Here is a 139576-nt window from a genome sequence, read left to right on the forward strand (position 1 = left end):
TGCACTGCCTATGATAATTATCTGTGAGACATAAGCAAATGAGTAATATTTTTCCTTTCTACTTTCCAAATTTTCTTAATGAACATATACTACACAAAAATAACAAAGCTAATTTTATTTTAAAAATTTCTACTGGTGGGCAAACTAAGTTCAAAAAAATAAAGGTTCGATAAATGTATTTGGTTTTATAAGGAGGATATTTACCCTGGAATTACATCTTTTGATGCATAATATTCCTCAGAAATAAAGTATAGACTACGTCAATATAGACACTTAAATCCCCAGACTCTAACCACTGACAGATTCTCTGTTGTTCTTGAACAGGGCTGGGTTTGGACTATTTAGAAAGAACTGTCCTTTATTTCCATACAGCAAGGTCTTCAGCAGAGTTTGTTCAGCCAGTGTGAGCCTCTAATGTGCCTGGGCTGCTAAATCTGAAGTGTGGCCCTCAGGACACAGCACAGACAATACTCAAAGGACAATTATTGGTCTTTGGTCACCCAGCATGCTTTCCTACTTCACATGGCATGGGCAACTTAGTAATCCAAACTTCCTTTGGCGAACCAGCCCTTTCCCTGTCTTAGTTCAGATGGTTTAGGTGGAACCCACCCCAGCCTACTCAAAAGAGGAATGACCTAGACTTACATCAATCTGTAGATTCAGTTTCTAGAGCCATAGTGATTCGTTAAATTAGGCCAATAAATGTCGAGTGCAGTACATTTGTTTGCAAAACACGGCAAGAGAAATGGACTCTCACTCTGAGCATTTGTAATTTTTTAAAATGGTGGGGGTCTTTTGGTTTTTGGTTTTTTTAATTTATTTTAATTGGAGGCTAATTACTTTACGATATTGTAGTGGTTTTGCCATACATTGACATGAATCAGCCATGGGTGTACATGTGTTAGAAAGGAAGTTAAGATGATGAGTGGATGACTATATGGATTTAGTAGGTGGCAGTCCAGCTCTGTGCATCCCTGGACCACAGCCCTTCCCATGCTGCACTCTGGTCATGGATGTTTCTTTCTCCTCCAGCAGATGGTCAGCTCTCTAAGGGAAGGAGAGGCATCTCCAGTGTGTTTGGTCATAACACAGAGAAGAGCTTAAACCCACATCTGCTCAAGAAATTATTGTGTGGACTTAGCAGCATGGAAATGAGGCCCTGATGGTTCTACCACTGGGGACTCCGGTTTCTGGGCTCTACTACCTCTACTGGTCGATACCACACCCTACAGTCCCCACCTTGTACTCTTGGGTTCCTGCTCTGGGCTGGAACAAGTGGTCTGCTCTGAGTCATCATTTGTGGGTACTGGTGTGGTCACTGTATGTTTCTCACACAACCACCCAGAGAACGTCATCAGGCAGATGGAGTGGGGGTGGGGCAAGCTTTCATAGAAAGCTTTTAGGATGAAGCGTCGCAAATCCAGAGGGGAACACGAGATCACTGAGTCCACTGACACTGCGTTTCTCTCCAAGAGACTGGGGGATCTGAAAGAGAGCCAGGAGGTAGCGCCAGCATCTCCATCCTGAGCAGTCTTTCTAGGAAGATGAAGCCTCTCCTGCTCCTGGTGGCCTTTCTCCTGACACCCAGGGCAAAGGCAGGTGAGTGACCATCCCCATCCTAGGGGCCCAACCCCATCCCCCAGGTGGCACAGAGGTCCTGCCCATTCTGCATGTCCCTGATCTAGCTATCCACCAGGCAGGAACATTCAGAACACCAGCTGCCATCCCACCTCATACCAGGGAGTACGATGCTGGATAAACCACCAGCAGGAACAACAGAGCAAAGCCTGCTCTCAAGAGGAGCCAGTGGGTACCAGCCCCTCCTCCAGCCCTACCTCTGCCATCTGGAAAGTGGAAATTTCCCAGAAGTGATGGCAGATGGTCGCAAACTGGAGAAAAGAAAATACTAAATTGCCCCTGAAGAGGGCAGAGTGGGTCTGGCCTCTGCTTCTAGTTACCTCAGCATCTGCTTGGCAGACCCTGGAGTTGGTGCCTCTGTGTGTGCTCAATCCCTAGGACCCACAGGCCCTTTACCCAACTTGACTTCCCTTCCCAGGCCATCAGGGGCTTCTCTCTTTCAAGGATGAAGCCAATGTTTGGTAGACCTGAACTGCTCTGCTTCCCAGAAGCCCACTAGCACTGGCCATACCAACAGCCCCCACCCAGAGGCCCATTGTGAGCAGGGAGGATGCAGGAGGGGCGTGGTCACTCCTTCATGCAGCCAACAAATACTCATTGTGCACTTACTACCAGTCAGGCCCTGGGAAGGAGGCTATGGTGACATCTAGGTCCCTACTCTGAATTCCTGTGCCCTGGAAAACAGGGCTATCCTGAATAAAAGAGGGTAATGGGGCCCTTAGAAACTCACCTGGAATGAAGCACAGGTGGGGGAGGAATTTTCAGAAGCCTCTAGGACTTTGCTATCCCTAGGACAGGTATGAAAAGTGAAAGTGTTAGTCACTCAGTCCTGTCTGACTCTTTGAGACTCCAAGGACTGTAGCCCACCAGTCTCCTCTGTCCATGGAATTCTCCAGGCAAGAATACTGGAGTGGGTTGCCATTCTCTGCTCCAGGAGATCTTCCCAGCCCAGATATCGAACCTGAGTCTCCTGCATTGCAGGCAGATTCTATGCTCACCTGCAATTATGTGTGGGAGACAGATTCGCAGACCCAGACAGCTGCTCTGTTCTAGAGGAGGAAGTTGAGCCCCCTTCCCAGCCTCCTCCTGCCCCACCAACTCCAGGCCAGGCTGGACTCCCCAGTGCCCAGCAGTCCTGAACATGAAGCCGATGCCAACAAGGTACACTCAGTGGGGGCACACAAGCAGAACAGCCCTTTTCCTTCAGGGGAGATCATCGGGGGCCATGAAGCCAAGCCCCACTCCCGCCCCTACATGGCCTATCTTCAATACTGGAATCAGGATGTCCGGAGAAGGTGCGGTGGGTTCCTGGTTCGACAGGACTTCGTGCTGACAGCCGCTCACTGCCACGGAAGGTGAGGAGCAGCAGGTAGCCCGTACCTTTCTGAACACCCTTGCAAGGGAGCCCTGCCTTTTTTCTCCAGGAGCAACCAGGCTGTTAGGAACATTGAGCCAGGAGGGCTCCTGGGAGGGCAAGAAAGAGGGCGGCAGGAGAGTGAGAGGGTGAGAAAGAGGGAAGGTCACTGCCGGAGGCGTTCCTGAAGTGAGAGAGATGAGACATAGGGCGCGCCTGGATATCAGAATGCAAACCAATGCAACTTCACATGTGTTCCTAGGGCTAACTGCCCATGGAGAACAGCTGTGCTCTTCCCAGTGGCTCCAGAATCTGACCTTGGCTGCCAAGAAACAGACAGTACAGACAGCTTAGCCCCCAGGGCCCTCCTGGTACCCGCACTTCCCCTCAGTGGGAGCCTTGCCCTGGAGTCACCTGCCCTTCATGGCTCCAGGGCTGTAAACCCTGAGGCTGTGACCCCCATCTCCTGCTCTGTGCAGCTCAATCAACGTCACCCTGGGGGCCCACAACATCAAACAGCAGGAGAGGACCCAGCAGGTCATCCTGGTGAGAACAGCCATCAGCCACCCAGACTATAATCCTAAGACCTTCTCCAATGACATCATGTTATTAAAGGTAAACCGCCCTGCTTCTCATGCCCTCCTGGGATCAGCTCGTTTTCCCTCCCAGGACCTCCTACCCCTTTCTTCCCTCTCATCCTGGCCGCCTGACCCGTCCCTGTGGCTCAGGAGAGAGGGGAGACACATCAGCATCATTGCCGTGTCCAGGCTCAGGGACCACTGGCTGAGCCAGACTCTTGTCTCTTCCCATAGCTGGAGAGAGAGGCCAAGCAGACATCAGCTGTGAAGCCCCTCAGTCTGCCCAGGGCCAAGGCCCGGGTGAAGCCAGGACAGACGTGCAGCGTGGCCGGCTGGGGGCGGGACTCCACGGGCACCTACGCTGACACACTGCAGGAGGTAAAGCTGACCGTGCAGGAGGATGGAAAGTGTGAGGCCTACTTACACGACTATTATAACCGCGCCATCCAGCTGTGTGTGGGGGACCCAAAGACAAAGAAAGCTTCCTTTCAGGTGAGAATCACAGCCTACCTTGCTTGGATCTGGGGAGAAGGGTGTTGGCAGAAGATCTGGGACCTGGGGACCGCCTCACCCTCTAGGCTTGGGACCTCTCTCCAGGAGTAAAATGGGGAACAGCCGGAGCAGGGAGGACCTAGAGTCTCTGCAAGCCACACAAGACCTGCAGTGAATCCCAACCTGGCACTCCTCTGGAAGGGAGAATCTGCCACGCACTGAGGCTCAGGTGTTAGAAAACCAGGCTTCCTGAGTGGGAGGTGGTTCAGTCCAGGTGCCTGCTCAGAGCTGGAACCCACCTGCTTACTGAGCTCCCCCTCCCTGATGAGTGTCAGCCCCCTCACCTGCTTCCCTGTCCTAACAGCAGCCTGGAGCCAGTAGCCCCCAGCATCTAGAGAGAGAGGGGACAGAGACCTGGGGGCAGAGAAGGAGCTGCCCCCTGGGGGAAGTGAAGCAGGGACAATGTCCAGTCAGGGCTTGGCAGCCGGGGGCCCATAGACCTGCCTTGCTCACTTGTCTCACACATGGAGGCCTTGCGAAGTGGCCTTCTCAGAGAGGGGTCTTGAAATGGCAGGGTGGGAGAGAGGGCAGGACCAGGAGGAGAGCAGACTCAGTCCTTCCCCTTCTCTGTCCTCAGGGGGACTCCGGGGGCCCTCTCGTGTGTGACAATGTGGCCCAGGGCATTGTCTCTTATGGAAAAAGTGATGGATCAACTCCACGGGCCTTCACCAAAGTCTCAAGTTTCCTGCCCTGGATAAAGAAAACCATGAAAAGCCTCTGACTGCAGGAACCAGACCATCTCTCCTGGGGCTGATCCAGAATCACACTGCGGGGTTGGGGGTGCCCACAGCTCAATAAATGTCTCTCAGCAGAGCTCGAAGGGCTGGTTGCTTGTTTATTCTCTGACTCTTATTCACGTGCATCTAGTCTGTGCTTAGAAAGGCAATGACAGGATTCTGCTGTTTTCTGCTTCCTCCTCTCCCCCCTCCCACCATCTCTTCCCCTAAACCCCATGCAAAGCTGTCACCCAGGTCTGCTTACCCACACCTGTCTTCCAGGGCCGGCCCTCCCGCCAGGGCTGAAGCTGAGCACCATCAGGGAAAAACATGAACCTCTCTGGTCCTGGGGCTCAGGGTGAGCTCCTTAGCTCCTTGCTCTGTGTACATGGCAGGGAGGAGTGGGTCACACCATGGGTCCCCAACACCAAGAGCACAGCCTGGGGCTTCAGCTCCAGGACAGAGACCCTCCTACTGGGGAGGGGGGCTACCTGAGCTGACCTTTAACCCCCACAGCCAGGGGAGCTGGTCCAGAGCTGGGCTGGTCTCCTGAGAAGCCCCTCCATCTCACCCAGGCTGAGTGTCCTGCTCTGCCCTCCTCAGAGCCCAGGGCCCCAGCTCTGTCTCCAGTCTCCTCTGCCACCCCTTCTCCATCCCTGCCCATCACTGCACATCCTCAGCAGGGCCACCATCTCCTGTCCCCTCAAGACCACACTGATCTCTGCTGAGCCCTTCCTCATATCCTTCCCACCCTGCATACCCGAGTCCCATGGGGTTCCAACAGGGCCTCACCACTGACGTACCAGCCCAGCTCATGCCTTGGCAGAGAGGGATCAGAGGGACCAGGCCTGTGCTGTACTGGGCAAGTCCAGATAGCTGGGCCCCATCTCTCACCTGGGCAGGGCCAGCTCAACCCCTCACATGCAGCCCAGTGTCCCCCATGTGCTCAGGGTCCTCTGGCTCCTGATGGCTCAGTAGCCTGAGTCCCTGTCAGCCTGTCCCTTTAGGTACTGGCGGCCTCTGGGCCAAGAATCCCTGCTGGTCACCTGGGACCTTTTGAGTTAGAAAGGGATCCTGTCTTTAGTAGGACTGAAAAGTGCATTGGTTTTCATCCGTCAACACAAATGCTGATGGAACCCCTACTAAGTGCCGGACATTATGGTTGTACAGTGGACACATACAGGTTCTATCATCTCAGTCCAGCTGTAACTGACAGTGTCAATATCATCCAAATTGTCTATATTCCCTCCCTCTCATGAGTCCACTTGAGGGGCCTACATCTCTGTGGGTAGTCCACAGGGACAAAGATTTGTGTTTATTTTTATTTCTGGTTACACTCATAGGATGTTGTTATGTGTGACTCTTGAACATCCGTCATTTGGTTTCTAGACAAGAAGATAATGCTGTGCTCACTGGAGCATCCTCGTCCCCTGGGGGAATGGGCAGCAGGGAGGGAAGAGAAGGAACATGGGCAGCTTTATTTGTTTTACTCTAAAGATAGCAGGCAGGAATGTCCTTGCTCACGCTCAGATGGTAGGAACACCTATTTGAAAGGCAATTAGAATCTGATTCTAAACACTCATCCATTGGATGGACCAGAAACAGGCTCCCTGTCATGGCTGCAAGCTCCTGCCTGTGCAAACCAAACTGCAGTCAGGGGGGCCCGTGTGGTCTGGACAAATGGAAAAACGCCTCTGCTCTTAGGCCGTCATGGTTACTGCTGCTCCATAGGGTCCAAGATGACCTAGACTTTTCATCCTTGGGAAGGTCTTGGTTTGGAGAGTATGTGATTTTTGCTGAGCAAGGATCTCCCTGTGCTGGTCTCCCCTCACCAGACACTTCCATCTGCCATCCCTCCAGGGTCTTGACTGTTGTGCTGAGCTGCCTGGGAGCTGAGCCTGAGTTCCAGCTCTTGGTTGGTGCCGCCCTACACACAGCACTGTGCTTCTCTGAGGCATGTGTCAATACTCTAGGATACAGTTACCCTATAGGCAGGCCCTTTCTCCTCTGGTTGTGCACAAATCACATAGCAACGCAATCTCCTAGTGACCTGGGGCACGTTTACAAAGGAAGAGCGGTGATGACATGCTGAAAAAATCCCAAGATTTACTAGGGACCCAGCTCCTTGATTGAAAATCACACAAAAGGAAAACAAAGAAACAAAAACGTACTGTTTAAAAAAATGAGCCTAGCCACATACATAGTCAGCTCAAGTATAATTGAGCTGAATTACCTCATTTACTTTGAGGAAATGGTTCTGTGGTTTGAAAGTGTTAAAGAATATTTGTTGCAGACTCTCGTCCTCCTTTGAGAGATGAGGGAGACAGAGTCCCAGGAGGGACAGTGAGTGCCTGGAGGCCCCACAGAGTTAGGACGGAGCTTGGGCTCAGCCAGGCCCCCTGAGAGTCAGGCCAGCAAGAGGACTTCCATGTTTTCTAACCCTGCCCACTGATGACTTCCTGCCATCCCTGGACAAGACAGGAGCCTCTGCTCAGATACCTCCCTCCACACACAGTGAGCCTCTGGGCTCCCACTGTAGCCATTCTCTGGCAAGTACTCAGACAGCTTCTTGGTGAGCTGGTCTGTCTGCTCATGGGCACAATCAGATGAAGGTGGGTAAGCACCTAAAACATGCTGATTTCTTCAAATCTTCTCCATAGAGTTATCCTCTAGCTCCCACCTTTAAGGAAACAAATCTTGCCTTGCTTAAATATCTCTTTAATGAAATAAAACATGACATACAGTAAAACATCTCTGAAGATACCGCTAAGGAAATTTCTCTACTCACCAAGGCCTCTCCCATCACTTTTCCTTCTGTCCAGACTCGCAAGAAGAGTCAGGTACCAGCATACTGGTAGGGAATTGACCAGCCAGCTCTGGGGGGGATGGGCCTAAAGGGATTCAAATCCTTGCTGATTTGGTTTGGGAATGTGCACTGGAACAGGGATGGCTCCGCCTTCCCAGCCCATGATCATGCTGCTGCCGGTACCACTCACCACGGACTTGCAGAACATCCAGGGTTTATTTCCTATCTTCATATCCCACCAAACACTGCTTTTGGTCAACAAACACCTTGCTCCATGAAAAAAATTCAGCAACTGTTTCTTTTTTTTCCAGAGGCATATTGCTAGACTATATTCCTTCTTCAGTCAGGGGGCTCAGTCAACCTGTGTTACTCAGGTAGGAAAGAAAATCACATCTAAGCATGTAATGGTCAAATTAATGAAAATCAAAGAGAAAGAGATAAAGTTGAACATAGACAGAGAAGAAAAGAAAATACTTCAGGGGAAACAACAATCACAATCTTCTTGTCAGAAATCAGTTCAGTTCAGTCGCTCAGTTGTGTCCGACTCGTTGCGATCCCATGAATCACAGCACTCCAGGCCTCCCTGTCCATCACCAACTCCTGGAGTTCAATCAAACTTGTGTCCATCGAGGTGGTGATGCCATCCAGCCATCTCATCCTCTGTCATCCCCTTCTCCTCCTGCCCCCAATCCCTCTCAGCATCAGGGTCTTTTCAAATGAGTCAACTCTTCGCATGAGGTGGCCAAAGTATTGGAGTTTTAGCTTCAGCATCAGTCCTTCCAATGAACACCCAGGACTGATCACCTTTAGGATGGACTGGTTGGATCTCCTTTCAGTCCAAGAGACTCTCAAGAGTCTTCTCCAACACCACAGTTAAAAAGCATAAATTCTTTAGCACTCAGCCTTCTTCACAGTCCAACTCTCACATCCATACATGACTACTGGAAAAACCATAGCCTTGACTAGATGGACCTTTGTTGGCAAAGTAACGTCTCTGCTTTTGAATATGCTATCTAGGTTGGTCATAACTTTCCTTCCAAGGAATCACCATCTGCAGTGATTTTGGAGCTCCCCAAAATAAAGTCTCACACTGATTCCACTGTTTCCCCATCTATTTCCCATGAAGTGATGGGACCAGATGCCATGATCTTCGTTTCCTGAATGTTGAGCTTTATGCCAACTTTTTCACTCTCCTCTTTCACTTTCATCAAGAAGCTTTTTAGTTCCTCTTTACTTTCTGCCATAAGGGTGGTGTCATCTACATATCTGAGGTTATTGATATTTCTCCCGGCAATCTTGATTCCAGCTTGTGCTTCTTCCAGCCGAGCGTTTCTCATGAGGTACTCTGCATATAAGTTAAATAAGCAGGGTGACAGTACACAGCCTTGATGTACTCCTTTTGAACTGTGTTCCATGTTCAGTCTAACTGTTGCTTCTTGACCTGCATACAGGTTTTTCCGGAGGCAGGTAAGGTAGTCTGGTATTCCCATCTCTTTAAGAATTTTCCACTTTGTTGTGAGCCATACAGTCAAAGGCTTTAGCGTAGTCAATGAAGCAGAAGTAGATGCTTTTCTGGAATTATCTTGCTTTTTCTATGATCCAACAGATATTGGCAATTTGATCTCTGGTTCCTCTACCTTTTTCTAAATATAGCTTGCACATCTGGAAGTTCTCAGCTCACATACTGTTGAAGCCTGGCTTGGAGAATTTTGAGCATTACTTTGCTAGCGCGTGAGATGAGTGCAATTGTTCAATAGTTTGAACATTCTTTGACATTGCCCTTCTTTGGGATTGGAATGAAAACTGACCTTTTCCAGTCCTGTGGCCACTGCTGAGTTTTCCAAATTAGCTGGCATATTGAGTGCAGCACTTCCACAGCATCATCTTTTATGATTTGAAATAGCTCAACTGAAATTCCATCACCTCCACTAGCTTTGTTTGTAGTGATGCTTCCTAAGGCCCAATTGACTTCACACTCCTAGGATATCTGGCTCTAGGAGATTGATCACACCATCATGGTTATCTGGGTCATGAAGATCTTCTTTGTAAAGTTCTTCTGTGTATTCTTGCCACCTCTTCTCAATATTTTCTGCTTCTGTTAGGTTGATACCATTTCTGTCCTTTATTGGGTTCATCTTTGCTTGAAATGCTCCCTTGGTATCTCTAATTTTCTTGGAAAGATCTCTAGTCTTTCCCATCCTATTGTTTTCCTCTATTTCTTTGCATTGTGCACTTAGAAGGCCTTTCTTTTTTTTTCCCTCTTTTCTATTCTTTGGAACTCTGCATTCAGATGAGTATATCTTTCATTTTATCCTTTGCCTTTTGCTTCCTTGTTTTTATTATCAATTTTTTATATAATGATTATAATTTTAATTAATTATTAGTGTAATTAAATCACATTAATAGAAATCAAATAGTAATGCAATGTTCTTCAATCTCATTTTAGCAGCAGTGGCATTAAATTTTAGTAGATTAAATACTCCAAATAGCAGAGACTGTCAGTCTAGATCAAAAATGTAAGATCCAATTTTGTGTAATTTACAGGAGAAACATCTTGAATATAAAGACATGGATGGAAGATAAACTTATGGGGCAACAAAAAAGATGTATCCTGTAACCCCAATTTTTTAAAAAAAGCATTATCCATGGTATATGCTGTTTAACTGTAGAATTTTTGGCCATCTGTGAGATAACATAGAGTAGAATAATTATTTTCTTTTTTCCTTATTTCTATTTAGCTTTGCAACAGTGAAGTTGAGACTCTTAATTAGTTTTTATATATGTTTTACTGTGAACTTTCAGATCTTTTGCCCATTCTATCAGGTTTTTGGTCTATTTCTTCTGGATTACAGATCTCTGTACATTATAATGGATCAGATCAGATCAGTCTCTCAGTCGTGTCCAACTCTTTGCGACCCCATGAATCGCAGCACACCAGGCCTCCCTGTACATCACCAACTCCCAGAGTTCACTCAGACTCATGTCCATCGAGTCAGTGATGCCATCCAGCCATCTCATCCTCTGTCGTCCCCTTCTCCTCTTCCCCTCAATCCCTCCCAGCATCAGAGTCTTTTCCAATGAGTCAACTCTTCGCATGAGGTCGCCAAAGTACTGGAGTTTCAGCTTTAACATCATTCCTTCCAAAGAAATCCCATGGCTGATCTCCTTCAGAATGGACTGGTTGGATCTCCTTGCAGTCCAAGGGACTCTCAAGACTCTTCTCCAACACCACAGTTCAAAAGCATCAATTCTTTGGCGCTCAGCCTTCTTCACAGTCCAACTCTCACATCCATACATGACCACAGGAAAAACCATAGCCTTGACTACACGAACCTTTGTTGGCAAAGTAATGTCTCTGCTTTTGAATATGCTATCTAGGTTGGTCATAACTTTCCTTCCAAGGAGTAAGCGTCTTTTAATTTCATGGCTGCAGTCACCATCTACAGTGATTTTGGAGCCCAGAAAAATAAAGTCTGACACTGTTTCCCCATCCATTTCCCATGAAGTGGTTGGACCGGATGCCATGATCTTCGTTTTCTGAATGTTGAGCTTTAAGCCAACTTTTTCACTCTCCACTTTCACTTTCATCAAGAGGCTTTTGAGTTCCTCTTCACTTTCTGCCATAAGGGTGGTGTCATCTGCATATCTGAGGTTATTGATATTTCTCCCGGCAATCTTGACTCCAGCTTGTGTTTCTTCCAGTCCAGTGTTTCTCATGATGTACTCTGCATATAAGTTAAATAAACAGGATGACAATATACAGCCTTGACGTACTCCTTTTCCTATTTGGAACCAGTCTGTTGTTCCATGTCCAGTTCTAACTGTTGCTTCCGACCTGCATACAAATTTCTCAAAAGGCAGATCAGGTGGTCTGGTATTGCCATCTTTTTCAGAATTTTCCACGGTTTATTGTGATCCACACAGTCAAAGGCTTTGGCATAGTCAATAAAGCAGAAATAGATATTTTTCTGGAACTCGCTTGCTTTTTCGATGATCCAGCAGATGTTGGCAATTTGATCTCTGGTTCCTCTGCCTGTTCTAAAACCAGCTTGAACATCAGGAAGTTAACTGTTCACATATTGCTGAAGCCTGGCTTGGAGAATTTTGAGCCTTACTTTACTAGCGTGTGAGATGAGTGCAATTGTGTGGTAGTTTGAGCATTCTTTGGCATTGCCTTTCTTTGGGATTGGAATGAAAACTGACCTTTTCCAGTCCTGTGGCCACTGCTGAGTTTTCCAAATTTGCTGGCATATTGAGTGCAGCACTTTCACAGCATCATCTTTCAGGATTTGGAATAGCTCAACTGAAATTCCATCACCTCCACTAGCTTTGTTCGTAGTGATGCTGTCTAAGGCCCACTTGACTTCACATTCCAGGATGTCTGGCTCTAGGTCAGTGATCACACCATCGTGATTATCTGGGTCGTGAAGATCTTTTTTGTACAGTTCTTCTGTGTATTCTTGCCATCTCTTCTTGATATCTTCCGCTTCTGTTAGGTCCATACCATTTCTGTCCTTTATCGAGCTCATCTTTGCATGAAATGTTCCTTTGGTATCTCTGATTTTCTTGAAGAGATCCCTAGTCTTTCCCATTCTGTTGTTTTCCTCTATTTCTTTGCATTGATCGCTGAAGAAGGCTTTCTTATCTCTTCTTGCTATTCTTTGGAACTCTGCATTCAGATGTTTATATCTTTCCTTTTCTCCTTTGCTTTTCATTTCTCTTCTTTTCACAGCTATTTGTAAGGCCTCCTCAGACAGCCATTTTGCTTTTTTGCATTTCTTTTCTATGGGGATGGTCTTGATCCCTGTCTCCTGTACAATGTCACAAACCTCATTCCATAGTTCATCAGGCACTCTATCTATCAGATCTAGGCCCTTAAATCTATTTCTCACTTCCACTGTATAATCATAAGGGATTTGATTTAGGTCATACCTGAATGGTTTAGTGGTTTTCCCTACTTTCTTCAATTTAAGTCTGAATTTGGCAATAAGGAGTTCATGGTCTTAGCCACAGTCAGCTCCTGGTCTTGTTTTTGCTGACTGTATAGAGCTTCTCCATCTTTGGCTGCAAAGAATATAATCAATCTGATTTTGGTGTTGACCATCTGGTGATGTCCATATATAGAGTCTTCTCTTGTGCTGTTGGAAGAGGGTGTTTGTTATGACCAGTGCATTTTCTTGGCAAAACTCTATTAGTCTTTGCTCTGCTTCATTCCATATTCCAAGATTGTGACATATTTTGCAATAATTTTTCACAAGTTTGCTGCCTGTAAATCAAATATGCTTGTACTCACTTTTGATATAGAAACATTAAAAATTATTTTTTCAAATAATAATTTATTTATCAGCCTTTCATAGAATGTTTCTGGATTTCTAGTCATTACCAGAAAGGCTTTCCCCACTCTCATATGAAGGAATTTCCTCGTGCTTATTTCCAGCACATGTATGGTTTTATGCTGTATATTTGAAAATACAAATATCTATTCAAACTTTATTCTGGTGGTTTCTATGAAGTGTTACTCTTACTTAATCTCTTAACAAATGACTTGTTCAAAAATCTTTGTTAAAAGTCCATTTTTCCCCTCATGATTCGAAATGCTACCTTATTAGAAACTACATTTCCATAGATGCTTGTGAATGTTTCTGAGATCTTTCATTCTGTTTCACTAGTCTCTCTGTCTGTTCATCATTCAGCTCCACACTGTCTTCCAGAAAGAACTTTAGTAGTTTTTAAACTCCAATAGGCTGTCTCCCACACTATTCCTTTTGCTTGGTGGCATAATTTCCCTAGTGATTCTTTCATACTGATTTTTCCCAGAAATTTCAGAGATTGTCTAGGACTTGTATAACATCAAGAGAAAAATTGGATTGATTTTTAAAATCACATTATCTTATTTTATATCATACTTATGTATTATCTTTGGGAGAATCAGAACCTTTTTTTGGTGTAGATCCATCCGATCCAAGAACTAAGAACACCTTGATGTTTCTAAGTCTGTGTTCTTCAGAAGTACTTTAACATTTGTTTTGTTTTTCAGAAGTACTTTATCGTCTTGCACAGATAGGTTTTTTACAACTCTGGTTAAATTTTTCCTAAGCATCGTGTCTTCCTCTGTTGCTACTGTACAGATTTTCTTTTCAGTGATCTTCAAGCTGGTTATCATTTGTTTAGGCGAAAGGTACACGTTTCCAGTTTTTTGATTTTTTTGATTTTTGGCTGTGATGGGTTCTGTCGCTGCGTATGGGCTCCCTCGACTTGCCCAGAGAGGGCGCTACTCTAGCTTTGGTGTGTGGGCTTCTTACCGAGGTGGCTTCTCGTTGCAGAGCACAGGGTGCACAGCTTTAGTTGCTCAGCAGCATGTGGAATCTTCCTGGACCAGGAAGATTGGCAGGTGGATTCTTATCCACTGGACCACCAGGGTAGTCTCTGTACAGATTTCAATTCTGAACCAATCTCAAGCTTATAGAAAAGCTACAATTGCAATACAAAAACTTTTGTTTTCCAGAACTATTTGCAAGTAAAGTTACCGACATGATGCTTCATTGCTTTTCAAATACTTTAAAGTGTAACTCCTAAAACAAGGACACTCTTACAGAACCACATGCAAACCATCAAACCCAGGAAATTAACATCGATGTCATCATCTAATCCTCAGACACAGAGAAACCTGGCTCATCACCTTTAATGTGCTGACTTATCTGATTAGTCTACAAAGATTCATACAACATATCTCTCACCCCTCTTCCACAAGTGCAAGACCCTGCTGCCCCCACCTAGGCTCTGGTGATCCACACCAGCCAGCCCCTTGGTACCAACAGCCATTTCACCATATTTGTCCTACTCTGACATATCCTACCAGACTGCCCCCAAACCCATGAAAGCCTATAAATTCCCCTTGATCAGAAACCAACTTGTAGCCCATCCCTTGTGTGAACACCCTCTTCACCCCACTGGGGCATCCACTCTGCACCACACATGTATTCTGGTTACCTGATCCAGGCTGCCCACTGCAGAGTAGGGTGAGAAGTGTGTGCACTCAGGAGAGAGGCCGGGCGTGAGCACATTGTCACCCCACACAGGCTTGGCGTGGACACCCCACCCTGGTGTGCTGTGGCTCTCCCGCCAGAATCCTTATTGGCAGTGGGCTTTGTTTCTTTAACATGTTGTTGCTTTTGTTGGGGGGCGGGCAGGGGGTGTGAATCAAGATGTTTAGGACCTACAATATTTTCAACTCCATGCCTCTCTTCACCTTTTCCATTATGAGGACATGACCAGGGTGATTTGGTTTGCAAGTGGTACAGAGACATCAGAATGCCATTTTCTGGGTAGTGGTGGGGGAATTCTGCTTTGCCTCCCTGGCATCCTTTCTCACTTCATGTGGGATTCCCTTCCCACAGGCTCTTCTTCCCTGACTGCAACACTCCTGATGGGGGTGACGTCTAGGGCCCTTCTATTTTTAACTGGTAGGAGCTCTTGATTGCCTCAAGGAGTGGAATATGGTAGAACAGATGCCTTATGACATCAAAGTCTAGGTAATGAACACAGCCTGTGCCTGGCTCATTTCTTAGCAGATGCTCATCCGAGGGCAAAGCAACCCCATGTTGTGAGGGAGACTAACAATCCCACAAATAAAGACTGCTTGAGGGACCTTTATGGCAAGAAGCCAACATGCCCAGTCAGCAGCCAGCACCATCCACTCAGCATATGTGAGCGAGCCTTCAAGAGATTCAGCCTCCAGGCTTGAAGCCTCCCTGATACCAAGGGAGCAGAGGGGTGCTATCCACATTGCACCCTGACCAAATGCAGATTCTAGGGTAACAGTAACATTGCTGTTCTTTTTTAAACTACTCAGTTCTTTAGTAATGGCAATAAGTCCTCTTCAGCATCACTCTCACACCATTCTGTCCATCCCACACCATGAATCTCACCATCCTTGTCTGATCATGATAGTTTTGTCTCCTCAACCAGAAGCAAGAAATCTTATCTCCAATGCTTCCCACAGTCTCACACACAAAGGGACCTCAATCTACAATGACCCTGGTGTAAATTCTTTTGCACAATGAAGGAAACTACAAGCAAAATGAAAAGACAGCCCTCAGAATGGAAGAAAATAATAGCAAACGAAACAACTGACAGAGGATTAATCTCCAATATATACAAGCAGCTCATGCAGCTCAATATCAGAAAAATAAACAATCCAATCGAAAAGAGGATAGAAGAACTAAACAGACATTTCCCCAAAGAAGACACACAGATGGCTATTAAATACACGAAAAGACGCTCAGCATTGCTCATTATTAGAGAAATGCAAATCAAAACTACAATAAGGTATCATCTCATCCTAGTCAGAATGGCCATCATCAAAAAGTCTACAAACAATAAATGCTGGAGAGGTTGTGGAGAAGAGAGAACCCTCTTGCGCTGTGGGTAGGAATGCAAATTGATACAGTCACTATGGAGAACAGTATGCAGACTCCTTAAAGAACTAGGAACAAAATTACCATATGACACAGCACCTCAGTCCTGGGCATATACCCTAAGAAAACCATAATTGAAAAAGGTGTATACGCTCCAGTGTTCAGTGCAGCACTACTTGCAATTGGTGGGGCTTGGAGCAACCTAGATGTCCATCAACAGATGAACGGATAAAGAAACTGTGGTACATATACACAACGGAATGTTACGCAGCTATAAAAAGGAATGCATTTGAATCCATTCAAATGAGGTGGATGAACCTAGAACCTATTGTACGGACTGAAGTAAGTCAGAAAGAGGAAGACACATATAGTATATTAATGCATATGTATGGACTCTTTCTATGTAATAGAAAGATGGTACTGATGATCCTATTTGCAGAGCAGCAAAGGAGATACAGGCATAAAGAGCAGACTTACGGTCACAGTGAGGGAGGGAGAATGTGGGATGACTTGAGGGTGTAGTATTGAAACATATACATTACCTTTTGTAAAGATAAAATAGATAGCCAGTGGGAATTTGCTGCATGATGCAGGTAACCCAAAGCCAGTGCTCTATGACAACCTATGGAGGTGGGATGGAGAGGGAGGTGGGAAGGCGGTTTCAGGGGGAGGGGACATTTATTCCTATGGCTGATTCATTATGACATATGGCAGAAACCATCACAATATTGTAAAGTAATTTTCCTCCACTTAAAAATGAAATAAAATTGTTAAATAAATAAATAATGACCCTGGTGATCTAAAGAGAACCACAGAAATGAAGACATTCTTGAAGCACTCATCATGAGCCCCAGGATGTTGGGTCTCAAAGATCTGGTATTTGCTGATACGACCTCTCACTACTCCTACTTGTAGCGATTTTCTTGTTTTCTGCCGAGTAATGGCACTAAACCAAGAGCTTACGGGTGCCTCTGTGGTGACCACTAAGTACGTACTCCACTCAGACCCCAAGACCTGATCAGACAGAGGTGTAAGGCTTTCAGAAAAGTCTCACATGGTAAAAACCACACCAGAGCAGACACTTAGGATTAAAAGACCAGACAGAAGCAGCAGCTATTCAGAATCTGATCAGCCTTCCTGGAGAGATGGTCCTGTTCCTGCTCCTGGCGGCCCTTCCTCTGTTCCCCACTGGGGAGGCAGGTGAGTGACGGTCCCACCCTCAGAGGCCCAGACCCACCCCACATGGACAGACCTGCTCAGATGCTACACTCATGCATGCCCTGGCCCTGGTCCATGTAAGGAAATTTCTGAATTCAGGTCAAATTCCCTCAAAGCCCAACAAATCTGGGCCCATCTCCCCTCTCTAGCCTTTGGCTCCATGAGCACAGCGGGCAGGCTGGAATCTTTCTTTCAGGGAAAATCATCGGGGGCCACGAGGCCGAGCCACACTCCCGTCCCTACATGGCGTTTCTTCAGTTCAAGACTTCGGGGAAACCTAACCACTGTGGGGGTTTCCTCGTGCGTGAGGACTTCGTGCTGACAGCGGCTCACTGCCTGGGAAGGTGAGGAGCAGTGCGGCCCCGCCCCTCTGTGGAGCCCTCCCAGGAGCCCTCTTCTCAGGGGCTGCAGATCTTGGCTACCAGCAACACAGGAAGTTCTTCGGAGGACAGGTGAGCTTTGGGGAGAGATGGACAGGTCAATGCCAGTGATGCATAGAGAGAAGGAACTGATCAAACCTGAGACAGAAGGAAGCCAAGGTTGTACCCTGGAGTGCAAATGTGAGAAGTTCACGTTTTCCTTAGAGACAGCCAAGCCTGTGCAGGATCGAACACCCTCCATGAACTCCAGGAAGTACCACCCTGCCCAGGCTGCCAGAAGCAGGCAGCACAGAGAAGCCCAGATCCAGGGTCCATTGTCTAGAATTCTTTCCCCAGACCTGCCCTGTTCCCAGCAGCGCTCTGTCCTTCAGGCTCCTGGTCTGTATCTCCTGTGACTCCCCTTCCCTCTCTGCTATGTATGCAGATCAATTAAGGTCACACTGGGGGCCCACAACATCAAGAAGAAGGAGAGGACCCAGCAGGTCATCCAGCTAAGAAGAGCCATCCCCTACCCAGGCTATAATAGTGAGACGTATGCCAACGACCTCATGTTACTGCAGGTGGGACACGCGGCTGCGCTGGTTCTGGGACACTTTCCTCCCAGGGTTCTGCATCCCCCATGACTCATCCCTGACCTTCCTTCTATACGGCCCCTTCTGTGGTCCCAGGGCTGGTGGAAGGCAACTCCACAAATGTCCTGCAGTTTCTGTGGGCCATCAGTAGGTGAGAATGCCTTTCCTCTGCCTTCAGCTGAAGAGAAAGGCCAAAGGCCAAAGTGACCGCTGCTGTGAGCACCATCGGCCTGCCCAGCAGCTCAGATACGGTGAACCCAGGGATGCTGTGCAGTGTGGCTGGCTGGGGACTCCTCCATGTCAATGGCTCCACCGCAAACAAACTGCAGGAGGTAGAGCTTGAAGTCCAAACGGATGAGAAATGCAAATCTCGCTATGAAGTTTACAACACCGACACCCAGATATGTGTGGGGAACCCAAGGATGAGGAAGAACGCTATGTATGTGAGTAACACACCTTTATGCATGCAAAGCCCTGGGCACAGCCAAGCTGTGGGGATGGGGAGCAGTGGGAATGAGCCTCGTCCCCAGCCTGTCCTCCTATCTGGTCTCTGTCCCGTGTCCCTGGGGGGTGAATACTGCCCCACAGTCACATATGGGTGGAGGCTTCCTGCAGGAGGAGGGGGATTGTCAGGTCCAGATTGAAACATCAGGAGCAACAAAGCCCTGATATCAGCCAGGGCCCCTAACAGAGACCACACCCCAGGGTCGCAGGGAGACCAGACCTGAAGAAGGTGAGCTCAGCCCTTGCTCTCTCTGCCCACAGGGTGACTCCGGGGGCCCCCTCGTATGTAATGGTATGGCCCAGGGCATTGTGTCCTTTGGAGAAGAGACACCTCCAGATGTCTACACTAGAATCTCAAGGTTTCAGCAATGGATCAAAGAAACAATGAAAATGTACAGACTGCAGGGACCAGACTGAGGTCCCCCAGGATTGATCTGTCCATCTTCCCTGGGGTAGAGGTGTTGGGTGGAGGAGGGCTGCCTGGAACTTAATAAAGTTTTATCTTTTGAGCAGAAACCACTGATTCCTCCTTTATTCACATACTCATTAGGCACCTACTCTGCCAGGGAAACATCTGTTCACATTTCTGATCTGTCACCAGCTTCCCCCTCCGGCACATACACCGCCCCTCTCACCCCCACCTTCCATCTCTGGAATAAAACTTCTACTGCACCAATAGCCAGCTCCCTCCAGCCACATGGCCCCAGTGCCAGCTTCCCCTGCAGGCTGCCCGTGAGCTCCACCAGAGAAGGGAGACCCCTCCTAAGGAGTATAGGTCTCTCTTGATTCCCACCTTGTGTGTCATCCATACGCCCTCCTCCTTGTCCACACCTACTCCCCTCCCCCACATCCCAGTGCCCAGGGGGCAACAGAAGAGAATCCAGATTTGGAAAGGGGACCCCCTGAGAAACTCTGGGGTTGAGGGGACACTTGTCCACCCTAACAGAAATGGGGGAGGTTTACAAAGGTGTGGTTCACCCTATGAGTGTTCCCTCCCTGCATCACAGCAGGCAGAGGTCAGAAGCCTGAGAAAGTTTCAGGAGGCCTTCAATATTCCCTGGTGGCTCAGACGGTAAAGCGTCTGTCTGCAATACAGGAGACCCGGGTTCAATCCCTGGGTTGGGAAGATCCCCTGGAGAAGGAAATGGCAACCCACTCCAGTATTCTTGCCTGGAAAATCCCAGGCTCCGCTGTCCATGGGGTCGCAAAGAGTCAGAAACGATTGAGCTACTTTACTTCACTTCAGTATTCCCAAGCTCAGCTCAAGTGCCTGTCACAGCCCTGTCTTGGAGTCCTGGGCCCAGGGCCCTGGGCAGCCTCTGGTGTCCTGAGGGCACATCCTCCTTCAGCCCCAAGTGACCTTGAGGGAGCTTTTCCACCTTGGGCTGAGGTAGCTGCTCCCACCTTCATTGCTCGCATGTGTGTGTGTGTGTGTAAATATATTTATCTCCAAAGGAAAGTCACTGTAAAGCAATATTTGGTTTCATGGTATCCTAAAGTTTCAAAGGTGTCTATAGCCATAGACTATTGGATATATTTTTTTTTCTATTTTTCATCAATCTTGAGGTTTTACTACAGGTACATATTGAGCAAACCAACTTCACTTTTAAAACATACACCTTAGAGAGCACTGAGGGGAAGTGGTTTGCTGAACATGTGAATGGAGAGTGAGCTTCAACCATCACAAAATGTGTTTTGGGTAGAAAGTAACACATATTCATCAAAACAATATTCCTCATAAATGGAACATATTCATCACAGAAAGACAACTAAAACAGAACATACATATATCAGAAAATAAAAATTACTAAGAATTTCACAATCTTAGATCATCATCACTAATGCTTAAGCATATTTTCTTCCACTGTTTTTCTATTTATTCATAAGATGCGCTTGTTTCAATTCCCTTGGGATTGGGTTGTTTAGAGCTCCTCATGCCATCCTTTCCATTCCTCTTTCTTCTGTCCTCATACTGGTAAGAGTGTTGGGGTCATCTGCACATGTTTAGGATGGCCTGGCCAGACACAGCAGATATATGGCTCTCTGGGCTCTGGACAGGGAATACTTAGTGGGCAGTAAGTATTAGATGATGGGCATCTGTTTCCCCTTCACCACTCACCAGTCACCAGGATTTCTGGAGAGGAAGCCCCTCCTGACTCACAAACACCCTGATTCAGGTGGGACAGAACCCAGGTGAGCTTGAGGGGTGCTGGATACCTCAGCACAACCCAATCATGTGCCTCATTGCCAAAGGACCTGGTGATGCTTTATTTCTGGTTCAGTGAATATCAAGTCCAGGACTTTATGTTAAAAATTTTTAGATAATAAAGGCTCTCTTTTTTCAGAATATTTATATTTAAAAAAGAGATTCTAAATCCTCCAAAAATGTGAGGCTGGAACCCTGGCAAGATATGAAATGGGGCTGCTGTTTGAGCCACTTGGGTGAGTCCAGGCCTCTCTGCCCCTAAAGCAAGTGCAGTCTCTGCCTCACCCTCGACCCCAAGCAGAGCCCCACGCTGTAGTCCTCACACACGTATTTTCTGCCCATAGATTCTAGGTCTCCTCCAGCCCCTGAGCTTCCCAAGTACAGGAGCCAAGTCGCTGAATCCCTGACACTCACCTATTGGGTAATTCTTCATGCTTTCCCCAGAATCAAAGACCCAAGAGGGGAGAAATGCAGACCCTCCTGATTCAGTCACTGAGGGCCTCTGGGGATCCAGCTCCTCCCCTGGCTGCAACACAGCCTCCACTTTCTTGCTGTTCCTCTTGCTCTGTGACTCAGCGGTGGGGGTGCAAGGGTGGTGACTGTGTCATTCTCACCTATCCCACAGCAGAGAACATGGGCACACGTGACATGCTCACACCTGGCTGGGGGGAGCACAGATCTGGGGGTCTGTGGGGGCACTGAGCCTCCCCTGCTTCCTTCCCCTGTGCTTTGTGTCTGGAAGGAAGAAACCCCAGCAGCTCTGAACTGGGCAAACCTTCTGGAAGATGCAGCCACTCCTGCTCCTGATGGCCTTTCTTCTGCCTCCTGGGCTGGGATATGTGAATGACTGTCCCCATTCTTGACAGGGTAGCACATCTCACTAAACATCCTGAAGTCCGGACCCTTCTGCTCAGCTCCAATTTCTGAACCAGCTCCCATCCCAACTGAGACTACAAGTTCGATGCTGCATAGACATTCAGCAAGGATGGGTGGTAGGAAGCAAGCTTTCACTAAAAGCTTTTGTAGCTCTTAGCCTCTCTCTCACCACTGGTAAAGTGGGTTGTGCATTTGCTGGAGGATGTGAAGCTGCAAAGCACAAGTAAGAAAATTCCTCACTCCAGCCAGGAAAGGACAACTCAGACAAACCATCCACAGCACGGGAGTTCTCAGTGGACCCAGCTTAAGAACCGGAGAAACTTGTCAGTTTCCCCGCCATTCACTCCTGCCCAGGAGAGGAGCCCAGGGTGTGACTGGTCAGAAATGGCTAGATGGCAGCACCCAAAGCTCTCTGGGTGTCGTTACTCTTCCCCAGACCCCAAGCAGTTCATTTTCTGCCCCAGTGTCTTTGGCATGTCCTCCCCCATCCCTGTGGTCCTAAATCCCACCAGTACTAACCCAACCAAACCTCAGCCAAAAGCTAATTGGAGGCCATTCAGGTGTCCAGTCAACAGATGTTTACTGAGATCGTGGGATGCGTTATGCCCTAGGACATGAGGATTTTAGAAAACCCAACTCCATAAACTCATAGGTGAATTATCAGAAAACGGCACCAATCAGGATGTTAGCAGAGGCTCAGAGGGGTCCAGAAGACTCCATGAGAATGCGGGCTCATCAGGGGGTCCCATCCGTGATCTTCTGGGCTCCACCCTCTGGAAGGCAGTCTCGGGCCCCTCCATATGTGTGTGTGACTCAGGATGTGGAGAACAATACTGAGGTTTGGGGTTCAGAAAAGGTTATCCCACCACAGGGAGAACCTGGGGGACTCTCCCCTAGAGTCTGTTGGGCACTGTCGACCCACCTTGACTGCCACCTTCCCGAACCCCCCTTCTAACCATAGCCTCTCCCATCTCCCCATCTTTCAGCCTTTTCTTTCAGAGGAGATCATTGGGGGCCACGAGGCCAAGCCCCACTCCCGCCCCTACATGGCTTTGGTTCACTTTCTGGGTGAGAAGAGTTGGAAGAGGTGTGGCGGTGTTCTCATACAAAAGGACTTTGTTCTGACAGCTGCTCACTGCAGAGGAAGGTGAGGGGCAGTAGCCAGCCTACCCTACCTGAGGCCTGGACAGGGACCCATCCTCTCCCCAGGAGCTGAGCCCAGGGGTACCCCTCCTTCACCCCAGGATCCTGGAAATCAGGACCACAAGAGCTCATCAGACAAGCCATCTTATGAGCAGGACTAGGGTGATGAAAAGCTGAGAAACAGGACAAGAAAGGTTTTCAGGTCAGTGGGTCGGAGGTGAGAACAAGAGACAGGGTTGAGAAGGCTTGACCCACAATGGCCAAATAAAGCATCAGAGAAGGATGAGAGTGTGCAGTGAGAGCCAAAACCCAAATTCAGAGTCACTTCACAATATTGCTGAGAAAGCTCCCAGAGCCCTGCCCTCATGTCCCTGAGAAGCACAGGGCTCAGTCACTCAGCCCCAGGACCGTCTGTCACCTCAATTCCCCCTCAGCTGCTGCCCTGCCCTGGTCTCAGCTGCCTGTCACAGTTCCTGGGCTGTATCTCCAGTGACCCCATGATCCCCACACCTCTGCTCTGGTCTCTGAGCAGCTCAATCATCGTCACCCTGGGGGCCCACAACATCAAACAGCAGGAGAAGACCCAGCAGGTCATCTGGGTGAGGAGGGTCATCCGCCACCCAGACTATAATCCTAACAACTTCTCCAATGACATCATGTTACTGCAGGCAAGGAAAACTCCCCTATGGCCCTGCCCTCCTGGGATCAGATTGCCCTCCCAGGATCTCCTGCCCTTTCGTCCCTCCCATCCTGGCTGCCTGACCAGTCCCTGTGGCTCAGGAGAGAGGGGAGACACATCAACGTCACTGCCCTGTCCAGGCTTGGGGACCACTGGCTGAGGCAGAGTCTTGCCTCTTCCCATAGCTGGAGAGAAAGGCCAAGAAGACTGCAGCTGTGAGGCAGCTCTGCCTGCCCAGGGCCATGGCCTGCATGAAGCCAGGACAGACGTGCAGTGTGGCTGTGGCTGGGGGAAGGACTCCATAGGCACCTACCCTAACTCACTGCAGGAGGTAAAGCTGATCATGCAGGAGGATCAAATGTGTGAGTCCCACTTACACTACTATTACACCAACGCCATCCAGCTATGTATGGGGGACCCAAAGACAAAGAAAACTTCCTTTAAGGTGAGAATGACATCTACTTTGCTTGGATCTGGGGAGAAGTGTGTTTGCAGAAGATCTGGGACCTGGGGACCACCTCACCCTCTAGACACCAAGACACATCCTGGGGCTAGTGTGTGAGTATGCTAGTGTGTGACATGAGTGCAATTGTGTGGCAGTTTCAACATTCTTTGGCATTGCCTTTCTTTGGGATTGGAATGAAAACTAATCCTTACCAGTCCTGTGGCCACTGGTGAGTTGTCCAAATTTGCTGACATATTGAGTGAGCATGTTCACAGCATCCTCTTTTAGGATTTGAAATAGCTCAACTGGAATTCTATCACCTCCACTAGCTTTGTTCATAGTGATGTTTCCCACTTAGGAATGGGAACAACTTAGCAATGGACACAGTGACAGACTTTCTTTTTGGGGGCTCCAAAATCACCGCAGATGGTGAATGTAGCCAGGAAATTAAAAGACGCTTGCTCCTTGGAAGAAAAGTTATGACCAACCTAGATAGCATATTAAAAAAGCAGAGACATTACTTTGCCAACAAAGGTCTCTCTAGTCAAAGCTTTGGTTTTTCCAGTAGTCATGTATGGATGTGAGAGTTGGACTATAAAGACAGCTGAGCACCGAAGAATTGATGCTTTTGAACTGTGGTGTTGGAGAAGACTCAGGAGAGTCCCTTGGAATGAAAGGAGATCCAACCAGTCCATCCGAAAGGAAATCAGTCATGAATATTCATTGGATGGACGATGTTGAAGCTGAAACTTCATTACTTTGGCCACCTGATGCGAAGAATTGACTCATTGGAAAAGACCCTGATGCTGGGAAAGATTGAAGGCAGGAGGGGAAGGGGTCAACAGAGGATGAGATGGTTGGATGGCATCACCGACTCAATCGACATAAGTTTGAGTAAACTCCAGGAGTTGGTGATGGACAGGAAGGCCTGGTGTGCTACAGTCCATAGGGTCTCAAAGAGTTGGACACGACTGAGCAACTGAACTGAATTGAACTGAAGGCCCACTTGTCTTTGTACTCCAGCATGTCTGTCTCTAGGTGAGTGATCACACCATCATGGTTATCTGGGTCATTAAGGTCTTTTTTATAATGTTCTTCTGTGTATTCTTGCCACCTCTTCTTAATATCTTCTGCTTCTCTTAGGCCTTTTCTGTTCTTTATTGTTCCCATCTTTGCATGAAATGTTCCCATTGGTATCTCTAATTTTCTTGAAGAGATCTGTAGTCTTCCCATTCTATTGTTTCCTTCTATTTCTTTGCATTGATCACTTCAGAAGGCTTTATCTCTCCTTGCTATTCTTTGGAACTCTGCATTCAGATGGATGTATCTTTCCTTTTCTCCTTTGCCTTTTGCTTCTCTTCTTTCCTCAGCTATTTGTAAGGCCTCCTCAGACAACCATTTTGCCTTTTTGCATTTCTTCTTCTTGGGGTTGGTTTTGATCACCACCTCCTGTACAATGTTATGAACCTCCATCCATAGTTCTTTAGGCATTCTATCTATCATATCTAATCCCTTGAATCTACTTGTCACTTCCTCTGTAAAATCTTAAGAGATTTCATCTAGGTCATACCTGAATGACCTGTTTTCCCTACTTGCTTCAACTGAAGTCTGAATTTTGCAATAAGGAGTTCATGATTTGAGCCACAGTCCACTCCTGGTCTTGTTTTTGCTGACTGTATAGAGCTTCTCCATCTTCGCCTACAAAGAACATAATCAATCTGATTTCAGTATTGACCATCTGGTGATATCCATGTGTAGAGTCGTCTCTTATGTTGTTGGAAGAGGATGCTTGCTAGGACCACTGCATTCTCTTGACAAAGCTCTGTTAGCCTTTGACCTGTTTCGTTTTGTACTCCAAGGTCAAACTTACTTGTTACTCCAAGTATCTCTTGACTTCCTACTTTTGCATTCCTGTCCCCATGATAAAAAGGACATCTTTTTTTGGTGTTAGTTCTAGAAGGTCTTGTAGGTCTTCATAGAACCATTCAGCTTCTTTGGCAGTAGTGGCTGGGCCATAGACTTGGATTTCTGTGATATTTAATGGTTTGCCTTGGAAACAAACAGAGATCATTCTGTCATTTTGAGATTGAACTGAAGTACTGCATTTTGGACTCTTTTGTTGACTATGAGGACTACTCCATTTCTTCTAAGGCATTCGTGCCCACAGGAGTAGATTTAATGGTCATCTGAATTAAATTTGCCTGTTTGGTCCATTTTAGTTCCCTGATTCCTAAAATGTCAATGTTCACCCTTGCCATCTCCTGTTTGACCACTTCCAATTTACCTTGATTCATGGGCCTAACATTCCAGGTTCCTATGCAATATTGTACTTTCTAGCAAGATCTTACATCCATCACAAGTCACATCCATACTGGGCATTGTTTTCACTTTGACTCAACCTCTTGATTCTTTCTAGAGCTATTTCTCTACTCTTCTCCAGTAGCATATTAGTTACCAACCGATATGGGGAGTTCATCTTTCAGTATCATATCTTTTTGCCTTTTCATATTGTTCATGGGGTTCTCAAGGCAAGAATACTGAAGTGGTTTGCCATTCCCTTCTCCAGTAGACCGTGTTTTGTCAGAAGTCTCCACCGTCTGTCTTGGGTGGCCCTACATGGCATAGCACATAGTTTCATTGGGTTAAACAAGTCTGTGATCCAAGTGATCAGTTTGGTTAGTTTGAAAGAGTACCTTTCATCCTGTCCCTTTAGTCATAGCTGGTCACTGGGCCAAGATTCCCTGCGGTCAGCTGGGGCCTTTTGAGTTAGAAAGGGCTCCTGTCCTTAGTAGGACTGAAAAGCACATTTTTCATTTATCAATACAAATGCTGGTAGATCACCTACTAAGTGCTGGACACTATGATTGTACAGTGGTACAGTGGACTCAATACAGGTTCTACTGTCTGAGCCCATTCAGAATAAAAACTCTAAACAAACTTGGTACAGAGGAAATATATCTCAGCAACATACAGGCTGTTTATGACAGATCCACATTGGGCTTCCCTTGTGGCTCAGACATTAAAAGTCTGCCTGCAATGCAGGAGACTCAGGTTCAATCCCTGGGTCAGGAAGATCCTCTGGAGAAGGGAATGGCTACCACTCCAGTATTCTTGCCTGGAGAATTCCATGGACAAAGGAGCCCAGTGGGCTACAGTGCATGGGGTCCCAGAGAGTTGGACATGACTGAATGACTAACACTTTCACTTTCCATGACAGACCCACCACTTACATCACATTCATCAGTGAAAAGCTGAAAGCTTTTCCCCTAAGATTAGGAACAAAACAGAAATCCTAAAAAGGCTTCTAGCTATTCTTCAGTTCAGTTCAGTCACTCAGTCATGTCAGACTCTTTGCAACCCCATGAGTCGTAGCACTCCAGGACTCCCTGTCTATCACCAACTCCCGGAGTTCACTCAGACTCACATCCATCGAGTCAGTGATGCCATCCAGCCATCTCAACCTCTGTCATCCCCTTCTCCCCCTGCCCCCAATCCCTCCCAGCATCAGGGTCTTTTCCAATGAGTCAACTCTTCGCATGAGGTGGCCAAAGTACTGGAGTTTCAGCTTCAGCATCATTCCCTCCACAGAAATCCCAGGGCTGATCGTCTTCAGAATGGACTGGTTGGATCTCCTTGCAGTCCAAGGGACACTCAAGAGTCTTCTCCAACACCACAGTTCAAAAGCATCAAGTCTTTGGCGCTCAACTTTCTTCACAGTCCAACTCTCCCATCTATACATGACCACAGGAAAAACCATAGCCTTGACTAGATGGACCTTTGTTGTCAAAGTAATGTCTCTGCTTTTCAATATGCTATCTAGGTTGGTCATAACTTTTCTTCCAAAGAGTAAGCGTCTTTTAATTTCATGGCTGCAGTCACCATCTGCAGTGATTTTGGAGCCCAGAAAAATAAAGTCTGACACTGTTTCCACTGTTTCCCCATCTATTTCCATGAAGTGATGGGACCGGATGCCATGATCTTCGTTTTCTGAATGTTGAGCTTTAAGACAAATTTTTCACTTTCCACTATTGCTAAACCCTAACTCAGCAAACTTCCTTTGCTGTAAACATTTCCTTCACAAACAGGTCTCAGATAACAATCCTTCCCATGGCCTCAAGCTGTGGCCTATGTGCTCATCCTGTAACATTCTTTGTAAAGATCCTTGAACAAATGTCAATGGTTACTTTATAGATTATTTTCTGGGCACAACTGCAGAAGGGTCTGTGCTTTCTCATGCTTCTCTTAAGAACAATAAGCACCTTAACATTCTTTCCAGCCAACTCAACCGAAGAAAGGAAAGAACAAGTCAGAATCACAAGGCCTAACTCCTTCATCCCGGGTCTGTGCCTGCAGGACTAGGAGAGGGGATTGGGGGCCGTGCCTCCATTTTGTCAGTAATGCCTAACATGGCTCCCAACAGCTGCACTCAATATGCCAGCAAATTAGGAAAAGTCAGCAGTGGCCACAGGACTGGAAAAGGTCAGTTCTATTCCAATCCCAAAGAAAGGCAATGCCAGAGAATGCTCAAACTACCGCACAATTGCACTCATCTCACATGCTAGTAAAGTAATGCTCAAAATTCTCCAAGCCAGGCTTCAGCAATATGTGAACCATGAATTTCCAGAGGCTCAAGCTGGTTTTACAGAAGGCAGAGGGACCAGAGATCAAACTGCCAACATCCACTGGATCATGGAAAAAGCAAGAGAGTTCCAGAAAAATATCTATTTCTGCTTTATTGACTATGCCAAAGCCTTTGACTGTGTGGATCACAATAAACTGTGGAAAATTCTGAAAGAGATGGGAATACCAGACCACCTGACCTGCCTCTTGAGAAACCTATATGCAGGTCAGGAAGCAACAGTTAGAACTGGACATGGAACAACAGTCTGGTTCCAAATAGGAAAAGGCATTTGTCAAGACTGCATATTGTCACCCTGCTTATATAATTTATATGCAGAGTACATCATGAGAAATGCTGGGCTGGAAGAAGCACAAGCTGGAATCAAGATTGCCGGGAGAAATATCAATAACCTCAGATATGCAGATGACACCACCCTTATGGCAGAAAGTGAGGAAGAACTAAAGAGCCTCTTGATGAAAGTGAAAGAGGAGAGTGAAAATATTGGTTTAAAGCTCAACATTCAGAAAACTAAGATCATGGCATCTGGTCCCATCACTTCATGGCAAATAGATGGGGAAACAGTGGACACAGTGGCTGAGTTTGTTTTCTGGGCTCTAAATCACTGCAGATGGTGACTGCAGCTATGAAATTAAAAGACGCTTACTCCTTGGAAGGAAAGTTATGACCAACCTAGACAGCATATTCAAAAGCAGAGACATTACTTTGCCAACAAAGGTCCATCTAGTCAAGGCTATGGTTTTTCCAGTGGTCATGTATGGATGTGAGAGTTGGACTATAAAGAAGGCTGAGCGCCGAATTATTGATGCTTTTGAATTGTGGTGTTGGCGAAGACTCTTGAGAGTCCCTTGGACTTCAAGGAGATCTAACCATTCAATCCTTAAGGAGATCAGTCCTGGATGTTCACTGAGGGGACTGAGGTTGAAGCTGAAACTCCAGTACTTTGGCCATCTGATGTGAAAAGCTGACTCATTTGAAAAGACCCTGATGCTGGGAAAGATGGAGGGCAGGAGGAGAAGGGGACCACAGAGGATGAGATGGTTGGATGGAATCAGTGACTCAATGGACATGGGTTTGGGTGGACTCTGGGGGTTGGTGATGCACAAGGAGGCCTGGCATGCTGCGGTTCATGGGGTAGTATAGAATCGTACATGATGGAGTGACTAAACTGAACTCAGCATCTTTTTATGTACCTGTTGGCCATCTTCATGTCTTCTTTGGAAGAATGTCTATTCAGATGTTCTACCCATTTAAAAAATTACTTTTATTGAAATATAGGTGATTTGCATGCTGTGTTACAGAAATGTGGTTCAGTTATTCATATATATCTTTTTTTATATGCTTTTCCATTATGGTATATCACAGGTTACTGAGTATAATACCCTGTGCTCTGCCTATTTTTCAGTTGGGTTAGTTTCTCTTTTAATATTGAGTTGTATGAGTTCTTTATATATTTTAAATGTTAGCCACTTATGAGACATATCATTTGTAAATACTTTCTCCTATCCAGTAGATTTCCCTTTTGTTTTGTTAATGATTTCCTTTGCTGTGTAAAAGCTTTGAAGTTTGATTAGGTCCCATTTGCACCTTTTTGCTTTTGTTTCCCTTGCCTGAGGAGAAATAGCAAAAAAAGTATTGCTAAGACCTGACCAAAGAGTGTACTGCTTGTGTTTTCTTCTAAGAATTTAATCGTTTCTGGTCTTGAATAAGTTTGAGTTTATCTTCGTGCATGGTGTGAGAAAATGTTCTAATTTTATTCCTTTATGTGTAGCTGTCCCGTTTTGCCAAAATGACTTATCGAAGAGACTGTCTTCTCTATTGTATGTATCTCGCCTCTTTTGTGATATAAATTGGCCTTACATATGTGGGTCATTTCTGGGCCCTCCATTCTGTTCCATTGGTCTATGTGTCTGCTTTGTGCCACTTTCATACCATTTTGATTACACTAGCTTTATAGTGTAGTCTGAATTGAGGGAGCATGATGAACAGTGAAAGTGCTAGCTGCTCAGTTGTGTCTGACTCTTTGCAACCCCAGGGACCGTAGCCCGCCAGGCTTCTCTGTCCCTGGAATTTTCCAGGCAAGAACACTGGAGAGATAGCCATTCCATTCTCCAGGGGATCTTCTTGACCCAAGGATAGAACCCATGCTCTTGCATTGTAGGCAGAGTCTTTACCATTTGAGCCACCACAGAAGCCTCAGGAAGCCTGATAACCCCATCTTCGTCCTTTTTCCTCAACATTGCTTTGCCTCTACGGGATCTTTTGTTGTTCCAGATGAATTATTTGTGGGACTATTTGTTCTAGTTCTGAAAAATGTCATGGGTGTTTTCATACGTATTGCCTTAACTGTAGGTTGCTTGGAGTAGTTCACTCATTTTAGTAATAATAGCTTTTTCAATCTCTGAACATGCAATATCTTTCCATTTATTGGTATTGTCTTCAAATTCCTTCAATCAGTGTTTTACAGATTTTAGAGTATAATACCTTCATGGGTAAATTTATTCATAGTTATTTATAAATTTTGATTGGATTGTCATCCCCTTCTCCTCCTGCCCCCAATCCCTTCCAGCATCACAGTCTTTTCCAATCAGTCAATTCCTTGCATGAGGTGGCCAAAGTACTGGAGTTCAGCTTCAGTATCATTCCTTCCGAAGAAATCCCAGGGCTGATCTCCTTCAGAATGGACTGGTTGGATCTCCTTGCAGTCCAAGGGACTCTCAAGAGTCTTCTCCAACACCACAGTTCAAAAGCATCAAGTCTTCGGCGCTCAGCTTTCTTCACAGTCCAACTCTCACATCCATACATGACCACAGGAAAAACCATAGCCTTGAATAGACGGACCTTTGTTGGCAAAGTAATGTCTTTTCTTTTCAATATTGTATCTAGGTTGGTCATAACTTTCCTTCCAAGGAGTAAGTGTCTTTTAATTTCATGGCTGCAATCACCATCTGCAGTGATTTTGGAGCCCCAAAAAATAGTCTGACACTATTTCCACTGTTTCCCCATCTATTTCCCATGAAGTGATGGGACCAGATGCCATGACCTTCATTTTCTGAATGTTGAGCTTTAAGCCAACTTTTTCACTCTCCACTTTCACTTTCATCAAAAGGCTTTTTAGTTCTTCTTCACTTTCTGCCATAAGGGTGGTGTCATCTGCATATCTGAGGTTATTGATATTTCTCCCGGCAATCTTGATGCCAGCTTGTGATTCTTCCAGCCCAGCATTTCTCATGATGTACTCTGCATATAAGCTAAACAAGCAGGGTGAAAATATACAGCCTTGACGTACTCCTTTTCCTATTTGGAACCAGTCTATATAAGATTCAGCAATTCCACACCTGGGTATATATCCAAAGTAAAGAAAAGCACGAATTCAATAAGTCATTAATACATGCACTCCAATGTTGTAAAAGGCATTACTTACAAAAACCAAGCTATGAAATCAAGCTCAGCATCCATTAACAGATGAATGGATAGAGAAGGGGTGGCATATATATACACACAATAGTATATACTCAGCCATAAAAAAATGAAATTTGTCCATTTGCAACAACATGAATGGACCTGTAAAGTATTAATTTTAGTGATATCAGAGAAGAATAACTACTACACATTATCACTTATATGCGGAATCTAAAACATAAAACAGTTGAACAAATTGAACAAAATGCAAACAGACTCATAGATACAGAGAACAAATTAGTGGTTACCAGAGGGGAGTGGGTGGAGACAGAGACAAGATAGTCGAAAGGGATTAAGAGGTACAAACCAGTAGGTATCAAATAAATAAGATACATGGATATAATGTACAGCCCTGGGAATGTAGTCAATACTATATAATAACTTTATATGGAGTATAAACTATAAAAATATGGGGTATGACATTGTACACCAGAAACTAATACTGCGAGTTGCTATACTCTAATTTTTAAAAAGTGACTAAATGGAAAAGAATTTATATCAGTTTCTTACATCGATTATTGACGATTTAAGGCAAAATAGTATATGAGGCATATAGTGGTGAAATGTATGACAAAGATAACTCAAAGGGTGAGAAGGAAGTCGAGTGAAAATATACCATACGAGGTTCACATATGAGTGAAAAACAAAGTGAAAGTGTTAGCTGCTCGGTCCCATCTGAGTCTTTGCAGCCCCATAGACTACAGCTGCCAGGCTCCTCCATCCATGGGATTTCCCAGGCAAGAAACCTGGAGTGGGTAGCCATTCCCTACTCCAGGGGATCTTCCCAACCCAGAGCTCAAACCCAGATCTCCGGCATTGCAGGCAGGTTTTTTACCATCTGAGCCACAGGGGAGGCTGACGGCATATCCTTCAGTGTAACAACTAAAATAATAGGTAGATAGATAACAGAAAGCCAATAAAGAAGCCAAAATGAGACATCACAAAATGGAGCAGAAAAGCAGGGCAGAAGAACAGAGAATAAATCACACTGTGTTCCAACAAGAACTTTCATAGTTTTTAGCTCTGATAGGCTAACCTTCTCCCTTATTATACATTTTTCATTTGGACAAAATTTCCCTAGTGATTCTTTCGTGTTTATTTTCCACATAAATTTTAGAAATTGTCTAGAACTTGTGGAACGCTAGGAGGAAAAATTCAATAGCTTTCTTTTAAAAATCACATTATATATATTATTTTTATAACCATATTCATATATTAACTTGGGAGAATCAGTACATTTTTGGTGTAGATCTATTCTATTTGAGAACTAAGAATACCTTGCTATTTCTAAAGACTTCTTGTGTTTTTCAGAAGCAGTTTAACATTTTGCATGAATAGGTTTTTCACAATTCTGGGTTAAGGTTTTCCTCAGCCTCATACTTATATTTGGTATTTCTGTAACAGATTTTCTTTTAAATTATATCTTAAAACAGGTTATTATTATATATGTGAAAGGTACAGGTTTCCTTTTACATTGGAAACAATCTCAAGCTCATAGACAAGTTGCAATCGCGATGCAAAAAGTTTTCCTCTCCAGAACCGTTTGCTAGTATAAGTTACTGAAACGGCACTCTATTGCTTCTCAAATACTATAGAATGTAATTCGTACAACCAAGGACATACGTAGCCACCATCCAACCTTCAGACCCAGGAAGTTAACACTGCTGCCACAATCGTCATCTAATCCTCAGTGAAAAACCTAGCTCAGTAGCCTGAATAAGTTGACATATCGGATCAGCATCTGCAGATATATATATATATAACCGATCTCTCACCCATCATCCCCAAGGGCATCCCCTGATCCCCGCGCCCCAGGATCTGGTGACGCACATTAGGTGGCCCCTTCCTACCAATGCCCTCCTCACCATATTTGTCCTGCACTGATAAATCCCACCTGATTGCCCCCACCCCCGAGAAGGCCCGTAAACCCCTCCTGCTCAGAAGCCACCCATCCCTTGTGGGAACATCCTCCTTATCCCACATGGGCATTGAATCTCCGGCTCATGTGTATTCTGTTACCTGATCCAGGATGCCCAATGCAGGGTGTAGGGTGAGAAGTGTGTCCACACAGGAGAGAGGCCAGGTGTGGACACACGCTCACCCGATGTGGGCTTGGCTTGGACAACATGCCCTGGTTACCTGTGGCTCCCCTGCCAGAATCCATATTGACAGTGGGCTTTGTTTCTTAATCAAAGGTTTCATTGCTTTAGAAGAGACTTGAGATCAAGGTGTTTAAGGTCCCATGATGTTTTCAATTTTATGACTCTCTCCGCCTTTTCCATTATTGGGACATGGCCAGGATAATTTGGTTAGCAACTTGTATAGGGACATCAGAATGCCATTCTCTGGGTAGTGGTGGGGGAATTCTGCATTGCCTCCCTGGCACCCACTCTCACTTCATGTGGAACTCCCATCCCACAGCCTCTTCTTCCTTGACTGCAACACTCCTGCTGGGAGATGAAATCTAGGGCCCTTCCTTTTTAATCTGCTGGGACCTCTTGATTGCCTCAAACAGAGGGATATGGTGGAATAGATGCCATAGGACATCAAAAGTGAGGTAATTAAAAGAGCCCAGCTTGTGCCTGGCTTGTTTCTTAGCAGATGCTTCTTTGGGAGAAAGCCAACAACATGTCATGTGTGAGGGAGACTGACCATCCCAGAAACAGAGATGACTTGAGGTGCCTCATGGAGAGAAACCAACATGCCCAGTGAACAGCCAGCACCATCCACTGGGCCTGTGTGAGCGAGACGTCAAGTAATTCAGCATCCAGGCTTCAAACCTCCCTGATACCAAGAGGAGCAGAGGAATGCTATCCACACTGGATCCTGACCAAAACGCAGATTCATGGCTTAAACAATGTTGCTGTTTTGAAAAAAAAAAATACTCAGTCTTTAATAACTGGAATAATCTTTCTTCAGCATCACTCTCACACACCATCCTGTATATACCACACCATGGTTCTCACCATCCTGTTTGACCAAGATGGTTTTGTCTCCTCCACCAGAAGTGAGAGATCTTACCTCCAAATTTCTCATACAAAGAGGCCTTAATACACATTCACCCTGGTGACCAAAGAGAACCACAGAAATGAAGACATTCTATGTTATGAATCTCTCATCATGGGACCCAGAATGCTGGGGCTCAAAGATCTGGTATTTGTTGATACAACGTCTCACTACCTCTACTTGTAGTGATTTTCTTGTTTTCTGCTGAGTGATGGCACTAAGCCAAGAGCTTATGGATGCTTCTGTGGTGACCACTAAGCACACACTGCACTCAGACCCCAGGTCAGACAGAGGTGTGAGACTTCAGAGAAATCTCAAGTGATAAAGCCACAACATAGGCGGAGACACTGGTTAAAAGGCCACATGGAAGTAGCAGCTGCTCAGATCTGGGCAGCTTTCCTGCAGAGATGGTCCTGCTGCTCCTGCTCCTGGTGGCCCTTCTGTCCCCTACCGGGGAGGCAGGTGAGTGACGGTCCCACCCTCAGAGGCCCAGTCCCACCCCACATGAACAGACCTGCCCAGACGCTACACTCATGCACAGCCTGGGCCTGGTCCATCTAAGAGAATTTCTGAACTCAGGGAAACCTTGATCCCATCTCCCCTGTTCAAACTTTGGCTCCATGAGCACAGCGGGCAGGCTGGAATCTTTCTTTCAGGGAAAATCATCGGGGGCCACGAGGCCAAGCCACACTCCCGTCCCTACATGGCGTTTCTTCAGGTCAAGATTTCAGGGGAACCTCAAGAATGTGGGGGTTTCCTCGTGCGTGAGGACTTCGTGCTGACAGCGGCTCACTGCCTGGGAAGGTGAGGAGCAGTGCGGCCCCGCCCCTCTGTGGAGCCCTCCCGGGGAGCCCTCTTAGGAGCTGCAGACCTGTGCCTCCAGGTAACATAGGAAGCTATTCAGAGGACAGGGGAGCACTGGGGAGGGAGGGACAGCCAATGCCAGTCGTGCATGGAGAGAAGGGACTGGTCAAACCTGGAACATAAGGAAGCCAAGGTTGTGGCCTGGAGCCCACAGTGCAAATGTGAGAAATTCATGTTTTCCTTAGAGACAGTCAAGCTCGAGCAGGACTGAACACCCTCCGTGGACTTCAGGAACTGCCACCCTGCCCAGGCTGCCAGGGAGCAGACAGTTTAGAGATGCTCAGCCTCAGGGCCCACCACCTAGAATTTCACCACACCCTCCCACTGCCCTGCCCCAAGTTTGGCCCTGTCCCAAGCTGTGCTCTTTCCTCCTGGCTCCTGGACCGGTTCTCCTGTGACGCCGCCTCTGTTTCTGCTCTCTGTGCAGCTCAATCAACGTCACCCTGGGGGCCCACAACATCATGGAACGAGAGAGGACCCAGCACGTCATCCCAGTGAGAAGAGCCATCCCCCACCCACGCTATAATGATGAGACTCTGGCCAACGACATCATGTTACTGCAGGTGGGACACGCGGCTGCACTGAGTATGGGACCCTTCCATCCAGGGTTCTGCATCCCCCATGACCTCATTCCTGACCCTCCTCCTGTACAACCCCTCCGTGGTCCCAGGGCTGAGAAGAAGGCAACCCCATTACTGTCCTGCCGCCTCTGTGGGCCAACAGTAGGCGAGAATGCTTTTCCTCTACCTTCAGCTGACTAGGAAGGCTGACATTACGGATGCAGTGAGCCCCATCAACCTGCCCAGGAGATTGGCGAAGGTGAAGCCAGGGATGATGTGCAGTGTGGCTGGCTGGGGGCGACTGGGGGTAAATATGCCCTCTACAGACAAACTACAGGAGGTAGATCTTGAAGTCCAAAGTGAGGAGAAATGTATCGCTCGCTTCAAAAACTACATCCCCTCCACACAGATATGTGCTGGAGATCCAAGCAAGAGGAAGAATTCTTTCTCGGTGAGACCCCCAGTGTTATCCATGCAAAACCCTGGGCCCAACTGAGCTGGGACGATGGGTGGCTGTGGGAACAAAGCCCGCCCCTGTGTCCCCAGCCTGTCCTCCTATCTGGACACTGTCCTGTGTCCCTGGGGTGTGAACACTGCCCCACAGTCACAAATGGGTGGAGGTTTCCTGCAGGAGGAGCAGCAGGATTGTCAATGCCAGGATGAAACCTTAGGACCAACAAGGCCCTGATATCAGCCAGGACCTCTAACTGAGCCCACCCACTCCAGGGTTGCAGGGAGACCAGACCTGAAGAAGGTGAGCTCAGCCCTTGCTCTCTCTACCCACAGGGTGACTCTGGGGGCCCGCTTGTGTATAATGGTGTGGCCCAGGGCATTGTGTCCTATGGAAAAAAGGATGGAACACCTCCAGATGTCTACACCAGAATCTCCAGCTTTCTGTCCTGGATCCAGACAACAATGAGACGGTACAAACGCCAGGGATCAGTGTGACATGTCCTCGGAATGGACCCCTCCATCTTCCCTGGGATTGGAAGCATTGGTCAAAGTGTGTGGAGGAAGGTTGCCTGGAACTTAATAAACATTCATCTCTTGAAAAGAAATCACTGATTGCTCCGTTATTCACAAATTCGTTAGGTACCTTCTCTGTCAAGGAAACATCTGTTCACATTTCTGATCTGTTAGCAGCTTCCGCCTCCAGCACATACACTGCTCCTCTCACCCCTCCCTTCCATTCTCTAGAATAAAGTCTTCTGCTGTACCTACAGCCAGCTCCCTCCAGTCACATGTCCCCAGTGCCAGCTCCCCCTCAGGCTGCCCATGAGCTCCATCAGAGAAGGGAGACCCCTCCTCAGGAACACAGGACCCCCTGGTCCACGACCCTTGTGTCTCATCCATATGCCCTCCTCCTCGTCAACACCTACTTCCCTCCCCCACATCCCAGAGTCCAGGGGGCAACAGAAGAGAATCCAGATTTGGAAAGGGGACCACCTGAGAAACTCTGGGGTCAAGGGGGGCACTTGTCCACCCTAACAGAAATGGGGGAGGTTTACAAAGGTGTGGCTCACCCCATGAGTGTTCCCTCCCTGCATCAGAGCAGGCAGAGCTCAGAAGCCTGAGAAAATTCCAGGAGGCCTTCAGTATTCCTAGGCCCAGCTTGAGTGCCTGTCACAGCCCTGTCTTGGGGTCCTCGGCCCAGGGCCCTGTGCAGCGTCTGGTGTCCTGAGGGCACATCCTCCTTCAGCCCCAAGTGACCTTGAGGGGGCTCTTCCACCTTGGGCTGAGCCAGCCGCTCCCACCTTCATCATTCCCATGTGTGTTTGTGCATAAATATATTTATCTCCAAAGAAACTCACTCTAAAGAAAATCATTGGTTTCAAGGTATCCTAAAATTTCAAAGAGTATCTATAGCCTATAGTTATTGGGTACATTTCTTCCTGTATTTTTTTTTTAATCAATTGCTGAAGTTTTAATGCAAGGTTCAGAAGAGCAACCTTAGTTTTAAGACATGCAGTTTAAGGAGGGCTTAAGAGAAGTGGTTTGCTGAACATTTGAATGGAGAGTGAGCTTCAACTATTGCAAAATGTGTTCTGGTAGAAAGTAACACATATTCATTAAAATACATTCCTCATAAATGGAACATAGTCAACACGGTGCATGCAAGTGTGCTAAGTTACTTCAGTCGTGTCGGATTCTTTGTGACCCTATGGACGGTCGCCCTCCAGGCTCCTCTGCCCATTCGTCATAGAAAGACAAGTAAATACAGAACATATGGATGAGAAAAGGAAACGAAGTGCAGTCCCCCACCCGCGATCATCATCATTCATGCTTAAGCATACTTCCTTCCACTATTTTTCTATTAATTCTTAAGATTCTCTTGCTTCAACTTCCTTGGGATTGGGTTGTTTAGCGCTCCTCATGACCTCCTTTCCATTCCTCTTTCTTCTGTCCTCATACTGCTGAGAATGTGGGGGTCATCTGCACATGTTTAGGATGGCCTGGCCCAGAGACAGCAGATAGATGGCTCTCTGGCCTCTGGACAGGGAATACTTAGTGGGGAGTAAGTATTAGATGACGGGCATCGGTTTCCCCTTCACCACTCATCAGTCACCAGCATTTCTGAAGATGAAGCCCTTCCTGACTCATAAACACCCTGATTCGGGTGGGAAAGCCTCCGTCTCAGCTTCAGGGGCGCAGGATACCTCGGCAAAACCCAACCATGTGCCTCGTTGCTGAAGGACCCGGAGACGGTTTTTTTCTGGTTCAGTGAATATCAAGTCTAGGACTTTATGTTCAAATTTTTCAGATAAGAAAGGCTCTCTGTTACAGAATACTTATATTTAAAAAAGAGATTCTAAATCCCGCAAAAATGTGAGGCTGGAACCCTGACAAGATACGAAATGGGGTTGCTCTTTGGGCCATTTGGCTGAGTCCAGGCCTCTCTGCTCCTAGAGCAAGTGCAGTCTCTGCTTCACCTCGGCCCAAGCAGAGCCCCACAACATAGTCCTCACGCATGTGTCTTCTGCCCATAGATTCTAGGTCTCCTCCAGCCCCTGAGCTTCCCAAGTACAGGAGCCAAGTCGCTGAATCCCTGACACTCACCTTTGGGGTAATTCTTCATGCTTTCCCCAGAATTAAAGAAGACCCAAGAGGGGAGAAATGCAGACCCTCCTGATTCAGTCACTGAGGGCCTCTGGGGATCCAGCTCCTCCCCTGGCTGCAACACAGCCTCCACTTTCTTGCTGTTCCTCTTGCTCTGTGACTCAGCGGTGGGGGTGCAAGGGTGGTGACTGTGTCGTTCTCACCTACCCACAGCAGAGAACATGGGCACAGTGGCATGCTCACACCTGGCTGGGGGGAGCACAGCTCTGGGGGGTCTGTGGGGGCACTGAGCCTCCCCTGCTTCCTTCCCCTATGCTTTGTGTCTGGAGGGAAGAAACCCCAGCAGCTCTGAGCTGGGCAAACCTTCTGGAAGATGCAGCTACTCCTGATCCTCATGGCCTTTCTTCTGCCTCCCGGGCTGGGATACGTGAGTGACCATCCCCATTTCTGACAGGGTAGCCCATCTCACTAAACCTCCCAAAGTCCTGGCCCTTCTGCTCAGCTCCAATCTGAACCAGCTCCCATCCCAACTGAGACTACAAGCTCGATGCTGCATAGACATTCAGCAAGGATGGGTGGTAGGAAGCAAGCTTTCACTAAAAGCTTTCGTAGCTCTTAGCCTCTCTCTCACCACTGGTAAAGTGGGTTGTGCATTTGCTGGAGGATGTGAAGCTACAAAGCACAAGTAGGAAAATTCCTCACTCCAGCCAGGAAAGGACAACTCAGACAAACCATCCACAGCATGGGAGTTCTCAGTGGACCCAGCTTAAGAACCAGAGAAACTTGTCAGTTTCCCCACCCTTCACTCCTGCCCAGGAGAGGAGCCCAGGGTGTGACTGGTCAGAAATGGCTAGATGGCAGCACCCAAAGCTCTCTGGGTGTCGTTACTCTTCCCCAGACCCCAAGCAGTTCATTTTCTGCCCCAGTGTCTTTGGCATGTCCTCCCCCATCCCTGTGGTCTTAAATCCCACCAGTACTATCCCCACCAAACCTCAGCCAAAAGCTAATTGCAGGCCATTCAGGCGTCCAGTCAACAGATGTTTACTGAGATCCTCAGATGTGTTATGCCCTAGGACATGAGGATTTTAGAAAACCCAACTCCATAAACTCATAGGTGAATTATCAGAAAATGGCACCAATCAGGATGTTAGCAGAGGCTCAGAGGGGTCCAGGAGACTCCATGAGAATGAGGATTCATCAGAGGGTCCCATCCATGATCTTCTGGGCTCCACCCTCTGGAAGGCAGTCTCGGGCCCCTCCATATGTGTGTGTGACTCAGGATGTGGAGAACAATACTGAGGTTTGGGGTTCAGAAAAGGTTATCCCACTGCAGTGAGAACCTGCGGGACTCTCCCCTAGTGTCTGTTGGGCACTGTCGATCCACCTTGACTGCCACCTTCCTGAACCTCCCTTCTAACCATAGCCTCTCCCATCTCCCCATCTTTCAGCCTCTTCTTTCAGTGGAAATCATTGGGAGCCACGAGGCCAAGCCCCACTCCCACCCCTACATGGCTTTGATTCAGCTTATGGGTGAGAAGAGTTGGAAGAGATGTGGTGGTGTTCTCATACAAAAAGACTTTGTTCTGATGGCTGCTTGCTTCACAGAAAGGTGAGGGGCAGTAGCCAGCCTACTCTACCTGAGGCCTGGACAGGGACCCATCCTCTCCCCAGGAGCTGAGCCCAGGGGTACCCCTCCGTCACTCCAGGATCCTGAAAATCAGGACCACAAGTGCTCATTAGACAAGCCATCTTATGAGCAGGACTAGGGTGATGAAAAGCTGAGAAACAGGACAAGAAAGGTTTTGAGGTCAGTGGGTCGGAGGTAAGAACAAGAGACAGGTTGAGAAGAGTTGACCCACATTGGCCAAATACAGCATCAGAGAAGGATGAGAGTGTGCAGTGAGAGCCAAAACCCAAATTCAGAGTCACTTCACAATATTGCTGAGAAAGCTCCCAGAGCCCTGCCCTCATGTCCCTGAGAAGCACAGGGCTCAGAGTCACTCAGCCCCAGGACCGTCTGTCACCTCAATTCCCCCTCAGCTGCTGCCCTGCCCTGGTCTCAGCTGCCTGTCACAGTTCCTGGGCTGTATCTCCAGTGACCCCATGATCCCCACACCTCTGCTCTGGTCTCTGAGCAGCTCAATCATCGTCACCCTGGGGGCCCACAACATCAAACAGCAGGAGAGGACACAGCAGGTCATCCAGGTGAGGAGGGCCATCCGCCATCCAGGCTATAATGCTAAGAACTTCTCCAACGACATCATGTTACTGCAGGCAAGGAAAACTCCCCACTGGCCCTGCCCTCCTGGGATCAGATTGCCCTCCCAGGATCTCCTGCCCTTTCGTCCCTCCCATCCTGGCTGCCTGACCAGTCCCTGTGGCTCAGGAGAGAGGGGAGACACATCAACGTCACTGCTCTGTCCAGGCTTGGGGACCACTGGCTGAGCCAGACTCTTGCCTCTTCCCATAGCTGGAGAGAAAGGCCAAACAGACTGCAGCTGTGAGGCAGCTCCGCCTGCCCAGGGCCATGGCCTGCATGAAGCCAGGACAGACGTGCAGTGTGGCTGTGGCTGGGGGAAGGACTCCATAGGCACCTACCCTAACTCACTGCAGGAGGTAAAGCTGATCATGCAGGAGGATCAAATGTGTGAGTCCCACTTACACTACTATTACACCAACGCCATCCAGCTATGTATGGGGGACCCAAAGACAAAGAAAGCTTCCTTTAAGGTGAGAATGACAGTCTACTTTGCTTGGATCTGGGGAGAAGTGTGTTTGCAGAAGATCTGGGACCTGGGGACCGCCTCACCCTCTAGACACCAAGACACATCCTGGGGCTAGTGTGTGAGTATGCTAGTGTGTGACATGAGTGCAATTGTGTGGCAGTTTCAACATTCTTTGGCATTGCCTTTCTTTGGGATTGGAATGAAAACTAACCCTTTCCAGTCCTGTGGCCACCGGTGAGTTGTCCAAATTTGCTGACATATTGAGCGAGCACGTTCACAGCATCTTCTTTTAGGATTTGAAATAACTCAACTGGAATTCTATCACCTCCACTAGCTTTGTTCATAGTGATGTTTCCCACTTAGGAATGGGAACAACTTAGCAATGGACACAGTGACAGACTTTCTTTTTGGGGGCTCCAAAATCACCACAGATGGTGAATGTAGCCATGAAATTAAAAGACGCTTGCTCCTTGGAAGAAAAGTTATGACCAACCTAGATAGCATATTAAAAAAGCAGAGACATTACTTTGCCAACAAAGGTCTCTCTAGTCAAAGCTTTGGTTTTTCCAGTAGTCATGTATGCATGTGAGAGTTGAACTATAAAGACAGTTGAGCACCGAAGAATTGATGCTTTTGAACTGTGGTGTTGGAGAAGACTCAGGAGAGTCCCTTGGAATGAAAGGAGATCCAACCAGTCCATCCGAAAGGAAATCAGTCATGAATATTCATTGGATGGACGATGTTGAAGCTGAAACTCCAATACTTTGGCCACCTGATGTGAAGAATTGACTCATTGAAAAGACCTTGATGCTGGGAAAGATTAAGGCAGGAGGGGAAGCGGTCAACAGAGGATGAGATGGTTGGATGGCATCACCGACTCAATCGACATAAGTTTGAGTAAACTCCAGGAGTTGGTGATGGACAGGAAGGCCTGGTGTGCTACAGTCCATAGGGTCTCAAAGAGTTGGACACGACTGAGCAACTGAACTGAATTGAACTGAAGGCCCACTTGTCTTTGTACTCCAGCATGTCTGTCTCTAGGTGAGTGATCACACCATCATGGTTATCTGGTCATTAAGGTCTTTTTTATAATGTTCTTCTGTGTATTCTTGCCACCTCTTCTTAATATCTTCTGCTTCTCTTAGGCCTTTTCTGTTCTTTATTGTTCCCATCTTTGCATGAAATGTTCCCATTGGTATCTCTAATTTTCTTGAAGAGATCTGTAGTCTTCCCATTCTATTGTTTTCCTCTATTTCTTTGCATTGATCACTTCAGAAGGCTTTATCTCTCCTTGCTATTCTTTGGAACTCTGCATTCAGATGGATGTATCTTTCCTTTTCTCCTTTGCCTTTTGCTTCTCTTCTTTCCTCAGCTATTTGTAAGGCCTCCTCAGACAACCATTTTGCCTTTTTGCATTTCTTCTTCTTGGGGTTGGTTTTGATCACCACCTCCTGTACAATGTTATGAACCTCCATCCATAGTTCTTTAGGCATTCTATCTATCATATCTAATCCCTTGAATCTACTTGTCACTTCCTCTGTAAAATCGTAAGAGATTTGATCTAGGTCATACCTGAATGACCTGTTTTCCCTACTTGCTTCAACTGAAGTCTGAATTTTGCAATAAGGAGTTCATGATTTGAGCCACAGTCCACTCCTGGTCTTGTTTTTGCTGACTGTATAGAGCTTCTCCATCTTCGGCTACAAAGAACATAATCAATCTGATTTCAGTATTGACCATCTGGTGATATCCATGTGTAGAGTCGTCTCTTATGTTGTTGGAAGAGGATGCTTCCTAAGACCACTGCATTCTCTTGACAAAGCTCTGTTAGCCTTTGACCTGTTTCGTTTTGTACTCCAAGGTCAAACTTACTTGTTACTCCAAGTATCTCTTGACTTCCTACTTTTGCATTCCTGTCCCCATGATAAAAAGGACATCTTTTTTTGGTGTTAGTTCTAGAAGGTCTTGTAGGTCTTCATAGAACCATTCAGCTTCTTTGGCAGTAGTGGCTGGGCCATAGACTTGGATTTCTGTGATATTTAATGGTTTGCCTTGGAAACAAACAGAGATCATTCTGTCATTTTTGAGATTGAACCAAAGTACTGCATTTTGGGCTCTTTTGTTGACTATGAGGACAACTCCATTTCTTCTAAGGCATTCGTGCCCACAGGAGTAGATTTAATGGTCATCTGAATTAAATTTGCCTGTTTGGTCCATTTTAGTTCCCTGATTCCTAAAATGTCAATGTTCACCCTTGCCATCTCCTGTTTGACCACTTCCAATTTACCTTGATTCATGGGCCTAACATTCCAGGTTCCTATGCAATATTGTACTTTCTAGCATCAGATCTTACTTCCATCACAAGTCACATCCATACTGGGCATGGTTTTCACTTTGACTCAACCTCTTGATTCTTTCTGGAGCTATTTCTCTACTCTTCTCCAGTAGCATATTAGTTACCAACCGATATGGGGAGTTCATCTTTCAGTATCATATCTTTTTGCCTTTTCATATTGTTCATGGGGTTCTCAAGGCAAGAATACTGAAGTGGTTTGCCATTCCTTTCTACAGTAGACCGTGTTTTGTCTGAAGTCTCCACCCGTCTGTCTTGGGTGGCCCTACATGGCACAGCTCATAGTTTCATTGGGTTAAACAAGTCTGTGATCCAAGTGATCAGTTTGGTTAGTTTGAAAGAGTACCTTTCATCCTGTCCCTTTAGTCATAGCTGGTCACTGGGCCAAGATTCCCTGCTGGTCAGCTGGGGCCTTTTGAGTTAGAAAGGGCTCCTGTCCTTAGCAGGACTGAAAAGCATATTTTTCATTTATCAATACAAATGCTGGTAGATCACCTACTAAGTGCTGGACACTATGATTGTACAGTGGTACAGTGGACTCAATACAGGTTCTACTGTCTGAGCCCATTCAGAATAAAAACTCTAAACAAACTTGGTACAGAGGAAATATATCTCAGCAAAATACAGGCTCTTTATGACAGATCCACATTAGGCTTCCCTTGTAGCTCAGACACTAAAAGTCTGCCTGCAATGCAGGAGACTCAGGTTCAATCCCTGGGTCAGGAAGATCCTCTGGAGAAGGGAATGGCTACCACTCCAGTATTCTTGCCTGGAGAATTCCATGGACAAAGGAGCCCAGTGGGCTACAGTGCATGGGGTCCCAGAGAGTTGGACATGACTGAATGACTAACACTTTCACTTTCCATGACAGACCCACCACTTACATCACATTCATCAGTGAAAAGCTGAAAGCTTTTCCCCTAAGATTAGGAACAAAACAGAAATCCTAAAAAGGCTTCTAGCTATTCTTCAGTTCAGTTCAGTTCACTTCAGTCGCTCAGTCATGTCCAACTCTTTGCGACCCCATGAATCGTAGCACGCCAGGCCTCCCTGTCTATCACCAACTCCTGGAGTTCACTCTGACTCACATCCATCGAGTCAGTGATGCCATCCAGCCATCTCATGCTTTGTCATCCCCTTCTCCTCCTGCCCCCAATCTCTCCCAGCATCAGGGTCTTTTCCAATGAGTCAACTCTTCGCATGAGGTGGCCAAAGTACTGGAGTTTCAGCTTCAGCATCATTCCCTCCTAAGAAATCCTAGGGCTGATCGCCTTCAGAATGGACTGGTTGGATCTCCTTGCAGTCCAAGGGACTCTCAAGAGTCTTCTCCAACACCGCAGTTCAAAAGCATCAATTATTTGGCGCTCAGCCTTCTTCACAGTCCAACTCTCACATCCATACATGACCACAGGAAAAACCATAGCCTTGACTAGATGGACCTTTGTTGGCAAAGTAATGTCTCTGCTTTTCAAGATGCTATCTAGGTTGGTCATAACTTTTCTTCCAAAGACTAAGCGTCTTTTAATTTCATGGCTGCAGTCACCATCTGCAGTGATTTTGGAGCCCAGAAAAATAAAGTCTGACACTGTTTCCCCATCTATTTCCCATGAAGTGATGGGACCGGATGCCATGATCTTCGTTTTCTGAATGTTGAGCTTTAAGACAACTTTTTCACTCTCCACTATGCCTAAACCCTAAACTCAGCAAAGTTCCTTTGCCATAAACATTGTCTTCACAAACAGGTCTCAGATAACAATCCTTCCCATGGCCTCAAGCTGTGGCCTATGTGCTCATCCTGTAACATTCTTTGTAAAGATCCTTGAACAAATGTCAATGGTTACTTTATAGATTATTTTCTGGGCACAACTGCAGAAGGATCTGTGCTTTCTCATGCTTCTCTTAAGAACAATAAGCACCTTAACATTCTTTCCAGCCAACTCAACCGAAGAAAAGAAAGAACAAGTCAGAATCACAAGGCCTAACTCCTTCATCCCAGGTCTGTGCCTGCGGGACTAGGAGAGGGGATTGGGGCCGTGCCTCCATTTTGTCAGTAATGCCTAACGCGGCTCCCGACAGGTACACTCAATATGCCAGCAAATTAGGAAAAGTCAGCAGTGGCCACAGGACTGGAAAAGGTCAGTTCTATTCCAATCCCAAAGAAAGGCAATGCCAAAGAATGCTCAAACTACCACACAGTTGCACTCATGTCACACGTTAGTAAAGTAATGCTCAAAATTCTCCAAGCCAGGCTTCAGCAATACGTGAACCATGAACTTCCAGAGGTTCAAGCTGGTTTTAGAAAAGGCAGAGGAACCAGAGATCAAATTGCCAACATCCACTGGATCATGGAAAAAGCAAGAGAGTTCCAGAAAAATATCTATTTCTGCTTTAAGGACTATGCCAAAGCCTTTGACTGTGTGGATCACAATAAACTGGAAAATTCTGAAAGAGATGGGAATGCCAGACCACCTGACCTGCCTCTTGAGAAATCTATATGCAGGTCAGGAAGCAACAGTTAGAACTGGACATGGAACAACAGTCTGGTTCCAAATAGAAAAAGGAGTTTGTCAAGACTGCATATTTCACCCTGCTTATATAACTTATATGCAGAGTACATCATGAGAAATGCTGGGCTGGAAGAAGCACAAGCTGGAATCAAGATTACCGGGAGAAATATCAATAACCTCAGATATGCAGATGACACCACCCTTATGGCAGAAAGTGAGGAAGAACTAAAGAGCCTCTTGATGAACGTGAAAGAGGAGAGTGAAAATGTTGGTTTAAAGCTCAACATTCAGAAAACTAACATGGCATCTGGTCCCATCACTTCATGGCAAATAGATGGGGAAACAAAAGACACAGTGGCTGAGTTTGTTTTCAAGGCTCCAAAATCACTGCAGATGGTGACTGCAGCCATGAAATTAAAAGACACTTACTCCTTGGAAGGAAAGTTATGACCAACCTAGATAGCATATTCAAAAGCAGAGACATTACTTTCCCAACAAAGGTCCATCTAGTCAAGGCTATGGTTTTTCCAGTAGTCAGGTATGGATGTGAGAGTTGGACTATAAAGAAGTCTGAGTGCCAAAGAATTGATGCTTTTGAAATGTGGTGTTGGAGAAGACTCTTGAGAGCCCCTTGGACTGCAAGGAGATCCTACCAATCCATCCTAAAGGAGATCAGTCCTGGATGTTCATTGAGGGGACTGAGGTTGAAGCTGAAACTCCAGTACTTTGGCCATCTGATGTGAAAAGCTGACTCCTCTGAAAAGACCCTGATGCTGGGAAAGATAGAGGGCAGGACGAGAAGGGGACGACAGAGGATGAGATGTTTGGATGGCATCACCGACTTGATGGACATGGGTTTGGGTGGACTCTGGGGGTTTGTGATGCACAAGGAGGCCTGGCATGCTGCGGTTCATGGGGTAGCATAGAATCGGACATGACGGAGTGACTAAACTGAACTCAGCATCTTTTTATGTACCTGTTGGCCATCTTCATGTCTTCTTTGGAAGAATGTCTATTCAGATGTTCTACCCATTTAAAAAATTACTTTTATTGAAATATAGGTGATGTACATGCTGTGTTAATTTATGCTGCACAGAAAAATGGTTCAGTTATTCATATATATCCTTTTTTATATCCTTTTCCATTATGGTATATCACAGGTTACTGAGTATAATCCCCTGTGCTCTGCCTATTTTTCAGTTGGGTTAGTTTCTCTTTTAATATGAGTTGTATGAGTTCTTTATATATTTTAAATGTTAGCCACTTATGAGACATATCATTTGTAAATAGTTTCTCCTACTCAGTAGGTTTCTCTTTTGTTTTGTTAATGATTTCCTTTGCTGTGCAAACGCTTTGAAGTTTGATTAGGTCCCATTTGCTCTTTTTTGCTTTTGTTTCCCTTGCCTGAGGAGAAATAGCCAAAAAAGTATTGCTAAGACCTGACCAAAGAGTGTACTGCTTGTGTTTTCTTCTAAGAATTTAATCGTTTCTGGTCTTGAATAAGTTTGAGTTTATCTTCGTGTATGCTGTGAGAAAATGTTCTAATTTTATTCCTTTATGTGTAGCTGTCCCGTTTTGCCAAAATGACTTATCAAAGAGACTGTCTTTTCTCTACTGTATGTATCTTGCCTCTTTTGTGATATAAATAGACCTTACATGTGTGGGTTCATTTCTGGGCCCGCCATTCTGTTCCATTGGTCTATGTGTCTGCTTTGTGCCACTTTCATACCATTGTGATTACACTAGCTTTATAGTGTAGTCTGAATTGAGGGAGCATGATGAACAGTGAAAGTGCTAGCTGCTCAGTTGTGTCTGACTCTTTGCAACCCCAGGGACGGTAGCCCGCCAGGCTTCTCTGTCCCTGGAAGTTTCCAGGCAAGAACACTGGAGAGATAGCCATTCCATTCTCCAAGGGATCTTCTTGACCCAAGGATAGAACCCCTGCTCTTGCATTGTAGGCAGAGTCTTTACCATTTGAGCCACCCCGGAAGCCTCAGGAAGCCTGATAACCCCATCTTCATTCTTTTTCCTCAACATTGCTTTGCCTCTATGGGGTCTTTTGTTGTTCCAGATGAATTATTTGTGGGACTATTTGTTCTACTTCTGAAAAATGACATGGGTGTTTTCATACGTATTGCCTTAACTGTAGGTTGCTCGGAGTAGTTCACTCATTTTAGTAATAATAGCTTTTTCAATCCCTGAACATGCAATATCTTTCCATTTATTGGAATTGTCTTCAAATTCCTTCAATCAGTGTTTTACAGATTTTAGAGTATAATACTTTCATGGGTAAATTTATTCAAGTTATTTATAAATCTTTATTGGAATGTCATCCCCTTCTCCTCCTGCCCCCAATCCCTCCCAGCAACAGAGGCTTTTCCATTGAGTCAGTTCTTTGCATGAGGTGGCCAAAGTACTGGAGTTTCAGCTTCAGCATCATTCCCTCCAAAGAAATCCCAGGGCTGATCTCCTTCAGAATGGACTGGTTGGATCTCCTTGCAGTCCAAGGGACTCTCAAGAGTCTTCTCCAACACCACAGGTCAAAAGCATCAATTCTTCGGCGCTCAGCCTTCTTCACAGTCCAACTCTCACATCCATACATGACCACGGGAAAAACCATAGCCTTGACTAGACGGACCTTTGTTGGCAAAGTAATGTCTCTGCTTTTCAATATTGTATCTAGGTTGGTCATAACTTTCCTTCCAAGGAGTAAGTGTCTTTTAATTTCATGGCCACAATCACCATCTGCAGGGATTTTGGAGCCCCCAAAAAATAAAGTCTGACACTGTTTCCACTGTTTCCCCATCTATTTCCCATGAAGTGATGGGACCAGATGCCATGATCTTCGTTTTCTGAATGTTGAGCTTTAAGCCAACTTTTTCACTCTCCGCTTTCACTTTCATCAAAAGGCTTTTTAGTTCCTCTTCACTTTCTGCCATAAGGGTGGTGTCATCTGCATATCTGAGGTTATTGATATTTCTCCCGGCAATCTTGATTCCAGTTTGTGCTTCTTCCAGCCCAGCCTTTCTCATGATGTACTCTGCATATAAGCTAAACAAGCAGGGTGACAATATACAGCCTTGACGAACTCCTTTTCCTATTTGGAACCAGTCTATATAGGATTCACCAATTCCACACCTGGGTATATCCAAAGTAAAGAAAAGCACGAATTCAATAAGTCATTAATATATGCACTCCAATGTTCAAAAAAGTATTATTTACAAAAACCAAGCTATGAAATCAAGCTCAGCATCCATTAACAGATGAATGGATAGAGAAGGGGTGGCACACATATACACACAATAGTATATACTCAGCCATAAAAAAATGAAATTTTTCCATTTGCAACAACATGAATGGACCTATAAAGTATTAAGTTTAGTGATATCAGACAGAGAAGGATAACTACTACACATTTTCACTTACATGTGGAATCTAAAATATAAAACAGTTGAACAAATTGAACAAAATACAAGCAGACTCATAGATACAGAGAACAAATTAGTGGTTACCAGAGGGGAGTGGGTGGAGACAGAGACAAGATAGTCGAAGGGGATTAAGAGGTACAAACCAGAAGGTATCAAATAAATAAGATACATGAATATAATGTACAGCGCTGGGAATGTAGTCAATACTATATAATAACTTTATATGGAGTATAAACTATAAAAATATGGGGTATGACATTGTACAGCAGAAACTAATACTGCGAGTTGCTATACTCTAGTTTTTAAAAAGTGACCAAATGGAAAAGAATTTATATCAGTTTCTTACATCGATTATTGATGATTTAAGGCAAAATAGTATATGAGGCATATAGTGGTGAAATGTATGACAAAGATAACTCAAAGGGTGAGAAGGAAGTCGAGTGAAAATATACCATACGAGGTTCACATATGAGTGAAAAACAAAGTGAAAGCATTAGCTGCTCGGTCCCGTCTGAGTCTTTGCAGCCCCATAGACTACAGCTGCCAGGCTCCTCCGTCCATGGGATTTCCCAGGCAAGAAACCTGGAGTGGGTAGCCATTCCCTTCTCCAGGGGATCTTCCCAACCCAGGGCTCAAACCCAGATCTCCGGCATTACAGGCAGATTTTTTACCATCTGAGCCACAGGGGAGACTGACGGCATATCCTTCAGTGTAACAACTAAAATAATCGGTAGTTAGATAACGGAAAGCCAATAAAGAAGCCAAAATGAGACATCACAAAATGGAGCAGAAAAGCAGGGCAGAAGAACAGAGAATAAATCACACTGTGTTCCAACAAGAACTTTCATAGTTTTTAGCTCTGATAGGCTAACATTCTCCCTTATTATACATTTTTCATTTGGACAAAATTTCCCTAGTGATTCTTTCGTGTTTATTTTCCACATAAATTTTAGAAATTGTCTAGAACTTGTGGAACACTAGGAGAAAAAATTCAATAGCTTTCTTTTAAAAATCACATTATATATATTATTTTTATAACCATATTCATATATTAACTTGAGAGAATCAGTACATTTTTGGTGTAGATCTATTCTATTTGAGAACTAAGAATATCTTGCTGTTTGTAAAGACTTCTTGTGGTTTTCAGAAGCAGTTTAACATTTTGCATGAATAGGATTTTCACAATTCTGGTTAAGGTTTTCCTCAGCCTCATACCTATATTTGGTACTTCTGTAACAGATTTTCTTTTAAATTATATCTTAAAACAGGTTATTATTATATATGTGAAAGGTACAGGTTTCCTTTTACATTGGAAACAATCTCAAGCTCATAAACAAGTTGCAATCACGATGCAAAAAGTTTTCCTCTCCAGAACCGTTTGCTAGTATAAGTTACTGAAACGGCACTCTATTGCTTCTCAAATACTATAGAATGTAATTCGTACAAACAAGGACATACGTAGCCACCATCCAACCTTCAGACCCAGGAAGTTAACACTGATGCCACAATCATCATCTAATCCTCAGTGAAAAACCTAGCTCAGTAGCCTGAATAAGTTGACTGATCAGCATGTGCAGAGATATATATATATAACCGATCTCTCACCCATCATCCCCAAGGGCATCCCCTGATCCCCGCGCCCCAGGATCTGGTGACGCACATTAGGTGGCCCCTTCCTACCAATGCCCTCCTCACCCTATTTGTCCTGGTCTGATAAATCCCACCTGATTGCCCCCACCCCCGAGAAGGCCCGTAAACCCCTCCTGCTCAGAAGCCACCCATCCGTTGTGGGAACATCCTCCTTATCCCACGTGGGCATTGAATCTCCGCCTCACTTGTATTCTGTTACCTGATCCAGGATGCCCAATGCAGGGTGTAGGGTGAGAAGTGTGTCCCCACAGGAGAGAGGCCAGGTGTGGACACACGCTCACCCGATGTGGGCTTGGCTTGGACACCATGCCCTGGTTACCTGTGGCTCCCCTGCCAGAATCCATATCGACAGTGGGCTTTGTTTCTTAATCAAAGGTTTCATTGCTTTAGAAGAGACTTGAGATCAAGGTGTTTAGCCCCAATGATGTTTTCAGTTATATGACTCTCTCCACCTTTTCCATTGTTGGGACTTGGCCAGGATAATTTGGTTAGCAAATTGTATAGGGACATCAGAATGCCATTCTCTGGGTAGTGGTGGGGGAATTCTGCATTGCCTCCCTGGCACCCACTCTCACTTCACGTGGAACTCCCATCCCACAGCCTCTTCTTCCTTGACTGCAACACTCCTGCTGGGAGATGAAATCTAGGGCCCTTCCTTTTTAATCTGCTGGGACCTCTTGATTGCCTCAAACAGAGGGATATGGTGGAATAGATGCCATAGGACATCAAAAGTCAGGTAATTAAAAGAGCCCAGCTTGTGCCTGGCTTGTTCTTAGCAGATGCTTCTTTGGGAGAAAGCCAACAACATGTCATGTGTGAGGGAGACTGACCATCCCAGAAACAGAGATGACTTGAGGTGCCTCATGGAGAGAAACCAACATGCCCAGTGAACAGCCAGCACCATCCACTGGGCCTGTGTGAGCGAGACGTCAAGTAATTCAGCATCCAGGCTTCAAACCTCCCTGATACCAAGAGGAGCAGAGGAATGCTATCCACACTGGATCCTGACCAAAACGCAGATTCATGGCTAAAACAATGTTGCTGTTTTGAAAAAAAAAAAATACTCAGTCTTTAATAACTGGAATAATCTTTCTTCAGCATCACTCTCACACGCCATCCTGTATATACCACACCATGGTTCTCACCATCCTGTTTGACCAAGACGGTTTTGTCTCCTCCACCAGAAGTGAGAGATCTTACCTCCAAATTTCTCATACAAAGAGGCCTTAATACACATTCACCCTGGTGACCAAAGAGAAACACAGAAATGAAGATATTCTATGTCATGAATCTCTCATCATGGGACCCAGAATGCTGGGGCTCAAAGATCTGGTATTTGTTGATACAACGTCTCACTACCTCTACTTGTAGTGATTTTCTTGTTTTCTGCTGAGTGATGGCACTAAGCCAAGAGCTTATGGGTGCTTCTGTGGTGACCACTAAGCACACACTCCACTCAGACCCCAGGACCAGGTGAGACAGAGGTGTGAGGCGTCAGAGAAATCTCAAGTGATAAAGCCACAACAAGGCGGAGACACTGGTTAAAAGGCCAGATGGAAGTAGCAGCTGCTCAGATCTGGGCAGCTTTCCTGCAGAGATGGTCCTGCTCCTGCTCCTGGTGGCCCTTCTGTCCCCTACCGGGGAGGCAGGTGAGTGACGGTCACACCCTCAGAGGCCCAGTCCCACCCCACACGAACAGACCTGCCCAGACGCTACTCTCATGCACAGCCTGGGCCTGGTCCATTTAAGAAAATTTCTGAACTCAGGGAAACCTTGAATCCATCTCCCCTGTTCAAACTTTGGCTCCATGAGCACAGCGGGCAGGCTGGAATCTTTCTTTCAGGGAAAATCATCGGGGGCCACGAGGCCAAGCCACACTCCCGTCCCTACATGGCGTTTCTTCAGGTCAAGATTTCAGGGGAACCTCAAGAATGTGGGGGTTTCCTCGTGCGTGAGGACTTCGTGCTGACAGCGGCTCACTGCCTGGGAAGGTGAGGAGCAGTGCGGCCCCGCCCCTCTGTGGAGCCCTCCCGGGGAGCCCTCTTAGGAGCTGCAGACCTGTGCCTCCAGGTAACACAGGAAGCTATTCAGAGGACAGGGGAGCACTGGGGAGGGAGGGACAGCCAATGCCAGTCGTGCATGGAGAGAAGGGACTGGTCAAACCTGGAACATAAGGAAGCCAAGGTTGTGGCCTGGAGCCCACAGTGCAAATGTGAGAAATTCATGTTTTCCTTAGAGACAGTCAAGCTCGAGCAGGACTGAACACCCTCCGTGGACTTCAGGAACTGCCACCCTGCCCAGGCTTCCAGGGAGCAGACAGTTTAGAGATGCTCAGCCCCAGGGCCCACCACCTAGAATTTCACCACACCCTCCCCCGGCCCCACCCCAAGTTTGGCCCTGTCCCAAGCTGTGCTCTTTCCTCCTGGCTCCTGGACCAGTTCTCCTGTGACGCCGCCTCTGTTTCTGCTCTCTGTGCAGCTCAATCAACGTCACCCTGGGGGCCCACAACATCAAAGAACGAGAGAGGTCCCAGCAGGTCATCCCAGTGAGAAGAGCCATTCCCCACCCACGCTATAATGATGAAACTCTGGCCAACGACATCATGTTACTGCAGGTGGGACACGTGGCTGCACTGAGTATGGGACCCTTCCATCCAGGGTTCTGCATCCCCCATGACCTCATTCCTGACCCTCCTCCTGTACAACCCCTCCGTGGTCCCAATGCTGAGAAGAAGGCAACCCCATTACTGTCCTGAAGCCTCTGTGGGCCAACAGTAGGTGAGAATGCTTTTCCTCTACCTTCAGCTGACTAGGAAGGCTGACATTACGGATAAAGTGAGCCCCATCAACCTGCCCAGGAGATTGGCGAAGGTGAAGCCAGGGATGATGTGCAGTGTGGCCGGCTGGGGGCAACTGGGGGTAAATATGCCCTCTACAGACAAACTACAGGAGGTAGATCTTGAAGTCCAAAGTGAGGAGAAATGTGGGGATCGCTTCCAAGACTACCACACCTCCACACAGATATGTGCTGGAGATCCAAGCACGAGGAAGAATTCTTTCTTGGTGAGACCCCCAGTGTTATCCGTGCAAAACCCTGGGCCCAACTGAGCTGGGACGATGGTTGGCTGTGGGAACAAAGCCCGCCCCTGTGTCCCCAGCCTGTCCTCCTATCTGGACACTGTCCTGTGTCCCTGGGGCGTGAACACTGCCCCACAGTCACAAATGGGTGGAGGTTTCCTGCAGGAGGAGCAGCAGGATTGTCAATGCCAGGATGAAACCTCAGGACCAACAAGGCCCTGGTATCAGCCAGGACCGCTAACTGAGCCCACCCACTCCAGGGTTGCAGGGAGACCAGACCTGAAGAAGGTGAGCTCAGCCCTTGCTCTCTCTACCCACAGGGTGACTCTGGGGGCCCGCTTGTGTGTAATGGTGTGGCCCAGGGCATTGTGTCCTATGGAAGAGATGATGGGACAACTCCAGATGTCTACACCAGAATCTCCAGCTTTCTGTCCTGGATCCAGAAAACAATGAGACGGTACACACGCCAGGGATCAGCATGACATGTCCGCGGGATGGACCCCTCCATCTTCCCTGGGATTGGAAGCACTGGTCAAAGTGTGTGGAGGAAGGTTGCCTGGAACTTAATAAACATTCATCTCTTGAAAAGAAATCACTGATTGCTCCGTTATTCACAAATTCGTTAGGTACCTTCTCTGTCAGGGAAACATCTGTTCACATTTCTGATCTGTTAGCAGCTTCCGCCTCCAGCACATACACTGCTCCTCTCACCCCTCCCTTCCATTCTCTAGAATAAAATCTTCTGCTGTACCTACAGCCAGCTCCCTCCAGTCACATGTCCCCAGTGCCAGCTCCCCCTCAGGCTGCCCGTGAGCTCCATCAGAGAAGGGAGACCCCTCCTCAGGAACACAGGACCCCCTGGTCCACGACCCTTGTGTCTCATTCATATGCCCTCCTCCTCGTCAACACCTACTTCCCTCCCCCACATCCCAGAGTCCAGGGGGCAACAGAAGAGAATCCAGATTTGGAAAGGGGACCACCTGAGAAACTCTGGGGTCGAGGGGGGCACTTGTCCACCCTAACAGAAATGGGGGAGGTTTACAAAGGTGTGGCTCACCCCATGAGTGTTCCATCCCTGCATCAGAGCAGGCAGAGCTCAGAAGCCTGAGAAAATTCCAGGAGGCCTTCAGTATTCCTAGGCCCAGCTTGAGTGCCTGTCACAGCCCTGTCTTGGGGTCCTCGGCCCAGGGCCCTGTGCAGCGTCTGGTGTCCTGAGGACACATCCTCCTTCAGCCCCAAGTGACCTTGAGGGGGCTCTTCCACCTTGGGCTGAGCCAGACGCTCCCCACCTTCATCATTCCCATGTGTGTTTGTGCATAAATATATTTATCTGCAAAGGAAACTCACTCTAAAGAAAATCATTGGTTTCAAGGTATCCTAAAATTTCAAAGAGTATCTATAGCCTATAGTTATTGGGTACATTTCTTCCTGTATTTTTTTTTTTAATCAATTGCTGAAGTTTTACTGCAAGGTTCAGAAGAGCAACCTTAGTTTTAAGACATGAAGTTTAAGGAGGGCTTAAGAGAAGTGGTTTGCTGAACATTTGAATGGAGAGTGAGCTTCAACTATTGCAAAATGTGTTCTGGTAGAAAGTAACACATATTCATCAAAATACATTCCTCATAAATGGAACATAGTCAACACGGTGCGTGCAAGCGTGCTAAGTTACTTCAGTCGTGTCGAATTCTTTGTGACCCTATGGACGGTCGCCCTCCAGGCTCCTCTGCCCATTCGTCATAGAAAGACAAGTAAATACAGAACATATGGATGAGAAAAGGAAACGAAGTGCAGTCCCCCACCCGCGATCATCATCATTCATGCTTAAGCATACTTCCTTCCACTATTTTTCTATTAATTCTTAAGATTCTCTTGCTTCAACTTCCTTGGGATTGGGTTGTTTAGCGCTCCTCATGACCTCCTTTCCATTCCTCTTTCTTCTGTCCTCATACTGCTGAGAATGTGGGGGTCATCTGCACATGTTTAGGATGGCCTGGCCCAGAGACAGCAGATAGATGGCTCTCTGGCCTCTGGACAGGGAATACTTAGTGGGGAGTAAGTATTAGATGACGGGCATCTGTTTCCCCTTCACCACTCACCAGTCACCAACATTTCTGAAGAGGAAGCCCTTCCTGACTCATAAACACCCTGATTCGGGTGGGAAAGCCTCCGTCTCAGCTTCAGGGGCGCTGGATACCTCGGCAAAACCCAACCATGTGCCTCGTTGCTGAAGGACCCGGTGATGGTTTTTTTCTGGTTCAGTGAATATCAAGTCTAGGGCTTTATGTTCAAATTTTTCAGATAAGAAAGGCTGTCTGTTACAGAATACTTATATTTAAAAAAGAGATTCTAAATTCTCCAAAATTGTGAGGCTGGAACCCTGGCAAGATACGAAATGGGGTTGCTCTTTGGGCCATTTGGCTGAGTCCAGGCCTCTCTGCTCCTAGAGCAAGTGCAGTCTCTGCCTCACCCTCGGCCCAAGCAGAGCCCCACACCATAGTCCTCACGCACGTGTCTTCTGCCCATACATTCTAGGTCTCCTCCAGCCCCTGAGCTTCCCAAGTACAGGAGCCAAGTCACTGAATCCCTGACACTCACCTTTTGGGTAATTCTTCATGCTTTCCCCAGAATTCAAGAAGACTCAAGAGGGGAGAAATGCAGACCCTCCTGATTCAGTCACTGAGGGCCTCTGGGGATCCAGCTCCTCCCCTGGCTGCAACACAGCCTCCACTTTCTTGCTGTTCCTCTTGCTCTGTGACTTAGCGGTGGGGGTGCAAGGGTGGTGACTGTGTCGTTCTCACCTATCCCACAGCAGAGAACATGGGCACAGTGGCATGCTCACACCCGGCTGGGGTGAGCACAGCTCTGGGGGGTCTGTGGGGGCACTGAGCCTCCCCTGCTTCCTTCCCCTATGCTTTGTGTCTGGAGGGAAGAAACCCCAGCAGCTCTGAACTGGGCAAATCTTCTGGAAGATGCAGCTACTCCTGATCCTCATGGCCTTTCTTCGGCCTCCCGGGCTGGGATACGTGAGTGACCATCCCCATTTCTGACAGGGTAGCCCATCTCACTAAACCTCCCGACATCCTGGCCCTTCTGCTCAGCTTCAATCTGAACCAGCTCCCATCCCAACTGAGACTACAAGTTCGATGCTGCATAGACATTCAGCAAGGATGGGTGGTAGGAAGCAAGCTTTCACTAAAAGCTTTTGTAGCTCTTAGCCTCTCTCTCACCACTGGTAAAGTGGGTTGTGCATTTGCTGGAGGATGTGAAGCTACAAAGCACAAGTAGGAAAATTCCTCACTCTAGCCAGGAAAGGACAACTCAGACAAACCATCCCCAGTGCCGGAGTTCTCAGTGGACCCAGCTTAAGAACCAGAAAACTTATCAGTTTCCCCACCCTTCACTCCTGCCCAGGAGAGGAGCCCAGGGTGTGACTGGTCAGAAATGGCTAGATGGCAGCACCCAAAGCTCTCTGGGTGTCGTTACTCTTCCCCAGGCCCTAAGCAGTTCATTTTCTGCCCCAGTGTCTTTGGCATGTCCTCCCCCATCCCTGTCGTCTTAAATCCCACCAGTACTATCCCCACCAAACCTCAGCCAAAAGCTAATTGCAGGCCATTCAGGCGTCCAGTCAACAGATGTTTACTGAGATCCTCGGATGCGTTATGCCCTAGGACATGAGGATTTTAGAAAACCCAACTCCATAAACTCATAGGTGGATTATCAGAAAATGGCACCAATCAGGATGTTAGCAGAGGCTCAGAGGGGTCCAGGAGACTCCATGAGAATGAGGGCTCATCAGGGGGTCCCATCCGTGATCTTCTGGGCTCCACCCTCTGGAAGGCACTCTCGGGCCCCTCCATATGTGTGTGTGACTCAGGATGTGGAGAACAATACTGAGGTTTGGGGTTCAGAAAAGGTTATCCCACTGCAGTGAGAACCTGGGGGACTCTCCCCTAGAGTCTGTTGGGCACTGTCGACCCACCTTGACTGCCACCTTCCCGAACCGCCCTTCTAACCATAGCCTCTCCCATCTCCCCATCTTTCAGCCCTTTCTTTCAGAGGAGATCATTGGGGGCCCCGAGGCCAAGCGCCACTCCCGCCCCTACATGGCTTTGGTTCAGTTTCTGGATGAGATGAGTTGGAAGAGGTGTGGCGGTGTTCTCACACAAAAGGACTTTGTTCTGACAGCTGCTCACTGCAGAGGAAGGTGAGGGGCAGTAGCCAGCCTACCCTACCTGAGGCCTGGGCAGGGACCCGTCCTCTCCCCAGGAGCTGAGCCCAGGGGTACCCCTCCATCACTCCAGGATCCTAAAAATCAGGACCACAAGTGCTCATTAGACAAGCCATCTTATGAGCAGGACTAGGGTGATGAAAAGCTGAGAAACAGGACAAGAAAGGTTTTCAGGTCAGTGGGTCGGAGGTAAGAACAAGAGACAGGTTGAGAAGAGTTGACCCACAATGGCCAAATACAGCATCAGAGAAGGATGACAGTGTGCAGTGAGAGCCAAAACCCAAATTCAGAGTCACTTCACAATATTGCTGAGAAAGCTCCCGGAGCCCTGCCCTCATGTCCCTGAGAAGCACAGGGCTCAGAGTCACTCAGCCCCAGGACCGTCTGTCACCTCAATTCCCCCTCAGCTGCTGGCCTGCCCTGGTCTCAGCTGCCTGTCACAGCTCCTGGGCTGTATCTCCAGTGACCCCATGATCCCCACACCTCTGCTCTGGTCTCTGAGCAGCTCAATCATCGTCACCCTGGGGGCCCACAACATCAAACAGCAGGAGAGGACACAGCAGGTCATCCAGGTGAGGAGGGCCATCCGCCATCCAGACTATAATCCTAAGAACTTCTCCAACGACATCATGTTACTGCAGGCAAGGAAAACTCCCCTATGGCCCTGCCCTCCTGGGATCAGATTGCCCTCCCAGGATCTCCTGCCCTTTCGTCCCTCCCATCCTGGCTGCCTGACCAGTCCCTGTGGCTCAGGAGAGAGGGGAGACACATCAACGTCACTGCCCTGTCCAGGCTTGGGGACCACTGGCTGAGCCAGACTCTTGCCTCTTCCCATAGCTGGAGAGAAAGGCCAAGAAGACTGCAGCTGTGAGGCAGCTCCGCCTGCCCAGGGCCATGGCCTGCATGAAGCCAGGACAGACGTGCAGTGTGGCTGTGGCTGGGGGAAGGACACCATAGGCACCTACCCTAACTCACTGCAGGAGGTAAAGCTGATCATGCAGGAGGATCAAATGTGTGAGTCCCACTTACACTACTATTACACCAACACCATCCAGCTATGTATGGGGGACCCAAAGACAAAGAAAGCTTCCTTTAAGGTGAGAATGACATCTACTTTGCTTGGATCTGGGGAGAAGTGTGTTTGCAGAAGATCTGGGACCTGGGGACCACCTCACCCTCTAGACACCAAGACACATCCTGGGGCTAGTGTGTGAGTATGCTAGTGTGTGACATGAGTGCAATTGTGTGGCAGTTTCAACATTCTTTGGCATTGCCTTTCTTTGGGATTGGAATGAAAACTAAAGCTTTCCAGTCCTGTGGCCACTGGTGAGTTGTCCAAATTTGCTGACATATTGAGTGAGCACGTTCACAGCATCCTCTTTTAGGATTTGAAATAGCTCAACTGGAATTCTATCACCTCCACTAGCTTTGTTCATAGTGATGTTTCCCACTTAGGAATGGGAACAACTTAGCAATGGACACAGTGACAGACTTTCTTTTTGGGGGCTCCAAAATCACCGCAGATGGTGAATGTAGCCATGAAATTAAAAGACGCTTGCTCCTTGGAAGAAAAGTTATGACCAACCTAGATAGCATATTAAAAAAGCAGAGACATTACTTTGCCAACAAAGGTCTCTCTAGTCAAAGCTTTGGTTTTTCCAGTAGTCATGTATGCATGTGAGAGTTGAACTATAAAGACAGTTGAGCACCGAAGAATTGATGCTTTTGAACTGTGGTGTTGGAGAAGACTCAGGAGAGTCCCTTGGAATGAAAGGAGATCCAACCAGTCCATCCAAAAGGAAATCAGTCATGAATATTCATTGGATGGACAATGTTGAAGCTGAAACTCCAATACTTTGGCCACCTGATGCGAAGAATTGACTCATTGAAAAGACCTTGATGCTGGGAAAGATTAAGGCAGGAGGGGAAGGGGTCAACAGAGGATGAGATGGTTGGATGGCATCACCGACTCAATCGACATAAGTTTCAATAAACTCCAGGAGTTGGTGATGGACAGGAAGGCCTGGTGTGCTGCAGTCCATAGGGTCTCAAAGAGTTGGACACGACTGAGCAACTGAACTGAATTGAACTGAAGGCCCACTTGTCTTTGTACTCCAGCATGTCTGTCGCTAGGTGAGTGATCACACCATCATGGTTATCTGGGTCATTAAGGTCTTTTTTATAATGTTCTTCTGTGTATTCTTGCCACCTCTTCTTAATATCTTCTGCTTCTCTTAGGCCTTTTCTGTTCTTTATTGTTCCCATCTTTGCATGAATAGTTCCCATTGGTATCTCTAATTTTCTTGAAGAGATCTGTAGTCTTCCCATTCTATTGTTTTCCTCTGTTTGTTTGCATTGATCACTTCAGAAGGCTTTATCTCTCCTTGCTATTCTTTGGAACTCTGCATTCAGATGGATGTATCTTTCCTTTTCTCCTTTGCCTTTTGCTTCTCTTCTTTCCTCAGCTATTTGTAAGGCCTCCTCAGACAACCATTTTGCCTTTTTGCATTTCTTCTTCTTGGGGTTGGTTTTGATCACCACCTCCTGTACAATGTTATGAACCTCCATCCATAGTTCTTTAGGCATTCTATCTATCATATCTAATCCCTTGAATCTACTTGTCACTTCCTCTGTAAAATCTTAAGAGATTTGATCTAGGTCATACCTGAGTGACCTGTTTTCCCTACTTGCTTCAACTGAAGTCTGAATTTTGCAATAAGGAGTTCATGATTTGAGCCACAGTCAGCTCCTGGTCTTGTTTTTTGCTGACTGTATAGAGCTTCTCCATCTTCGGCTACAAAGAACATAATCAATCTGATTTCAGTATTGACCATCTGGTGATATCCATGTGTAGAGTCGTCTCTTATGTTGTTGGAAGAGGATGCTTGCTAGGACCACTGCATTCTCTTGACAAAGCTCTGTTAGCCTTTGACCTGTTTCGTTTTGTACTCCAAGGTCAAACTTACTTGTTACTCCAAGTATCTCTTGACTTCCTACTTTTGCATTCCTGTCCCCATGATAAAAAGGACATCTTTTTTTGGTGTTAGTTCTAGAAGGTCTTGTAGGTCTTCATAGAACCATTCAGCTTCTTTGGCAGTAGTGGCTGGGCCATAGACTTGGATTTCTGTGATATTTAATGGTTTGCCTTGGAAACAAACAGAGATCATTCTGTCATTTTTGAGATTGAGCTGAAGTACTGCATTTTGGACTCTTTTGTTGACTATGAGGACAACTCCATTTCTTCTAAGGCATTCGTGCCCACAGGAGTAGATTTAATGGTCATCTGAATTAAATTTGCCTGTTTGGTCCATTTTAGTTCCCTGATTCCTAAAATGTCAATGTTCATAAGATACATGAATATAATGTACAGCACTGGGAATGTAGTCAATACTATATAATAACTTTATATGGAGTATAAACTATAAAAATATGGGGTACGACATTGTACAGCAGAAACTAATACTGTGAGTTGCTATACTCTAATTTTTAAAAAGTGACCAAATGGAAAAGAATTTATATCAGTTTCTTACATCGATTATTGACGATTTAAGGCAAAATAGTATATGAGGCATATAGTGGTGAAATGCATGACAAAGATAACTCAAAGGGTGAGAAGGAAGTCGAGTGAAAATATACCATACGAGGTTCACATATGAGTGAAAAACAAAGTGAAAGCATTAGCTGCTCGGTCCCGTCTGAGTCTTTGCAGCCCCATAGACTACAGCTGCCAGGCTCCTCCGTCCATGGGATTTCCCAGGCAAGAAACCTGGAGTGGGTAGCCATTCCCTTCTCCAGGGGATCTTCCCAACCCAGGGCTCAAACCCAGATCTCCGGCATTACAGGCAGGTTTTTTATCATCTGAGCCACAGGGGAGGCTGAGGGCATATCCTTCAGTGTAACAACTAAAATAATAGGTAGATAGATAACGGAAAGCCAATAAAGAAGCCAAAATGAGACATCACAAAATGGAGCAGAAAAGCAGGGCAGAAGAACAGAGAATAAATCACACTGTGTTCCAACAAGAACTTTCATAGTTTTTAGCTCTGATAGGCTAACCTTCTCCCTTATTACACATTTTTCATTTGGACAAAATTTCCCTAGTGATTCTTTCATGTTTATTTTCCACTTAAATTTTAGAAATTATCTAGAACTTGTGGAACACTAGGAGAAAAAATTCAATAGCTTTCTTTTAAAAATCACATTATATATATGATTTTTATAAACATATTCATATATTAACTTGAGAGAATCAGTACATTTTTGGTGTAGATCTATTCTATTTGAGAACTAAGAAAATCTTGCTATTTCTAAAAACTTCTTGTGTTTTTCAGAAGCAGTTTAACATTTTGCATGAATAGGTTTTTCACAATTCTGGTTAAGGTTTTCCTCAGCTTCATACCTATATTTGGTACTTCTGTAACAGATTTTCTTTTAAATTATATCTTAAAACAGGTTATTATTATATATGTGAAAGGTACAGGTTTCCTTTTACATTGGAAACAATCTCAAGCTCATAGACAAGTTGCAATCGCGATGCAAAAAGTTTTCCTCTCCAGAACCGTTTGCTAGTATAAGTTACTGAAACGGCACTCTATTGCTTCTCAAATACTATAGAACGTAATTCGTACAACCAAGGACATACGTAGCCACCATCCAACCTTCAGACCCAGGAAGTTAACACTGATGCCACAATCATCATCTAATCCTCAGTGAAAAACCTAGCTCAGTAGCCTGAATAAGTTGACTGATCAGCATGTGCAGAGATATATATATATAACCGATCTCTCACCCATCATCCCCAAGGGCATCCCCTGATCCCCGCGCCCCAGGATCTGGTGACGCACATTAGGTGGCCCCTTCCTACCAATGCCCACCTCACCTTATTTGTCCTGGTCTGATAAATCCCACCTGATTGCCCCCACCCCCGAGAAGGCCCGTAAACCCCCCTTGCTCAGAAACCACCCATCCCTTGTGTGAACACCCTCCTTATCCCACGTGGACATTGAATCTCCGCCTCACTTGTATTCTGTTACCTGATCCAGGATGCCCAATGCAGGGTGTAGGGTGAGAAGTGTGTCCCCACAGGAGAGAGGCCAGGTGTGGACACATGCTCACCCGACGTGGGCTTGGCTTGGACAACATGCCCTGGTTACCTGTGGCTCCCCTGCCAGAATCCATATTGACAGTGGGCTTTGTTTCTTAATCAAAGGTTTCATTGCTTTAGAAGAGACTTGAGATCAAGGTGTTTAAGGTCCCATGATGTTTTCAATTTTATGACTCTCTCCACCTTTTCCATTATTGGGACATGGCCAGGATAATTTGGTTAGCAACTTGTATAGGGACATCAGAATGCCATTCTCTGGGTAGTGGTGGGGGAATTCTGCATTGCCTCCCTGGCACCCACTCTCACTTCACGTGGAACTCCCATCCCACAGCCTCTTCTTCCTTGACTGCAACACTCCCGCTGGGAGATGAAATCTAGGGCCCTTCCTTTTTAATCTGCTGGGACCTCTTGATTGCCTCAAACAGAGGGATATGGTGGAATAGATGCCATAGGACATCAAAAGTCAGGTAATTAAAAGAGCCCAGCTTGTGCCTGGCTTGTTTCTTAGCAGATGCTTCTTTGGGAGAAAGCCAACAACATGTCATGTGTGAGGGAGACTGACCATCCCAGAAACAGAGATGACTTGAGGTGCCTCATGGAGAGAAACCAACATGCCCAGTGAACAGCCAGCACCATCCACTGGGCCTGTGTGAGCGAGACGTCAAGTAATTCAGCATCCAGGCTTCAAACCTCCCTGATACCAAGAGGAGCAGAGGAATGCTATCCACACTGGATCCTGACCAAAACGCAGATTCATGGCTAAAACAATGTTGCTGTTTTGAAAAAAAAAAAAAATACTCAGTCTTTAATAACTGGAATAATCTTTCTTCAGCATCACTCTCACACACCATCCTGTATATACCACACCACGGTTCTCACCATCCTGTTTGACCAAGACGGTTTTGTCTCCTCCACCAGAAGTGAGAGATCTTACCTCCAAATTTCTCATACAGAGGCCTTAATACACATTCACCCTGGTGACCAAAGAGAACCACAGAAATGAAGACATTCTATGTCATGAATCTCTCATCATGGGACCCAGAATGCTGGGGCTCAAAGATCTGGTATTTGTTGATACAACGTCTCACTACCTCTACTTGTAGTGATTTTCTTGCTTTCTGCTGAGTGATGGCACTAAGCCAAGAGCTTATGGGTGCTTCTGTGGTGACCACTAAGCACACACTCCACTCAGACCCCAGGTCAGACAGAGGTGTGAGGCTTCAGAGAAATCTCAAGTGATAAAGCCACAACATAGGCGGAGACACTGGTTAAAAGGCCACATGGAAGTAGCAGCTGCTCAGATCTGGGCAGCTTTCCTGCAGAGATGGTCCTGCTGCTCCTGCTCCTGGTGGCCCTTCTGTCTCCTACCAGGGAGGCAGGTGAGTGACGGTCCCACCCTCAGAGGCCCAGTCCCACCCCACACGAACAGTCCTGCCCAGACGCTACTCTCATGCACAGCTGGGCCTGGTCCATCTAAGAGAATTTCTGAACTCAGGGAAACCTTGATCCCATCTCCCCTGTTCAAACTTTGGCTCCATGAGCACAGCGGGCAGGCTGGAATCTTTCTTTCAGGGAAAATCATCGGGGGCCACGAGGCCGAGCTACACTCCCGTCCCTACATGGCGTTTCTTCTCTTCAAGACTTCAGGGGAGTCTCACTGCTGTGGGGGTTTCCTCGTGCATGAGGACTTCGTGCTGACAGCGGCTCACTGCCTGGGAAGGTGAGGAGCAGTGCGGCCCCGCCCCTCTGTGGAGCCCTCCCGGGGAGCCCTCTTAGCAGCTGCAGACCTGTGCCTCCAGGTAACACAGGAAGCTATTCAGAGGACAGGGGAGCACTGGGGAGGGAGGGACAGTCAATGCCAGTCGTGCATGGAGAGAAGGGACTGGTCAAACCTGGAACATAAGGAAGCCAAGGTTGTGGCCTGGAGCCCACAGTGCAAATGTGAGAAATTCATGTTTCCTTAGAGACAGTCAAGCTCGAGCAGGACTGAACACCCTCCGTGGACTTCAGGAACTGCCACCCTGCCCAGGCTGCCAGGGAGCAGACAGTTTAGAGATGCTCAGCCCCAGCGCCCACCGCCTAGAAATCACCATACCCTCCCCCTGCCCCGCCCCAAGTTTGGCCCTGTCCCAAGCTGTGCTCTTTCCTCCCGGCTCTTGGACCGTTTCTCCTGTGACTCCCTTTCCCTCTCTGCTCTCTGTGCAGCTCAATCAACGTCACCCTGGGGGCCCACAACATCAAAGAACGAGAGAGGTCCCAGCAGGTCATCCCAGTGAGAAGAGCCATTCCCCACCCACGCTATAATGATGAGACTGGGGCCAACGACATCATGTTACTGCAGGTGGGACACGTGGCTGCACTGACTCCAGGACACTTCCTTCCTGGGTTCTGCATCCCCCATGACCTCATTCCAGACCCTCCTCCTGTATGACCCCTTCTGTGGTCCCAGGGCTGTGAAGAAGGCAACCCCATGACTGTCCTGCAGTCTCTATGGGCCATCAGTGGGTAAGAATGCCTTTCCTCTCTGCTTTCAGCTGATGAGAAAGGCACACGTGACCACCGATGTGAGCCCCATCAGTCTGCCCAGGGACTGGGATACGGTGAATCCAGGGATGCTATGCAGTGTGGCTGGCTGGGGGCGTCTTGATGTGCATATGTCCTGCACAAATAAACTACAGGAGGTGGAGCTTGAAGTCCAAACGGCCGAGAAATGCACCTCTCACTACAAAAATTACAATGACACCACCCAGATATGTGTAGGGGACCCGAGAAAGAGGAAGAGTTCCTTTAAGGTGAGCTCTCCAGTGTTATCCATGCAAAGCCTTGGTCTCTGGATCCGGGGCCATGGGAACGAGCTCTGTCCTGTGTCCCCAGCCTGTCCTCCTGTCCAGTCTCTGTCTGGGGTCCCTGGGGGATGGACATTGCCTCTAAGTCACATATGGGCAGAGGCTTCCTGTGGGAGGAGGCGGATTGTCAGGGCCAGATTGAAACCTCAGGACCAACAAGACCCTTTTATCAGCCAGGGCCCCTAAGAGGGACCACCCACCACAGGGTGGCAGGGAGAACAGATCCGAAGAAGGTGAGCTCAGCCTTTGCCCTCTCTGCCCACAGGGTGACTCCGGGGGCCCACTTGTGTGTAATGGTGTGGCCCAGGGCATTGTGTCCTATGGAAGAGATGATGGGACACCTCCACGGGTCTTCACCAGAATCTCAAGATTTCTGCCTTGGATCCAAAAAACAATGAAACAGTACGAACTTCAGGGACCAGATTGAGGTTTCTCCAAGGACTGATCTGTCCATCTTCCCTGGGATGGAGGCACTGGGAAAGTGGTTAGAAGCTAGGCTGGCTGAAACTTAATAAACTTCCATCTCTTGAGCAGAAATCATGGATTCGTCCTTTACTTACCTAAACATATTCATTTAGCAAATGCTGTGTCTGACCTGTTTATAGTTCTGATCTGTTACTGGCTTCCACCTCCAATACACCACCCTGTTCCAACTCTGGAATAAAAACTCCTGCTGCACTGATAGCCAGCTCCCTCCACTCACACGTCCTCAGTGCCAGCTCCCTCTCCAGGCTAACCATGAGCTCCATCAGAGCAGAGAGACTCCTCTCAGGACTACCCGACCCTCTTCTTGACAACCCTCGTGTCTCATCCATACACCTTCTTCCTCGTCCACATCTACTCCCCTCCCCCCCAAATCCCAGTGCCCTGGGGGAAAAGAAGAGAATCCAGATTTGGAAGGAGGGCCACATGAGGTTGAGGGTTGAGGCAGAGGGGCACTTGTCCACCCTAACAGAAATGGGGGAGGTTTACAAAGGTGTAGCTCACCTCATGCAGTGTTCCTCCCTGCATCAGAGCAGGCAGAGCTCAGAAGCCTGAGAAAGTTTCAGGAGACCTTCAGTATTCCTAGGCCTGGCTTGAGTGCCTGTCACAGCCTTGTCTTAGAGTCCTGGGCCCAGGGCCCTGTACAGCCTCTGGTGTCCTGAGGGCACATCTTCCTTCAGCCCCAAGTGACCTTGAGGGAGCTCTTCCACCTTGGGCTGAGCCAGCCGTTCCGACGTTCATCATTCCCACCTGTGTTTGTACATAAATACATTTATCTCCAAAGGAAACTCACTCTAAAGAAAATCATTGGTTTCAAGGCATCCTAAAGTTTCAAAGAGTATCTATAGCCTATAGTTATTTGATACGTTTCTTCCTGTATTTTTTTTTTAATCAATTGCTGAAGTTTTGATGCAAGGTTCAGAAGAGCAACCTCAGTTTTAAGACATGCAGTTTAGAGAGGGCTTAAGAGAAGTGGTTTGCTGAACATTTGAATGGAGAGTGAGCTTCAGCTATTGCAAAATGTGTTCTGGTAGAAAGTAACACATATTCATCAAAATATATTCCTCATAATGGAATATATGCAACATGGTGCGTGCAAGTGTGCTAAGTTGCTTCAGTCGTGTCGGATTCTTTGTGACCCTATGGACGGTCGCCCTCCAGGCTCCTCTGCCCATTCATCATAGAAAGACAAATAAATACAGAACATACGGCTAAGAAAAGTAAATGAAGTGCACTTCCACCACCCCCGATCATCATCATTAATGCTTAAGCATATTTCCTTCCACTATTTTTCTATTTATTCATAAGATGCTCTTGCTTCAACTCCCTTGGGATTGGGTTGTTTAGATCTCCTCATGCCCTTCTTTCCATTCCTCTTTCTTCTGTCCTCATACTGCTGAAGGTGTTGGGGTCATCTGCACATGTTTAGGATGGCCTGGCCCAGAGACAGCAGATATATGGCTCTCTGGGCTCTGGACAGGGAATACTTAGTGGGGAGTAAGTATTAGATGACGGGCATCTGTTTCCCCTTCACCACTCACCAGTCACCAGCATTTCTGGAGAGGAAGCCCCTCCTGACTCACAAACACCCTGATTTGGGTGGGACAGCCTCCGTCTCAGCTTCAGGGGCGCTGGATACCTCAGCACAACCCAACCATGTCCCTCATTGCCAAAGGATCTGGTGATGGTTTTTTTCTGGTTCGGTGAATATCAAGTCCAGGACTTTATGTTCAAAATTTTCAGATAAGAAAGGCTCTCTTGGTTACAGAATACTTATATTTAAACAGGAGATTCTAAATCCTCCAAAATTGTGAGGCTGGAACCCTGGCAAGATACGAAATGGGGTTGCTCTTTGGGCCATTTGGCTGAGTCCAGGCCTCTCTGCTCCTAGAGCAAGTGCAGTCTCTGCCTCACCCTTGGCCCCAAGCAGAGCCCCACGCCGTTTTCCTCGCGTACGTGTCCTCTGCCTGCAGATTCGAGGTCTCCTCCAGCCCCTGAGCTTCCCAAGTACAGGAGCCAAGTCGCTGAATCCCTGACCCTCACCTGTTGGGTAATTCTTCATGCTTTCCCCAGAATCAAAGAAGACCCAAGAGGGGAGAAATGCAGACCCTCCTGATTCAGTCACTGAGGGCCTCTGGGGATCCAGCTCCTCCCCTGGCTGCAACACAGCCTCCACTTTCTTGCTGTTCCTCTTGCTCTGTGACTCAGCAGAGGGGATGCAAGTGTGGTGACTGTGTCGTTCTCACCTATCCCACAGCAGAGAACATGGGCACATGTGACATGCTCACACCCGGCTGGGGGGAGCCCAGCTCTGAGGGGTCTGTGGGGGCACTGAGCCTCCCCTGCATCCTTCCCCTGTGCTTTGTGTCTGGAAGGAAGAAGCCCCAGCAGCTCTGACCTGGGCAAATCTTCTGGAAGATGCAGCCACTCCTGCTCCCTATGGCCTTTCTGCCTCCTGGGCTGGGACAGGTGAGTGACCGTCCCCATTCCTGACAGGGTAGCCCATCTCACTAAACCTCCCCAAGTCCTGGTCCTTCTGCTCAGCTCCAATTTCTGAACCAGCTCCCATCCCAACTGAGACTACAAGTTCGATGCTTCATAGACATTCAGCAAGGATGGGTGGTAGGAAGCAAGCTTTCACTAAAAGCTTTTGTAGCTCTTAGCCTCTCTCTCACCACTGGTAAAGTGGGTTGTGCATTTGCTGGAGGATGTGAAGCTACAAAGCACAAGTAGGAAAATTCCTCACTCTAGCCAGGAAAGGACAAGTCAGACAAACCATCCACAGTGCGGGAGTTCTCAGTGGACCCAGCTTAAGAACCAGAGTAACATGTCAGTTTCCCCGCCCTTCACTCCTGCCCAGGAGAGGAGCCCAGGGTGTGACTGGTCAGAAATGGCTAGATGGCAGCACCCAAAGCTCTCTGGGTGTCGTTACTCTTCCCCAGGCCCTAAGCAGCTCATTTTCTGCCCCAGTGTCTTTGGCATGTTCTCCCCCAACCCTGTGGTCTTAAATCCCACCAGTACTATCCCCACAAAACCTCAGCCAAAAGCTAATTGCAGGCCATTCAGGTGTCCAGTCAACAGATGTTTACTGAGATCGTGGGATGCGTTATGCCCTAGGACATGAGGATTTTTGAAAACCCAACTCCATAAACTCATAGGTGGATTATCAGAAAACGGCACCAATCAGGATGTTAGCAGAGGCTCAGAGGGGTCTAGAAGACTCCATGAGAATGAGGGCTCATCAGGGGGTCCTATCCACGATCTTCTGGGCTCCACCCTCTGGAAGGCAGTCTCAGGCCCCTCCATATGTGTGTGTGACTCAGGATGTGGAGAACAATACTGAGGTTTGGAGTTCAGAAAAGGTTATCCCACCACAGTGAGAACCTGGGGGACTCTTCCCTAGTGTCCGTTGGGCGCTGTCAACCCACCTTGACTGCCACGTTCACGAACCTCCCTTCTAACCATAGCCTCTCCCATCTCCCCATCTTTCAGCCTTTTCTTTCAGAGGAGATCATTGGGGGCCACGAGGCCAAGCCCCACTCCCGCCCTTATATGGCTTTGGTTCACTTTCTGGATGAGAAGAGTTGGAAGAGATGTGGTGGTGTTCTCACACAAAAAGACTTTGTTCTGATGGCTGCTTGCTTCAGAGAAAGGTGAGGGGCAGTAGCCAGCCTACCCTACCTGAGGCCTGGACAGGGACCCATCCTCTCCCCAGGAGCTGAGCCCAGGGGTACCCCTCCTTCACCCCAGGATCCTGGAAATCAGGACCACAAGAGCTCATCAGACAAGCCATCTTATGAGCAGGACTAGGGTGATGAAAAGCTGAGAAACAGGACAAGAAAGGTTTTCAGGTCAGTGGGTCGGAGGTAAGAACAAGAGACAGGTTGAGAAGAGTTGACCCACATTGGCCAAATACAGCATCAGAGAAGGATGAGAGTGTGCAGTGAGAGCCAAAACCCAAATTCAGAGTCACTTCACAATATTGCTGAGAAAGCCCCCAGAGCCCTGCCCTCATGTCCCTGAGAAGCACAGGGCTCAGAGTCACTCAGCCCCAGGACCGTCTGTCACCTCAATTCCCCCTCAGCTGCTGCCCTGCCCTGGTCTCAGCTGCCTGTCACAGCTCCTGGGCTGTATCTCCAGTGACCCCATGATCCCCACACCTCTGCTCTGGTCTCTGAGCAGCTCAATCATCGTCACCCTGGGAGCCCACAACATCAAACAGCAGGAGAGGACACAGCAGGTCATCCGGGTGAGGAGGGTCATCCGCCATCCAGACTATAATCCTAACAACTTCTCCAACGACATCATGTTACTGCAGGCAAGGAAAACTCCCCTATGGCCCTGCCCTCCTGGGATCAGATTGCCCTCCCAGGATCTCCTGCCCTTTCGTCCCTCCTATCCTGGCTGCCTAACCAGTCCCTGTGGCTCAGGAGAGAGGGGAGACACATCAACGTCACTGCCCTGTCCAGGCTTGGGGACCACTGGCTGAGCCAGACTCTTGCCTCTTCCCATAGCTGGAGAGAAAGGCCAAGAAGACTGCAGCTGTGAGGCAGCTCCGCCTGCCCAGGGCCATGGCCTGCATGAAGCCAGGACAGACGTGCAGTGTGGCTGTGGCTGGGGGAAGGACACCATAGGCACCTACCCTAACTCACTGCAGGAGGTAAAGCTGATCATGCAGGAGGATCAAATGTGTGAGTCCCACTTACACTACTATTACACCAACACCATCCAGCTATGTATGGGGGACCCAAAGACAAAGAAAGCTTCCTTTAAGGTGAGAATGACAGTCTACTTTGCTTGGATCTGGGGAGAAGTGTGTTTGCAGAAGATCTGGGACCTGGGGACCGCCTCACCCTCTAGACACCAAGACACATCCTGGGGCTAGTGTGTGAGTATGCTAGTGTGTGACATGAGTGCAATTGTGTGGCAGTTTCAACATTCTTTGGCATTGCCTTTCTTTGGGATTGGAATGAAAACTAAAGCTTTCCAGTCCTGTGGCCACTGGTGAGTTGTCCAAATTTGCTGACATATTGAGTGAGCACGTTCACAGCATCCTCTTTTAGGATTTGAAATAGCTCAACTGGAATTCTATCACCTCCACTAGCTTTGTTCATAGTGATGTTTCCCACTTAGGAATGGGAACAACTTAGCAATGGAAACAGTGACAGACTTTCTTTTTGGGGGCTCCAAAATCACCGCAGATGATGATTGTAGCCAGGAAATTAAAAGACGTTTGCTCCTTGGAAGAAAAGTTATGACCAACCTAGATAGCATATTAAAAAAGCAGGGACATTACTTTGCCAACAAAGGTCTCTCTAGTCAAAGCTTTGGTTTTTCCAGTAGTCATGTATGCATGTGAGAGTTGGACTATAAAGACAGTTGAGCACCGAAGAATTGATGCTTTTGAACTGTGGTGTTGGAGAAGACTCAGGAGAGTCCCTTGGAATGAAAGGAGATCCAACCAGTCCATCCGAAAGGAAATCAGTCATGAATATTCATTGGATGGACGATGTTGAAGCTGAAACTCCAATACTTTGGCCACCTGATGCGAAGAATTGACTCATTGGAAAAGACCTTGATGCTGGGAAAGATTAAGGCAGGAGGGGAAGGGGTCAACAGAGGATGAGATGGTTGGATGGCATCACCGACTCAATCGACATAAGTTTCAATAAATTCCAGGAGTTGGTGATGGACAGGAAGGCCTGGTGTGCTGCAGTCCATAGGGTCGCAAAGAGTTGGACACGACTGAGCAACTGAACTGAATTGAACTGAAGGCCCACTTGTCTTTGTACTCCAGCATGTCTGTCTCTAGGTGAGTGATCACACCATCATGGTTATCTGAGTCATTAAGGTCTTTTTTATAATGTTCTTCTGTGTATTCTTGCCACTTCTTCTTAGTATCTTCTGCTTCTGTTAGGCCTTTTCTGTTCTTTATTGTTCCCATCTTTGCATGAAATGTTCCCATTGGTATCTCTGATTTTCTTGAAGAGATCTGTAGGCTTCCCATTCTATTGTTTTCCTCTGTTTGTTTGCATTGATCACTTCAGAAGGCTTTATCTCTCCTTGCTATTCTTTGGAACTCTGCATTCAGATGGATGTATCTTTCCTTTTCTCCTTTGCCTTTTGCTTCTCTTCTTTCCTCAGCTATTTGTAAGGCCTCCTCAGACAACCATTTTGCCTTTTTGCATTTCTTCTTCTTGGGGTTGGTTTTGATCACCACCTCCTGTACAATGTTATGAACCTCCATCCATAGTTCTTTAGGCATTCTATCTATCATATCTAATCCCTTGAATCTACTTGTTACTTCCTCTGTAAAATCTTAAGAGATTTGATCTAGGTCATACCTGAATGACCTGTTTTCCCTACTTGCTTCAACTGAAGTCTGAATTTTGCAATAAGGAGTTCATGATTTGAGCCACAGTCAGCTCCTGGTCTTGCTTTTGCTGACTGTATAGAGCTTATCCATCTTTGGCTACAAAGAACATAATCAATCTGATTTCAGTATTGACCATCTGGTGATATCCATGTGTAGAGTCGTCTCTTATGTTGTTGGAAGAGGATGCTTGCTAGGACCACTGCGTTCTCTTGACAAAGCTCTGTTAGCCTTTGACCTGTTTCGTTTTGTACTCCAAGGTCAAACTTACTTCTTACTCCAAGTATCTCTTGACTTCCTACTTTTGCATTCCTGTCCCCATGATAAAAAGGACATCTTTTTTTGGTGTTAGTTCTAGAAGGTCTTGTAGGTCTTCATAGAACCATTCAGCTTCTTTGGCATTAGTGGCTGGGGCATAGACTTGGATTTCTGTGATATTTAATGGTTTGCTTTGGAAACAAACAGAGATCATTCTGTCATTTTTGAGATTGAACCAAAGTACTGCATTTTGGACTCTTTTGTTGACTATGAGGACTACTCCATTTCTTCTAAGGCATTCGTGCCCACAGGAGTAGATTTAATGGTCATCTGAATTAAATTTGCCTGTTTGGTCCATTTTAGTTCCCTGATTCCTAAAATGTCAATGTTCACCCTTGCCATCTCCTGTTTGACCACTTCCAATTTACCTTGATTCATGGGCCTAACATTCCAGGTTCCTATGCAATATTGTACTTTCTAGCAAGATCTTACATCCATCACAAGTCACATCCATACTGGGCATGGTTTTCACTTTGACTCAACCTCTTGATTCTTTCTAGAGCTATTTCTCTACTCTTCTCCAGTAGCATATTAGTTACCAACCAATATGGGGAGTTCATCTTTCAGTATCATATCTTTTTGCCTTTTCATATTGTTCATGGGATTCTCACGGCAAGAATACTGAAGTGGTTTGCCATTCCCTTCTACAGTAGACCGTGTTTGGTCCGAAGTCTCCACCTGTCTGTCTTGAGTGGCCCTACATGGCACAGCTCATAGTTTCATTGGGTTAAACAAGTCTGTGATCCAAGCGATCAGTTTGGTTAGTTTGAAAGAGTACCTTTCATCCTGTCCCTTTAGTCATAGCTGGTCACTGGGCCAAGATTCCCTGCTGGTCAGCTGGGGCCTTTTGAGTTAGAAAGGGCTCCTGTCCTTAGTAGGACTGAAAAGCACATTTTTCATTTATCAATACAAATGCTGGTAGATCACCTACTAAGTGCTGGACACTATGATTGTACAGTGGTACAGTGGACTCAATACAGGTTCTACTGTCTGAGCCCATTCAGAATAAAAACTCTCAACAAACTTGGTACAGAGGAAATATATCTCAGCAACATACAGGCTGTTTATGACAGATCCACATAGGGCTTCCCTTGTGGCTCAGACATTAAAAGTCTGCCTGCAATGCAGGAGACTCAGGTTCAATCCCTGGGTCAGGAAGATCCTCTGGAGAAGGGAATGGCTACCACTCCAGTATTCTTGCCTGGAGAATTCCATGGACAAAGGAGCCCAGTGGGCTACAGTGCATGGGGTCCCAGAGAGTCGGACATGACTGAATGACTAACACTTTCACTTTCCATGACAGACCCACCACTTACATCACATTCATCAGTGAAAAGCTGAAAGCTTTTCCCCTAAGATTAGGAACAAAACAGAAATCCTAAAAAGGCTTCTAGCTATTCTTCAGTTCAGTTCAGTTCACTTCAGTCACTCAGTCATGTCCAACTCTTTGCGACCCCATGAATCGTAGCACGCCAGGCCTCCCTGTCTATCACCAACTCCTGGAGTTCACTCTGACTCACATCCATCGAGTCAGTGATGCCATCCAGCCATCTCATGCTCTGTCATCCCCTTCTCCTCCTGCCCCCAATCTCTCCCAGCATCAGGGTCTTTTCCAATGAGTCAACTCTTCGCATGAGGTGGCCAAAGTACTGGAGTTTCAGCTTCAGCATCATTCCCTCCTAAGAAATCCTAGGGCTGATCGCCTTCAGAATGGACTGGTTGAATCTCCTTGCAGTCCAAGGGACTCTCAAGAGTCTTCTCCAACACCGCAGTTCAAAAGCATCAATTATTTGGCGCTCAGCCTTCTTCACAGTCCAACTCTCACATCCATACATGACCACAGGAAAAACCATAGCCTTGACTAGATGGACCTTTGTTGGCAAAGTAATGTCTCTGCTTTTCAAGATGCTATCTAGGTTGGTCATAACTTTTCTTCCAAAGACTAAGCGTCTTTTAATTTCATGGCTGCAGTCACCATCTGCAGTGATTTTGGAGCCCAGAAAAATAAAGTCTGACACTGTTTCCACTGTTTCCCCATCTATTTCCCATGAAGTGATGGGACCGGATGCCATGATCTTCGTTTTCTGAATGTTGAGCTTTAAGACAACTTTTTCACTCTCCACTATTCCTAAACCCTAAACTCAGCAAACTTCCTTTGCCATAAACATTGCCTTCACAAACAGGTCTCAGATAACAGTCCTTCCCATGGCCTCAAGCTGTGGCCTATGTGCTCATCCTGTAACATTCTTTGTAAAGATCCTTGAACAAATGTCAATGGTTACTTTATAGATTATTTTCTGGGCACAACTGCAGAAGGGTCTGTGCTTTCTCATGCTTCTCTTAAGAACAATAAGCACCTTAACATTCTTTCCAGCCAACTCAACCGAAGAAAAGAAAGAACAAGTCAGAATCACAAGGCCTAACTCCTTCATCCCAGGTCTGTGCCTGCGGGACTAGGAGAGGGGATTGGGGCCGTGCCTCCATTTTGTCAGTAATGCCTAACGCGGCTCCCGACAGGTACACTCAATATGCCAGCAAATTAGGAAAAGTCAGCAGTGGCCACAGGACTGGAAAAGATCAGTTCTATTCCAATCCCAAAGAAAGGCAATGCCAAAGAATGCTCAAAGTACCACACAGTTGCACTCATGTCACACGTTAGTAAAGTAATGCTCAAAATTTTCCAAGCCAGGCTTCAGCAATACGTGAACCATGAATTTCCAGAGGTTCAAGCTGGTTTTAGAAAAGGCAGAGGAACCAGAGATCAAATTGCCAACATCCACCGGATCATGGAAAAAGCAAGAGTGTTCCAGAAAAATATCTATTTCTGCTTTATTGACTATGCCAAAGCCTTTGACTGTGTGGATCACAATAAACTGTGGAAAATTCTGAAAGAGATGGGAATGCCAGACCACCTGACCTGCCTCTTGAGAAATCTATATGCAGGTCAGGAAGCAACAGTTAGAACTGGACATGGAACAACAGTCTGGTTCCAAATAGGAAAAGGCATTTGTCAAGACTGCATATTGTCACCCTGCTTATATAATTTATATGCAGAGTACATCATGAGAAATGCTGGGCTGGAAGAAGCACAAGCTGGAATCAAGATTGCCGGGAGAAATATCAATAACCTCAGATATGCAGATGACACCACCCTTATGGCAGAAAGTGAGGAAGAACTAAAGAGCCTCTTGATGAACGTGAAAGAGGAGAGTGAAAATATTGGTTTAAAGCTCAACATTCAGAAAACTAACATGGCATCTGGTCCCATCACTTCATGGCAAATAGACGGGGAAACAAAAGACACAGTGGCTGAGTTTGTTTTCAAGGCTCCAAAATCACTGCAGATGGTTACTGCAGCCATGAAATTAAGACACTTACTCCTTGGAAGGAAAGTTATGACCAACCTAGATAGCATATTCAAAAGCAGAGACATTACTTTCCCAACAAAGGTCCATCTAGTCAAGGCTATGGTTTTTCCAGTAGTCAGGTATGGATGTGAGAGTTGGACTATAAAGAAGTCTGAGTGCCAAAGAATTGATGCTTTTGAAATGTGGTGTTGGAGAAGACTCTTGAGAGCCCCTTGGACTGCAAGCAGATCCTACCAGTCCATCCTAAAGGAGATCAGTCCTGGATGTTCACTGAGGGGACTGAGGTTGAAGCTGAAACTCCAGTACTTTGGCCATCTGATGTGAAAAGCTGACTCATCTGAAAAGACCCTGATGCTGGGAAAGATAGAGGGCAGGACGAGAAGGGGACGACAGAGGATGAGATGTTTGGATGGCATCACCGACTTGATGGACATGGGTTTGGGTGGACTCTGGGGGTTTGTGATGCACAAGGAGGCCTGGCATGCTGCGGTTCATGGGGTAGCATAGAATCGGACATGACGGAGTGACTAAACTGAACTCAGCATCTTTTTATGTACCTGTTGGCCATCTTCATGTCTTCTTTGGAAGAATGTCTATTCAGATGTTCTACCCATTTAAAAAATTACTTTTATTGAAATATAGGTGATGTACATGCTGTGTTAATTTATGCTGCACAGAAAAATGGTTCAGTTATTCATATATATCCTTTTTTATATCCTTTTCCATTATGGTATATCACAGGTTACTGAGTATAATCCCCTGTGCTCTGCCTATTTTTCAGTTGGGTTAGTTTCTCTTTTAATATGAGTTGTATGAGTTCTTTATATATTTTAAATGTTAGCCACTTATGAGACATATCATTTGTAAATAGTTTCTCCTACTCAGTAGGTTTCTCTTTTGTTTTGTTAATGATTTCCTTTGCTGTGCAAACGCTTTGAAGTTTGATTAGGTCCCATTTGCTCTTTTTTGCTTTTGTTTCCCTTGCCTGAGGAGAAATAGCCAAAAAAGTATTGCTAAGACCTGACCAAAGAGTGTACGGCTTGTGTTTTCTTCTAAGAATTTAATCGTTTCTGGTCTTGAATAAGTTTGAGTTTATCTTCGTGTATGCTGTGAGAAAATGTTCTAATTTTATTCCTTTATGTGTAGCTGTCCCGTTTTGCCAAAATGACTTATCAAAGAGACTGTCTTTTCTCTATTTTATGTATCTTGCCTCTTTTGTGATATAAATAGACCTTACACGTGTGGGTTCATTTCTGGGCCCGCCATTCTGTTCCATTGGTCTATGTGTCTGCTTTGTGCCACTTTCATACCATTGTGATTACACTAGCTTTATAGTGTAGTCTGAATTGAGGGAGCATGATGAACAGTGAAAGTGCTAGCTGCTCAGTTGTGTCTGACTCTTTGCAACCCCAGGGACGGTAGCCCACCAGGCTTCTCTGTCCCTGGAAGTTTCCAGGCAAGAACACTGGAGAGATAGCCATTCCATTCTCCAAGGGATCTTCTTGACCCAAGGATAGAACCCCTGCTCTTGCATTGTAGGCAGAGTCTTTACCATTTGAGCCACCCCGGAAGCCTCAGGAAGCCTGATAACCCCATCTTCATTCTTTTTCCTCAACATCGCTTTGCCTCTATGGGGTCTTTTGTTGTTCCAGATGAATTATTTGTGGGACTATTTGTTCTACTTCTGAAAAATGACATGGGTGTTTTCATACATATTGCCTTAACTGTAGGTTGCTCGGAGTAGTTCACTCATTTTAGTAATAATAGCTTTTTCAATCCCTGAACATGCAATATCTTTCCATTTATTGGAATTGTCTTCAAATTCCTTCAATCAGTGTTTTACAGATTTTAGAGTATAATACTTTCATGGGTAAATTTATTCAAGTTATTTATAAATTTTTATTGGAATGTCATCCCCTTCTCCTCCTGCCCCCAATCCCTCCCAGCAACAGAGGCTTTTCCAATGAGTCAGTTCTTTCCATGAGGTGGCCAAAGTACTGGAGTTTCAGCTTCAGCATCATTCCCTCCACAGAAATCCCAGGGCTGATCTCCTTCAGAATGGACTGGTTGGATCTCTTTGCAGTCCAAGGGACTCTCAAGAGTCTTCTCCAACACCACAGGTCAAAAGCATCAATTCTTCGGCGCTCAGCCTTCTTCACAGTCCAACTCTCACATCCATACATGACCACGGGAAAAACCATAGCCTTGACTAGACGGACCTTTGTTGGCAAAGTAATGTCTCTGCTTTTCAATATTGTATCTAGGTTGGTCATAACTTTCCTTCCAAGGAGTAAGTGTCTTTTAATTTCATGGCCGCAATCACCATCTGCAGGGATTTTGGAGCCCCCAAAAAATAAAGTCTGACACTGTTTCCACTGTTTCCCCATCTATTTCCCATGAAGTGATGGGACCGGATGCCATGATCTTCGTTTTCTGAATGTTGAGCTTTAAGCCAACTTTTTCACTCTCCACTTTCACTTTCATCAAAAGGCTTTTTAGTTCCTCTTCACTTTCTGCCATAAGGGTGGTGTCATCTGCATATCTGAGGTTATTGATATTTCTCCCAGCAATCTTGATTCCAGCTTGTGCTTCTTCCAGCCCAGCGTTTCTCATTATGTACTCTGCATATAAGCTAAACAAGCAGGGTGACAATATACAGCCTTGACGAACTCCTTTTCCTATTTGGAACCAGTCTATATAGGATTCACCAATTCCACACCTGGGTATATCCAAAGTAAAGAAAAGCACGAATTCAATAAGTCATTAATATATGCACTCCAATGTTCAAAAAAGTATTATTTACAAAAACCAAGCTATGAAATCAAGCTCAGCATCCATTAACAGATGAATGGATAGAGAAGGGGTGGCACACATATACACACAATAGTATATACTCAGCCATAAAAAAATGAAATTTTTCCATTTGCAACAACATGAATGGACCTATAAAGTATTAAGTTTAGTGATATCAGACAGAGAAGGATAACTACTACACATTTTCACTTACATGTGGAATCTAAAATATAAAACAGTTGAACAAATTGAACAAAATACAAACAGACTCATAGATACAGGGAACAAATTAGTGGTTACCAGAGGGGAGTGGGTGGAGACAGAGACAAGATAGTCGAAGGGGATTAAGAGGTACAAACCAGTAGGTGTAAAATAAATAAGATACATGAATATAATGTACAGCGCTGGGAATGTAGTCAATACTATATAATAACTTTATATGGAGTATAAACTATAAAAATATGGGGTATGACATTGTACAGCAGAAACTAATACTGCGAGTTGCTATACTCTAATTTTTAAAAAGTGACTAAATGGAAAAGAATTTATATCAGTTTCTTACATCGATTATTGACGATTTAAGGCAAAATAGTATATGAGGCATATAGTGGTGAAATGTATGACAAAGATAACTCAAAGGGTGAGAAGGAAGTCGAGTGAAAATATACCATACGAGGTTCACATATGAGTGAAAAACAAAGTGAAAGCATTAGCTGCTCGGTCCCGTCTGAGTCTTTGCAGCCCCATAGACTACAGCTGCCAGGCTCCTCCGTCCATGGGATTTCCCAGGCAAGAAACCTGGAGTGGGTAGCCATTCCTTCTCCAGGGGATCTTCCCAACCCAGGGCTCAAACCCAGATCTCCGGCATTACAGGCAGATTTTTTACCATCTGAGCCACAGGGGAGGCTGAGGGCATATCCTTCAATGTAACAACTAAAATAATAGGTAGATAGATAACGGAAAGCCAATAAAGAAGCCAAAATGAGACATCACAAAATGGAGCAGAAAAGCAGGGCAGAAGAACAGAGAATAAATCACACTGTGTTCCAACAAGAACTTTCATAGTTTTTAGCTCTGATAGGCTAACCTTCTCCCTTATTACACGTTTTTCATTTGGACAAAATTTCCCTAGTGATTCTTTCATGTTTATTTTCCACTTAAATTTTAGAAATTATCTAGAACTTGTGGAACACTAGGAGAAAAAATTCAATAGCTTTCTTTTAAAAATCACATTATATATATTATTTTTATAAACATATTCATATATTAACTTGGGAGAATCAGTACATTTTTGGTGTAGATCTATTCTATTTGAGAACTAAGAAAATCTTGCTATTTCTAAAAATTTCTTGTGTTTTTCAGAAGCAGTTTAACATTTTGCATGAATAGGTTTTTCACAATTCTGGTTAAGGTTTTCCTCAGCTTCATACCTATATTTGGTACTTCTGTAACAGATTTTCTTTTAAATTATATCTTAAAACAGGTTATTATTATATATGTGAAAGGTACAGGTTTCCTTTTACATTGGAAACAATCTCAAGCTCATAAACAAGTTGCAATCGCGATGCAAAAAGTTTTCCTCTCCAGAACCGTTTGCTAGTATAAGTTACTGAAACGGCACTCTATTGCTTCTCAAATACTATAGAACGTAATTCGTACAACCAAGGACATACGTAGCCACCATCCAACCTTCAGACCCAGGAAGTTAACACTGATGCCACAATCATCATCTAATCCTCAGTGAAAAACCTAGCTCAGTAGCCTGAATAAGTTGACTGATCAGCATGTGCAGAGATATATATATATAACCGATCTCTCACCCATCATCCCCAAGGGCATCCCCTGATTCCCGCGCCCCAGGATCTGGTGACGCACATTAGGTGGCCCCTTCCTACCAATGCCCACCTCACCTTATTTGTCCTGGTCTGATAAATCCCACCTGATTGCCCCCACCCCCGAGAAGGCCCGTAAACCCCCCTTGCTCAGAAACCACCCATCCCTTGTGTGAACACCCTCCTTATCCCACGTGGACATTGAATCTCCGCCTCACTTGTATTCTGTTACCTGATCCAGGATGCCCAATGCAGGGTGTAGGGTGAGAAGTGTGTCCCCACAGGAGAGAGGCCAGGTGTGGACACATGCTCACCCGACGTGGGCTTGGCTTGGACAACATGCCCTGGTTACCTGTGGCTCCCCTGCCAGAATCCATATTGACAGTGGGCTTTGTTTCTTAATCAAAGGTTTCATTGCTTTAGAAGAGACTTGAGATCAAGGTGTTTAAGGTCCCATGATGTTTTCAATTTTATGACTCTCTCCACCTTTTCCATTATTGGGACATGGCCAGGATAATTTGGTTAGCAACTTGTATAGGGACATCAGAATGCCATTCTCTGGGTAGTGGTGGGGGAATTCTGCATTGCCTCCCTGACACCCACTCTCACTTCACGTGGAACTCCCATCCCACAGCCTCTTCTTCCTTGACTGCAACACTCCCGCTGGGAGATGAAATCTAGGGCCCTTCCTTTTTAATCTGCTGGGACCTCTTGATTGCCTCAAACAGAGGGATATGGTGGAATAGATGCCATAGGACATCAAAAGTCAGGTAATTAAAAGAGCCCAGCTTGTGCCTGGCTTGTTTCTTAGCAGATGCTTCTTTGGGAGAAAGCCAACAACATGTCATGTGTGAGGGAGACTGACCATCCCAGAAACAGAGATGACTTGAGGTGCCTCATGGAGAGAAACCAACATGCCCAGTGAACAGCCAGCACCATCCACTGGGCCTGTGTGAGCGAGACGTCAAGTAATTCAGCATCCAGGCTTCAAACCTCCCTGATACCAAGAGGAGCAGAGGAATGCTATCCACACTGGATCCTGACCAAAACGCAGATTCATGGCTAAAACAATGTTGCTGTTTTGAAAAAAAAAAAATACTCAGTCTTTAATAACTGGAATAATCTTTCTTCAGCATCACTCTCACACACCATCCTGTATATACCACACCATGGTTCTCACCATCCTGTTTGACCAAGACGGCTTTGTCTCCTCCACCAGAAGTGAGAGATCTTACCTCCAAATTTCTCATACAAAGAGGCCTTAATACACATTCACCCTGGTGACCAAAGAGAACCACAGAAATGAAGACATTCTATGTTATGAATCTCTCATCATGGGACCCAGAATGCTGGGGCTCAAAGATCTGGTATTTGTTGATACAACGTCTCACTACCTCTACTTGTAGTGATTTTCTTGCTTTCTGCTGAGTGATGGCACTAAGCCAAGAGCTTATGGGTGCTTCTGTGGTGACCACTAAGCACACACTCCACTCAGACCCCAGGTCAGACAGAGGTGTGAGGCTTCAGAGAAATCTCAAGTGATAAAGCCACAACATAGGCGGAGACACTGGTTAAAAGGCCACATGGAAGTAGCAGCTGCTCAGATCTGGGCAGCTTTCCTGCAGAGATGGTCCTGCTGCTCCTGCTCCTGGTGGCCCTTCTGTCCCCTACCGGGGAGGCAGGTGAGTGACGGTCCCACCCTCAAAGGCCCAGTCCCACCCCACACGAACAGACCTGCCCAGACGCTACTCTCATGCACAGCCTGGGCCTGGTCCATCTAAGAGAATTTCTGAACTCAGGGAAACCTTGATCCCATCTCCCCTGTTCAAACTTTGGCTCCATTAGCACAGCAGGCAGGCTGGAGTCTTTCTTTCAGGGAAAATCATCGGGGGCCACGAGGCCAAGCCACACTCCCATCCCTACATGGCGTTGCTTCAGGTCAAGACTTCAGGGAAATCTCACCGCTGTGGGGGTTTCCTCGTGCGTGAGGACTTTGTGCTGACAGCGGCTCACTGCCTGGGAAGGTGAGGAGCAGTGCGGCCCCGCCCCTCTGTGGAGCCCTCCCGGGGAGCCCTCTTAGGAGCTGCAGACCTGTGCCTCCAGGTAACACAGGAAGCTATTCAGAGGACAGGGGAGCACTGGGGAGGGAGGGACAGCCAATGCCAGTCGTGCATGGAGAGAAGGGACTGGTCAAACCTGGAACATAAGGAAGCCAAGGTTGTGGCCTGGAGCCCACAGTGCAAATGTGAGAAATTCATGTTTTCCTTAGAGACAGTCAAGCTCAAGCAGGACTGAACCCACCCTCCGTGGACTTCAGGAACTGCCACCCTGCCCAGGCTGCCAGGGAGCAGACAGTTGAGAGATGCTCAGCCCCAGGGCCCACCACCTAGAATTTCGCCACACCCTCCCCCTGCCCCGCCCCAAGTTTGGCCCTGTCCCAACTGTGCTCTTTCCTCCTGGCTCCTGGACCAGTTCTCCTGTGACGCCGCCTCTGTTTCTGCTCTCTGTGCAGCTCAATCAACGTCACCCTGGGGGCCCACAATATCAAAGAACAAGAGAGGTCCCAGCAGGTCATCCCAGTGAGAAGACCCATCCCCCACCCACGCTATAATAATAAGACTTGGGCCAACGACATCATGTTACTGCAGGTGGGACACATGGCTGCACTGAGTATGGGACCCTTCCATCCAGGGTTCTGCATCCCCCATGAACCCATTCCTGACCCTCCTCCTGTACAACCCCTCCGTGATCCCAATGCTGAGAAGAAGGCAACCCCATTACTGTCCTGCCGCCTCTGTGGGCCAACAGTAGGTGAGAATGCTTTTCCTCTACCTTCAGCTGACTAGGAAGGCTGACATTACGGATGCAGTGAGCCCCATCAACCTGCCCAGGAGATTGGCGAAGGTGAAGCCAGGGATGATGTGCAGTGTGGCCGGCTGGGGGCAACTGGGGGTAAATATGCCCTCTACAGACAAACTACAGGAGGTAGATCTTGAAGTCCAAAGTGAGGAGAAATGTATCACTCGCTTCAAAAACTACATCCCCTCCACACAGATATGTGCTGGAGATCCAAGCAAGAGGAAGAATTCTTTCTCGGTGAGACCCCCAGTGTTATCCGTGCAAAACCCTGGGCCCAACTGAGCTGGGACGATGGGTGGCTGTGGGAACAAAGCCCGCCCCTGTGTCCCCAGCCTGTCCTCCTATCTGGACACTGTCCTGTGTCCCTGGGGTGTGAACACTGCCCCACAGTCACAAATGGGTGGAGGTTTCCTGCAGGAGGAGCAGCAGGATTGTCAATGCCAGGATGAAACCTCAGGACCAACAAGGCCCTGATATCAGCCAGGACCTCTAACTGAGCCCACCCACTCCAGGGTTGCAGGGAGACCAGACCTGAAGAAGGTGAGCTCAGCCCTTGCTCTCTCTACCCACAGGGTGACTCTGGGGGCCCGCTTGTGTGTAATGGTGTGGCCCAGGGCATTGTGTCCTATGGAAAAAAGGATGGAACACCTCCAGATGTCTACACCAGAATCTCCAGATTTCTGTCCTGGATCCAGAAAACAATGAGACGGTACAAACGCCAGGGATCGGTGTGACGTGTCCTCGGGATGGACCCCTCCATCTTCCCTGGGATTGGAAGCATTGGTCAAAGTGTGTGGAGGAAGGTTGCCTGGAACTTAATAAACATTCATCTCTTGAAAAGAAATCACTGATTGCTCCATTATTCACAAATTCGTTAGGTACCTTCTCTGTCAGGGAAACATCTGTTCACATTTCTGATCTGTTAGCAGCTTCCGCCTCCAGCACATACACTGCTCCTCCCACCCCTCCCTTCCATTCTCTAGAATAAAATCTTCTGCTGTACCTACAGCCAGCTCCCTCCAGTCACATGTCCCCAGTGCCAGCTCCCCCTCAGGCTGCCCGTGAGCTCCATCAGAGAAGGGAGACCCCTCCTCAGGAACACAGGACCCCCTGGTCCACGACCCTTGTGTCTCATCCATATGCCCTCCTTCTCGTCAATACCTACTTCCCTCCCCCACATCCCAGAGTCCAGGGGGCAACAGAAGAGAATCCAGATTTGGAAAGGGGACCACCTGAGAAACTCTGGGGTCGAGGGGGGCACTTGTCCACCCTAACAGAAATGGGGGAGGTTTACAAAGGTGTGGCTCACCCCATGAGTGTTCCCTCCCTGCATCAGAGCAGGCAGAGCTCAGAAGCCTGAGAAAATTCCAGGAGGCCTTCAGTATTCCTAGGCCCAGCTTGAGTGCCTGTCACAGCCCTGTCTTGGGGTCCTCGGCCCAGGGCCCTGTGCAGCGTCTGGTGTCCTGAGGGCACATCCTCCTTCAGCCCCAAGTGACCTTGAGGGGGCTCTTCCACCTTGGGCTGAGCCAGCCGCTCCCACCTTCATCATTCCCATGTGTGTTTGCGCATAAATATATTTATCTCCAAAGAAACTCACTCTAAAGAAAATCATTGGTTTCAAGGTATCCTAAAATTTCAAAGAGTATCTATAGCCTATAGTTATTGGGTACATTTCTTCCTGTATTTTTTTTTTAATCAATTGCTGAAGTTTTAATGCAAGGTTCAGAAGAGCAACCTTAGTTTTAAGACATGCAGTTTAAGGAGGGCTTAAGAGAAGTGGTTTGCTGAACATTTGAATGGAGAGTGAGCTTCAACTATTGCAAAATGTGTTCTGGTAGAAAGCAACACATATTCATCAAAATGCATTCCTCATAAATGGAACATAGTCAACACGGTGCATGCAAGTGTGCTAAGTTACTTCAGTCGTGTCGGATTCTTTGTGACCCTATGGACGGTCGCCCTCCAGGCTCCTCTGCCCATTCGTCATAGAAAGACAACTAAATACGGACATATAGATGAGAAAAGTAAACGAAGTTCAGTTCCACCACCCCCGTTCATCATCATTAATGCTTAAGCATATTTCCTTCCACTAATTTTCTATTTATTCATAAGATGCTCTTGCTTCAACTCCCTTGGGGTTGGTTGTTTAGAGCTCCTCATGCCATCCTTTCCATTCCTCTTTCTTTTCTCCTCATACTGCTGAGAATGTGGGGGTCATCTGCACATGTTTAGCATGGCCTGGCCCAGAGACATCAGATATATGGCTCTCTGGGCTCTGGACAGGGAATACTTAGCGGGGAGTAAGTATTAGAATATGGGCATCTGTTTCTCCTTCACCACTCACCAGTCACCAGCATTTCTGGAGAGGAAGCCCCTCCTGACTCACAAACACCCTGATTCGGGTGGGATAGACTCTGTCTCAGCTTGAGGGGCGCAGGATACCTCAGCACAACCCAATCATGTACCTCATTGCCGAAGGACCCGGTGATGGTTTTTTCCTGGTTCAGTGAATATCAAGTCTAGGACTTTATGTTCAAAAGTTTCTGATAAGAAAGGCTCTCTATGTTACAGAATACTTATATTTAAACAAGAGATTCTAAATCCTCCAAAAATGTGAGGCTGGAACTCTGACAAGATATGAAATAGGGTTGCTGTTTGGGCCATTTGGCTGAGTCCAGGCCTCTCTGCTCCTAGAGCAAGTGCAGTCTCTGCCTCACCCTTGGCCCAAGCAGAGCCCCACGCCGTAGTCCTCACGGACGTGTCCTCTGCCCATAGATTCTAGGTCTCCTCCAGCCCCTGAGCTTCCCAAGTACAGGAGCCAAGTCGCTGAATCCCTGACACTCACCTTTGGGGTAATTCTTCATGCTTTCCCCAGAATTAAAGAAGACCCAAGAGGGGAGAAATGCAGACCCTCCTGATTCAGTCACTGAGGGCCTCTGGGGATCCAGCTCCTCCCCTGGCTGCAACACAGCCTCCACTTTCTTGCTGTTCCTCTTGCTCTGTGACTCAGCAGTGGGGGTGCAAGGGTGGTGACTGTGTCATTCTCACCTATCCCACAGCAGAGAACATGGGCACATGTGACATGCTCACACCCGGCTGGGGGGAGCACAGCTCTGGGGGGTCTGTGGGGGCACTGAGCCTCCCCTGCTTCCTTCCCCTGTGCTTTGTGTCTGGAAGGAAGAAACCCCAGCAGCTCTGAGCTGGACAAATCTTCTGGAAGATGCAGCTACTCCTGCTCCTGATAGCCTTTCTTCTGCCTCCTGGGCTGGGACAGGTGAGTGACTGTCCCCATTTCTGACAGGGTAGCCCATCTCAGTAAACCTCCCGAAGTCCTGGCCCTTCTGCTCAGCTCCAATCTGAACCAGCTCCCATCCCAACTGAGACTACAAGTTCGATGCTGCATAGACATTCAGCAAGGATGGGTGGTAGGAAGCAAGCTTTCACTAAAAGCTTTTGTAGCTCTTAACCTCTCTCTCACCACTGGTAAAGTGGGTTGTGCATTTGCTGGAGGATGTGAAGCTACAAAGCACAAGTAAGAAAATTCCTCACTCTAGCCAGGAAAGGACAACTCAGACAAACCATCCACAGCACGGGAGTTCTCAGTGGACCCAGCTTAAGAACCAGAGAAACTTCTCAGTTTCCCCGCCCTTCACTCCTGCCCAGGAGAGGAGCCCAGGGTGTGACTGGTCAGAAATGGCTAGATGGCAGCACCCAAAGCTCTCTGGGTGTCGTTACTCTTCCCCAGGCCCTAAGCAGTTCATTTTCTGCCCCAGTGTCTTTGGCATGTCCTCCCCCATCCCTGTCGTCTTAAATCCCACCAGTACTATCCCCACCAAACCTCAGCCAAAAGCTAATTGCAGGCCATTCAGGCGTCCAGTCAACAGATGTTTACTGAGATCCTCAGATGCGTTATGCCCTAGGACATGAGGATTTTAGAAAACCCAACTCCATAAACTCATAGGTGGATTATCAGAAAATGGCACCAATCAGGATGTTAGCAGAGGCTCAGAGGGGTCCAGGAGACTCCATGAGAATGAGGGCTCATCAGGGGGTCCCATCCATGATCTTCTGGGCTCCACCCTCTGGAAGGCACTCTCGGGCCCCTCCATATGTGTGTGTGACTCAGGATGTGGAGAACAATACTGAGGTTTGGGGTTCAGAAAAGGTTATCCCACTGCAGTGAGAACCTGGGGGACTCTCCCCTAGAGTCTGTTGGGCACTGTCGACCCACCTTGACTGCCACCTTCCCGAACCCCCCTTCTAACCATAGCCTCTCCCATCTCCCCATCTTTCAGCCTTTTCTTTCAGAGGAGATCATTGGGGGCCACGAGGCCAAGCCCCACTCCCGCCCCTACATGGCTTTGGTTCAGTTTCTGGATGAGATGAGTTGGAAGAGGTGTGGCGGTGTTCTCATACAAAAGGACTTTGTTCTGACAGCTGCTCACTGCAGAGGAAGGTGAGGGGCAGTAGCCAGCCTACCCTACCTGAGGCCTGGGCAGGGACCCGTCCTCTCCCCAGGAGCTGAGCACAGGGGTACCCCTCCTTCACCCCAGGATCCTGGAAATCAGGACCACAAGAGCTCATCAGACAAGCCATCTTATGAGCAGGACTAGGATGATGGAAAGCTGAGAAACAGGACAAGAAAGGTTTTGAGGTCAGTGGGTCAGAGGTGAGAACAAGAGACAGGGTTGAGAAGGCTTGACCCACAATGGCCAAATAAAGCATCAGAGAAGGATGAGAGTGTGCAGTGAGAGCCAAAACCCAAACTCAGAGTCACTTCACAGTATTGCTGAGAAAGCTCCCGGAGCCCTGCCCTCATGTCCCTGAGAAGCACAGGGCTCAGAGTCACTCAGCCCCAGGACTGTCTGTCACCTCAATTGCCCCTCAGCTGCTGCCCTGCCTGGTGTCAGCTGCCTGTCACAGCTTCTGGGCTGTATCTCCAGTGACCCCATGATCCCCACACCCCTGCCTTGGTCTCTGTGCAGCTCAATCATCGTCACCCTGGGGGCCCACAACATCAAACAGCAGGAGAGGACCCAGCAGGTCATCCAGGTGAAAAAAGCCATCCACCACCCAGACTATAATCCTAAGACCTTCTCCAACGACATCATGTTACTGCAGGCAAGGAAAACTCCCCACTGGCCCTGCCCTCCTGGGATTATATCATTGCCTTCCCAGGATCTCCTGCCTCTTTATTCCTTCCCATCCTGGCCGCCTGACCAGTCTCAGGGGGATAGGTGGGAGATGGGGTCCATGCAGCCTCATCATGGCATCCAGGCCAGAGGACCACCGGCTGAGCCAGACTCTGTCTCTTCCCATCAGCTGGAGAGAAAGGCCAAGCAGACGTCAGCTGTGAAGCCCCTTAGTCTGCCCAAGGCCAAGGCCCAGGTGAAGCCAGGAGAATTGTGCAGTCTGGCCGGCTGGGGGAAGGTGGCCCTGGGCACTCCAGCCACCACCCTGCAGGAGGTAGAGCTGACGGTTCAGGAGGATCGGGTGTGTGAATCACTCAACCCCAGGAACTACAGTCGGGCCACCCAGATTTGTGTCGGGGACCCAAGGAAGGTGAAAACCGGCTTCAAGGTCAGTTTTCCTGCATCTAAGCACACAGACCCGGGAGGTGTGGGTAGGGCAGAGGCCATATCCTCAGCTGAGAATTTCGGCTGCCTGGTCCTTGAATCCAATGTTTTGCTTTTCTTTTCCCTGAGTGGCTCAGGAAGCATCAGTCATCCCACAGCTGTCTTATCACCAGAGTTTCCAGGAGAAAATTGACAGAAAGGTAGACTTGAGTCCAGCTGCTAAGAACAGAGTCAGGCTGGAGCCCCAGGACCAGGAGGTGACCAGGCCTCCCTGGGCCTGGGTCTTCCCCACAGCCCCTGACTGAGACCACACAGCCTGGGCGGCAGCGAAGAGAGAACCCCAAGGAGGCCTGCTCAGCCCTTATCTCTCTGCCCACAGGGTGACTCCGGTGGACCCCTCGTGTGTAAAAAAGTGGTCCATGGTATTTTCTCCTATGGAAAGATGAATGGGACACCTCCAGGAGTCTTCACCCAGGTCTCACACTTCCTACCCTGGATAAAGAGAACAATGAAGCACCTCTAACAGCAGCTTGAGACTGTCCTTTCTCTGCACTGACCATTGTCCTGGGGCGGCAGCAAGAATCCCACAGGGATTGGCAGTGGGATCACAGGGCCATAATAAATGGGATCTCCAAAGCGATGGTGACTGAATTCCTATTTATTCATGGACCACCTTGATACATAACCACACTGCTCCAGGACACCCTCTGCTGTCAGTTCTGGGTTTTACTTCCTCCTTCCTCCCTAGCCCTCTGCTTCTGTTTAGGCACTAAGTCGTGTCCCACTCTTTGCGACCCCATGGACTGTAGCCTGCCAGGCTCCTCTGTCCATGGGATTTTCCAGGCACAAACACTGGAGTGGGTTGCCATTTCCTTCTACAGGGGATCTTCCTGACCCAGGGATCAGATCCTCGTCTCTTGCATCTCCTGCTTGGCAGGCAAATTCTTTACCACTAAGCCACCCTAGGCCTTGCTCCTCCCTAAATCCCATGCTGTCTGTATAGAATCTCATTGATTCCTCAATAAGAAATCATTGAGAAAATGATCTGGTGCTTAGCCAAAGCAAGAAAATCTCTTTGGTGCTTAGCCTTCTGCCAGGGATGAATCTAAAGGGCAATTCATTAAAAAGGACAAACTCTCCCCAAAATGGTCCTCTCTGGGTGTTAGAAATTTCTTACCTTCTCTAAGCCAAACACTGTCACCAACCCCTCAACAATTTAGCAAAGAACAGGTCAGAGGAAGGAGAATAACTCCAGGGACCTAGCAGGTCAGTAGGTCATGCCATGGGCACTCAGATTCCTGTTTCCAGGGCCTCTCCCTCCCCTGTGAGGGCAGGCTGATCCCATACTGGGACTGTCTAGAGCTTAGGAGGTGCGATGTTCCCATGATGGCCCTCAGCCTCACCCAGGTCCCATCTCCATACCCTGCCCCAGGCCCAACACGGGACTCAGTCAACCTTGCTCCCTGTGTATCGTCCCACACCAGCCCCTGTTTTCCACCCAAGTGCCCTAGCCACCAGCTCCTTTCCCTTCCCGCTCACCTGGATTTGAGCCACTGTCCCTGCCATATCTAACCTCCCAACCAGTACCTTCTGCTTATCAGAGGAGCCAGGACCCACCTCCCACCTGGGAAGGGCCTCCTCAGGCCCTGGGTCCAGCCCAACATCCCCCAGGGGGATGCTATAGCATCATGAACCCGGAACTGCTTGAGGCTATATATTTCTTTAAAATGATTTCCAAATATTTTTACATTATTTCTTTCTTTGATCTAGTGATTTTTATTTCTAGGACTTTAACCAACATAAGATCTAAAATGTGTGTGTTTATAGGGGGGTTACTCACATAAATGTTCATCGCACCATTATTTAATAATAGACCTCAAATTAGAATCAGTTATTAATGTCCAAAATAGGAAGATGGTAAAATAAGGCATGCTTGCATTATACATTAGGCAGTTGTTATTATCTACATTATCCACTACTCTAGAAAACCAGGCTAAGAAAACAAAAGAACAGAAACTAGGCAGAGAAAACAAAAGAAAGTAAACTAGGCTAAGAATATTAATAGGAGAATCATTTTTAAAAACTGAACAAACACTTGGGGGAAAGTGAAAGCTCACTAATTAATTAATGCAAATTGAAATATGAATAATCTTTACTTATATGATTGGAAAGGATTGACACAAACGATACTAGTGAGATTTAGAATAGACACTGAGAAAATGCAGTTTGACACCTTGCACACAAATAGCCTTAAAAAAGAAAAAAGAAAAAAAAGAAGAATCTGATGTAGCCATCAACTATACCATGAAAAGTGCAGAAGGTGATGCCCAAAAAAGTTACACAAGTCAAATCTTAAGAAATACTAATTAACCCAGAATTAAATGGGGATTTGCTTTTTAAAATTTTTCATCACTTGGAACACAGTGGAAATTTTAAAGTCATGAAAGAGAATTACAATAGCTACAGGAAAGAATGGTCATTAGATTTAAGTCAAAAGTAGATTAAGAGCTGTACATACTACAGTCAATTTTTGCTTATACATACATTTTCCTTTTAGGCTTTTTTCCTTCCTACACAACCATTTATCTAATTTTTCTACATTTATGTATGATTTAGATAACTTAAGTGTCTTTTTAAAAATACGAAAGAGATTCTAAAATGATCTTCAAATTAAAATAAATAAATTTAAATTAAAAAATAAAAGGCATTAAAAATTGAAAAAAAATAAAATGATCTTCACTAACAGTTTTTTTTAATAAAATGAGGAAAATGTTTGTTGAATGAACTATAGGATTCAAAACTGAACGTATTGTAACCACACCTATAAAAAAGAAACATGTAGAAAACCTGGATGGAAATAGATCTGTTAACAGTAGTCAGTTAAATGGTGCAATTAAGGCTGACATTTTTCTTCTTTGTGCTTTTAATTTAGTCACTATTTTAAAATGCATCATTCATAAAATTATTGTATTTTTTTAAATCTCATGTTAGAAAAAGGCAGGGTTAAGTAAGCTGGCAGATGTGTTAGTTAACTAACTATTCTAACAGATCAATTTTAGCATTTCATGGCTGGCACAATAGAATTCTCTCTTGCTCAGGGACAGTCCCAAGTGAATATTCCTGGAGAGCAGTGCCCACGCTCATGCTCAAGTGTCCTGCTTTGGGCAATAAATTACATAGTCAGCCCAAAGCTAAGGGATCCAGACTCGGTCCCCGAAAGACGCTTTCAAGTTCCCCATGTTCATCTGTGCCAAACCCTGGAAAGGGGAGAAACTACGGTCAAGCATGGGAGTTGCTGCAGCTCAGGATGGGGCTCACAGCACCTCACTCACCTCCCGCTTACAATGACAGACACGCCTGTGCTCAAGGGAGATGGGCAGCACAGTTGACCTATGTCCCCCAGCCATAGGTCACATGATCTGGTTTTGCTAAACTGCCAGATCTTCTCTACCACAGCACTTAATCCTGTTTGCTGTTTAGAAGGATCATGGCCCTCAGTTTTTTTCTGCTTGTCTTTATAGAAAAATCAGATTTAAGTAGATACATTTTCATTTTTGCTTTTGCTTTTAGATTTTTATGTCTTTTTATCGAAGTGCAGTTGATTTACATTATTTGTTTTAGGTGTATAGCATAATGATTCAGTATTTTGCAGATTATACTCCATTTAAAGTTATTACAAGATAATGGCTATAATTTCCTGTGCTGTACAATATATCCTGGTTGCATATCTATTTTGTACATAGTGGTTTGTGGCTCTTAGTCACATACCCCTAAATGCCTCTCCCCTTCCCTCTCTCCTTTGGTAACCACTAGTTTATTTTTCATATCTGTGAGTCTGTTTCAACTTTGCATATACATGCACTTGCAGTATTTTTTAGATTCTTCATATAAGTGATATATAGAATTTTTCTTCAAAATTATTTCACTAATCTTAATATTCTCTAGCTTCATCCACATTGCTGCAAATGGTGGAATTTCATTCTTTTTATGGCCAAGTAATATTCCATTGTATAGGTACACCGCATTTTCTTTATCCATTCATTTGTTAGTCAGCACTTGGGTTTCTTCCAAATATCGACTATTGTAAGTTGTGCAGGGGTACATGTCCCTTTTCAATTAGTGTTTTGTTTTTTCTGGATATATACCCAAGATTACAATTGTTGGGTCATATGGAAGTTCTGTTTTTATCTTTTTGAGGAACTTTCATACTGCTTTCCATAGTGGCTGTACCAGCTTACATCCCCACTTACAGTTGTAGGAGGGTTCCCTTTTTTCCATGTCCTCTCCAACATTTGTTATTTGTGTACTTTTCTATGATAGCCATTTTTGCAGGTATGAGGTGATATGTTATTGCTGTTTTGATTTGCATTTCTGTAATAATTAGTGATGTTTAGTATCTTTTCATGTGACAGTTACTCATTTGTGTGTCTTCTTTAGGGGAAAAAAATGTCTATTCAGGTCTTCTGCCCATTTCTTGATTTGGTTAGTTGTTTTTTCGATATGAGTTGTTTGTATATTTTGGATATTAATCCCATGTCGATTATATCATTGGCAAATATTTTTTCCCATTTCATAGATTGCCTTTTCTTTTGTTTAGTTTGTTTCATTTGCTATGCAGAAGCTTTCATGGTTAATTAGGTCCCATTTGTTTATTTTTGCTTATATTTCTTTTGCTTTAGAAGATAAATCCAAAAAAATATCGTTACAATAGGCAGTGTTCTGCCTATGTTCTCTTCTACGAGTTTTATGGTTTCAGTTCTTACATTTGGATCTGTAAACCATTTTGGGTTTATTTCTACATATGATGTGAGGAAGTATCTCATCTCGCTTTTTTACATGGAGCTGTCCAGTTTCCCAGCAATCCTTGTTGAAAAGGTTATCTTTCTCCATTGTAGAGTCTTGCCTCTGTTGTCATAGATTAATGGACCATAGGCGTGTGGGTTTATCTCCTAGATTAAACGGACCATAGTTGCGTGGGCTCTGTGTCCTGTTTCATTGATATATCTGTCTGTAGCATGCTTCCCAGGTGGTGCAGTGGTAAAGAATCCACCTGCCAATTCAGGAGATGCAGGAGACCTGTGTTCCATCCCTGGGTCAGGAAGATTCCCTGGAGGAGGAAATGGCAACCCACTCCAGTATTCTTGCCTGGGAAATCCCATGGACAGAGGAGCCTGGTGGCCTACCATCCATAGAGTCACAAAGAATCAGACACGATTGAGTGACTAAGCATGCAACACCAGTATTTGGATTACTGTAGTTTTGTAGAGCAGTCTGAAGTCAGGGAGGATGCTAACTCCCAACTTTGCTATTTTTTCCTCAAGATTGCCTTAGCAATTTGGGGTCTTTTGTGGTTCCATGTAAATTTTAAGGTTATTTTTTCTGGTGCTGTGGAAAATGTCATGGGTATTTTGATAAGGATAGCATTAAGTCTGTAGATTGCTTTGGGTAGTAAGGTCATTTTAACAATATTAATTCTTCTGCTCTAAGAACACCAGATATTTTTTCATTTCTTTTTATCATCTCGAATTTCCTTCATCAATGTTTTATAGTTTACTTCCTTGGATAAGTTTATTCTTTAATTTTATTCTTTTTGATGCAATATAATTGCATCTATTCTAAATAGATTTAAATTGCTTCCTATTTTAAATAGGATTGTTTTATTTTCTCTTTATGATAGTTAATTGCTGGTGTGTAGAAAAGCAACAGATTTCTGTGTATTAATCTTGTATCGTGCAACTATGCCAAATTCATTTATTAATTCTAATAGTTTAGGGATGGAGACTTTAGGGTTTCTATATGAAGTATCTTGTCATCTGCAGTTCTACTTCTTCACTTCCAATTTAGATGCTTTTTTTCCCCTTGTCTTATGCTGTGGCTGATACTTCCAATAGTATGTTAAATAGAAATGGGCATTGTCAACTGAGTTTGTCTTAAATGACCTTTATTATGTTGAGATATGTTCCCTGTACACCCACTTTGCTAAGAGTTTTTATCATAAGTGGATGTTGAATTCTGTCAAGTGATTCTTCCTCATCTATTGAGATGATCATGTGATTTTTCTGTACTTGTGATAACATGGTGTATCACAGCCATTGATTTGTGAATGATGAATTGTCCTGTGTCCCTGGAAAAAAACAACTGGATCACATTATATGATCCTTCTTATATGTTGTTGGGTATGGTTTGTTAATATTTTGCTAAGGATTTTCAAATCTATGTTCATCAAAGCTACTGGCCTATAATTTTTTTTTTTTTTTGGTAGCACCTTTGTCTGATTTTGGTAATAGGGTAATGGTGCTCTCAGGCTTCCCTTATGGCTCATACAGTAAAGAATCTGCCTGCAATGCAGCAGACCCAGGTTCGAGCCCTGGGTATGGAAGATCCTCTGGAAAAGGGAACGGCAACCCATTCCAGTATTCTTGCCTGGAGAATTCCATGGACAAAGGAGCCTGGCAAGCTACAGTCCATGGGGTCACAAAGAGTCGGACACGACTGAGCAACTAACACTTTCACTTCACTTTCAATGATGCCCTCATGCAATGAATTTGGGAGTGTATCTTCCTCTTTAAACTTTTGGAATAGTTTGAGAAGGATAGGTAACAACTCTTATATGTTTGGTATAATACTCTTGTGACATTGTCTGGCCTTGGACTTTTGATTGCTAGAAGTGCTTTTATTTAGAAATTTGATGTTACTACTAGTAATCAGTCAGTTCCAATTATCCATCTCTTCTTGACTCAGTCTTGGCAAGTTGTATCTTTCTAGAAATTTGTCCGTTTCTTCTAGGTTGACCAATTTGCTGGCATATAGCTGTTTGTCGGAGAAAGCAATGGCAACCCACTCCAGTACTCTTGCCTGGAAAATCCCATGGATGGAGGAGCCTGGTGGGCTGCAGTCCATGGGGTCGCTAAGAGTCGGACACAACTGAGCGACTTCACTTTCACTTTTCACTTTCATGCATTGGAGGAAATGGCAACCCACTCCAGTGTTCCTGCCTGGAGAATCCCAGGGACGGGGGAGCCTGGTGGGCTGCTGTCTATGGGGTCGCACAGAGTTGGACACAACTGAAGTGACTTAGCAGCAGCAGCAGCTGTTTGTAGTATTTGCTTATGATTTTTTGTATCTCTGTGATGTCAGTTGTTATTTCTCCTCTTTCATTTCTTATTTTGTTTACTTAGGTCCTCTCTCTTTTCTTCTTGGTGAGTCTGGCTAAAAGTTTATTAATTTTGCTTGTCCCTTAAAAAAATTAGCTCTTGGTTACATTGATTTTATTTCCATTATTTGCTTTATTTCCTCTCTGGTCTTTATTACTTCCTTCCTTCTCCTGACTTTGGACTTTGTTCTTTTTCCAATGCCTTTTGATGATAGGTAACTTCACTTATTTGAGATGTTTCTTGTCTCTTGAGGAAAGCCTGTGTTGCACTAAAATTCCCTCTTAGAGTTGCTTTTTCCATCTCATAGATTTTGGAGTGTTGTGTTTCTATTTCATTTGTCTTTCATTTCACATGTGGTGGGAAGACAGTCATGGGGGCAACACAAGCTAATCAGTAGAAGTACCCCCAAGGAGCTTCCAAAACATCCTTCTAAGAGTGATTTTAAGGCAGCCCTGAGGATTTCCAGAATGCTTCAGGAATACACTGGTCTCCTACAAAGTCAAGACTAACTACGTTGGTTTCTGACCAAAGTAGCAGCAAAAAGAGGGAAGGGGAAGTGACCCAGCACCACGTGACAACTGCCTGCCTGGAAGACTTGGACTGTTGGTGGCGTTGGGAGCCAGGAAGGAGGTGGGAAACACCCTGCTAGTGTCCCAACAGCCCAGAGAAGAAAAACACATTTAACTGACGGAAATGTAATAAAACAGCCCGAAGCAGATGTAACTAGCTATGGATATTGTGAAACATATCACCATCCTATTTGTTCAAATATCACTTTCAGTCCAGTTCAGTCACATTTCATCAAAATACAAAATAAAAACATACGTCCCTCTCTCTACCATCATATATCCCCTCTCTACCCAAATGGTCTCTCTAATCCCTAAACTCTGGCTTTTGTTTCTCTCCACTTTGATGTCTAAGTCATCATTACATTTATTAACGATTAATACTTCTGTATACAGCATTGAAAATATTTACCTATCATAAAGTTATTATTACATTTTCAAATACATATTCACATTTGGATCCATAATCCACATAAAACAGATTATTGGACATGGTGTGAAATAAGGGTCAAGAAGAAATATGTGTTCTTAAAGGATATCATAGAGGCATTTATTGTCCTAGAACCACTTACTGAGGAGTAAAAAGAAAAAAAAATCTTTTCCCCACTATCTGCCATAAATCCTCCATCATAAACCAAGCATTCAATATGTGTGTGCTGCTGCTGCTGCTAAGTCGCTTCAGTCGTGTCTAACTCTGTGCGACCCCATAGACGGCAGCCTACCAGGCTCCCCCGTCCCTGGGATTCTCCAGGCAAGAACACTGGAGTGGATTGCCATTTCCTTCTCCAATGCATGAAAGTCAAAAGTGAAAGTGAAGTGACTCAGTCATGTCTGACTCTTTGCCACCCCATGGACTGTAGCCTACCAGGCTCCTCTGTGCATGGGATTTTCCAGGCAAGAGTACTGGAGTGGGTTGCCATTGCCTTCTCCCAATACGTGTGTATCAGTGTCTAAATGTGTGTGGAATCTCTATTTCCTGTCCATTAGTCTGTGTGTCTATGCCCCTATCAGTACCACACTACCTTCATGACTGTGGCTTCATTTGCTACAATAAGACTTCCCATCTTATTCTCATTCTTCAAGTCTTGGCTAATATTGGCCATTGGTTTCTCCATATTTGTTTAGAATCAATTAAGTTCTATGAAATACCTCTCAGATGCAATGAATCCTATAGAACACTTTTTGGAGAATTGACTTTAAAAAAATTTTTTTTCTGTTTCAAACACCACCATGGAATATCTCTATGCTTAGGTCCTATTAAGTGTCTCTTCTTATAATTTTATACATATTTTCACCAAGAGGTCATGCACAACTTTTTTTAGATTTATATTTAGTTATTTGATAATTTTCATGATTTAAATGTTAACTTCCTCAAAATTTCCAACAGTATTATAGTATTTATCAAAATATAAATAATGTTTAAGTTGGTTTTATGGCCCAGCAAATTTGTCAAACTGCCTTATTAACTGTAATAGTTGAGCTGCAAGTTCTTTGGCATTTTCTACATACACAATAGCATCTCAAATATTCAGTTTTATTTCTGCTTTTCATTACCTTATACCTTTCGCTTCTATTTCCTGCTTATGTGCACTGTGTAAAATCTCTAGTATAAATACTAAAGAGAAATGGTGATTATGGCTATCCGCATGTCCTTATATTGTTTCACTCTAAAGCAAAAACACTGTGTGTTTCAACATTAGTATAATGATTGCTGGGGGGTTTTATGGAGACATTTTATCAGGTTAAAAACATTATTTTTTATTTATACTTTGCTTGAATTTTAATTAATGAACTTCAGCAAGTGCTTATTTGTTCATTTCAATTGAATAATCATATGACATTTCTCCTTTTATCAATCAATGTGTTGTTTTACAGCAATTGGGTTTGAATAAAAAGTCACCCACTCCTAGGATAAACCCAAATTCGTCCTGATATATTACTTTTCCTTGTTGAATTATTCGACATACCTCAATATTCAAGTGATATTAGCCTGTAATATTCCTTTCCCATATTGTCTTTATTGGGTTTGGCATTGAGGCTTTGCTAGTCTCATAAAGGAGATAGGTAGCATCTCCTCTCTAGAAGATATTGTGTAGTGTTCTTTGAATATTTTCTTGAGATGCTCAGTGAAGCTTTATGAGCATGGGGCTGCCCTTGATAGAATGTTTTTGAAAACAGAATCAATTTATTGAATGTTTAAAGGAAAATTAAAACTTCTTGGGTATATTTCACTAAGTTATATTTTTTAGGGATTTGTCAATTTCATGTAGATTTTCAAAATTATTGGCTTCCCAATGACATATAAGATAACATAGATATGACATACACACACACACACATCTCCCACATACAAACCCTTTCTCAGTTAATGCAAGTATCTTCTCTAACCCTGTGGCTTTACTTTTCACTGTAAAAATTCTGATTATCCACTTTTTGGATAATCAGAATTTCACTTTTATTCATACCATGCTGTGCTTAGTCACTCAGTCGTGCCCAACTCTTTATGACCCCATAGATTGTAGCCCGCCAGACTCCTCTGTCCATAGGGATTCTCCAGGCAAGAATACTGGAGTGGGTTGCCATACCCTTCTCCAGGGGATCTTCCTAACCCAGGGATTGAACTAAGGTCTCCCACATTGTAGGTGGATTCTTTACCATCTGAGCCACCAGGGAAGCCCAAGAATACTGGAGTGGGTAGCCTATCCCTTCTCCAGGGGATCTTCCTGACCCAGGTATCAAACCAGGGTCTCCTGCATTGCAGGGGGATTGTTTACCAGCTGAGCTATCAGGGGAGCCCCACCTCTATTCATAAATACCCAATAAATTTTTATGTAGATCAATTTATCCATTTTTACTTTCTAATTATAATTGGTTAGCACTTTTTATATCTTAAAATTTTTCCCTTTGTTAAGTTTATAAAGAAATTCTTCTTTTAAAAGTTTTTTCCTTTATTTTAAATAATCAAGTTTTATCTTTATTCATACTCAATAAATTTTACTATAAATTATTTTTGCCATTATTAATCATTTTAAACTCATTTTTTGTCTCCATTCTTTTAAAATTTTGACTCTTTATTTACAGTGGATCTTTGAACAGTGCAGGGGTTAAGGGCATCAACCCTCCACCCAGTGGAACATCCAGGTAAAACTTATAGTTGGCCCTCCCATTCTGCGGTTTCACATTCACTTATATAATCAACCATGGATAATGTAGTATGGTAGCATTTACAACTGAAAAAAAAACTTGTATAGAATGAAAAATGAGATGGTGGAGTAGAAGGACTTGAGCATACCTCTGCTAATGAAAACACCAAAATCACAACTAACTTGCTGGACAATCATTTATGAAAAAAGACTTTGACAGACTAGAAAAGATATTCTACTCGCACAAAGAAGAAGCTACAATGAGATGTCAAGAGGGACTCTTTCACAATAAAATCAAACCCCATACCACCAAGTGAGCAACCGACAAACCGGAAAATAATTATTTCTCAGAAATTCTTTCACAAGAGTGAGACTCCCTAGCCCCACGTCAGGCTTCCCAGCCTGGAGATCTGGCACTGGGGGAAAGACCTCCAAGAGCATTTGCTTTTGAAGGCCAGCAGGACTTGAATGCAGGAGCTCTACAGGACTGGGGAAAATGGAGACTCCACTCTTGGGGTGCATATTCAAGGCTTCATGTGCACTGGGACCCAGACCAAAGCAGTGACTCCATAAAAGCCTGGGCCAGACCTAGCTGGGGGGCCTGGAGGGTATACTAGGAAGGTGGGATACCCTATCCTGGGAAGGTGTGGCTCACTGTGAGGGCAAGGACAGTGGTGGCAGACACCCCAGGGAATGCTCATCAGTGTGAGATCTCCTGGAGATTGCCATTTGGGCACCAAGACCTGGCCTTACTCAACAGCCTGCAGGCTCCAGTGCTAGAATGCCTGTTTCACAATAAAATCAAATAACCCCATACCCACAAGGTGGGCAACAAACTGGAAAATAATTGGGAAAAGTCCCACTCATCAGCAAACATGTTGCCTAAAGTCATCCTGAGCCAATAACTGCCTATAAACACATCCCTTGACATGGCCCTGCCAACCAGCAGGACAAAACACAGCCCCACCCACCAATAGCAAGTACTCGTCCTTCCCACTAGGAAGCCTGCACAAGCCCTGAACCAAGTTCACCCACCAGGAGACAGACACCAGAAACAAGAAAACTTACAGTTCTGCAAGGAACTGTAAGTTCTGAGGAACACAGACCACAGACATAGAAAGTTAGATAAAATGAGATTGCAGGAAAATATGTTCCAGATGAAGGAACAAGATAAAACCCCAGAAGAACAACTAAGTAAAGTGAATATAGGCAATCAACCTTGAAAAGAATTCAAAGCAACAATGGTAAAGATGATCCACAATCTCAGAAAATGAATGGAGGCACAGACTGAGAGGATACAAGAAATGTTTATTTATTTTTTTGGAGGGACTAGTTCTTTATTTCAAAAAGACATTTATCAATTTTCAGTATCAAAACAGTTACACTATTGGGTTTTTTTTTTCTCCTAGTTGGTCCCCAGAGAGACCACACCAAAGGTGAGAACATTTTAAGCCAATTAAGCTGCAGGATGCACACCTAACAGACCTCACTGAAACCTCATCAAAAAAGTGGGATTGGGTAGGTAAAGAAACTTTAAAAGATCAGCACAGTGCTAGCCCATAGACTGTAGAGAGCTCTCACAGGCAGATGGGTGACCAGTTTGCCTCAACCCCAAAGAAGCAAAGTTCCAAAATATAAAAATTTACAAGTTTTGTACGTACGCTTTTCAAGATTTCTCCAGCACTAACCGACACAAAGCACAATGAGATGGCACTTTTAGAGACAGCAGCTTCAGACCCAGTAAAGGGTGATGAGATGAGTTTCATATGGCTAAATCAGTGGCAAAACATAATTTTCTTTCCTTTCTTTCAAGGAGGCAGGAGAGCAAATGAGTGGTCACTTCAACATAAGGGGCACATGATCTATTCTGTGAGCAGTTGGGAACAGGGTAGAGCTGCGACAAGGATTTGGTCTCAGAGGTTTCACCATCTTAATTGTTTGGTCACTTCTGATGAAAAAAGGAAAAAAAAAAAAAAAAAAGGTTGTCCAAATTTAAAGCTGAAAACCTGAACGGCACTTTTTTTTTTTTTTTTTTTTTGGCTAACTCCTCCTGGAATCATCATTCTGGTTTGGCAGGTACTTTTTACAGGGCAATGAGGTTTCCCCAAATGGAGCCTTTCTCTGGGCTGCTAGGCTCTCAGTAAGGCAGGCCCAAACCTTTTCCCTTTCTCTCTGGAGAAGGCAATATACATTAAGCTGAAATGTTACCTTCCAAAAGTGAGAAAGGGATTAGACTGCTGCTTCAGAACTACGGAATTATCTGGAATGTTTTTTTACAAATGGTTGTTACATCAACAACAAAAAAGGTAATTACAAAATGTGTACATCACAACATGCTTTTAAAGACACTTTGCATTGTGCTCACATTCCCTTAAACGTTGTTCCCAAAGATGCTCAGCCTCTAAGCCCAACTGGAATCTCTGGGGAGAGGCAGAGACAGTTTGGAGAAAAGGACACAGGAGTAGGGGGGGTGGAAGAGGTGGCGAAAGGAGAAAGCACCCTTCCACTTAAAGATCAGCCCTCAGTTTAAAGGTCAGCTTCGGGCAGGCTGGCCCCAGCGGAGTCGGGGTGAGATGGAGGAGCAGCGGCAGGGCGGGGCTGGGGTGCTCTACATCTTATTGAGGTCAAGCAGAGTCTGGTCCAGCATCCTTTGTGTACAGAGGTGCTCCTCTTTGGTGCATTTCAGTTTATCTTCCAAATCATCAGTTGTCTTTTCCAGCTTGGCTACTGATCTCTCAGCAAACTCAGCACGGGTCTCTGCCTCCTTGAGTTTATCGGTAAGAATCTTTATCTCTTCCTCTTATTTGTCTTCTTTTTGAGAGTACTTTTCTTTAGCAGCACTCAGACACTTCAGGTTCTGGTCCATCAGTCTGATTTGCTCATCTATCTCTCGGCAACGGGACTCTGCCTGCTCGGCTCGCTCCTCTGCGCGCTCCAAGTCTCCCTCAATAATCACCAACTTGAGAGCCACCTCTTCGTACTTCCTGTCTGCCTCTTCTGCAATGTGCTTAGCTTCTTTGAGTTGGATTTCCTGGAGTTCCATTTTTTCTTCATCTTTTAAGGCTCAGTTTTCAATAACCTTCATACCTCTGTCGCTCTCATCAGCAGCTTTCTCAGCTTCCTCCAGCTTTTGCAGGGCAGTGGCCAGGCGCTCTTAAGCTCAGTGCAGCTCCTCTTCAACCAGCTGGATCCTAAGGTTCAAGGAGGCTACCTCAGCCTGTTCTCAGGCCCGTCTTTCTTCCTCCACTTCCCGCGGGAGGCGCTCGGCCCTCTCCTCTGCATCGTCGGCCTGCTGCTGCAGAACCTGGATCTTGCGCTTCACCGCCTTGATGGTGGTGATCCCGGCCATGGTCCCCACGCAGCTCCTGCTTGCCTTCGGGTTCCTGCCTCCTCAGCTTGGCGTTGCAGCCGCTTCTCCAAGAAATGTTTAATAAAGATCTAGAAGATTTAAAGAACAGAGATGAACAATACAGTACAATATAATTATTCAACAATACAATACAGTGACTGAAATGAAAAATACACTAGAAGAAATCAATAGAATAAATGAGGCAGGAAAATGAATACATGAACTGAAAGACAGATTGGTAGAAATCACTGTTGCAGAACAGAAGAAAGAAAGAAGGATGAAAAGAAATGAGGACAGCCTAAGAGACCAAAATTCACATTATGAGGAGGAGAGAAAGAGAAAGGACCTAAGAAAATATTTGAAGAGGTAAGAGCTGAAAATTTCCCTAATATGGGAAAAGAAACACTCACTCAACTACAGGAAGCACAGAGAGTCCCATACAAGGTAAGCCAAAGGAGGAACACAGAGAGACACATATTAATCAAATTGACAACAATTAAAGACAAAGAGAAAATATTAAAAGCAACAAGGGAAAAGCAACAAATAACATACAAAGAAACCCCATACCATTATCAGCTAATTTTTCAGTAGAAACTCTGCAGGCCAGAAGGGAATCGCACAGTATATTTAAAGTGATGAAGCGGGAAAACCTATAACCAAGAATGCTCTACTCAGCAAGGCTCTCATTCAGATTTGATGAAGAAATCAAAAGCTTTACAGACAAGGAAAAGCTGTGAGAAGCCAACACCACCAAACCATCTTTACAACAAATGCTAAAGGAACTTCTCTAGGTGAAATAAAAGGCCACAACTAGAAACAAGAAAATTATGAATGGGAAAGCCCACCGGTTAAGACAAACATACAGCAAAGACAGGAAAACATCCACACACAAATATGATGTCCAAACCAGCAATCATGAAAAGAGGAGAGTACACAAATGCAGGATATTGGGAATGCATTTGAAATTAAGAGATCAGCAACTTAAAACAATATTGTACATCAAAACCTCATGGGAACCAAACCTACAGTAGACACGCACACACAAATCCAAACATGATACTAAACATAATCATCAAATCACAAGAAGAGAGAACTAAAGGGGGAGGGAAGGAAAAAGATCTACCAAAACAAATCCAAAACAATTAACAAGATGGCAATAACATACATATCAATAATTACCTTAACTATAAAAGCTTTAAATGCTCCAACAAAGACAGACTTGCTGAATGGATACAAAAATAAGGCCCATATATGCACTATCTACAGAAGACCCACATCAGATATAGGCACATATAAAGACTGAAAGTGAGGGGATAGAAAAAGGTGTTCCATGCAAATGGAGATCAAAAGAAAGTTGGAGTAGCAATACTCATATCAAACAAAATAACTTTAAAATAAAGACTGTTACAAGAGACAAAGAAGGACACTGCGTAATGATCAAGAGATCAATCTACGAAGAAAATATAACAATTGAAAATATATATCCACCCAACAGAGGAGGACCTCAATATATGAGGGAAATGCTAATAGCTGTAAAAGGAGACATCTATATTTTATTATACTGATAATATTATCTTAAAAACTAAAGGGTTTTTTCCTCTTTTGTTATTTACTATTTCTTAGTCATGATGTCTTGTATCCTTATGTGTTTGCTGAGCTGTTTGTATTTGGCTATATGCTTGTCACTATACTTGAAAAATAACTTTTTAGGTATAATTCGAATTTTGAAGATAAGTGAATTTCTTGTAGATTTGCCATAGATTCTGCCAGGTACTTTGGAACACAATCCATAAGTACAATAACAGAAGTTCAAGGCTTGAGAGTCCATTAAAAAGTCCAGATAATTGCAAACTTTCAAGAAATTATTTGCAATTACTAACTCAATACCTCTTTTTTGTTAATTTGAGCATGTAGCCTTTTAAGTTCATAGCTTATTGCAGGGAGGGTTTGACTAGACCTGTCTGTCTAGACTAGACCTCGTGATCTTTGATTTCTACACCATCATTTTAGGTGCTCTTCAAACAGAAGCTCAAATTCTGTGGATTTAGCAAATTCTCTCAGAGAAATAGAGCTACCTGTCTTGATTCCCATTATTCCTTCTGTTTTAACCTAATAATAACTCTTGCATTGGGAGTTCTTCAAGGCTTTTAAGGTTTCCATACATTTTAAACAAGTGTGTTTGGGGTTGGTTTTGGTGGGAAGATGGGCATGAAATCCTAGTCACTGTTAATGAAATCCCTAAACATCTCTCTACCCAGATCGTTAGGAGCATATTTTTTACTTCCCTTTTTGCACATGGACTCTCTGTTCTTTATACTTTCCCCTTAGTTTAAATTAGAGTAACATTTTAAAAACAAAATAAACAGTTAAAAAGCTTACATAATAATAAATTAAAATTACCCAAAGGCACTAAGTAAAGTAGTTATACTATTTTTGCTTGTTTTCCTGTTTGCTGCCTATATCTTTTTGAGATGCATAAGGAAATTTCATGAGGTTGTAATCGTTTACAATGTAATAGGGACAGAATTAAGTTCTTTGCAGCTTTGAGAATAAGCGCCAAGCTGTGTATATTTGTATATGGGGAGAGGATCCTTAACTTTCATAAGATTTTTCAAGTGGGCTTATCACAATCCATAAAAGGCTGAGAACTCTATTGGTTTTCAATTCTGACATTTTTGCAAACATTTACTGTATTGTAGGGCTTTCTGTGCCAACACAGAGTCTTCCAAGTATTTTTAAGAGCGTCTAGCAGAAGGAAATGGCAACCCACTCCAGTATTCTTGCCTAGAAAATCCCGTGGACAAAGGAGCCTGGTGGGCTGCTATCCATAGGGTCACACAGAGTTGGACATGACTGAAGCGACTTAGCATGCATGCATGCATTGGAGAAGGAAATGGCAACCCACTCCAGTATTCTTGCCTGGAGAATCACAGGGACAGAAGAGCCTGGTGGGCTGCCATCCATGGGGTCGCACAGAGTCGGACACGACTGAAGTGACTTAGCAGCAGCAGCCCCCTGTGTTACTCTACAGAGCTCTGCCGTCCCTTCTCTCAGTGTTGAGTGTCCACTCCTTCAGCTGTCACAGGTAGCAGAGAGCTACCTCCTTCTTAGGCGCCAGCGCCCGTGGAGCAGAGACGGGTTTAGGCTGATGGGTCTATCATGGATGAATAGGATCTGAGATGTTTTTCCCCAGGGTCTGATGGCTGTCAACAAAATCAAGTCACTGGGCTTCTTCTGCAGGCAGGGAAGCTTCTGGGACACAAAAACATTCAGCTCAGTAGGAAGCAGAAAAATAGAAGCCGTCCCCAGTATCGTGATGCACTGAGAGTTTGTTGGGGGCTCAAGTGACCTGAGAGAGAAGTGGTCAGTGGCAGAGCCTCATTCTTCCCTTTTCTTTCTCTGGCAGTGCCCTGCACCCACCCAGGAACAGAGCTACTCAGTGTGCTGGGCAACTTCTAGAAAGAAGTGGGAGCAGCCAGGGTCTGGGTGGGGCTCAGGACCAGGGGGTGAAGACATGCAGGTTCCATTCCCTGAGGGAGAAGGAGGAAATAGACAGGTCCCAGCCTTGATGCTTGTGAGGACTTGACTGAATTTGGCGGGTTTGGGGCTCTGGGACACGCAGCCTCCACCCCGGTGCCCTGGGTTCGCATTTCTGTGGCCGGCACGGACTCAGCAGCTGTGCATGCTGTTGCACTGAAGGCTTCAGTTACTGCCTTCCCCCAGGTCCCTGGCAGTTGGTGGGCAAGCCTCTTGGGCAGCTCTGGGTGATGAAACTGATCACAGCAGCAGGAGAATGGGACTGTGGATGCTCGAGCCCCCACCCCCACCCTCAAACCCCCACCTTCACCTTTGCTTCCTCTCCCAGGGGCTCAAAGTCTGGCAGGAGGAAGTAGGGGCAGCAATTGCTGGGCAGCCTCGCCGGGAAGATGTGGCTGCACCTGCTCCTCGTGGCCTTTCTCCTGTCCCCCAGGGCTCAGGCAGGTGAGTGACCGTTCCCACCCTCAGGGGCCCAACTCCACCCGATAGACTCTGAAGGCAGACCGCCCAGACACTTGCTAGCCCTGTATCACTGGGCAGCTTGCATGAGTCCACAGTTTCCAGCTTCAGATTCTGAGGGCAGGAATTCTATCAGGCCTACCTGGAGAGTCACTATGAGAGTTTAAGTGATGTGGTGTACATAAGGCTCTCAGAACTACCCTGGCACATCAGATCAGATCAGATCAGTTGCTCAGTCATGTCTGACTCTTTGCCACCCCGTGAATTGCAGCACACCAGGCCTCCCTGTCCATCACCAACTCCCGGAGTTCACTGAGACTCAACATCCATCGAGTCAGTGATGCCATCCAGCCATCTCATCCTCTGTCGTCCCCTTCTCCTCTTGCCCCCAATCCCTCCCAGCATCAGAGTCTTTTCCAATGAGTCAACTCTTCGCATGAGGTGGCCAAAGTACTGGCTATATAAATGTGCTCTCTGAACTCAGTTGCAGCCCCTGTGTCAGAGCCTAGGAGATCAAGATACAGTGATAGTGGGTCCATCAGCCCATCTCTAGATCCTTAAATTCATGAGCTGGACTCACAGGGATCTGGAAAGTTCCCTGAGGAAGAAAGTGCCACAGAACTTCAGGGAGAGGCGGCGCCAGAGGGCTCTGGGTTTGCCATCCCCACAGCAGAGAAACCCTCCTGTGAGGGAGGCCGCAGCTGGCCCCGCCTTCCGGGCAGGTGGGAGGGCGCTGAGGCTGGATGGAGAGCCAGCAGCACTTTCTGCAGGATCCTGGAGCCTCCCCCAGTTCTGCACCCTGCAGACCCCATTCTCACCAACCACCAGCTCACCCTGCCCCTGCTCATCTCTCCTGCTCCCCAACTTCCAGTCTTTCTGGAGGCACCAAGCCCATGTCCACACACCCGCCAGTGCAGAGGTAATGCTAGTGCTTCCTTCCAGGGCAGATCATCGGAGGCCGAGAGGCCAGGCCCCATTCCCGCCCCTACATGGCATATATTCAGACCCTGACACCAGCAGGTCCGACCATTTGTGGGGGGTTCCTGGCGCGTGAAGACTTCGTGATGACAGCAGCTCGCTGCTTGGGAAGGTGAGAACTTAAAGAGCTGCTGCTGCTGCTGCTAAGTCACTTCAGTCGTGTCCAACTCTGTGTGACCCCATAGACGGCAGCCCACCAGGCTCCCCCGTCCCTGGGATTCTCCAGGCAGGAACACTGGAGTGGGTTGCCATTTCCTTCTCCAATGAATGAAAGTGAAAAGTGAAAGGGAAGTTGCTCAGTCGTGCCCAACTCTTAGCGACCCCATGGACTGCAGCCTACCAGGCTCCTCCGTCCATGGGATTTTCCAGGCAAGAGTACTGGAGTGGGGTGCCATTGCCTTCTCCGTAAAGAGCTTCTAGGCACCTGCAAAGCAGATCCAGAAGAGTTCATGAGAGGAGCCATTGAAGGCAGGTTTCTAGCAATGAATAGGTGAAAAAAGACCAAGAGAAGGCCTGTGTGAATGGATAGAAAGGAGGGTCTGATCAGAAAGAATAAGAGGGGGGATGGAAGGCACACCATGGGACTCAAATTGTGAATTCAAGCTCTTTTTCAACTTCTGTAGGGGAGGCAATATTTAAGGTCATTGAATTTCCCACCACCCCCTCATCTCAAGGGGAGGCCTAAGGCACAGAGTTCAGCCCCAGAGCCCTCCTGTCCCTTGGTTCCCTTGGCTGAGGTCTCACTACCCTGGGCAGTCACTCGACCTGTATCGGGGACTGCAGTTCCTGCAGCTCAAACCTACCTCTAGGCTCCCTTTCCTTTGCAGCCAAATAAATGTCATCTTGGGGATCCACAGTGTCACCGCTTCTGAATGGACGCAGCAGCGCATCCCTGTTCTCAGACCCATCCCCCACCCCAGATACAATCAGCGGAACAACCGGAACGACATCATGTTACTGCAGGTACCGACCCTCTGGTTCTTCAACTGGGTGGCTCTCTCCCAGCCTGGGGGGCTTCATGTGTCCTGGGACCATGGAGGGGGAATCAGGGCTGACTCCCAGGGTGGTGGTGGGCATGGGGTGAGCATACAGTCCCTGAGTGCCTGCACACTTCCTGCCAGCTGGCGAACAGAGCCAGACAGGATGAAGCCGTGAGGCTGGTAGCTCTGCCTCAGACAGAGGAAATGCTGAGCCCTGGGACCCAGTGCACGGTGGCCGGCTGGGGCCTCACCAGACTGCACAGGAGAGCAATCACACTCCAGGAGGTGCAGCTGACAATTCAGAGGGATGGAGAGTGTCACCGTCGCTTCAATTTCTACACCAGCCAAAAGCAGATCTGTGTAGGGGACCCAAGAGAGGGGAAGTCCACTTTCCTGGTAAGACAATGTAGGGTGTGCCCAAGACAGGGGGCCCTGGGCACAATGGGCAGTGGGGACAGATTCCATCTCTGTGGCTGCAGCCTGGGATCCACACCAAAGTGACGTGGGGTGGGGAGGGGGGCTTTCCCCCATGCATCTGGTGTCTGGGGGAATAGGAGAAATACCAGACATGCAGGATGTTCACGTGCAGGTTTTCCTGGGGCCAGTGAGGTGCCTTGACCTGGGTTGGGCTGGAGAAGCAACCACAGTCAGGGCTGAAGCCCAGCGATGGGAAAATTCAGAAGCTTTTCTTCTGCACCCCACCACCCTCCCATCTCACACACAGCCGGCACTGGAAGGAGCTCCCTTCAACCCCCGTCTTCTCTGAGGGTTGGGAGAGGGCAACAGGAGTGGGGGGTCCTGGAAAACTGAGTGCCCTTTCCCTCCTCTGCCTGTAGGGGGACTCCGGTGGCCCCCTTGTGTGTAGCAATGTGGCCCAGGGCATTGTCTCCTATGGAGACAGGATGGGGACCCCTCCAGCAGTCTTCACCAGAATTTCCAGCTTCCTGCCCTGGATAAGGAGAACAATGAGACGCTTCCAAGAGTGGAGACCAGAGTGACATCCCACGAGACTGACTCTCCTTCTCTGGGGCAGAGCCCAGCTCCAGGGCAGTTCCCAGAGCCTTAATAAACATCCTCATCTGGAGTGGAAATAACTGATTTCTAATGTGTTCATTAAACATTATTTGTGCACAACAAAGTGTGCCAGGAATGAGGGTGAGCTTTGTCGAGGAAGATGGGATCTCTTTCCCAGGACAAGTGAATCCCTATTCCTACCGGCCTGGGGTCAGCAGGAGCTTCTTCCCTCCTCCAAGCCACCCATTCCTCCGTGTCCCCTCTACCCACAGCCTGGGGAGGGATGGAGGGACCTACCTCTCCCCAGAGTAGGGCTTTCCATTCTCTACCCACTAGAGTATTAGAAAGACTCCACACTAGGTATTAAAGTGTACCCCAAAACCACGTGCCATTGGTGTGAGAAGGATGAGTTGGACAGGCAGACCAAAGGGACAACTGAAATTCTAAACGAGGCCCAATTTAGTATATGGTGAACAATTCTCAAACCACTGGGAAACAATAAACTTTTAATAGGTGTCATTGAAACAAAATAGAATCACTGGGTAAAAAAGATACAGTTAGGTCCATACTTCCTATCATAATCCAAGATAAGACTCAAATGGGATCAAAAATCTAAATGTTTAAAAAATCAAGCCACACAAGTACTAGAAGAAAGAAAAAAGAAGATTTACTCTCTTAAAAATATCTAACAAACACCCATATCAAAGTTGCGCTTTTCACAATGGCCAAGAGATGGGAGCAACCCAACTGTCTATGGACAGCCAGAGTCTTTCTCCTAAACCCTTTACCACACCAACCTTCACTGTGCTCTAGACCGGTGTTCTCAGTTTCACTGTGATGAGAATCTCCTGCTGGGTTTGTTACTCTAAAATTAAACAAACCTCCACACAATATGTTGACTAAAATGCCTTTTACCCTGAAGATTAACCCATGACTAATACATCAATATTATATTGAAATAAAGGATATCTGAAGTAACATAATAACTTAAACCCAAGCTTTTAGCACCTTAAGGTAACTGTAGAGAATCAGCTAGGAGGTCCTACATCCATCAAAATGTTAATAACTCCTTGCAGTGTTACATTTCCCACCTGAATTCTTGCAGTTTCCATAATCTGAAATGGAATGATCCATATGCACATATCAAATCCAACTGGCTCTACACAGATATACCTTAGCAAATTTGTCCATTATGTTTATGGGTTCAGTTCAGTTACCCAGTCGTGTCTGACTCTTTGCAACCCCATGAGTGGCAGCACGCCAGGCCTCCCTGTCCATCACCAGCTCCCAGAGTTTACTCAAACTCCTGTCCATCGAGTCGGTGATGTCATCCAGCCATCTCATCCTCTGTCATCTCCTTCTCCTCCTGCCCCCAATCCCTCCCAGCATCAGGGTCTTTTCCAATGAGTCAACACTTCGCATGAGGTGGCCAAAGTATTGGAGTTTTAGCTTTAGCATCAGTCCTTCCAAAGAACACCCAGGACTGATCTCCTTTAAAATGGACTGGTTGGATCTCCTTGCAGTCCATGGGACTCTCAAGAGTCTTCTCCAACACCACAGTTCAAAAGCATCAATTCTTCGGCGCTCAGCTTTTTTCACAGTCCAACTCGCACATCCATACATGACCACTGGAAAAACCATAGCCTTGACTAGACAGACCTTTGTTGGCAAAGTAATGTCTCTGCTTTTTGATATGCTATCTAGGTGGGTCATAACTTTCCTTCCAAGGAGTAAGTGTCTTTTCATTTCATGGCTGCAGTCACCATCTGCAGTGATTTTGGAGCCCAAAAAAATAAAGTCTGACACTGTTTCTACTGTTTCCCCATCTATTTGCCATGAAGTGATGGGACCAAATGCCATGATCTTAGTTTTCTGAATGTTGAATTTTAAGCCAACTTTTTCACTCTCCTCTTTCACTTTCATCAAGAGGCTTTTTAGTTCCTCTTCACTTTCTGCCATAAGGGTGTGCCATCTGCATATCTGAGGTTATTGATATTTGTCCCGGCAATCTTGATACCCATGTTTATGGGTACTTCTTGTCAAAAATTCATTTGCCTAAAGTTCAGTGTATGCCATTTTCCACAAAACGTTAACATCTTTGACAACATTCAGTCATTTCCTCTAAATTTGATATCACCTACCCATAGGAATTATCTCTTACTTATATGTTTTCAGGGATAAAAGTCTCATTATTAAATGTCTGCATTGCCAGATGGAAAGAATACTTGATGGTGGGGGCAGGGGGAGAGGAGAGAGCAGTGGAAGAGCCCTCATGAAGCCCTTCCTCTCTGTAACATTTACTTTGAGCCCCAGAGCTGAAGCTCCAATACTTTGGCCATCTGATGCAAAAGGTGACTCACTGGAAAAGACCCTGATGCTGGGAAAGATAGAAGGCTGGAGGAGAAGGGAACAAAAGAGGATGTGATGGTTGGATGGCATCACCGACTCAATGGACATGAGTTTGAGCAAACTTCAGGAGGTGGTGAAGGACAGGGAAGCCTGGCGTGCTACAGTCCATGGGGTCGCAAAGAGTTGGACATGACTGAGCAACTAAACAACCACCACCAGAGCACCACCCAGGTCAGGAATGCCCAGGAAACTCCCAGGACAGACCCATCTCTCCTCCAAGCCTCTCCCTGCCAGTCAGCTCTCCAAGGCAGCTGTCTGCCTCCAGCCCCCCTGCTGGAAAGATTTCTATAGCCCTCACCATGCCCATGTCCATAGGACAATTCCCTTCATGACCATTTCAGAAGCGAGTTCCACCACTCCTCACAGCTCAGCATACTTCCTTATTAAGTAAACCTCAGCAGCAGAGCTTCAGCAAGAAAATATTTTGCACACCAAAAACTAGTGCAAAAGAACACAGTTCCTCTCGCTCTCTTTCTCTGCTTTCAACCTCTGTGCTTTGGAAGACCTACTGACTTGTCTGGAAAGTCACAAAACCATGACAAGCTCTAGGACAGAAACCCGACCAGGAACTTCACTCCTGACCTGATAGCTCAGGCAGACTTCCGGTCCATAGAAACCTGGTGCCTGTGCCCTGGGGCAGAGCATCAGAGTCAGGAGAAGCTAGACACTGGTGATACATCAGAACTAGCAGCATCACAGAAGTGAGGGCTGGTAACCTTGATCATGGTTGTCTGAGTTTGTCTGGGAAAAGTGGGGACCCCAGGAGAAAGCCACCTTTCTCCAACTCATCCACCAACCTCGAGTTGGAGACAAGAGGGCAGCCCAGGACCGGTCCCAATAGCTCAAAGAATATGTCTTTCTTGTGGAAACGTTAAAAAAAAGAAAAACTCTCAGTATACAAAATCTGCCCAATACTTTATGAATCATTTCAAGATTTTAGGTGGCTTGACCCCCAGAACAACTACAAACTTCACTAGACTGATATCTATCAAGACTGCTTTATCACCAGCAATCCACTCCTGGGCACATATACAGACAAAACTCTAATCCAAAAAAATATATGCAATCTGTGTTCAAAGCAGCGCTATTCACAATAGCCAAGACATGGAAGCAACCTAAATGTCCATTAACAGATGAATGGATAGAGAAGATGTGGTACGTATATACAGTGGAGTACCATTCAGCCATAAAAAATAATGAAATAACGCCATTGCAACAACATAAATGCAACTGGAGATCATCATACTAAGTGAAGTCAGAAAGTAAAAGACAAATACCATATGAAATCACATATGTGAAATCTAAGATACGGCACAAACGAACCTGTATTCAAAATAGAAACAGACGCATGGACATAGAGAAGAGACTTATGGTTGCCCCTGGGAGGGGGTTAAGGGAAGGTTGGAGTTCGCAGATGGAAGCTATTACGTATAGAATGGATAAACATTAAGGTCCTTCTGTGTAGTGCAGATAACTATAGTCATAGTTAATCATAATGGAAAAGAGTATTTTTAAAAAGAATTATATATGTACATGTGTCACTGAATCATTTTGCTGTATGAAAGAAACTAACATTGTAAATCAGCTATACTTCAATTTTTAAAAAAGGTTGCTTTTTCAAGTTTCCACTGAATTTTCAGAAGTACAATTTTCACAGGCTACATTATGATTCACTGTTTTGTTGTGCAAAAAATTACGAAACCATTTTCACATCCAGAAATTTAACAGGCCTATCTCCAAACACCCCTAGTACCCCCCCCCACACTTGGTTGACCCTGGCCCAAGAGAATCAGATGGTTCCATTGATTAGCATCAGCTCTGCATGCTCTGGGGCTTTCCTGAGTTACGAGGCCTAGGATGGTACTAGGGGTTCCCAGAAAGACAAGACTCTTTTGTGCTCCTTACCTTCTCTCCCAGTGAGCCACAGTTAACATGAGGTTGTCTCATGCCAGGAACCCCCAACACCTGCTCCAGCCTTGTTTGTTATCATAAAAATCTACAGATACCATGTATGGTGGGGAGCGCCATCTGACCTTTCTGCCCCATTTCATCTCCCCTGAAAACGAAAATTTCCCTGGAGTTCTGTCTTCATAGGAAACAGGACAGGAACTGCCAGGTGGCCTAAAACAATTGGACGTTCAGAGGATGATAGTCCTCAATGGTCTTTAGGGACCCAGCTCAATGAGATGGGGGCCTCAGGCTCCCCTGGGCAGCACAGCAGGCTCGCAATGTGACCTGTTTCCCTGGTTAGTTCTTATCTCTCCATAGAGAGGAGGGGCTCAGCCTTTGTTCTGGAGCACTTCAAATACATGTGAGGGGGTGGGGATCTGTCTTCGAGATAAACCACCTGGAAGCTACTCTCTCTGACCTACTCTGGCTCTTTCTTTGTTCCTGAGCTTCTCAGACCCCCTGTGTCCTGCTTACTTCCAGATGAGGCTGGTTTCAAAAACCCAAAACTTTTGAGCTCGTGGAGCAGAATACCCTGGCTTCTTTCTCCCCCATCATGAGCCAGGCACATAGTAAATGTCCCACAAATGCTGTTGGATATGTGAATGAACAGTCTCCAAAATTGCTTTGGGTCCTAATGTGGTCTGAATTTCAGCACAGATTTATCTTTTTAAGCAATTTAACTTTCAAGCCAAAGAGGACATGTGCAAGGATTAGAAACCAGAGTGAGGTGGGGAAATGGGAGGAGGGGGCCTGGGTGGAAGCCAGCCCCCATGAGGGCCATGGAATCGGTGGTGAGGTGACACCGTGAGGCTCGCCTGGGTTCTAGATACCTGCCCTGGTGGAGCAGAGTGGCTCAGGAGAGCGGGGTCAACGAGAGGGTGACATCTAGGAAACTGTGAGATGGCTCATTCATTCTTATTCTGGACGGTAGCTCCTGGGACAACGCAACTCACCCTTAGCTTTGGAGAATGGGAAGTTACAACACTCATTCTCAGCTGTCCCTCCCCACCAGGATCCTGTGCCATCCTAATTATAAATAACTTTCCACATGCCAGGGTGTGACCTATGAAAGGGAGAAGACCCACCAGGTCTCCATGGGAGTGGTTTTCTGTAATCTGCACACACTGTGTCCAGAAGCAGATCTGGAGTCTAGCAAATTTCTGGGAAAGGACTGAGGCGAGGAACATCATAGCAATAGTCTCGCAGGGGCACTGGGGAAGTGGTGTTGCTGGAATAAGCCAGGCCTCTGAGGACAGAGGGCCTTCCCTTGTGACTCGGTTGGTAAAGAATCTGCCTACAGTTTGGGAGACCTGGGTTCGATCCCTGGGTTGGGAAGATCCCCTTTAGAAGGGAAAAGCTACCCACTCCAGTATTCTGGCCTGGAGAATTCCATGGACTGTATAGTCCATGGGTTGCAAAGAGTCAGACATGACTGCACAACTTTCACTGAAGACAGGGACAGTCACTTAACCTCCTTTAGCCCCAGGGGCTAAGGTCGGCTGGAGGTCGGCCAGTAAGAACAGGAGCAACAGCATCTTCTCTGAAAGCTGAGCAGGTCTGAAGCAGCGTGCGCATTCTCCTTCCAGGTTTTTTCAATTCTGAGTTTAAAAGGGCAGTCTCGGGCACCACCAATTTACTCGTGGTTCTATTGATTCCCAAGATGTGAACTTTCATAGAATTTTCATCAGAAAAGTCTATGTGGTAAGGGTGTTTCAGGAGCTGCATTCTTAGGCCCTTGAAAGCACAACAAAATTCATCTAGAGAAAGTCCTGGATGGACTTTCTGAACAGAGAAAGGTGGGGGGCTGGTGGCATTAATCCGAAATGGTGCCCCCTTCCTCTACTTTTGATCCTCCAAGACCATAAATCTGACCCCACCATGCCTTGACTTTGTCATTAGGTATCAAAAAGCATACAACTATCCAATTATACTCTGTAGAACTTCACTTTTTTTGGATAGCTGAAGAGGTTTGTTGTTGTTATCTTTATAAGTGCAAAATTACCAAGCAGAAGTCTTTCCTAGAACACATTAGGCAAGAGCCTAGCCGTCCATCAGCTTCTTGGTAGTTTCAGGCAACTGCAAACTGTTGGGGATGCAGGTGAGGACCAGAGACTGCGGATGAAGTGGAGGTGGGGTGTCAATGAGAGTGCCAGGAAGATAAGGTAGTGACAGAATAGAAGAGTTTGAGAAGGTGGGTTTGACAGACAAATGCACCTGAATTTATTTTATGGTCCAGTCCTAGGTAGCCCTTATAAAGCCAGAATTGTTCTCAACTTGTTGATATTTCAAAGATTTAAAAGACCCCAATATTAAAGCAGTTGGGAAGCATGCAGATAGTAACAGCAAGAGGATAAACAAAGCTTTGTCATTCATTCTAAGTTTTCCGGGTCAGTCCTGTCCCTCCTGGCCCAGGTAATGTGGGTTCCAGGAAAGACCATGATGTGGGCAAAGGTTCTGCCCACCAAGGCTCCTTGTTCCTGGTGAGGAACCAGGCATATTTGCTCATGCAGTTCTCTGCACACAGGTATTTAAGCGTTGTCAGCCTTAAGGGCAAGTTCCAAGCTATGATTCTACTTAGAATACATGCAATCAGACAAACAGTTTAAATTGCTTTTATTTGTTCTTTTATAATTTAATATAGATATGAGAAGACTTCTGGAATCTTATCTCAAACTGGACATAATGTTTAAGATACTTTGCATGTATTGGCTCAGGCCTTACCCGCAAGGAGGAACATGTATCTTCTCATTTTCACTCTCTGCCCCAGACATGACCGTTAAAGGGGATACATGGCTTCTTAGCTTTGATGGTTTACTGGTCCTCCCCCACCACCAATCTGCAAACCACAAATATGCTCAGCAATGTTGTAATAATTTATTAAACCACTGTGTTGACACACTGGGCTTTAATGTACCTATAAAATATTATTTATGATGTTTGGGGAAGTATAGAAAATCAAAGAGGATAAACTATAGTTTTAGCCCAAAGCAGGTGTTTATCATTTTACTGCATCTTGTCACATAGAGCCGTGAGAGTTTTCACAATTTCTGTAGCTGGTTTCCTGTGCATTTGGCTGCGCTATCACACTTTTCTGACAGCTTTCCTCAGCTATTTGGACTCCACCTTGGACTACACTTGCACCCCACACGTGGCTCCAGCCTCCCTTCTCCAGGGCTCCCAGTGGATCCACATAATGTTGATCAGCAATTGTCTCTCTCTCTGTTCTCCTTCTCCCCGCCTCCTCCTGTCTCACCTGACCCACATCTAGCTCTGCTGCTTGGACCGAGGGCAGAAGGCACCTGTGTCGAGCTTGGCTGTTATTCCAGGAGAGTAGCTGGCTGCCCCTGTCAAGTCATCACTAACAAATCTGGAATTGCTTTAGGACTTTTCAGTGAACAGAAGTAAAAAATAAAAATGAATAGGATATCAGATGTGTGGAACACCTCATGCATCTTATAAGTAGGGAGTCCCAGAAGGAGAAGAGACACAGAAAGAGCAGAAAAAAAAAATTAAAGAGGGAGTTTGAGAGAGAATGGATACATGTATAGGAATGGCTGAGTCACTCTGCTGTGCACCTGAAAAAAGTCACATTATTCATTGGCTATACTCCAATATAGGGCTTCCCTGGCGGCTCAGTGCTAAAGAATCCTTGCCTGCCAATGAAGGAGATGCAGGTTCGGTCCCTAGGTTAGGAATATCCCCTGGAGGAGGAAATGCAACCCATTCCAGTATTCTTGCCTTAAAAATGGACAGAGGAGCCTGGCAAGCTGGGTCCATGGGGTCGCAAGAGAGTCAGACACAACTAAGCATGCCCATGCATGCATACTCCAATAGAAAATAAAAAGTTGAAAAATTTTGAATAAATGATGGTTGAAAATTTCACAATATTGATGAAAAACTGTAAAGTATTAACGTTCAAAACCAAGAAACTCAGTGAACTCCAAGTAGGAGAGAGTATCAATATCATAGAAGAATGGGTGAGATTTCCCCCACTCCTCCTTTCTTTCTATCCTAGATCTCATCATTTTATTTCCAGCCCAGCCCTCTCTTCAGATAGCACCTCTGGCTCATTCTCTCCTACAGTTTCTCCTTCTGTGTTATGTTCACGCATGAAAAATGCTGGGGTGGAGCTACTTCTGCGGTCTATGACATTATTCAGACACGGGGCCTCTTGTCCTTGATCTAGAAACTAGAGTGCTCTTAAGGGAAAAGTAACTCCAACAATGCCATCTGTGTGCAGAAGAGGTAGCTGCCCACTTTCTCCAAATAACGTCTTCTACCATTAGAACTTTTTAAGAAGAGTTGCAAGAAATTTAAATAACTTTTTAAATTGTAGTAAAATATACATAATAGAAAATTTACCTATTAACCAGTTTTAAGTGTGCAGTTCAGTGGCATTAAGTACATGAACATCATTGTGCAACCTCCACTATTATCCATCTCAAAAAAATTTTCACCTTCCCAAATTGAAACTCTTAACCCATTAAGTAGTAATCCCCCATTACCCCTTCCCCCCAGCCCCTGGGAATCACCATTCTACTTTGTATCTCCTGAATTTGCAAGAGATTCTTACATAAATGCAAGAGCCTTCATGATCACATTGTGAGTCTTGTACCTCACTTATCACTTACGCCTTAATAGGTAGCAGGCAAAACCTGTGCAAACAGACTGTAAGAGAAAAGGGATGAAGAGCGAGCTGGGGAGGGAACAAGTCATCACAAACAAGCCTGCCTGACTTCATCCTGCCCCTGACAACCAGGTTGAAGCCAAGGTTCCTCCTACCTGTCCCTGCATGTGTACAGGTAGGCTAGAGAGGCCTCGCTCTGCATACTTTGGGCCATCTTGTAAGCTGAAGAAAGAGGTGAGAAGCAAATGCCCTTGCTCATCTGGGACAACTGAAAGATATCCGAAGCCTGGTGAGGGCATCTGTTCTTGTTTTCAAGCGAAGAATAGCCCAAGTTCAAAGTGACTGCCCCCACCTGGGCATTCCTTCTCTAGTCTTTCTACAAACCTCACATACTGAGACGGAGAAGGCAATGGCACCCCACTCCAGTTCTCTTCTTGCCTGGAAAACCCCTTGGACAGAGGAGCCTGGTAGGCTGCAGTCCATGGGGTTGCAAAGAGTCGGACATGACTGAGCGACTTCACTTTCACTTTTCACTTTCATGCATTGGAGAAGGAAATGGCAACCCACTCCAGTGTTCTTGCCTGGAGAATCCCAGGGACAGGGGAGCCTGGTGGGCTGCCATCTATGGGGTCGCACAGAGTCAGACACGACTGAAGTGACTTAGCAGCAGCAGCAGCATGTATTGAGAAGAATGGGGGATGCAGTGGAAATATTTGTGCTTCCAGAAACCACAGCCCTAGTCCTGATCCTGAGGTTTGAGAAAACTCAATTTGTGGCTTGGTCTAGGAGGTCCCAGTCTTGGAGTTGGAGAAGAATTTCCACAAGAGAGGATCCTCGGAGGTGAATGGACTCCAGAATATCTTTAGGAGAATAGATGAAGAGCTGGAGCTGTTATTTTTTTTCAGGAGAAGAGAGTTACACTGACAGGACACTAGACACGATCAGTTCAGTTCAGTCGCTCAGTCGTGTCCGACTCTTTGCGACCCCATGAATCGCAGCACGCCAGGCCTCCCTGTCCAGCAACAACTCCCGGAGTTCACCCAGACTCACGTCCATCCAGTCAGTGATGCCATCCAGCCATCTCATCCTCTGTCGTCCCCTTCTCCTCCTGCCCCCAATCCCTCCCAGCATCAGAGTCTTTTCCGATGAGTCAACTCTTCGTATGAGGTGGCCAAAGAACTGGAGTTTCAGCTTTAGCATCATTCCTTTCAAAGAAATCCCAGGGCTGATCTCCTTCAGAATGGACTGGTTGGATCTCCTTGCAGTCCAAGGGACTCTCAAGAGTCTTCTCCAACACCACAGTTCAAAAGACATGATAGCTCCCCTAAATTAAGGACTGTCAGATTGCCTGAGGTGAATTTCTCCCTGTGGCTCCAGAGCTGGGACATAAGAAGTAAAAGAAAGAGAAGTGACGATTAATATTTATTAAAATCTTTTTTATACACCAGGTACTTTGAAAGAAATTTGTAATGTACTGTGTCATTTTATCCTCAGAATTCTTTGGGGATTCCTTAATCCAGAGATGAAAAAGGAACTCTCACAGAGTTTAAATAACTCGATAAGTCACAGTAACACAGAGATTCCAACTAAACTCAAGTTAGTCAAACACTGACTTATATCAAACACTGACATATATCACTGAGATGTATGGATGTCTAGAAAGCCCCAGGGAGACAGACTTCATCAGAGAAAAAGATGGGATGACCTAGACCAACACCTAGACCAAGCCACGTGATCCAGAAAGATCTGAGAGCAGCAGGCTGAATGGTCCTGTGACCAGTGAGACCAGGAGAAAATAGAAGAACAATACCTTCTGATTGAGAGAGGGCTGGCTAGTACTTGGGAGATCAGTGTCCAGTGCCTGTGGAGAGCACAACAAGGAATATTTTCCTTAAGTAAACTTTGGACCCCTGCCAAACCTCTGCTGCTGGGATTTACTTAATAGGGGAGGGTGCTAAGCTGTGAGAGGTAGTGGACCTGACTTTTGGGATGGTCAAGAAGAGAACTGTCCTCTGGAGGTGAGCATGGTGAGGTCTGTAGAAACCTTTCCAGCAGGGCTGCTAAAGGCAGGCAGCTGCCTTGAAGGGGCTCAATAGCTGGAAGATCCTTAGGTGGGGAGACGAGTCTGCACTAGGAGTTTCCTGGGAACTGAGTCTTGACTTGGGTGGTGCTCTGGGGCTCAAAATGAATGTTACAGAGCTTAGGAAGGACTGTACGGGGGCTCTTCCACCGCTCTCTCCCCCCACTTCCACCATCAAGTATTCTTTCCACCTGGCAATGCAAACATTTAATAATGAGATTGTTTTCCCCTAGAACATACAAGCAAGACATAATTCCTATGGGTGGGTAGTAGCAAATAAAGGGAAAAAACGACTGATTAGTTTCAAAGATGTATCACTGATTAAAATTTTGTTGATAAATGACTCACACTGAATATTAGGCAAATGACCTTCTGGCACGATGTATCTATAAAAATCTGATCAAGTTTACTGAAGCATTTTTGTATATATCAGTTGGATTTGATGTATGTTCAGTAATTACTCAAGATTATGGAAACTGCAAAAATTCAGGTGGGAAATGTCACATGGCAAGGAGTAATTACCATTTATTTATTACCATTAATTACCAGTAATTTATCTGTTTATTTTTGGCTGCCCTGGCTCTTTGTTGTCATGCACGGGCTTTCTCTAGTTGTGGTGAGTGCGGGCTACTCTGTTGCAGCGCACAGGCCTCTCGTGGTGGTGGCCTCTCCTGTTGTAGAGCATGGATTCTAGGATGTGGGCTTCAGTAGCTGTGGTACACAGACTTAGCTGCTCCACGCCATGTGGGATCTTCCCAGACCAGGGATGGAACCATTGTTCCCTGCATTGGCAGGCAGACTCTTAACCCCTAGACCGTCAGGCAAACCCAGTTAACATTCTGATGACTGTAGAAGAACCTCCAGCTGATTCTTTATAGTTACCCTAAAGTGTTAAAACATGATTTTAAACCATGTGACTTCAGAAATCTATTATTTGAATATAATATTGGTGTATTAGTCACAGGCTAATCTTTATAGTAAAAGTCATGTTATTTTAGCCAACATATCATGTGCAGTGTTGTATAATTGTAGAGCAAAAACCCAGAAGGAGACCCTCATCACATGGAAATGAGAACATTGGTCCACAGCACAGCGGGTTGGTGTGGAAAAGGGTTTGGGAGAAAGACTCTGTCTGTAGACACTTGGGTTGCTCCCATCTCTTGGCCATTGTGAACAGCACAGCTTTGATATGGGTGTTTGTTAGATATTTTTAAAAAAGTAAATTTTTTTTTCTTTCTTCTGTTTCTCCTATGGTTGATATTTTCATTTAGATCTTTGATCCCATTAGGCGGACCCGATTTTATCTTTTTTCCCCAAATGACTATCTGTTTCATTGCAATCTATTAAAAATTCATTGTTTTCCAGTGATTTGCACTGCCACATTTATTCTTAAATTGAGCCTCATATGGAATTTCAATTGTTCCTTTGTTTTTTATGTCCTACCCAGGCCAATGGCATGTGGTTCTCAGGTACCTAAGGGGGCATCTCTGGTAGGATGGAGAACAAGGAACCTTACTCTGGGAAGAGGTAGGTCCCTCCATCCCTCCCCAGGCTGTGGGTAGAGGGGACACGGAGGAATGGATGGCTTGGAGGAGGGAAGAAGCTCCTGCTGACCCCAGAACAGTGGGAATAGGGATTCACTTGTCCTGAGAAAGAGACCCCATCTTCCTGATGAAGCTCACCCTCATTCCTGGCACACTTTGTTGTACACGAATCATGTTTAATGAACACATTAGAAATCAGTCATTTCCACTCCAGACTAGGACATTTATTAAGGCTCTGGGAACTGCCCTGGAGCTGGGCTCTGCCCCAGAGAAGGAGAGTCAGTCTCGTGGGATGTCACTCTGGTCTCCACTCTTGGAAGCGTCTCATTGTTCTCCTTATCCAGGGCAGGAAGCTGGAAATTCTGGTGAAGACTGCTGGAGGGGTCCCCATCCTGTCTCCATAGGAGACAATACCCTGGGCCACATTGTTACACACAAGGGGGCCACCGGAGTCCCCCTACAGGCAGAGGAGGGAAGGGACACTCAGTTTTCCAGGACCCCCCACTCCTGTTGCCCTCTCCCAACCCTCAGAGAAGACGGGGGTTGAGGGGAGCTCCTTCCAGTGCTGGCTATGTGTGAGATGGGAGGGTGGTGGGGTGCAGAAGAAAAGCTTCTGAATTTTCCCGTCGCTGAGCTTCAGCCCTGACTGTGGTTGCTTCTCCAGCCCAATCCAGGTCACGTTACCTCCCCGGCCCCAGGAAAACACTGCACGTGAACATCCTTCGTGTCTGGTACTTCTCCTATTCCCCCAGACACCAGATGCATGGGGGAAAGCCCCCCCACATCCCTCTGATCTAGGCCCCAGACTGCAGCCATGGGAATGTGGTCCGTCCCACTGCCCAGTCTGCCCAGGGTCCCCTGTCAGTGTTAGCAGATGCCGTGGTCTTACCAGAAAGGCAGACTTCCTCTGTCTTGGGTCCCCCACGCAAATCTGTGTCCGGCCATTGTAAAACATGAAGCGTCTCCTGCACACCCTATCCCTCTGCACCCTCAGCTGCACACACTGAAGCGTGTCTGTTCTTGTGTTCAGGCCGATCAGGCCCCAGCCAGCCACGGTGCACTTGGTCCCAGGTCTCAGTCTGTTTTGAGTCTGAGGCAGAGGCACCGGCCTCACAAATCGATTAGGTTGAGCTCTGTTTGCCAGCTGACAGGAAGCATGCAGGCACTCAGGGACTGTCTATTCTACACTCACCCCATGCCCGCCCGTGCCCGCCACTGCCCTGGGAGTCTGCCCGGCTTCCCCCCTCCCTGATCCCAGGACACAGGAAGCCCCCCAGGCTGGGAACGAGCTGCCCAGCTAAAGAACCAGAGTGTCGGTACCTGCAGTAACATGATGTCATTGCTCTTGTTCTGCTGACTGTATCTGGGGTGGGGGATGGATCTGAGCACAGGGATGCGCTGCTGGGTGCTTTCCAGTGTCCTGATGTTGTGGGCCCCCAGGATGACATTTATTTGGCTGCAAAGGAAAGAGAGCCTAGAGGTAAGGTTTGAACCACAGGAACTGTGGTCCACAATAGAAGTCAAGTGACTACCCAGGGTTGCCAGACCTCAACCGAGGGAACTCAGAAACAGAAGGGCTCTGGGGCTGAACTTTGCGCCCAAGGTCTCCCCAGCCTTGAGCTGGAGGTGGTGGAGGACATAGTGATTTTGAATTTTGCCTCCCCAAAAAGAGATTGCAAAAATACCTTGAAGTCATAACTTAAGCCCCAGTGCATACATGTCATTTCCCATCTTGTTCTTTTTCATCAGGTCCTCCCCCATTCACACCGGCCTGCTTCTTGTCCCCCAATCTCTACATGGTCTTTTTTTTTTCACCCATTCAAGCTAGAACCCTGCTTTCGATGACTTCTCTCGTGAACTCTTCTGGACCTGCTTTGCTGGCGCCCAGAAGTCCCTTAAGTTCTCACCTTCCCAAGCAGTGAGCTGCTGTCATCACGAAGTCTTCACGCACCAGGAACCCCCCACAAACTTTCACACCTACTGGACTTCGGATCTGAATATATGCCATGTAGGGGCGGGAATGGGGCCTGGCCTCTCGGCCTCCGATGATCTGCCCTGGAAGGAAGCACTAGCATTACCTCTGCACTGGCGGGTGTGTGGACATGGGCTTGGTGCCTCCAGAAAGACTGGAAGTTAGGGAGCAGGAGAGATGAGCAGGGGCAGGGTGAGCTGGTGGTTGGTGAGAATGGGGTCTGCAGGGTGCAGAACTGGGGGAGGCTCCAGGATCCTGCAGAAAGTGCTGCTGGCTCTCCATCCAGCCTCAGCGCCCTCCCACCTGCCCAGAAGGCGGGGCCAGCTGCGGCCTCCCTCACAGGAGGGTTTCTCTGCTGTGGGGATGGCAAACCCAGAGCCCTCTGGCGCCGCCTCTCCCTGAAGTTCTGTGGCACTTTCTTCCTCAGGGAACTTTCCAGATCCCTGTGAGTCCAGCTCATGAATTTAAGGATCTAGAGATGGGCTGATGGGTCCACTATCGCTTTATCTTGATCTCCTAGGCTCTGACACAGGGGCTGCAACTGGGTTCAGAGAGCACATTTATATAGCAGGTAGTATGTGCCAGGGTGGTTCTAAGAGCCTTATGTACACCACATCACTTAAACTCTGATAGTGACTCTCCAGGTAGGCCTGATAGAATTCCTGCCCTCAGAATCTGAAGCTGGAAACTATGGACTCATGCAAGCTGCCCAGTGATACAGAGCTAGCAAGTGTCTGGGCGGTCTGCCTTCAGAGTCTATCGGGTGGAGTTGGGCCCCTGAGGGTGGGAACGGTCACTCACCTGCCTGAGCCCTGGGGGACAGGAGAAAGGCCACGAGGAGCAGGAGCAGCCACATCTTCCCGGCGAGGCTGCCCAGCAGTTGCTGCCCCTACTTCCTCCTGCCAGACTTTGAGCCCCTGGGAGAGGAAGCAAAGGTGAAGGTGGGGGTTTGAGGGTGGGGGTGGGGGCTCGAGCATCCACAGTCCCATTCTCCTGCTGCTGTGATCAGTTTCATCACCCAGAGCTGCCCAAGAGGCTTGCCCACCAACTGCCAGGGACCTGGGGGAAGGCAGTAACCGAAGCCTTCAGTGCAACAGCATGCACAGCTGCTGAGTCAGTGCCGGCCACAGAAATGGGAACCCAGGGCACCGGGGTGGAGGCTGCGTGTCCCAGAGCCCCAAACCCGCCAAATTCAGTCAAGTCCTCACAAGCATCAAGGCTGGGACCTGTCTATTTCCTCCTTCTCCCTCAGGGAATGGAACCTGCATGTCTTCACCCCCTGGTCCTGAGCCCCACCCAGACCCTAGCTGCTCCCACTTCTTTCTAGAAGTTGCCAAGCACACTGAGTAGCTCTGTTCCTGGGTGGGTGCAGGGCACTGCCAGAGAAAGAAAAGGGAAGAATGAGGCTCTGCCACTGACCACTTCTCTCTCAGGTCACTTGAGCCCCCAACAAACTCTCAGTGCATCACGATACTGGGGACGGCTTCTATTTTTCTGCTTCCTACTGAGCTGAATGTTTTTGTGTCCCAGAAGCTTCCCTGCCTGCAGAAAAAGCCCAGTGACTTGATTTTGTTGACAGCCATCAGACCCTGGGGAAAAACATCTCAGATCCTATTCATCCATGATAGACCCATCAGCCTAAACCCGTCTCTGCTCCACGGGCGCTGGCGCCTAAGAAGGAGGTAGCTCTCTGCTACCTGTGACAGCTGAAGGAGTGGACACTCAACACTGAGAGAAGGGACGGCAGAGCTCTGTAGAGTAACACAGGGGGCTGGTAGACACACTTAAAATACTTGGAACATTCTGTATTGCCTCAGAAAGCACTACAGAATGGTTAAAGTTTTGCAAAAATGTCAGAATTGAATTCTAATACAATTCTCAACCTTTTGTGGATTGTTTTAAGACCACTTGAAAATCTTATGAAAGTTAAAGATCCTCTCTGCATATATAAATACCTGTAGGTTATCACTTATTCTTAAAGCTGCAAAGAACTTAATCCTTTCTTTAATGCATGGTTTATGCTTGCAGCCTCATGAAATTTCTTTATGCATCTAAAAAGTAATATGCAGAAAACAGGAGGGAAAAAGTAAAAAATAGAATAAGAGCTTGATTAGTGCCTTAGCATTTGGGTAATTGAAAATCATTGTTACTTACATTTTTTCAGCACTTCATTTTATTTTAAAGACTTTAACAATTTTTTTAAAGGAAAGATAAAGAATAATATGCAAAGAAATGAGGGTCAAATATATATAATCATCTGAATGAAGATGTGCATAGGGGATTTCATTCACAATGACTAGCATTTTATGCCAATCTTTGCTCCAAAAACTACCAAAAAAAAACCTGTTTAAAATGTCTAAAAACCTGAAAAGCCTTGAAGAACTGCCAATGCAGATATGACTCAGGCCACAACTGAAGGAATAATAAGTGTCCAGTTAGATAATAATTATTGTTCTGTGTAAATTTTCTGAACCCACAAAATTTGAACTTCTATTTTTGTTTTTTGAACTTCTGTGTTAATGAGCATATAATGTGAGGAGTGTAGAAATTAAAGACCAAGACCCTCACAAGCAGGTCTAATCAGGCCCCCCACCATGATAAGCTGGGAATTAAAAGTCTACACACTCAAAGTAACAAAAAAAGAGTTAATGGGCTATTCCTTGCATGTAATAGCATGAAAGATGGGATTATTTAGATTTTCACAGCCTCTCATACCTTGAACTTCCTTCCATTAATGTGGTTACAGACTGTTTCCCAAAATACCTAGCAAAATCAAATACAAATGTAGAGGAAATTCACTTAATTTCAGTGTTTGAATTACACCTAAATATTGTTTTTCAAATGTAATAAGTATATAGTCAAATATAAAAAGATGAACAAGCAAACAAATACAGGATACCATGACTAAGAAACAATAGATAATAATAGAGAAAAAAACTTTAATTATTGGGATAATGTTATTAGCAAAATAAAATACAGATTGCAAAACAATTGGCTGAAATAAAAATTAGCTTTAAACACACTCCAGGGAACAGTAATCTTAAAAAATGACACAACATCTGAAAAAGAGCTAAATACAGCTTCTAAAAGCAAAAAATATGAAAAAGACAAAATCAAAGTCACAGTGAATAAAATTAATAACAGATTAGACAAAGATGGGAAGAGAATACCTAACCTGAAAGAGCTCAGAAAGAATTGTCCAGAATGGAGCACAGACAGGCATAAAGATAAAAATATAGAAAATAGTAGAATTAGGAGGTTGAACATATGTTGAATTAGGAGAAAATCAAGAAAGAAAAGGGAAAAAAGTAATATATAATGACATACTAGCTGAGATTATTTTTTAAGCTGATGACAAAAATGCAGTTAGAGGTTAGAAAAAGATAAATCTCAACCAGAATACAAAAAAAAACAAATTGACACTTAGAAATCAATATTATAAAGAAATGGCAGAAAATTTAAGGGCAAGTAGATTAAGATAAACAGATTAAACACTTTCAAATGAACGGCAGGTCAAAGGCTGAATTTTCAACAGCAGCAGTGAGTGGATGCTCCCCAGGAAGAAATATCTTCATATCATTTGTGAAGATTTTAAAACTTATCCTATATAAGTTATGAATAGCTAATGAAAAAATGAATACATAATGAACATCTTACCCAACAAAAGCAGATTACACAGTTGACAAGTACACACAGATGTTGACCATAGATTAAGCCATAGATTAGGCCTCAAAAGTGTTTAAAGGATTTAAATGATACATCATATTTAATATGCCACAATGAGTATAAACTAGAATTTCATAACAATAATACGAGCAGGAAATCCTTATATCTTAAAAACTAAGTAAATAGGCTGCTAAATACAGTGGTTCCTTGAACAACAGGGGTTTGAACGGAACAGGTCTACTTATACACTGATTTTTTTCAATAGTAAATAATAGACTACTGAGCTATCTGTGATTGGTTGCAAAACCACAGAACATGAGGGCCAACTATAGGTTAGTTATACCTGGATTTTCTACCAGGTGAAGCGTCAGTGCCCCTTATCTCCTATGCTGTTCAAGGATCAACTGGAAACCATGAGTAAAATCATAATGAAAGCAAAAAAATCAAAATGATTAATAATGATGAAATTAATTTGTAGTAAAATTTGTTAGGTGTATCAGAATAAAGATGAAACTTGACCATTTAACACTATGCCTCAATTAGTTAATTGCAAGGTAAAAAATTAAACCTTTGAATTTAGGAGAATTTCTTTATACACTCATCACTGTAAAAACAATTTTATACAGATATAAGAAGCACTAACTCGCAAAGAGTCAGACACAACTCAGCAACTGAACTGAACTGAACTGAACCATCAATAATAATGGATGAGTTGATCTACATTAAAATTTTTTTGGGTGTACATGAATAAAGATGAAATTCTGATTACCAAAGACACTATTGAGATGGTGAAAAGTACAGCCACTTGGTGGGAGAACTAAGAAAGAGTTTTTATCTGGGAGATATATATATATAAATCATATCTATATTAACTTCTAGGTCACTGGGAAGCCAGTAATTTTGTAAATTAGTGGTAAAAAAATCTGCCTTCCAATGCAGGAGACACAAGAGACATAGGTTCATATAAAAAAGAGAGATACATGGGTTCAATCTCTGGGTAAAGAAGTTCCCCTGGAGAAAGAAATGGCAAACCACTCCAGTATTCTTGTATGGAAAATTCCATAGACAGAGGAGCCTGGCGGGTGGCAGTCCATAGGATTACGAGTCCAACACGGCTGAGCGACTGAACAGCAACACATGAAATTGACAAATCCTTAGTAACTTAATGAAACATACTCAAGAAGTTTGAATTTTCCCATAAATGTTAAATAATTTGTTTCAGTTTTCAAAAATAGTCCATCAAGGACAGCCTCAGGCTCATAGGGATTCACTGGAAATCTGTGAAAAAAGTTCCAAGGATGATAATTTCTGCTGGCAAGGAGATGCTAAACATCTCCTTTATGAGACTAGCAAAACCTAGATGCCAAACCCAGTGATGACAATATAGGAGAGGAACATTATGGGCTAATGTTATTCCAGTACTGATGTAAGTCAGATCAGTCAATAAGCAAAAATATTAGATCATTTCTAATTTGGGTTTTTCTGAGGATGAGTGATTGCAGCCATGAAATTAAAAGATGCTTGGAAGGAAAGTTATGACCAACCTAGATAGCATATTAAAAAGCAGAGATATTATTTTGCCAACAAAGGTCCATCTAGTTAAGGCTATGGTTTTTCCAGTGGTCATGTATGGATGTGAGATTTGGACTGTGAAGAAAGCTGAATGCCAAAGAATTGATGCTTTTGAACTGTGGTGTTGGAGAAGACTCTTGAGAGTCCCTTGGACTGGAAGGAGATCCAACCAGTCCATCCTGAAGGAGATCAGCCCTGGGTGTTCATTGGAGGGAATGATGCTAAAGCTGAAACTCTAGTACTTTGGCCACCTCATATGAAGAGTTGACTCATTTGAAAAGACCCTGATGCTGGGAAAGGAGGAGAAGAGGACGACAGAGGATAAGATGGTTGGATGGCATCACCAACACAATGGACATGGGTTTGGGTGGACTCTGGGAGTTGGTGATGGACAGGGAGGCCTGGTGTGCTGCAGTTCATGGGGTCGCAAAGAGTTGGACACGACTGAGCTACTGAACTGACTGACTGAACTGAGGATGAGTTGCTTTTCATTCAATACACAATTACTGTATATATGTTTCTTCCCTTCCCACACCTGTTGCTGTTTCCTGATTATCATTTTGGTGTGTGTCTGATTAATAAAGTTGTAGCTGAAGTCTTTAAACACACACACACACAATTGCTATAACAACATGTTGATTGATGAAAGAAGAAACACCATATGATAATTCAACTGAAGGGGGAAAAGGCATGTACTAAAATTCATCATTAAATACTTTTAAAGATTCTTAGCAAAATAGGAACAATAAAGAGGCTCTTTATTCTGATAAAAGGTCTCTGCAAAAATCCCATACCAATCATTATACTTAATGATGAAGTGTTGAATGTTTTTCCATTTGAGAGCAAAACAAGTTCACACAGATAGCCATAATCATCATTTCTCTTCAACATTATACTAGAGATTTTAGCCAGTACAGTTAAGCAGGAAATAGAAGGAAAGCTTCTCTTTATAGAAATAAGGACAGGAAAAGAGGAAATAAAACTGAATATTTGAGATATAGTATACATTGAGAATACCCAAGAATCTGCCAATCAATTATTATGATTAATAAGAGAGTTTGACAAATTTTCTAGGCACAGAATTAATTTAAATATTAGCCATATTCAATATACATGATAATACTGTCAGAAAATGAAATTTGAAAAAAGTTTTAAAGCATAAAAATTGTCAGATAAGTAAATATAAACCTAAAGAAAAGATATGGTGAAAATTATAAAACCTTACTAAGAGACACTTAGAAGATTTAAACAGAAAGATATTCCATGTTTATGTTTGGAAGAGAAAATATTTTTAAAATGTCATTTCTCCAAAAAATGGTCTATAGATTCAATGCACCCAAGAGGTATTTCATAGAACTTGCTGCTGCTGCTGCTAAGTCACTTCAGTTGTGTCCGACTCTGTGTGACCCCATAGACGGCAGCCCACCAGGTTCCCCCGTCCCTGGCATTCTCCAGGCAAGAACACTGGAGTGGGTTGCCATTTCCTTCTCCCATGCATGAAAATGAAAAGCGAAAGTGAAGTTGCTCAGTCGTGTCCGACTTTTAGCAACCCCATGGACTGCAGCCCACCAGGCTCCTCCATCCATGGGATTTTCCAGGCAAGAGTACTGGAGTGGGGTGCCGTTGAAAGTAACTTACTTGGTTCTAAATAGACATGGAAAATAGATGTGGAAAAATCCATGACCAAAAATAGCCAAGTCGTCTTAAAGAATGAGAACAAGATGGCAGGTCTTGCTTTAGCAAATGAAGTCATAGTACTGAAGATGGTGTGGCATTGATGGAGCACAGGGATATAGACTAGTGCACAAGAAAAAGAGACCCCACACATATTGGGACAGTGATACACACATATCAAGGGCTATCCAGGTGCCTCAACAGTAAGGAATCCACCAAATAATGCAGAAGACCCAGGTTCAATCCCTGGGTTGGGAAGATCCCATGGAAAAGGAAATGGCAACCCACTCCAGTGTTCTTGCCTGGGAAATCCCATGAAGAGAGGAGCCCAGTGGGCTACAGTCCATGGTGTCTCAAAAGTCAGACATGACTTAGTGATTAAAGAATGACACATATATCAAACATGGTTTATGATGGAGGTTTTATGACAGAGAATGAGGAGAAGACTATTTTTTTCCCCTCCTCAATAAGTGGTGCTAGGACAATAAATGTCACTGCTGCTGCTGCTGCTAAGTCGCTTCAAACGTGTCCGACTCTGTGCGACCCCATAGACGGCAGCCCATCAGGCTCCCCCGTCCCTGGGATTCTCCAGGCAAGAACACTGGAGTGGATTGCCATTTCCTTCTCCAATGCATGAAAGTGAAAAGTGAAAGTGAAGTCACTCAGTCGTGTCTGACTCTTTAGCGATCCCATGGACTACAGCCTACCAGGCTCCTCCGTCCATAGGATTTTCCAGGCAAGAGTACTGGAGTGGGGTGCTTGGTGTCTTATAAGGCACATCTTTCTACATGGAAAGAAAAAGCATTTGACCCTGCTGCACCCTCTCCTGCTTCTTGATGCTGTGGGCCCCCAGGGTGATGCTGATTGAGCTGCACAGAGAACAGAGTAGAGATATGAGGAGTGTGGAGTCACAGGAGATACAGCCCAGGAGCTGTGATGGGCCGGCAACTTCAGGGCAGGGCTGCGCTGAGGGGAAATTGAGGCGACAGACAGCCCTGGGGGGGTGACACTGTGTCTTGTGCTTTTCAATGACACGAGTGCAGGGCTTCTGGGAGCTTTCTCAGGAATATTGTGAAATTAATGTGAGCTTGCACTAGGAGCTTATAGAGGTGGATTTTGTAAAATCCTCATGTCCTTGAGCCTGATGCATCCCAGGATCTCAGTAAATGTTTTTTTAGCTGCACGAGTGAATGGCTTCCAATTAGCTTTTGGCTGAGATTGATAGGGATAGTACTGGTGGGATCCAAGACTACAGGAATGGGGGTGGGCATTGCTAAAGACCCTGGGGCAGCTGAGGGCCTGAGAGGCAGGGGAGATGGGGCAGAAAATGGACTTCTTGGGGTCTGGGGAAGAGTCAAGGCACCTAGAGAGCTTTGGGTAATGTCACTTAGCCACTTCTGATCAATCACACCCTGGACTTCTCTCCTAGCAGGAGTGAAGAGTGAGAAGCGCTGAGAAGTTTTCTCTGGGTCTTAAGCTGGGTCCACCAAAAACTCCCGTACTGTGGATGGTTTGTCTGAGTTGTCCTTTCCTGGCTGGACTGAGGGATTTTACTTACTTGTGTTTTGCAGCGTCACATCCTCCACCAAATGCACAACCCACTTTCCTGGTGGTGAGAGAGAGTCTGAGACCCATGAAAGCTCTTAGTGAAAATCTTTGTTCCAGCCTGCCATCCCTCCCTGCTGAGTGTCTATGTGGCATCAAGCTTGTAGTCTTGGTTGGGATGGGAGCTGGTTCAGGATTTGGAGCTGAGCAGAGGGTCGGAATTGCAGGAGGTTTACTGAGATGGGTTCTGCCCTCAGGAATGGGGATGGTCACTCACCTGTTCAAGGCCATCAGGAGCAGGAGTGTCTGCATCTTCCAGAAGGTCTGCCCAGGTCACAGCTGCTGGGGTTTCTTCCTTCCAGACACAAAGCATAGAGGAAGGAAGGAGGGGAGGTCAGTGCCCCCACAGAGAGCTGTGCACCCCCCAGGCCCAGCCAGGTGTCAGCACGCCACGTATGTCCATGTTCTCTGCTGTGGGATGGGTGAGAACGACAGTCACCACACTTGCAGTCCCACTGCAGAGTCACAAAGCAAGAAGAACGACAAAGTGAAGGCCGTGGTTCAGTCAGTGTTACCAAGTCCCAACTCATTGCTGTACAGTAAGTCAGTAAACAGAGAGATGAGTTGTTTGGGCAAAGAGTAGTGACTTTATTTGGAAAGCCAGCAGACCAAGAAGATGGTGGACTTGTGTCCCAAGGAACCGTCTTGCCTGAGTTAGAATTCAGGCTTCTTTTATACTATGATAATAGAGGAGGGAGTGGCATCAAACATTTCTTGGTTCCAGTCAGCCTCCAGAGAAGATGTGTCAGTTTCTTCTGTCCTGCAGTCTTTCATTGATGGGCCTGGCCAGGATGTGTCCTATATCATAAACAAAAGCATTTTAGCTTAATGCTCATTCCTTGGGAGGCAGGATTCCACAGATGGGCCATCATGTATAATTAAAATTTGTAGTCAACACCCCATTAGTAACTAATCTAATAGACTGCAAGGATTCTTCCATAATATAGCAGTAGAGGGGCTGGACTCCAGGAGCACCTCAGTGACTGAATCAAGAATATCTCCATTTCCCCACTGATGGTTCTTTTATGATTCTGATGAGATCATGAATAATTACTCGATAGCAAGGTCCAGGAATATGAGAGACACAGTTCCTGCCCTTGAGAAGCTAACAGTAGGCAGAGGTAGACTTAGAATCTGTGGGTAGAGAAAAAGATGGTGAGGACCAAGACAAGGGGGTCTGCTTGGTGCCACGTGAGAAGGCAGAGACTGGACTTGCCTTATGAGCAGATACCCTGGACACACCCAAGTGCCCCAAACAGCAATCCATTTCCTATCTTGTTACCATTCTAGCCTCACATTTTTGGAGTGTTTAGAATAGCCTCTTTAAATGTAAATATTTCACAACATAGGGAACTTTTCTTATCCCACAGTTCGGAACAAAAGTCCTGGACTTGATACTCACTGGACCAAAACAAACCATCCCTGGGACCATTGGCACTGAGCATCCTTTAAGCTGAGATGGGGGCTTTTCCACCCATATCAGAGTGCTCACGAGTGGGAAGGGGCTTCCTCTCCAAACATGCTGGTGACTGGTGAGTGGTGAAATAGATACAGATGCTGCTCATCCTAATAATTACTCCCCACAAAGTATTCTCTGTCCAGTGTCCAGAGAACCATGCCTCAGATAACCCTGGGCCAGGCCATCCTAAACATGTGCAGATGACCCCAACCCTCTCACCAGTCTGAGGACAGAAGAAAGAGGAATGGAAAGGAGGGCAGGAGGAGCTCTAAACAACCCAATCCCAAGTGAACTGAAGGAATAACATCTTATGAACAAATAGAAAAAGAGCAAAAGGAAATATATTTAAGCATTAATGATGATCTGAGGATGATGGAATTCTGCACTTCTTTTAACGTTCTTATTTATATGTTCTGTATTTAACTACGATGTCTGTTGGTTTTTCATCCAAAATGCATTTTGCCATTATCAAAACTCACTCACCATGCAAATGTTCAGCAAACCACTCCCCTTCAGCCTAGCCTTCCCTAAGCTGCATGTTTTAAAAATTAGTAACTTTCCCAAATACATTTGTAGATAAAAAAATTCAGAGATTATTGATAAATAGAAGGAAAAATTGAGTCAATAACCTATAGGTTATAAGAAACCTTTGAAACATTAGGATACCCCTGAATCCAAAACTTTTTTTATTGCAATGACTTTCCTTTAGAGATAAATATATTTATATAAACACCTACATGGGAATAATGGAGGTGGGGAGAGGCTGGCTCAGCCCAAGATGGAAGAGCTCCCTCAAGGTCACTTGGGGCTGAAGGAGGAGGTGCTGTCAAGACATCAGAGGCTGCATAGAGCCCTGGACCCAGGACCCCAAGACAGGGCTGTGACAGACACTCAAGCTGGGCCTGGGCATACTGAAGCCCTCCTGAAACTTTCTCAGACTTCTCGCGTCTGTCTGTTCTGATGCGGGGAGGGACTGCATTCAGTGAGCCACACCTTTGTAAACCTCCCCCATTTCTGTTAGGATGGACGAGTTCCCCCGTCAACCCCAGAGCTTCTCAGGTGGCCCTCCTTCCAAATCTGGATGCTCTTCTGTTGCCCCCTGGGCACTGGGATGGGGGATAGGAGAGTAGGTGTGGACGAGGACGGGGCATATGGATGGGACACGAGGATCGTTGACGAGAGCGTCGTGTGTTCCTGAGGAGGGCTCTCCCTTCTCTGATGGAGCTCACGGGCAGCCTGCAGGTGGAGCTGGCACTGGCCGCATGGGACTGGAGGGAGCTGGCTGTCCGTGCGGCAAGAGTTTTTATTTCAGAGTTGGAAGGTGGGGTTGGGGTGTGGTGTATGTGCTGGAGGAGGAAGATCAGATGTGAATAAATGGTTGCCTGGCAGAGTAGGTGCCTAACAAATGTGTTTAGGTAAATAAAAGAGGAATCAGTGATTTCTGCTCATGAGATGAAAGTTTATTAAATTCCAGACAGCTTTCCTTCACCCACTTTGCCCAGTGCACCCATTCCAGGGAAGATGGAGGGCTCCATCCCAGGGGCACCTCAGGCTGATCCCTGCCATTTGTACTGTCTCATTGTTGTTTGGATCCAGGACAGAAAGCTGGAGATTCTCGTGTAGACATTTGGAGTCCTCCCATACTCTTCTCCACAGGACACATTGCCCTGGGCCACACCATTACACACGAGTGGGCCCCCGGAGTCACCCTGTGGGCAGAGAGGGCAAGGGCTGAGCTCACCTTTTTCAGTTATTCTCCCCACTGATGCCCAGGCTGGTCTCTGTTAGGGGCCTGGGCTGACATCAGGGCCTTTGTTGGCCTTGAGGTTTCATCCAGGCATTGAAAATCCTCTGCTTCTACCACAGGAAGCCTCTGCCCATATATGACTGTGGGGCAGTGTTCACCCCCCAGGGACACAGGACAGAGACCAGATAGGAGGACAGGCTTGGACAGAGGGACGGGGTTCATTCCCCTGCCCCCCATCCTCCCAGCTCAGCTGACCCAAGGTTTTGCGTGGACAACACTGGGGATCTCACCAAGAAAGAATCCCTGCTCTTGTTTGAATCTCCAGCACATATCTGCATGATGGGGATGTAGTCGTCGAAGCAAGTGATACATTTCTCCTCCCTTTGGACTTTAGGATCTACCTCCTGTAGTTTGTCTGCACACGGCATATCTACCCCAACTTCCCCCAGGCCAGCCGCACTGCACATTATCCCTCGCTTCACCTTCTGCCACCTTCTGGGCAGATTGATGGGGCTCACTGCAACTGTCAAGGCGGCCTTCTTCATCAGCTGCAGAAGAGGAAAGGCATTCTCACCTGCTGATGACCCACAGAGACTGCAGGACAGTCATGGGGTTGCCTTCTTCTCAGTGCTCGAACCACGGAAGGGGTCATACAGGAGGAAGGGCAGGAATGAGGTCATGAGGGATGCAGAACCCTGGAAGGAAAGTGTCCCAGAACCAGTGCAGCCATGCATCCCATCTGCAGTAACATGATATCCTTGGCCCAAGACTTACCAGTATAGTCCGGGTGGCGGATGGCTCTTCTCACGGGGATGACCTGCTGGATCCTCTCTTGTTCCTGATGCTGTGGGCCCTCAGGTGACATTCATTGAGCTGCACAGAGAGCGGAGAGGGAGCA

The 139576-nt window shown here is 45.9% G+C and overlaps 10 protein-coding genes and 2 pseudogenes across 16 annotated transcripts; 9 read left to right on the forward strand and 3 right to left on the reverse strand.

Annotated features, from left to right (window-relative positions):
- The first annotated feature begins 1387 nt into the window (after positions 1–1387).
- Positions 1388–4939, forward strand: LOC102410930 (granzyme B). Of its 2 annotated transcripts, none has more exons than XM_006055164.4 (5): positions 1388–1599; positions 2846–2993; positions 3472–3607; positions 3805–4062; positions 4700–4939. In XM_006055164.4, the coding sequence occupies exons 1-5, from the start codon at positions 1545–1547 to the stop codon at positions 4841–4843; spliced, it is 741 nt and encodes a 246-aa protein (XP_006055226.3). In that variant the 5' UTR covers positions 1388–1544; the 3' UTR covers positions 4844–4939. The 2 variants fall into 2 exon arrangements, with proteins under 2 accessions (XP_006055226.3, XP_025126792.3); XM_025271007.3 differs by lacking the exon at positions 1388–1599 and adding an exon at positions 2274–2435.
- Positions 4940–17109: 12170 nt separating this feature from the next.
- On the forward strand, positions 17110–19225 carry LOC102411756 (mast cell protease 1A-like). Its single transcript, XM_045163801.1, has 5 exons — positions 17110–17261; positions 17476–17623; positions 18084–18231; positions 18429–18674; positions 18997–19225. Exons 1-5 carry the CDS (start codon positions 17207–17209, stop codon positions 19150–19152), a joined length of 753 nt encoding a protein of 250 aa, XP_045019736.1. The 5' UTR covers positions 17110–17206; the 3' UTR covers positions 19153–19225.
- A 3482-nt stretch (positions 19226–22707) lies between these two features.
- LOC112580795 (duodenase-1) lies at positions 22708–68144 on the forward strand. 5 transcript variants are annotated; one of them, XM_025271015.3, is made up of 5 exons: positions 35508–35653; positions 35848–35995; positions 36483–36618; positions 36809–37066; positions 37402–37649. In XM_025271015.3, the coding sequence occupies exons 1-5, from the start codon at positions 35599–35601 to the stop codon at positions 37561–37563; spliced, it is 759 nt and encodes a 252-aa protein (XP_025126800.3). In that variant the 5' UTR covers positions 35508–35598; the 3' UTR covers positions 37564–37649. The 5 variants fall into 5 exon arrangements, with proteins under 5 accessions (XP_025126798.3, XP_025126800.3, XP_045019739.1 ...); XM_045163804.1 differs by lacking the exons at positions 35848–35995; positions 36483–36618; positions 36809–37066; positions 37402–37649 and adding exons at positions 66318–66465; positions 66951–67086; positions 67280–67537; positions 67857–68140 and having other exon boundaries at positions 35523–35653; XM_045163803.1 differs by lacking the exons at positions 35508–35653; positions 35848–35995; positions 36483–36618; positions 36809–37066; positions 37402–37649 and adding exons at positions 65766–66124; positions 66318–66465; positions 66951–67086; positions 67280–67537; positions 67857–68140.
- Positions 40046–42592, forward strand: LOC112580942 (granzyme H-like). The gene is made up of 4 exons (XM_045163806.1): positions 40046–40103; positions 41134–41281; positions 41811–41946; positions 42143–42592. The coding sequence occupies exons 1-4, from the start codon at positions 40046–40048 to the stop codon at positions 42260–42262; spliced, it is 462 nt and encodes a 153-aa protein (XP_045019741.1). The 3' UTR covers positions 42263–42592.
- LOC112580797 (duodenase-1) lies at positions 53870–56005 on the forward strand. The gene is made up of 5 exons (XM_025271020.3): positions 53870–53985; positions 54180–54327; positions 54815–54950; positions 55141–55398; positions 55734–56005. Exons 1-5 carry the CDS (start codon positions 53934–53936, stop codon positions 55893–55895), a joined length of 756 nt encoding a protein of 251 aa, XP_025126805.3. The 5' UTR covers positions 53870–53933; the 3' UTR covers positions 55896–56005.
- A 2208-nt stretch (positions 68145–70352) lies between the features above and the next one.
- On the forward strand, positions 70353–72959 carry LOC112580835 (granzyme H). The gene is made up of 4 exons (XM_025271223.3): positions 70353–70543; positions 71567–71727; positions 72257–72462; positions 72589–72959. Exons 1-4 carry the CDS (start codon positions 70493–70495, stop codon positions 72957–72959), a joined length of 789 nt encoding a protein of 262 aa, XP_025127008.3. The 5' UTR covers positions 70353–70492.
- Positions 72960–82788: 9829 nt separating this feature from the next.
- LOC112580796 (duodenase-1-like) lies at positions 82789–86461 on the forward strand. The gene is made up of 5 exons (XM_025271019.3): positions 82789–84440; positions 84635–84782; positions 85271–85406; positions 85597–85854; positions 86190–86461. The coding sequence occupies exons 1-5, from the start codon at positions 84386–84388 to the stop codon at positions 86349–86351; spliced, it is 759 nt and encodes a 252-aa protein (XP_025126804.3). The 5' UTR covers positions 82789–84385; the 3' UTR covers positions 86352–86461.
- A 2240-nt stretch (positions 86462–88701) lies between these two features.
- Positions 88702–91833, forward strand: LOC102399505 (granzyme H). 2 transcript variants are annotated; one of them, XM_025271023.3, is made up of 5 exons: positions 88702–88891; positions 89913–90073; positions 90603–90669; positions 90940–91197; positions 91573–91833. In XM_025271023.3, exons 1-5 carry the CDS (start codon positions 88838–88840, stop codon positions 91714–91716), a joined length of 684 nt encoding a protein of 227 aa, XP_025126808.3. In that variant the 5' UTR covers positions 88702–88837; the 3' UTR covers positions 91717–91833. The 2 variants fall into 2 exon arrangements, with proteins under 2 accessions (XP_025126808.3, XP_025126807.3); XM_025271022.3 differs by having other exon boundaries at positions 88707–88891; positions 90603–90738.
- Positions 91834–104121: 12288 nt separating this feature from the next.
- Positions 104122–117185, reverse strand: LOC102399174 (annotated as a pseudogene).
- LOC102398425 (cathepsin G) lies at positions 109111–112419 on the forward strand. Its single transcript, XM_006047398.3, has 5 exons — positions 109111–109386; positions 110344–110491; positions 111207–111342; positions 111501–111755; positions 112196–112419. Exons 1-5 carry the CDS (start codon positions 109332–109334, stop codon positions 112355–112357), a joined length of 756 nt encoding a protein of 251 aa, XP_006047460.1. The 5' UTR covers positions 109111–109331; the 3' UTR covers positions 112358–112419.
- An 8002-nt stretch (positions 117186–125187) lies between the features above and the next one.
- Positions 125188–128028, reverse strand: LOC102397903 (cathepsin G-like). The gene is made up of 5 exons (XM_006047396.3): positions 127757–128028; positions 126891–127038; positions 126304–126439; positions 125873–126127; positions 125188–125440 (listed from the first exon to the last, which is right to left on the reverse strand). Exons 1-5 carry the CDS (start codon positions 127809–127811, stop codon positions 125279–125281), a joined length of 756 nt encoding a protein of 251 aa, XP_006047458.1. The 5' UTR covers positions 127812–128028; the 3' UTR covers positions 125188–125278.
- Positions 128029–138262: 10234 nt separating this feature from the next.
- LOC102397247 overlaps positions 138263–139576 on the reverse strand; it is a 2315-nt pseudogene continuing 1001 nt past the window's right edge.

The sequence above is a fragment of the Bubalus bubalis genome, chromosome 20, assembly GCF_019923935.1.
Source record: "Bubalus bubalis isolate 160015118507 breed Murrah chromosome 20, NDDB_SH_1, whole genome shotgun sequence".
In the NCBI taxonomy this organism is placed as follows: Eukaryota; Metazoa; Chordata; class Mammalia; order Artiodactyla; family Bovidae; genus Bubalus; species Bubalus bubalis.

Excerpts from the sequence above, each read along its gene's own strand:
- LOC102410930 (XM_006055164.4), top strand. The coding sequence starts at position 1,545 with ATGAAGCCTCTCCTGCTCCTGGTGGCCTTTCTCCTGACACCCAGGGCA. Across the intron at positions 1,600-2,845 it reads GACACCCAGGGCAAAGGCAG|GGGAGATCATCGGGGGCCAT; the intron begins GTGAGTGACCAT and ends CTTTTCCTTCAG. Across the intron at positions 3,608-3,804 it reads ATGACATCATGTTATTAAAG|CTGGAGAGAGAGGCCAAGCA; the intron begins GTAAACCGCCCT and ends CTCTTCCCATAG.
- LOC112580797 (XM_025271020.3), top strand. The coding sequence starts at position 53,934 with ATGGTCCTGCTCCTGCTCCTGGTGGCCCTTCTGTCCCCTACCGGGGAG. Across the intron at positions 53,986-54,179 it reads GTCCCCTACCGGGGAGGCAG|GGAAAATCATCGGGGGCCAC; the intron begins GTGAGTGACGGT and ends TCTTTCTTTCAG. Across the intron at positions 55,399-55,733 it reads CGAGGAAGAATTCTTTCTTG|GGTGACTCTGGGGGCCCGCT; the intron begins GTGAGACCCCCA and ends CTCTACCCACAG.
- LOC102397903 (XM_006047396.3), bottom strand. The coding sequence starts at position 127,811 with ATGTGGCTGCTCCTGCTCCTCGTGGCCTTTCTCCTGTCCCCCAGGGCT. Across the intron at positions 127,039-127,756 it reads GTCCCCCAGGGCTCAGGCAG|GGCAGATCATCGGAGGCCGA; the intron begins GTGAGTGACCGT and ends GCTTCCTTCCAG. Across the intron at positions 126,128-126,303 it reads ATGACATCATGTTACTGCAG|CTGGCAAACAGAGCTCAACC; the intron begins GTACCGACACTC and ends GCTTCCTGTCAG.
- LOC112580796 (XM_025271019.3), top strand. The coding sequence starts at position 84,386 with ATGGTCCTGCTGCTCCTGCTCCTGGTGGCCCTTCTGTCCCCTACCGGG. Across the intron at positions 85,407-85,596 it reads ACGACATCATGTTACTGCAG|CTGACTAGGAAGGCTGACAT; the intron begins GTGGGACACATG and ends CTCTACCTTCAG. Across the intron at positions 85,855-86,189 it reads AGAGGAAGAATTCTTTCTCG|GGTGACTCTGGGGGCCCGCT; the intron begins GTGAGACCCCCA and ends CTCTACCCACAG.
- LOC102399505 (XM_025271022.3), top strand. The coding sequence starts at position 88,838 with ATGCAGCTACTCCTGCTCCTGATAGCCTTTCTTCTGCCTCCTGGGCTG. Across the intron at positions 90,739-90,939 it reads ACGACATCATGTTACTGCAG|CTGGAGAGAAAGGCCAAGCA; the intron begins GCAAGGAAAACT and ends TCTTCCCATCAG. Across the intron at positions 91,198-91,572 it reads AGGTGAAAACCGGCTTCAAG|GGTGACTCCGGTGGACCCCT; the intron begins GTCAGTTTTCCT and ends CTCTGCCCACAG.
- LOC112580795 (XM_045163802.1), top strand. The coding sequence starts at position 59,289 with ATGTGGAGAACAATACTGAGGTTTGGGGTTCAGAAAAGGTTATCCCAC. Across the intron at positions 59,618-66,950 it reads GCTGCTCACTGCAGAGGAAG|CTCAATCAACGTCACCCTGG; the intron begins GTGAGGGGCAGT and ends CTCTCTGTGCAG. Across the intron at positions 67,538-67,856 it reads AGAGGAAGAGTTCCTTTAAG|GGTGACTCCGGGGGCCCACT; the intron begins GTGAGCTCTCCA and ends CTCTGCCCACAG.
- LOC102411756 (XM_045163801.1), top strand. The coding sequence starts at position 17,207 with ATGGTCCTGTTCCTGCTCCTGGCGGCCCTTCCTCTGTTCCCCACTGGG. Across the intron at positions 17,262-17,475 it reads GTTCCCCACTGGGGAGGCAG|GGAAAATCATCGGGGGCCAC; the intron begins GTGAGTGACGGT and ends TCTTTCTTTCAG. Across the intron at positions 17,624-18,083 it reads GCGGCTCACTGCCTGGGAAG|ATCAATTAAGGTCACACTGG; the intron begins GTGAGGAGCAGT and ends CTATGTATGCAG.
- LOC112580942 (XM_045163806.1), top strand. The coding sequence starts at position 40,046 with ATGCAGCTACTCCTGATCCTCATGGCCTTTCTTCTGCCTCCCGGGCTG. Across the intron at positions 40,104-41,133 it reads TCCCGGGCTGGGATACGTGA|TGGAAATCATTGGGAGCCAC; the intron begins GTGACCATCCCC and ends CTCTTCTTTCAG. Across the intron at positions 41,282-41,810 it reads GCTGCTTGCTTCACAGAAAG|CTCAATCATCGTCACCCTGG; the intron begins GTGAGGGGCAGT and ends GTCTCTGAGCAG.
- LOC102398425 (XM_006047398.3), top strand. The coding sequence starts at position 109,332 with ATGTGGCTGCACCTGCTCCTCGTGGCCTTTCTCCTGTCCCCCAGGGCT. Across the intron at positions 110,492-111,206 it reads GCAGCTCGCTGCTTGGGAAG|CCAAATAAATGTCATCTTGG; the intron begins GTGAGAACTTAA and ends TTTCCTTTGCAG. Across the intron at positions 111,343-111,500 it reads ACGACATCATGTTACTGCAG|CTGGCGAACAGAGCCAGACA; the intron begins GTACCGACCCTC and ends ACTTCCTGCCAG.
- LOC112580835 (XM_025271223.3), top strand. The coding sequence starts at position 70,493 with ATGCAGCCACTCCTGCTCCCTATGGCCTTTCTGCCTCCTGGGCTGGGA. Across the intron at positions 71,728-72,256 it reads GCTGCTTGCTTCAGAGAAAG|CTCAATCATCGTCACCCTGG; the intron begins GTGAGGGGCAGT and ends GTCTCTGAGCAG. Across the intron at positions 72,463-72,588 it reads CCAGGATCTCCTGCCCTTTC|CTGGAGAGAAAGGCCAAGAA; the intron begins GTCCCTCCTATC and ends CTCTTCCCATAG.